The sequence below is a fragment of the Nicotiana tabacum genome, chromosome 18 (genome assembly GCF_000715075.1).
Source record: "Nicotiana tabacum cultivar K326 chromosome 18, ASM71507v2, whole genome shotgun sequence".
NCBI classification, from domain to species: Eukaryota; Viridiplantae; Streptophyta; class Magnoliopsida; order Solanales; family Solanaceae; genus Nicotiana; species Nicotiana tabacum.
The window spans coordinates 110607973-110752151 of NC_134097.1; the positions used below are offsets into that span (position 1 = coordinate 110607973).

The 144179-nt window shown below is 39.0% G+C and overlaps 2 protein-coding genes, 1 long non-coding RNA gene, 2 other non-coding genes and 1 pseudogene across 6 annotated transcripts in view; 2 read left to right on the forward strand and 4 right to left on the reverse strand.

The window, feature by feature from the left end:
• Window positions 1–2034: 2034 nt before the first annotated feature.
• Window positions 2035–3834, reverse strand: LOC107768732 (uncharacterized). The gene has a single exon (XM_016587875.2). The coding sequence runs from the start codon at window positions 3742–3744 to the stop codon at window positions 2188–2190; it is 1557 nt and encodes a 518-aa protein (XP_016443361.1). The 5' UTR covers window positions 3745–3834; the 3' UTR covers window positions 2035–2187.
• An 11541-nt stretch (window positions 3835–15375) lies between these two features.
• Window positions 15376–15447, reverse strand: TRNAK-UUU (transfer RNA lysine (anticodon UUU)). The gene has a single exon. It is a non-coding gene; the product is annotated as a tRNA-Lys (tRNA).
• A 7070-nt stretch (window positions 15448–22517) lies between these two features.
• On the reverse strand, window positions 22518–22589 carry TRNAK-UUU (transfer RNA lysine (anticodon UUU)). Its single transcript has one exon. It is a non-coding gene; the product is annotated as a tRNA-Lys (tRNA).
• A 382-nt stretch (window positions 22590–22971) lies between these two features.
• Window positions 22972–65171, forward strand: LOC107768733 (uncharacterized; annotated as a pseudogene).
• Window positions 65172–68853: 3682 nt separating this feature from the next.
• Window positions 68854–81538, forward strand: LOC107796606 (putative pentatricopeptide repeat-containing protein At1g02420). 2 transcript variants are annotated; one of them, XM_016619398.2, is made up of 2 exons: window positions 68854–70632; window positions 80645–81538. In XM_016619398.2, the coding sequence occupies exon 1, from the start codon at window positions 68966–68968 to the stop codon at window positions 70484–70486; it is 1521 nt and encodes a 506-aa protein (XP_016474884.2). In that variant the 5' UTR covers window positions 68854–68965; the 3' UTR covers window positions 70487–70632; window positions 80645–81538. The 2 variants fall into 2 exon arrangements, with proteins under 2 accessions (XP_016474884.2, XP_016474885.2); XM_016619399.2 differs by having other exon boundaries at window positions 68854–70600.
• A 62024-nt stretch (window positions 81539–143562) lies between these two features.
• The window catches only part of LOC142172820 (uncharacterized), a 1494-nt gene continuing 877 nt past the window's right edge, over window positions 143563–144179 (reverse strand). The window contains exon 2 of the long non-coding RNA XR_012701789.1: window positions 143563–143777. This is a non-coding gene — a long non-coding RNA (uncharacterized LOC142172820). The remainder of the gene's footprint in view (window positions 143778–144179) is intronic.

Below are 144179 nucleotides of genomic sequence, written 5' to 3' on the forward strand. Positions count from 1 at the left end.
AGAAGAAGTAAAGTAGAAATGCTCTGCCTTTCCTATCTTTTTTGTTTCACAGATGAATAATATAATATTGAATGGAAAAAAAATTTGGAAAGGTTGCCTTGTAGTTAGATCATGTAATTACACCCAATTCTTTAAACCCTCCTCCCCCAACCCCCAATTGGAGAGTGTAATTACTCCCTCCCAATTACACTCAATTCCTCACCAACCAAGTAAAACATGCCAAAGTGTGTAATTACACCCAATTCCCACGTGACTTTCCAAACAGGCTCTAAATGTTATAACTCATCCAGAACTGTACCTCCAAGCAGTAGGCAGCTTCTACTTTAGTAACACCAAATATTACAGCTACATAAATTGAAAAAGATTGTAATCTTCCCACTTAGAGGCAGCAAATACTCCTTAAGCACCAACATAAATTTCACAACTGACTAAGTTAAGGTGGAGGAACAGATAAATTGGTAACCAACCAAAAGAAAGATAATATAGAAGAATAACCACAAAGCTGAATACATACAGGACCAATCAGATAGCTGATTTTGAAAGTAAAAAGTAAGTAGTAAACAGAAACCATCAGTCACATCTTCCTTCACAGTACAGTAGCTGCAGATCTAGGGTATATGTTCTTCAATTTTGGACTCAGTTAGGTCATGACTCATGCCTCAGAATATTAAAGACGCTTATGAAAGCTGGAGTTTGTGAAAAGTGGATAAAGCCATCAAGAAAATTTGGAAAATGAATCTTGCAAACATTTTTTGGAGTGTATGGACAAAAAAACCGCAGATGGTTTGATGGAATCTCAACTCCAAACCACTCCTTGAAGGCTAAATTTCTATTGAGTCTATTTGGTAGGAACAACCTGAACCCTATAAATAATGTTGATCCTTTTTTGTACTTTATTAGCTCCCTGACTTTAGTGTAGTCTCATATTTGGCTAACCCCCCTGATTTTTTTGTTTTTGCTAGCTCCTCCGTTTAGCATCGCATCATGTACCAGAGCTAGCACATCTTTTTTTTGTACTTATTGCATCTTCTCGATGCCAGTAATGAAACATCTTACTTCATCAAACAAAAGTAAGAAATAACTACATTAAAAGATGACATGTCAACGTATAAGGCAACTGTATAATAGGCAACAATATTGTTAGCACACCAACTATTTGTGTGGTAACAAGAAGACAACTAACAATGGAGTTACTAACAAAGCAATACCATGCTATCAGATTGGGTCATTGGGATTACATTTGAATGATTAAGCAGTACCGTCACATCACACATGTCAGCACAAATGAGAAATTAGAACCACTGCATAAGCTCGTAGGACCAGCAAAATTTACACATGAACGGACTAGAGCAGAATGATACTACAGACTAGGGTTAAGTAAAAAGTTAATTAAGGTTCAATCTACATGTCTCAGTAGATTTTGACTTCAACAAAGAATATTAAGAAATATCTCCTATATCCTCACAAAGTGATGTCCAATGTCCTATATCCTCACAAAGTGATGTCAAATGCATATTTTGTTTTGTTCTTTTTTTTTTTTGATAAGGTAAAGTTGTGATGTAAATGCATAGTAATGGTGTAACAACATCTGACCTAATACTTTTTCCCTTATGCGGTTAATCTGGTACAGAAGGGTGGCTGAAACCAGGACACTATTCCAGGAGCAGTCTGAAGATCCGGCTGGTTCCCTATCTGCAGCAGAACTCATAACTACAGAAAATGCTTTGCCAATACATTTAGCTAGAGAACTTTATCTCATTCGAAGCTCACTTAGAATCTGTTCCACCCTATATGTGATATGTCTAATATGCTGCTGTTAGAATTTAGAAATAAAGTAGAAAGAAGATTTGTTAAACTACGTGATTCTAGACTCACAACCCAGAGTACTGTTTTAACAGTAGCTACTGAGACCTACATACCCAAAATCACAAAACATAGTCTTTCATAAGAGTACGGAGAATTGTTGGCATGAGTGAGTACAGATCTAAGAAAGCATAATGAATTTCCGCAAACTCAGATCTAGCTCTAATCACATTAAGCTACAAACCTCAGAGAAACGGCATTTAAAAACCAAACATTATCAGCTTACACATAAAATTTTTATGCCTCCATTTTCTATTAAACAACATAATTTCTACATGTAACAGCAGTAACACCAAAATTAAAGTAAAACAACATACAAAAGGATCAAGCATCAGCCCCCTCTTCAGACTTCCCTCCAAACGGATCATGAGATGGACCAGTATCCTGACCAATATGGCGTTGCACAAGGCGCTGCAAATCAGCCATAACCTTCTGCTCACGCTTAGCCTTCTCCTCATAGTTAAACATGGCCAAGGCTCGCTTGTCTTCAGCGCTGTAAACTTGGTTTTCCTTCCTAATACGAATAGCATTCATCCTTTGATGCCTACTACCACTCATCACATATCCAAGACCCTCGAATTTTGAAATCTCATCAGCTGAAAGACCCACTTCACCTCTACGCGGAATACGCTTCCCTTGCTGAACATATTGGGCAATAGCATCACCTTCACCAGGCCTAAGTGCCCCACCATAGCTTATATGCCCTTCAGCCCTTGGCAATGGCATCGGACCAACTTGCGGCTCATTATCCAAATTACTCTTTTTTCTTGCCTCAATCAGTTCTTTGAATTCAAGCAACTCACTATCAACTTCATCTATCGTTAGTTCATCAGCCTTCTCATTAATTCCAGCTTCCCCATCCAATTCCAAGCTTTTTTCTGGTATGTCACTATCCTCATCATCCTTCTTTTTCTTACTCTTCAAAGCGCGCTTTTGCTTCTTACTAGCATCAGAATCATCACTATCACTCTCTTGGCTTTGGCTCTTACTCTCACTACTCTCACTCTCATCCGAATAGCTTTTTCTTTTGCTTTTTTTCTTCTTACCCCTTTTATCTCTCCTTCTACTACTTTGTTTTCTCCTCGACTTCTTCCTTCGTCTTCTCCTCTCTTCTTCTTCTGAATCATTGCTCGACTCTTCCTCCGATTCACTCTCACTCTCCCTTCTCGATCTCCTACTTCTACGTCTAGACCTCGATTTCTTTCTCTTTTTAGATTTCCTCGATTCCAAATCCTCGGAGGATTCGGAATCTGAAGCCTCTGAATCAGAATCTGAGGCCTCTGATTCAGATTTGCTAAATTTCAAATCTTTTTTGGATTCAGCATCTTTCTTGACCTTCTCATCTAAACTTTTTTCGACGATTTCATCAGGTTCATCGTACTCTGGTTCATTTTCATTCCTAGGTGGACTAGGTGTGCAATTCCAAATACAATTCTTCAACTGTTTCCTCAATTTCTGACGCTTTAGCCTTCGGTACTCTTCAAAATTCAAGCCTTTAGCTTTAAGCTCATCATCCGAATCTGAATCTGCAATTTTTCCATTCCTATAATCTCTATCAAGGTAGGGTTGCTTAGCACGTCCGAATCTTCTAGGCGGCTCATTCGTAGGACTCGGTCTACGGTACAAACGATCGGGAGAATACGATCGCCGATTGTTTCGGCCGTTAGGTTGCTGGCCTCTATAGGGACTGTATGCCGGACTACGACTGCGGCTACGGCTCCCGCTGAGACTCCGGCTCCGGCTACGATTTCGGTTTCTGATAGGGCTACGGCTACGGCTTCGATAGCGGCGGCGTTGAGGGGAGTAACGGCCGCCGTCACCGTTCCGGTAGCTGCGATGCCTTTCGTCGGAGATTTCAACGACGGAGGCGAGTCTACCCATGGGAATTAGGGTTTCGAAAATTGCAAGTCGAAGAAGGTAACGCAGTTTAACAAGCCGTTCTGGAAAAAAAATAAAAACTTAACAAGTCGGGTTTTTCTTATAGCACGATCTTACCTCCCTTTAAGCTCTAAAGTTGTCATTGTCACACATATTCATGGTTTTAAAATTTAACAAATATTTGCTTAACTTTTTTTGCTTATTTTAATGCTTTAATGTTTTGTTTACCAAAATAATCCTTTAATTAAATCTTCTCTAGACCTATTTAACACATTTTACTTTAATTTTATTCTTTTGCACAATAAAAATATAATATAAATTTAATTTTTCCTTTCAAATTAAGCAAATAAAAATCTATATCTATTGTCTATTATGGATATCTATATCTATATTATTATAAAAGCACGAATAATTTATGTTAAATATTGAACGACTAAAATATTCTCGAAATATTGATCGATTTTTATAACCTTAAATATTTATATAACTTGAAGATACAATTGTAAATCACGTAAGACTGGAATTCTTTTCCCATTTAAACTACACTTGACAAGCCTACAAAGTTGATTTTGGGTCAAACTAACTTGGAATTTGCAACTAAATATATCACTTAATTAATTAATAAGTGTTTCAACGTGGATATGAAGCACATTATGGAAGAAAAAGAAAAATCGAACATAAATTGAGAATTCATTATTGTGGCACTTTGAGAATATTCTGCTCACGAATATTCAAGACTGTTGTTGCCCCCTTTTGTTTTAAATTGTTATTAAATTTTGTACATAGTGAATAACAATTCAGAATATCTATTCAACTTAAATTTTATAATTTTTGATACGCACTTCGTAATATTTCACACAAGATATTCTAAACCACCTCTTTACTTGAATTTTCTTTTATGTCAAGGGAATTTAACAACTTATACATAATTAAAGAAATTTAGTTTTGCTCTATTTGTAAATATAATTTTCAAATGAAGAAGATTTACTTGAGTCCCTATTCTTTAACCTTTTTCCGTCACTAAATATATTTGTGTGTTGCAAGAACATAGAGAATAATCTATATTTATATTATTATAAAAGCACAAATATTCTAATACTAAATGTTAACGACAAAATATTCTTGACATATTGATAAACTTTTATGCCCTAAATTATTTCTTTAAAGAAGCAATATGATATTGGATAAAATTGTAGTATTGAGTATAATTCTTTTAGGACTCTACATCGTCACTCCCAACATGCTTGCTATAGAGGATAGAATTTCTATTCTTCTTGGACATCAACACCTCAATGCCAACTTTCCTTGTACAACAGTACAAGATATAATCCTAATTCTTTCCTTCTAAATATTTCAAGTTTATGATACAAGTTAAGGAGTGTCTCTACTCCTTCTTTGTTTTAATGAGTGTGTCTCTACTATTATATCACTCCCAAATATAAATATTTTACTACTAATATTTTTCAAGTCTTTCTCGGGTTTGATGAGCAAGAATCTAACGACAAATAGATGAACACATGTCGTCTGAATATTCTATGGGAATTGAGTGAAAATTTAAATAGCTCGAAATTAATTATATCTTTTAGTTCCCATCACATTAACTTATTTAATTAAAAAAATTTATTTTATTTATACAAAACATTTTTAACATATTTTAAATCCAAAAGGGTGACTTTTAATTTCTAAAGAAGTGGTTGTTGCAAAGTGTCTCTTCCCAAAGGTTGTCTTAATTGGTTATAAAACTCATTCATTTTTTAACAGACACCTAAAGGCATTATAAATATTTGGTACTGTTCCAAATCAAACACAATAATCATTTTGAATTCCTTCTTCTTCTCACTACTATTTTTTACAACTCATAAAAAAATCTGGGAGAAAATTTAAGTTAATTGTTGAAATTCGACTTTCAGTGGCTTTGTAAAATCCAGGAAAAATTTTGCTACCATTCCTGCAACAATATAATTGAAATACTTAAATTTCTTAAGAACAGTAATTACCCTATCAAACCCAGTATATTTCATAGTACCATATTTTGCAATCTATTTTGAATATCTATGTACGTGTTATTATTATCGTGCAACGCACGTTCATAGAGATTAGTATTATATTAAAAGCACGAAGGCATTTAGCGAAATGTCGTTTACCTTTTTTACCCTTTAAAAGACATAGTTCACAATGAATAAAATAGTCATTTTATTAATTTTTTAATATTTAGGATTTTAAAATCAACCAAAACTTTAACTAATATAGTAGGAAATCCCAATATTTATGACATTAAAACCAACTAAAATTTTTCTTTAATAATTCAAAAAATCCTAATATTTAAGACCAAATATAAGAACTAATTTGGACGTTGAAATACGTTTTAGAAATTCAAAGTTCAAAGTTTCAAAATCTCACCACTAAGGAGTATATTTGGATTCAAGAGATTAAAGGCAAAAATTGAAGATCTACTACTACTTTTTAATTTGAAGAAAAGAGCAACTATTATTGATTCTTCTTCTATTTTCTAAGTACTAGTGTTGATTATTCTAAAAGTAAATTGCTGGATGAGGAATTGGAGTGCTTGTTTGGATGGTTGTTACGCATCTGTATCGTATCGTACTGTATTGTATTGTACTGTATCGTTTGATAAATACAATGCTTGGATAGATTGTGTCATTTGTCATCGTTTTATGATATCACGCACCAGCAATATAAAAAATAAACTTGCAATATTATAAAGAAAAAATATGATACAAGGTAAAATTACTATATAAAAAGGTAGGGTAAATGATAAAATAAAATAATTTAATAATAATAAAGGGTGAGATTGAGAGAAAAAGACAAGGTAACGACGCGACCACACCAAATCGGTCGTTACATAAAGTGGCACATTTCGTCCACATAGACAATGAGGTATAAAACAACCCCAAAATTTAAGTAACAATCAAAACAAATATTGTATTTAAAGTAACAATACGATACAATACAATGGGTAACAACCATCCAAACAAGCTGTTAAAATAAGTAAATATATAATTAATACAAGGGAATTAATTTCTACTCCCTCCATCTCAAGTTATTTATCGTAATTTCTAAAAATAGATGTTTTAAATTATATGTCCTTTTAGAAGTTTAAAACAAAATTAATTTATTTTTTTATTTTATTCTTACTAGTGATTGTTTTTGAAGATGAAGATATCACATAAATAAAGTAAATGTTCAATAAAGAGATATTATACTTAAGACATAAATAAGGGTTAAATAGTCAAAAAATCCTTTTAATTAATTTTTTCTTTAGGCGTGTCTAAAAGAGAAATGCGATAAAAAAAATTTAAGATAGAGAAAATATTTATTAGTAATCAAGAGCCTTTAAATAGGTAGAAAAATGTTGAACTTATTAGTTATATAAAATATTTATTTTAACAATAAGAACGCAACTCCATCCAAACAAAGCATTGATCAATGTCAGAAATCACATCAATTGGTAAATGACGATGAACGATTACCATTAAGATATTACTACTGAAGTTGCACCAATCAATAAACTCATGAAGTTTACTAGCAAAATTAACTAAGTTCTGGTTGGTGGAATTGTATTTTTTAAAAGTTGAAGGCAGTGAATCTTTTTGGTATTTGACATAAAAGAAAAAATAGAAAAGAAAAATTATAAGTCACAAAGTTAAAACCATGTATAAAAATTATTCAAAGTCATAATAACTCAAAGTTAATTAAATTCCATGTATCAAAATTATTCAAAGTCGCAAGTCAAAAGCTATATTTTTTAAAATAGAAAAGGAACAAAAACAAATACATTATATCTTTGTTTAATATTAATTACTGTGTATATATTATTTTTGTCCACAACAAAAAATGTACAAGAATCTATCTATCTGTCTATCCTATTCTAATAAGAAAAATGTGTTATAAAATTGAAATAGAGGAAGTAATATTTATATAATTTTTTAAAATTTAATATTCATTAATATAGGTGCGCGCGCACCCTAAACTAGTTATATTAAAAGCATGAAGGCCCTTAGTGAAATGTCGTTCACCTTTTTTTACCCTTTAGAAACAAATTACACCGGACAAAATAATAATTTAAGTTATTTTCCTAATATTTTGGACTTTAAAGTTAGCTAAAATTTAGTAATCAAAATCCTTCCTTATTTAAATTATGTAAAAATCTTAATAGTTAAAAATTTAAACTCAAATCAAAGTTTACTTATATAGACTACAAAGGAAAGCTAGGATGACAGAGTGAAAAAGCATTACGCGTTGGAACAAGAACAATCTTATTCTACAAGTGTTGTAAAAAATAAAAATTATACACATACAGCCATTGTTACGGTAACTACTTCAATGCTTATTAGTGAGAACTTTATGGAATGTTAGATACCAAAGGAAGGATTCAATTAACAAAATCTTATTGATGCTATAATAAAATGTCGTATCATTATATATTTTTTGGGTCAAACGTAGTAATTATATGGGAATTGCTGACCAATATTTTGTTAGGAATATAGTAGATATGCCCTAGATCCAATATCATATTTGATGATTTGAATATATTTTTGTGAACGTTATTTGATAAAAAATATATATGGCATTTGATATTCTTTTATAATTATTATTAATTATTTGATTAATTTGATAAGGTCCTTAATTAAATTTTGAGATTTGTTATCGTGATAGATATCATGATAATGAGAGCAAAATCTCTTACAAACTAATCTAAATTTGTTCTTGATCGTAGGATTATTAATTTGGACATTAGTAATCCGGTTAGATCAATATTTATGTGATCGTTCTTTATTGGATAAAGATTAGTTGATCTCATTAACTAAATCACATAGATAGATGATGCATATAGAGATATGATCATTGAACCGACTCATTGGATAATTCCTAATGGTTAGAATTACCATAAACTGTCAATAGGATATTCTCTTGAAGAATGTGATGTAAGAGTTTCCTTTGACCTGAGATCATTATAGTAATTGACAAGTTATTTGTTGTGCTTAATACTAGACACCTATGGCTCTAGGGCTATAGTTGAAAGGATATTGGGCACGATTGAATACTTGTAGAATTAGTGATTGATCAAGATGGAATCTGTCAACTCTTGATAATGAGTTTAAGCTCCATGTTGTCATGAATTATAAACGACCAAATTCAGACCTTGGTCAGGGCAATTGAATGAAAGAAGAAATAAGTTTCTTAGGTCATTCAATGGTCGATTATACTTGACATGAACACATAGTTGGTCGCCTATTAGGATTTGACAGTTGAACCATATCCTAGGGTGATCCAGAGCTATAAGGACAGAAGGAATTACTACATTATTCTTCTATTGGTTCTTGAGAGTAAATTGTATACTTCATGCTATCCGGTCGTTAAGAAGTGTTGCTAGACGCCACCCTTGATTAGTATATTGATGTGGTCAATTTACTACCGGTTTAGTATTGAACCTATGGGGTCACACACTAACGAGTGTTATGATCTTTGCTAAAGGATTAATCACTTTATTATTTGATAATTAAATTAAAGAATTTAATTAGTCAAATAAATTTAGTTATTAGTCCAATAAAATATTATTATATTCTCTGCTAGCACAAAGGATATAATTAATATTGTGAATAAATTGAAGTTTTCTATTTGGAATAAAAAAAAATTATATCTCTTGATTGAAATATATATGTGATATATATTTGATACTCATAATTAATATTTATATACATATATATTTATATGTATATAAAAATGTGTATATACTATTAATGAAGAGTCATAAATCAAATCCAAAGTTGGATTTACGTAAGTCCAGAAGGACTCGTCGGCCACTAATTCCCATTGTGAATGGGATTTGGAATTTTCAATAGTAAATTATCGAAAAGTTCAATTACCACTAATCCACCGCAGTTAGTTTTCCTTAATTGACTTGGGAAAGATTTGGTGATTGACTCTATATGTAAATCACCTATATATCGTGGCCAAAGGTTTTTTTATTATTCACACACAAAAAAAGTGCCTACTAATCGAGAGAAATAATTTTGACGAGGAAAATTGTTTTCTTGTCTTATTACTATTGCTTCGAAGTTTTTGAGAAAAATTTCAGCACAAGTTTTTCAATTAATTTGTTCGCGGGTTTCATTGATCAAAGAGTTGATAGCAAGGATCAGTCTCGGTGTAGATACGCATAGAGTCTTCGCATTATTAAAGAATTTGAAACGAGACTTTCTTCACCAGGTACGTCTTAGATCCGATCTATTGACATGTAAATAAATTTTAAACACGAAAAGATCTGCCTAAGATTGTTGTTGTCTTCCTCTGCGTGTTACGAACACCTATATGCAATCCTTCATATTTAGATATTCTATCTTAACTAATAGCTTCTTAATCCTTTCATATTAGAATTATTTAACATAATTATAATACATTTCATATTAATTATTTTAATATATAGGATCTGAAAATTAACTAAGATTATTTTATATTTGAACTATTAGAAATATTTATTCAGAACTTTAAATAAATTAAATTTTAATTGCCTTATATAGTTATTTTCTTATTTGAACAATGTAAAATAATTATAATCTCTTTTAAGTTATAATTAAATATTTAAAACTTGGAATCAACAAAAAATAAATTTGTTAATGTTAAACCAAATAATTAAGTCAAAACATCCAATTCAATTATTTATCAAATTTATCATATAACTAAAATTATTTTTCAAGTTGACAAAACTCTTAAGATGCCTAAATTGGTTTTCATAAGAATAGTATTGGTGGTGAATGAAAATAAAAAAATAGAAAAATTAACATGGAAGGTTTTATAGATAAGCCTTTTAACTAAATTATATATATATATATATATATATATATATATATATATATATATATATATATATATATATATAGAGGAGGTGGTGCTTACGATTTTCTAAAAAATTATATATTCACTGACTTAGGTACACGCGCAAAGCGCATACCGTAAGATTAGTATATAAAGATTAAAAGTATATAGTCAAAGAAAGACAAGCTTAAAACAATACGCTTTATTTCTTTTGTAGCCGTTCATTGCTTAATTTCAGCTTTCTCTTTCTTTTTATCATTGTTTTATGTAAAAATCGAATAAAAGTAGTTGAATGGCATGGAATAGATCAAATTCATGCATCTAATGGCGAAGAAATAAATTTTAGAAAAGGATGCACTTGTACTAAAAATAGAACAAAATAAAATTTAATACATAAGTAACAAACTTATTCATTTAAATATTGCAATATTGTTTAGTTACACAAAGATGAAAGAAGCAAGATTTGTGTAATATTTTAAACCAGCAAATATCCTGTTTGGCAATACATATTCTTTCACACTGGAAACAACATTTGGAGATTATTCAAATATGTAGTTTTTTTTTTTGCAATCTAGTCTATTATTTTAACTTCAAACATTAGATAGAGAATTAATATATCGCAAACGTGGTTGAATCACAAAAACTTAAACCTTTTCTAGTGAAATTTGAAAAAAAATAAGAGCATTTGAAGTTGAAATAGAAAAGAAGGTATATGATAAAAAAAGAAATGATATTTTGAATATCTTCAAAAACCTTTTGTTTCATAGTTTAGAACAAGATAACAGTAGACAAAAGAAGTTTGTATACTTACTAAGAAGTGTTTTTGGGCCAAACATAGTGGAGTTTAGTGAAAATAACAAAAATTAATTTCTAATAATGAAAGTATGACGATTAATACCGAGGAAAGAACTATATTTAATGACTATTAGCTTCCCGATTTCCAAATGTCAAGTCCTGAGGGCTTGTGTCCGTTGAAAGCATCCTTTTTTTAATACCTGCACTTACTTATCAAAAAGCGTCCTAGCTTAAAATACTCACCTAGTGAAGTTTATCATAAAGAAAGTGATATTAAGTATTGTTTGGTGTTTTTCTTTGAAAATAAAATTGGATAACTCTTTATTTTTTCACCCGTGCTTTTCGTTAGCCAACAATCAATAAAAGTGATTTATACTTCTTTATTACTCTTACATGCAATTAAAAGGAACGACGCTAAAAAGCCGAAATTGAACCCGACGAAAGAATACTTATTGATATTGGAATCGTTCCGCTCGTTATGGTATAACAAGACGTGAATCAGTAGAAATTGAAAGCTTTTTACTCAAAACTCTACTTTAATACCTCATAAAGAAGCAAGTCTTCCATTGATGTCACGATCCGGATTTCCCATCTTCAGGAGTCGTGATGATGCCTACTTGTAGAAGCTAGGCAAGCCAGGAACTTAGAAATCATTAACTACTTTATTTTAGAACTTCTTACCAATTATATTAACAAAGAAATAAACAGTTAAATAACAGCCGAATATGAGATTTAAGCGGAAGTCCTAAATAAATATAAAACCAGAATATTTCGAAAGTCAATACATGCATCTACCCAGAACCTGGTGTCACAACATCCACGGACTACTAAGAGTACTAAATACAACTGTTTGAAAGAAATATAACATTGTTTGTCTTGAATACTTGAGAAAATAGAACACATAATAAGATAGAGGAGACGATGGGCCTGCGGACGCCTGCAAGGCTACCTCGATGTCTCGATGGGCTGAAGGTTGGCTCCCGAGTTACTGCTGCTGATCAAGAGTCGCTCCGGTATCTGCACAGGGTGCAGAGTGTAGTATCAGCACAACCGACCCCATGTGCTGGTAAGTGTTTGGCCTAACCTCGCGCGAGGTAGTGACGAGGCTAGGACCAGACTCCAGATAAACCTGTGCAGTTATATAATATACATCGTAAACAGGTAATAATAGTTTAAAAGGGAGGGGGAAACATGCTTCGTGGAAACATATCAATTCTATCAGAAACTTATAAAGTATGAAAGAACACTCGATGTCTACAATCAATACAATGACAATATTGTTGCGGCGCGCAACCCGATCCCTTATCATTTAACATTGTTGTGACATGCAACCCGATCCACATATATAATTGTTGCGGCGTGCAACCTGATCCAATATAATATCTGTTGCAACGTGCAACCCGATCCAATATAATATTTGTTGCAACGTGCAACCCGATCCAATATAATATCTACTGCGGCGTACAATCCGATCCACATATACAACTGTTGCGGCGTGCAACCCGATCCAGTATAATATCTGTTGCGGCGTGCAACCCGATCCAATATAATATCTAAAAATATTGCGGCGCGCAACCCGTTCCAAATATACAGTCAACAATAATTATAATTACCGTCTCGGCAAAGGATCAACAATAGACTACACTATCCCGGCAAGGGAACTCAACAGTATAAGTATATACGTCCCGGCAAGGGAGAAACAGTCATAACTAAACTATAACTCAACTAGTTTCAATATCTAACTACCTCACCTATAACTAAACTTGTTACAACACCTAGCTACCCAGCTATAACCAAATTTGTTACAATACCTAATACGAAGAATCATCAACCTAAACGTTCGTAATATCAATTAAGAACACAATGCAAGGGAAACTCAACTTAACAATAGCCCGGCAAGGGGGCAACATAATGATCTCTTCTCTTTCTTACTTTTACTTCACAATTCACTTCACAACTCGAGCCAATGCTCTAGAGTCTCGATTATCACTTAGACTTTCACAATTCGTTATACAATTGGAGCCAACGTTTCTCAATGTTCACAGGCCACAACTCTTTCCACAAATTTACACAACAAATAGAAATCTTCACCAAGGCATGAATAATACAACAAGATCATGAAAATCACAAGATAAGACCCACGGTCATGCTTGACACCAACGCATAGATACTTGTCACCATGCCTGTACGTCGTACTCGACAAGAAACAAATAGCAAATAGGACACAACTCCTAATCCCTCAAGCTAGAGTTAGACCAAACACTTACCTCGATGCCTCGAACACAACTCAAGCTTCAATTATAGCTTTACCCCTTGATTCCTCCGCCAATTCTCTTGTATCTAGACACAAATTACTTAGTTACATCAATAAACGCTAAATGAATCAACTCCAATGCATGAAAATGAGTTTTCCAAAGTTTTACCCAAAAAGTCAAAAATCGCCCCGGGCCCATATGGTCAAAACCCGAGGTTCGAACGAAAACCCGATTACCTATTCCCCCACGAACCCAAATATATGTTTTGTTTTGAAATCGGACCTCAAATCGAGGTCCAAATCCCCAATTTTTTAAAAACCTAGGTTCTACCCAAAACACTCAATTTCCCCCATTAAAATCATTGATTTGAAGTTGAAATCATGTTAAAAGATATTAATGATTGAAGAAAACTAGTTAAAAATGACTTACAATTGATTTGGAGAAGAAATGTTGTTTGAAAAATCACCTCTTATGTTTTGGGGGTTTTGAAAAATGAAAAATGATTAAAAATCCCGTCTATTTATATCCCTCTCAAACCCCCTGTGCGGACCGCACAAAATGGACTGCGGCCGAACGGGCCTTCCTGAAGTGCTGCGGTCCAGTACTCTGTGCGGACCGCACGAAATGGACCGCGGCCGCACAGCCTTCACCTCGCACCGCACAAGGTCGACCGCGGAGCGCACTGGTGGGGTTCAGAGACCTGCAATTTTCTGGTTTTAAGCCTAATACATCCCGAAGCCTATCAGAAACTCACCCGAGCCCTCAAAACTCCAAACCAAGTGCACAAAAAAACTCAAGAACATCCTACAGACTTATTCGTGTAATCAAATCATCAAAATAACATATGAACATCAAATCAAATCTCAAGATCAATGAAATCTTCTCAAATCTTCTTTAAACATCAACTTTGCAATTTAAGTCCAAATCACGTCATATGACATCCGTTTTCACCAAATTCCACAGAAATATCTTAAATCACATATAAGACATGTACCGAACGCCGGAACTAAAATACGGACCCGATACCATCATGTTCTAATCAAATTTCATTTCAAATTTCTTTAAACAAATTTCAGAAAATAATTTCTTTGAAAATTCATTTCTCGGGCTCGGGACCTCGGAATTCGATTCCGGCCATACGCCCAAGTCCCATATTTTCCTACGGACTCTCCGGGACCGTCAAATCACGGGTCCGGATCCGTTTACTCAAAACGTTGACCGAAGTCAAATTAGCTCATTCTATAATCAAAACTTATCGTTTTTCACAGATTATCATATTTAAGCTTTCCAGCTACGCGCTCGGACTGCGCACACAAATCGAGGTAACTCTAAATAAAGTTTTCAAGGCCTCAGAACACGGAGTTTCGTTTTAAAACAAGTGATGACCTTCGTCACAATTGATGAAGGGTGAATGTGTTTATCCTTCGTTAAATTATGAAACGTTGTGAAATAATACTCAAAGTACCAATATTGAAATATGTAGACAAAAAAGGCAGATAGAAAGGACAAGAGCTTTCTTATTGTCTTCAAGTATGTCTTTCATAAACTAAGAACATCCTATTTATAGATTTACAAATCAAAACTTGGAGTTACAGAAATTGAAGAGTTATAATAATTAATAATTAATTTAATAGATACATGTATAAAGAAATGTCAACTGAATGCATATCAATATTAAGGGGTAACATGAAAAAAAAAGAGGCTCTTGATAGACTCAAGACCTCAGAAAATTTCCCAGATCATCAAACGCCGTCTGTGGGGATCGAACCCACGACCACGTGGTTAAAAGCCACGCGCTCTACCACTGAGCTAAGAAGGCTGTGTTGTCAGGTAATTGATTTATTACAATATAGTTGAAAATATCAAAATTTATACTTGCTTTTAAGTTTTACATATTGATAATATTAAATAAATGTACACCATTAGTTTAAATTGTTTTAACGTATTAGTTTCCTTTTATCATATTCTCAGTTAATATTTATTATAGAGTTTTATTTATAAGTGACTTGATTATGTAGATGTTTAAAAATTGAACTCCTTTTCTTTATATGGGAAATTATTACTTGTATTTCTTTACAACACTCTTACTGTTACGCAACGCCTTCCTGATGATCTTTGGAAGGGCAACGTAAGGCTAAGCAACCGATGTCAGTGCGGTTGCTGTCCGCCAATGAGGTCCTCACCGCACGCTAGACTAGATTGTCAGTGCCGTGCGGGAAAACCAATGTCGTGGGCAATTGCGGAAGCTTGAGAGAGAATTGGGTTTTGAATGCTGATGATGATTTTATTGATGACTGAAAATGATGATTACAATGATGTGGTGTCGCGGGGGAGAGACACCAGAAAATGCTGATTGAAATGTTTGATTGTTTGGTCCCCCTTAATAATGCTTAAAAAAATAAACCAACATGACAAGACTAGTCCTAATAAAGCTGTAGAAGCACACTGAAATGAAAATGATGAAAACTAGTCTATGATTACAATGAAAAGGACTTAGATTATTACAAGGAAAAACTAAGTCCGATGGCAGCATCTTTGTCTTGCGGGTCTGCACGCGCGTTGCTGTGGGCGCGCGCGACACTTGATGTGCTGGCCTGAGGCTGGGCACTGGTGCTTGGCATCAGGGTCTGTGCGCGAGGCGCTGCTGGAATGGGCCTGCAGCTGGGCGCTGGCGAGGCATCAGGATCTGCGCGCGCGGCATTGTCAGGGCGCGCGACGCTGTTGTCATTGGCCAGCCCTTGGGCGTTGGCGAGAGGCATCGGTGGGGCGACAGAGGCACATGCGCGCTTGTCACTTGGCGCAGCCAAGACCACGGGGCCGACCATGGCGTTAGGCATTGTGAGGCTTGCTAGGCCGCCATGGGGCGCGGCCAAGGGGTCATGGGGCATGTCTGGAAAGCAGCCCATGACATTCTCCCCCACCTGAGTTGGCGCCGTCCTCGGAGCCTTATGATGATGATGATGATGATGATGTTTCTGATGGTTGTTGGATGGGAGGTCTGCGCCCCTCTGTTGTTTGAGCTTGCTGTTGTAGCGAAGCAATGATTTCATGCGGCTGACATGGAAGACTGGATGGATCTTCCACCAGGATGGAATTTTCACCTGGTATGTGGACTTCCCAATGCGTTTTTCAACGGGCAGGGGCCCGATGTATTTTTGTTGCAGCCGAGGGTCATGGGTCCTTTCTGCAAACAAGTACCGCTTTGGGATGCATAGCATTACTTTGTCCCCTGGTTGATGTTGGGCAAAGCAAAGATTTTGTTCGGTGAACCTTATTGCCCGCTCTTGGGCCCTGATGAGATAGCTCCGCACTATCTCCATGTTGCGCTCCCATTCGCTCGAGAAGTTGGCAGCTCGAGGAGATTTCGGCATGGTTGATGCATTCACCGTTTGCGGGAGAAGCGGTTGCTGTCCGGTAACAATTTCAAAAGGGCTCTTGTTTGTATGATGGCTCTTTTGAAAATTGAAACACAGTTGAGCAGCATCCAAGAGCTTCACCCAATGCTTCTGGGATCCGGTTGCAAAGTTGCGGAGATATTCCTCCAGCATATCATCGAACCGGTCTGTCTGGCCATCCGATGGTGGATGGATGTCTGTGTTGTGACTCAATGTTGACCCAAAGCACCTGAAGAGATGGGTCCAGAAGTTGCTAGTAAAGCGTGAGTCGCGCCTACTAACAATGTTTTTGGGCAGGCCCCAATGTTTGACAATGTGCGAGAAGAAGAGTCGAGCTGTATCTTCTGCTGAGATGTTTTGCGGGGCTGCTATGAAAGTTGCATAGTCTGAGAATTGATCTATGACAACCATGATGGATGCAAGATTGCCGACTTGGGGCAATCCCGTGATGAATCTGAGGGAAACACTTTCCCATGGTCTCTGAGGGACATGTAATGGCTGTGAGGGTCCCGGCTGTGATGAGTGATCCGACTTGTCCTTGTGGCATGGCTGACAAGTCTTCACACGATGATGAGCGTCACCAGTCTTTTGAGGCCGATGACATGATGACTGATTGTTGCTGCGAAGGGTAGCCTGAACCTGAGGTTCATGTCTGTTGACTACCTTCTCCAACTGCATGGCCGAGATGTTTTCAGCGGCCATCTTTATGGGGAAGCATGGTATGGTGCAGGGCTTGGCCCCTTTCTCTCCCATCATTAGGAGCATGTTGGCATATGGCACTGGAATGGTGTTGGTTTGCCTCATGAACTCCAAACCCACTATGATGTCGAAGTCATCTATGATTGCGATGCGCAGGTCGATGCTTCCTTTGTATGGGCCAAGTTTCACTGGGACATTTGTAGCTGTTCCACCCAATGTCTGAGGTGGTGAGTTGATAGCCTTGACGCGGCCTTTGCTCTTTTGTACCACAAGACCTAGGCGCTCTACTTGCGTTGATGACAAGTAGTTATGGGTGGCACCCGTGTCTATCAATGCGTGAAGGGGCTTGCCGTTCACTTTCAATTCGACGAACATTAGGGTCCTCGCTTGCTTAGGAGGTCCTTCGTCCATCTTTTCTTTCCCTTTCCTGGTGATCGGGACTGATGTTTTCTTAGGAGGACATGCACTGGTCCCCGCTAAGGCATGAGGGATAGAGCCAACAATTGCATTGAAGGCGCCTACCTGGTCGTCGTCTGATGAGTCTGATGTGTCTAACTCACCCTCGACCGTCTGATGAGCATTGACCTTGATGTTTGGGCATTCATTGTTCCAATGTGCCCCGCCGCAATGACGGCATTCTGAGGGAGGCTTTCTCCCCTGATTGTTGTTGATGGATGCAGCACTGTTGCTGTTGGAGGGAGGAGTCTTAGTTTTGGATGCACTCCGATCTCCCCACTTTTGCTTGGGCCACCATTGCTGGGATGGTGCCCGTTGGATCCCCCTCGGACAGACGGCTGGGGCCTGTCATTCTGAGTTCCCAAATGATAGTCGCCAAGGCATTCTGCAGCTTGAATGGCCTTGGGCAGGGTGTCTACCCGTTGTCGCTGTAGTTCCATACGGGCATGAGGTTTCAAACCTTCTATGAATGCGAAGAGTTTGTCTTTGTCCCCCATGTCGCGTATGTTTAGCATGAGTGCGGAGAATTCGCGCACGTACTCCCTCACTGATCTGGTGTGGCGGAGGTCCCGTAGCTTTCTCCTTGCGTTGTATTCCACATTTTCGGGAAAGAACTGCAGGCGTATGGCTACCTTCAATTCGTCCCATGTCTGAAGAGTATCTTCACCGGCCTTGATGGCTTCGTGTTTGACCCGCCACCAAAGTTTGGCATCGCCCTGAAGATACATGGCAGCAGTCGCTACCTTTTTGGATTCCTCCAAATGGCCCACGGCATCGAAGTATTGTTCGATGTCGAAGATGAAGTTTTCCACTTCTTTAGCATCCCGGGATCCGTCGTATGGCTTTGGCTCCGGTATCTTAAGCTTTTGTGGAATGGGGGCGAGGTTTGCTGCACCCCTGATGTGATGGTCGCCTTCTCGAAGTAGGCTCTGTAAGGCAGCATTGACAACGTTGAGCTTGTCAGTCAAGTCGTTTATGGTTTGCTGCATGGCAGTTAGTCTGTCTGCCTCATGTTGCTGATGGGCTAAATCGTCGGCACGCTCCTGTTGGAGGTCCTCAAATTTGCCATGGATGTTGGCAGTTTCAATGGCTGCCGTTTGTCGGTCCTCGTCGGAGTCACGACTGATGTTTGCAATGTCATTTTCGGCCTGCCGCATTCGGCGGTCCAGGTCGTCCAACCTTTGCACTAGGTTGTTGCTTTGATCAGGCACCGTTTCTACGATGGGTCGTAATCGGTCAACCGTCTCTTCTAGGGATGCTAGACGCTCCCCATGATTCACCATGGTCAGAAATGGTGATGATGGCAAATGTTTTCCCTCGTCCGATGTCGAGCCTAGGCTCTGATACCAACTGTTATGCAACGCCTTCCTGATGATCTTTGGAAGGGCAACGTAAGGCTAAGCAACCGATGTCAGTGCGGTTGCTGTCCGCCAATGAGGTCCTCGCCGCACGCTAGACTAGATTGTCAGTGCCGTGCGGGAAAACCAATGTCGTGGGCAATTGCGGAAGCTTGAGAGAGAATTGGGTTTTGAATGCTGATGATGATTTTATTGATGACTGAAAATGATGATTACAATGATGTGGTGTCGAGGGGGAGAGACACCAGAAAATGCTGATTGAAATGTTTGATTGTTTGGTCCCCCTTAATAATGCTTAAAAAAAATAAACCAACATGACAAGACTAGTCCTAATAAAGCTGTAGAAGCACACTGAAATGAAAATGATGAAAACTAGTCTATGATTACAATGAAAAGAACTTAGATTATTACAAGGAAAAACTAAGTCCGATGGCAGCATCTTTGTCTTGCGGGTCTGCGCGCGCGTTGCTGTGGGCGCGCGCGACACTTGATGTGCTGGCCTGAGGCTGGGCACTGGTGCTTGGCATCAGGGTCTGTGCGCGAGGCGCTGCTGGAATGGGCCTGCAGCTGGGCGCTGGCGAGGCATCAGGATCTGCGCGCGCGGCATTGTCAGGGCGCGCGACGCTGTTGTCATTGGCCAGCCCTTGGGCGCTGGCGAGAGGCATCGGTGGGGCGACAGAGGCACATGCGCGCTTGTCACTTGGCGCAGCCAAGACCACGGGGCCGACCATGGCGTTAGGCATTGTGAGGCTTGCTAGGCCGCCATGGGGCGCGACCAAGGGGTCATGGGGCATGTCTGGAAAGCAGCCCATGACATTACTCATGTCCAATACGAGCACTGTTATTCCAATTGTTTGATCTTATGTTACACCAGTTGACTAGACGTAGATTTATTGTTATTTAAGGTTTGTCTTATGTAAGTGCTGATACAAAAATTATTCGAATATGCATGGAAAAACTAATTCGATAAGAGAATTATCATATTAAAATTCTGTTAATATGTAGTAATAGAATATGTTACTCGATCTGCGTGATTGACCAAGAAAAAATATATAACATGAGACATGGAAGGTTTCAAGGATATTCAAATTAAAGTTCTCTATATATGATTGTCCACTTATAGAAACTCAATTTGTGCTGAATCATCAATAGTAATCTATAATTGTTAAACAATGACATGTAACTACAACATCTGAGATCAAAGATATATAACAATGATACAAATATTTTAAGATGTCCAGAGAAAAATATGATATATATTAATATATATCAAATAATATAGAAGATACTTGCGGGAAATTAAGCTTCAAAAAGTGTTTCGCTATTCGTGTACTAAATTTTTTGTCTTTGCGAAATTTTTAAGTCCTCGACACCTAGCACATCTGAAAAATCACTAAGCCCTCTTTTTAATTAGCAACTTCGTGTGAATAAGAGTGCTGATTTGTTAATGTGCCTATATTTCTCTTTATATTTTTTTTGATGGGAGGAATGAAATCTTATGTAGCTACATATAAGAATTAAATTGATTAATCCAGATGAAAGGAAAGCAAGGAAAGAAGTGTATCTAACTCATCATACTTGGAAAAAAACAGAGTGATAAAGTTATTAGGAAAAGTCATATTTCGTTTACATGTTCTTAATCTTATAACAACATAGAAAATCATTGGAGTGTATGAGAAAGACTCACTAAAATTAACAAACATGTCCTTTTATCTAGTTTATAACTCAAATAAAAAGAATAATTGGGTATATCGCAAAAAATATACTTCAGTAAATTTCTTTCTTTCATTAATCAATCTACAATAAAACCAAAAAAGAGAACATTGCTATTACATCTTTTTCTATGTTCCACCTTTTCTACAAGCTCATTTTCCATCGCTTTCTATCCGTCCAGAAATGGTTGTTGAGTTGGATATTACCACAACTCAAGAATTAGGAAAATCTTGATTAAGGGTGTCTAACGGGCCGGGTCAGCCCGTTTCCGGACCGGCCCAGACCAGTTAAAATCGAAACCAGTCCGGACCGGTAGAAGGGGACCGGGTGGGGCTAGGTTATAGGGGTAGGGCGGTTTGTACCGTTCACATTTGAACCACCGGTTAACCAGATCGGTCAAACCCGGTCAACGAACAATACTGTTCATCCGGTTGCCCGGCCCGGCCCAGACCGATTTAACAGTAAGAATTTGTTTTTTGTTTTTTTGTTTTTTAAGCTTGGGCCTCAGATTCTGACCGTTGGCAACGGTCCATTTCACAATATGGTCGTTGCCCAACGACTGATATTGCCATTTAGCCCAATTTGTAGGGATTTTTTTTTTTAAAGTTAACCTCTTTTGAAAAACTATAAATACACCCCCCTCTTCCTCATTTCTTCACTCATCTCTCAATTCTCAATTCAAGTTAAATCATGCCTCATACTTCTAGAGTGCGCTCATATGTTTGGGAACACTTTGAGGTAGTAGAAGAAAATGAAAAAGTTTAGAAAGTAAAGTGCAAGAATTGTGGTCAAGTCTTAAATCTTCGTTCAAAGTCTGACACAGGCAGTTTAAGGAGGCATATAAAGAATTGTCTTGAGCGTCCTCCGGAAATTTGTATTTAAGTTGATTTGAGACAATTTGCGTTATTTTAAAATTATTAGACGTATTTATGCTTAATGTTTTAATTTTTTAGATTAATTTGAAGTATTATAACGCATGAAAATTTAGTTTTACTATTTTTTTGTTAATTTACTTGTTAAATGCAAACTTCAATTTTGTAATTTTGAAATAAATGTAGCACTTGCAATTTATAAGTGCAATTTTTTCCCATTTTCATTGTATTCTTTATATTTTTACTTTATATTAAAATAACTTACAATAGTTATACAAAAATACAAAAAAAAAAATTAAAAATAACACTAACCCGGCCCGGACCATACTAAATTTCCCTACCAGCCCGGCCCACCCGTTAACACCCACAGACTTGGCTGGCTCTTGAAAAAGAAAACGCCGTCTGTGGGGATCGAACCCACGACCACGTGGTTAAAAGCCACGCGCTCTACCACTGAGCTAAGAAGGCTGGTTGCTCAAGTTTTGGATATTAAAATAAATCATCGAAACAATACAAATAGGGTAGCAACTAGTATTTCCACCGTGTCATCTCCTTCTATCTTTTTATTTCTATTTTTGTGAGAAGAGCAAAAAATGCCTCTCCTAAGCAAATAGAATAAATTTGCAATCTGTTTGAATTTGATCTCAAATATGTCTTTACAATTAGTGAACTGCGTCAAATTTACCCCTCAAACCCTCAAATACATTAATCTAATTAAAATTTGCTTTTACAACAAAATTTCGCAACCCCTACTAGCCGTAAAACCCACTTCCGCCATTGAAATCATGGAAAAAACTAGGAGCAATATATCAAACACCAACGAAAATCTGAAAACCTCAAGAAGCAGAGTGCTACCAAAATCTCAAAATCATACACAAAGCATTCATTCTCGGAAATGATGATGCCTGTTATGAGACTATGGAATGTGACGCCTAGCAGTAGCTGAGATGGGAAATTTTGTTCGTAAGAGCATAACTCAATCATATAAGTAATACTCTTTTCTCCTTTTTTGGTAGTGAAAACAATCATATTTACATAGAGTACATTTTCCCCAGTTTTTCTTTGCATTTGTCTAATTTAAAATAATCAGTGAGTGTTTGGTTTATGATGCCACTTGCATGTAAAAGAAACAAAGTAGAGGAGTTGACTTTATTAGTTTTGGAAACAAAAAAGAGGAGTCGACTTTAATTTATAATGTTGGATGAGGAGTTGATATCCTCAATATATTGCAGTTTTCTCAGTTAATGTCACAGGAACCTCATTGTCTTTCTGTCTCTCCTCTCTCTCACAAATCCTTAGTCGTCTCTTTTTCTTTTAATACAGTTATGGATAGCGAGTTGACTCAGCTCCAAAAGGACCAGATGGAGGCCATTCTTGGGCCTGACTCTGAGCCATTTGAAACCTTTATTTCCGATCACATAGAGAGCTCCGAGGAAAAAGATTCGGAGGCTAAGTCAATGTTCGAGATGATGAAGCAGAAGGATCCTGACTCCTTTGCTCTTAAGCTTGCTGAGTTTCTTGGCCCTTCCCACGACCTTTATTACCGTGAAGAGTGTGCTGTTCTCCTCAACAAGTTGCTTACTGATGACGATGATGACGACTTATGCACTTGGCGCAATCTAAGTCTCTCCACTCGATCCACCATCAAATATATAATGCTTAATCGTATGAGCCTGGAAGAATCAGAATTCATCATGCTAGAGCTCAGTAACACCGTTTCGAAGTTGGCTGCTTCACTTCTCCCAAATAACAAATGGCCTGAATTATTTCCCTTCTTGTATCAATGCCTCACTGATGATTCAACTTCAAACAACTACTTAAAATTTTGTTCTTTCTTAGTATTTGGGATGCTAGCTGACGACATAGGCGAAACAATAGTCCCTTGCATAAAGAATTTGCACCCACTATTCCTTAATACACTGAATGATGATACCCTCTTTCTCAACGTGAGGATCGCTGCCACAAGAGCTGCGATCAGCTTCATTCAGTGTGTACCGGCCAATTCAAATGAGAATGAGTGGTTTCAAGATCTATTGCCAGGTATGATGAGGACATTGACTGACGGGTTGAGCATAGGTGATCAGGAGGATCTAGCACGGTATGTGCTGTATTTTTTTATTGAGTTGGCGAAGAATGAGCCTAGGTTCTTTAGGCGGCAACTAGTGGTTGTTGTGGGTTCAGTATCAGATATAGCAGAGGACGAGAAATTGCAAGAGAGGACAAGGCACTTGGCAGTTGAATTTTTGATAACATTGGTTGAGGCTAGGGAGAGGACACCTGGGATGATGAAGAAGTTACCGTTGTTTATTAGCAGATGTTTTACAATGTTACTGAATTTATTACTAGATATTAAGGATGACCCCGCTTGGCATAATGCCAAGGATGTGGATGATGATACAGGGACTACAAGTAACTACCATGTTGGTAAGAAGTGTTTAGAGCGGTTTTCTATTGCATTAGGAGGTAAGTCTATTAGTTATATTGCTATAGAGCAGCTGTGTGCTTATGCGGCTGCCCCAGAGTGGAAGAAGCGCCATGCAGCCCTCTTTGCACTTGCTCAGATTGCTGAAGGTTGCTCAAAGCTGGTACAACAGCTGTCTTAGTTTATTTACTATGCCTATGGTTTGATTATAACGGATATAATATATTATTTCAAGTTGTAGCATTTAAGAGGTGTTTTTTTTCCTCTGGCATACCGCTTAAATTTATAAGATAGTTTGCCCCTATTACTCTACCTGAATGCTTTACACTATGTTTATTGTTTGAACTTTGAAGTTATCTCTTTGATTTATTTATTTTCATAGGAAATTACCTCAGAATCATGGCTTTCTTTTGCTATTACAGGTGATGTTTAAGAATCTGGAGCAACTAGTGAATATGGTTCTTAATTGTCTCCAAGATCCTCATCCTCGAGTCAGATTGGCTGCTTGCGAGGCAATTGCCCGGTTGTCGAAGTTCTTCTGTCCAAATTTTCAAGAACAATACCATAACCAAGTAGTTCCTGCATTAACTGCAGCTGTTAATGATAAACATGAACGAGTGCAGGTTTGTCCTATGTGATATGTACTATTCTGGGATGCTGCAAGTTTTCCAAAGAACAAAAGCAAGCTAAAAGAAGATTAGATTATCATTGAAACACGAAACAACCAACAAGGAGGTCTCAAACCATACAGTTGAAGTTCTTTAATACCCATCTAATTTTTAAAATTGTATTTTATTATATTGGTAAAGTCTATTTAATTTAATTTGTAAAATTGTGTTTTAATCCATAAGAGAATTTTGATTCCACGGCTGCCGGAGTTGGTTCTTAATTAAATCGCTCATCTTATTGCATTCTGCTAGATCTTGTTATGTAACTTTGAGATACTCTGAGGAGTATCTTTCCTAACAGGCCCTCAAGACCTCAGCAATCACTGTTGCCTTTCTGAAACATGAGGCTAATTAAGGATGTATTGTGCAACATCCCGTCTAGAATTCCGTACAATTAGTTTTGTTTTATTATATCTAATACACTGGCTTCGGCTGTATGTTTATGAAAATTTTATTTGATGACATTATTTTGGTTGCAATAAGAGCTTTCTTGCTGAATTACGATAACGTTTAGTGATTGTAATATATGAAATTATAAAGGAAGTAATTATTACTAAATGTCAGGGGATGTATCTACAGAGTACCCTTAAATAAAGTTTTGAAAAAATGCATAAGCTTACAGATATGGTAAATGTGAATCCAGTCAGTTGCTGATGCCAACTAATTTAGTCCTTTTACTTTTTTTGGCTTTTTTTAGGCATGTGCCGCGGGAGCTCTCTCAGCTTTCTGTGGGCTCGTTAAGCCAGAAACTTTGATATCTTACCTAGATGGAATAGTTAACAAACTGCTTGCACTTCTACAGGTGTGCAAATATAGAGGCCACCAAATTACAGAGGTATGTCACTGCTAATAAGTGCAAGAGACTAATAGTGTCTTTTTCGGCTTTTTGTTGCTTGAAATGCAGAATGGTGAACAAATGGTCCAAGAAGAAGCATTATGGGCACTGTCTCGTATAGCTCAATGTGTTGGGGTATTAACTGGTGCATTTATTCTCGACTCAGTTCTTTATACTTATGTTATCAAGCATGAAGGCTGATATATTGTACGTCAACAGGAGCACTTCCGGACCTATTATGATACTGTTATGCCACACTTGAAAGCTGTATCAATAAAGACAGATCTTAATCTCATTCTTCGTGCCAGAGCAATGGAGGCTTTGTTGGGTTTGCTGGTGGCAAGGAGAAATTTAGAGAAGACGCAGAGCAGGTCTTCTTACCAACTATTCCCAGTACTGAACACAAATTTATTAAACACCTACATTGATGCCATACTCATAGGATACAGAACACATCTTTTTTAGTTCCTCACTCATGGGATGCTAAACACGTATATTGATGCCATTGACTGGGATTGCTTTGTGCTTGTGTCATTTGTTATGCTTTGTCAGATGGATTACTCTTGTTTGGTTTACTACTTCTTTCAACAATTATGTGCAACAAAATTATGACAGTGATATCTGTCCGCCTCTCTTGGCATTGTTTTTCTTCTCTTGGCGTTTGCTGGGGTGCGTTTATTGTCTTTTGGTCATTTCTCAACATAGAACTTACTTTTTATTTGTTTCCTTTTTTGTTGTTGTCATTAAAGGCTATGGAAGTGCTTATATCATTACAAGGATTACAAACAACTAGGGACGATCCTCCTACTAAGTACTTGCTAATAGTATGTGTAAATCACTTAATTTTAAGATCAGATTTCTTTTTAGATTGGCCGCTTTTTATTTTCTTAATTTCATTGCAGGCATGTACTAGAATTTGCAATTGCCTGGAACAGGATTTTCTTCCTTATATGAGTGCAGTCATGCCGTTTATGATTCATTGTGCTCAACTTGAACCCGCTACGACTATCTTTGCGGGGTTGGTCCTGCGCGGCTACGCTATGACATTAGAGGAAGACTTCTACCCATGGATTCCCCAGGTTGGTGTTGCTCTCAAATGCACACACACAGTCGACAAATAATAAATAAGTGAGTCAAGTATCGTTCCCACAGGGACTTATGATTAACTTTTAGCCATATTAAACTAATTTTGAATATCTAAACTAGAAAGGTTGCTTGATTATTGAGAATGATTATAACTACTAAAATTTTGAAGTAAGGAAAATACTTTGATCAACACACACATAAAGGTTTTGGATTCTAATGGGAGATAGTATTCTAGAGTTATGGTATATCTAATAGTTGAATTCGACACTTAAATTTTTTTACCCACAGAAATATCTCAATTTCTACTCGCCTATTCATACCAAAAGGTCACCGGTTCGAGCCTTGGAAACAACCTCTTGCAGAAATGCATGGTAAGGCTGCGTACAATAGACCCTTGTGGTCCGGCCTTTTCCCGGACTTCGCGCATAGCGATAGCTTAGTGCACCGGACTGCCTTTTTTTTTTCCTTTTCTATTCATACTAGTCTAACACCTACATGTCTATGTAATTAGAAATAATAAGAACACAGTAATTCCTCTTAAACAATTAAGAAAAACAATTAAGTATATTTCTATCTTAATTATGAATCAGGTCCAAAAACTTGTCCTACTCAATCCTATTACAATCAAGAAATACTTTTTTCAAGTTCACTTCAAGATTTGTAGGATAGTATTCAATTGGGATAAAAAATCAAATAATTAAGCTCAAGATTGAATAATAACCCAATATAAATCAATTTGTCAAATCAAAATTCAAATATCAACAATCTTGTTGAACCATCAACCATAATCATAGAAATAAATAAACTAGCCACTCATGCTCATCTATTTGTCAAATAAAAATCCACTCAGCTTCAGACCCAGAGCGCGGTACTCGCGCTTTGAGCTCGAAAATAGCTCTGCTAGAACTCTCGTTGCGAGGCTCGCCTCGGGAGCTCAGGTTCTCTTCCAAGTCTGCAGCACGCGATGAAGCGTGCATTTAAGGGACTTTACTGCAAAGTGTGAAATTCCAATACTCAGAAATTCCTCCCCTCTCGCGTTCTGCGAGGAGACTTTTCTAGCCTGGTTCCATCTGGGTGCGATGGTCATGCGTCGCCTGACACCTTTGTAGCCCAAAATTTTCCCCTTTTTCTTTCCAATTTGTTTCAAAATACCACTAAGGCATTCCATTAACAACTGGTCCATGTAAAAACAATTATTAAGCATAGTTGGTCATATTTAACACTAAATTCAACCGAGGAGGGGTAAAACTGGGAGAAATTTAACACAAACACATTAAATATGCCCAACATCATTTGGCATGAATAATCACCTTCCCATTTTCTTTTTTCTCATGTGCTGTTGAGTGAGGTCAAATTCAGCAATTGATATCAATCGCTTACTGCATGAATCAGGTTGTTTCAGTCTTTGTTCCACTTTTGAAATTCTATTACCACAATGAAGTCAGGAATCAGGCTACTAAAGGTGAGAATTCTCGTGATTTCATATGGTTTCTTTGTTTTCATATAAATCCTCCAACTGCTGATGCCATTTTATTTGTTTGTTTAAGCCATGGCCCTCCTGTTGCATTCTGCTAAATTGGCTGTTGAGAAAGGGATTGCTCAAGATGGAAGTGAGTCATATTTCACAAAGTTGTCAGGCGATATAATACTCTCTATGGTAGACGCTTTGCATGAGGTTGTCCTTAACATTAGTACTTATGTTGTTTCTTATTTTCTTTTCTTTTTTCTTTTTGGGTGAGGAAAATGTTTAAGTTCAGACTATTTGGATAAAGAGAAAGTGACACTTGATTTGTTATCTCGTGCAGGAGCCTATGACAGAAATATGTGCAGTCATGTTGGATGAATTGAATAGTTGCCTGCAGGTTTGGTTATGTCTAACAGTCTAAGTCAGTTTCCTTAATATTCTTGATCTAAGTGTGCACTGTTTTCCTATTTTGTGGTATCTTTCTTTTGAGCTGTTCATGTTCCAACTTGATCATACTGTTGGCCTTTACATGCCACACAGTTAATAACTTCAGTTTCTTCTCCTTCAATAGAGATCTAAACAGAAAACTCGTCCAGACTCTTATCAGTTACTATATTCTACTAGAAGCAAAAGAAAGCTTAATACATCTCTTATACAGAGGAAGACACGGGGATCAAGTAAAGTAGGAGCTCTCTATTTAATTCTTCCTATGTGTGTGAATTTATACCTACAAAGACATGGTTAAACTTTAATAAAATGCTATTGACGTGTGGAATCAAATTTACGGCAGATAGCGCAATCACAAAGTTCTCTTGGCATGACTAGGTGAAACTAGTGAGTCTGACAAACAGGCTATTAACTTTGTCTTAAATTGACTCTATAGAGAAAATTCTTTCCAGTAAACCCCTGTTAATCCAACTTATATATGGCTATTGTTTAAAACTTTCCACTAGTACTGTCAAAACAACAAATAGCAACAGTGGCAGAAAAAAGGATACGATTTTCAGGTTCTGTGGTCCTTCTGTTTCTTCTTTCAGATCTGTGGCCCACTTCTCAATGAAAGTCAGCTTCGTCGGATTGTGGATGAGCTAAAGCATGTCATTACAGAAAGTTCAAATAGAAAAGGAAAACTCGCAGAGAGAGCAAAAACAGAAGATTTTGATGCTGAGGAAGCTGAATTGCTGAAGGGTGAAAATAGGCAAGAAGATCTAATTTTCTCCCATGTATGTTCCTTTTTTAAGAATGAAGTTCAGATACAAGTGACACACTGTTGTCTTTGTGCAGTCTTTCACTTTGATTCTGCAATTATTCTTGAATAAGGTAAACTTTTTTATCAGGTTGGTGCAATATTGGATACATTGATAAAAAACTTCAAGGCTGCTTTCTTGCATTTCTTTAACGAGCTGTCATCATATCTTTTTCCTATGTGGGTAAGTTCAGGGCATGATAACCACATTCATTCTAGCACTCTGGTTTGTTTTGTTATCTATCTTATTGTTTATTTTTTTAATTTTTCTTGCTTCTATGAAGGGAAAAGATATAACAGCTCAAGGGAGATATACATCAATTTATATCTTTGGTGGTCTTGTCGAGGAGTGCCCTGAAGCGGCTCTAAAGTGGGTTTGTCTGTATGCGTTTTTCTTAAATGGTTGGAGTCAATGTTTTGAATATTTTTTATAATTTCCTATGTCAACTAGGTACTGTGATGTATTTCTACCATTGTTCTTGGATGCAAGCAATGACGAATGCCCGACTATTAGACAGGTTTGCGTATCTTAGTGGTTGTCGAGTGATTTTTTTATTCAAGTTTCTCACCATATGATTTAACCAAATACCATTATGATGTGCTTAGTGTGCTCTTTATGGACTTGGGCTTTATGCGGAATATGGTGGTTCTGTTTTCAAACCTTTTGTTAGAGGTATGATAACGTTGAATGTGATATTGAAATCCTTCTCATCATGTGGAACTGGACGAAAGTAACACTATATTTTTGTATTTACTAAATATTGTGACATGATTCAGAGGCTACTTCAAGGATAAATGTAGTGATAATGCATTTTCGGGCTCGTGAACTTGAGAATGAACATGCATATGATAATGCTGTTCCTGCACTTGGTAAGATATGCCAGTTTCACCGGGAAAGTATTGACTCAGCCCAGGTTTGTCCTTCTCAAATCCCTAAAGGTTATATGTTTATGCATTCTTATGACTTAATGGTCATTTATACTTGGGTTGGAATTCCGATATGTAAGGTGTACATTTAAGGTCATTAGTGCCTACTTCATTGCATGTATCAACTAGTTTGAAACCTGCAATTAGTTTTTTATCCATCCTAATATCCGTCTTAGAGCAGTTGCATTAGTCCTATAACTTAACAATTGCATTAGAATAGGATATAGTAGTGTGAATGTGTGATGAACTTCATAACCATACGTGTACAGATCTAGAAGAGTTTCCAGTAATTCCAGTCTTACTTATTTACATATTTCATCCTTTATTTGGTGAGTGTTTTAGTTAACCCGACAAGGCGACAGGAATATTTTTGTTCTATGCAATTTAATTTGATTAATAATTTAATAAATGATCAATATGCTTGTAGCTGAGATGAGGATGTTGGAATGAATGTGTGGGCATACCAGGTTGGATGATTAGGAATGAAGTTATTCGAGATAAGGTGGGAGTGGCCCCTTTGGATGATAAGATGCGGGAGGCGAGGTTGCATGGTTCGGGCATGTTAAGAGGAGAAGCATAGAAGCCCCGGTTAGGAGGTTTGAGAGGTTAACCTTGGTGGGTATGAGGAGGGGTAGAGGTAGGGCAAAAAAGTCTTGAGGAGAGGTGATTAGGCAATATATGACACAACTGGAGCTTACTGAGGACATGACTCTTGATTAGAGGGTGTGTAAGTCAAAGATTAGGGTAGAAGGTTAATGGATAGTCGAGCGTTTCCCTTTGTCTTCTACAGTTCGACAACATTAGTGTTAGTTTGTTATCCCTTTGTTCTTAGATTGTTAGTACTACCATTTAATTGCTACCTTGGCTTCGACCCTCTTTTTATCTTGTTGTTGTTTATACTTGTAATAGAACAAGGTATGGGAAAATAGTTCATATCTTATTCCATGAAGCATTCTGTACATATACATGTACAGGGATTCTAATTATGGAAATAATCAAAAAAGGAAAAAGGAAAATCCTATAAATCTGCTATTAAATCCCTAAAATCATGTTATCATGTATATTACAAGGAATATGACTACATTCATTCTATCATGAATGTAGAATCCCTACAATTATGCTATCATGTTTATTACAAGGAATATGACTACATTCATTCTTTAACACTCCCCTCAAGCTGGAGCATAAATATTGATCATGTCCAGCTTATTACAAAGATAATCAACTCTGGTTCCATTCAATGCCTTGGTGAACAAATCAGTTAGTTGCCCTCATGTCTTCACGTAGCCAATGGAAATCAAGTTTTCCTGAATCTTCTCACGAATAAAATGGCAGTCGACCTCAATGTGTTTAGTTCTTTCATGATACACCTGTGAGCACGTGATTTTTGCCCTATGTGAGAATTACTCCCAAAAATTCAAAATAAAATAATTTTCCTTTGTGTGCAATTTTGAGAATTTTCGTGGCATTTTTGGATAATTATTTGTATTTGTCTGTGCATGTTTATTTATTAGATTAATAAAAAATACAAAATATGTCGCATTTGCATTTAGGATTTAATTCTACAATTAGGAGCAATTAAGTTTGTTTTACAAGAACAAAAATCATAAAAATAATGTATGTCGTAGTTTTAGCATTTAATGTCCAAATTGTGTGATTTTATCGTTAATTGCTATGTAATTGTGTTTTAATTGTTAAGAGTTAATTAATACTTTTATAAATTGATTTAGTTCTATAGGTTAATTTAGAATTTTTAGAATTTTAGATTTATTTTAAGAAAAAAAAAGAAAAAGAAAAAAGAAGCAATGGAAATAAAAGAGGAAGAAAATCAGATTGGGTCTTTTCTTCAATTTTAAACCACAGGCCCAAAGAACCAAACCCCCACCGGGTCGATCCGACCCGGTTTGCCCCACAGCCCAAACAAACACCCCCCCTTTTCTTCCATTTTCCATTTCCATTTCCATTTTTTTTACCCCAAAACCCTAAACACCCGCCCCCTCTCTCTCCTTCTTCTTCGAACCCACCCCCCATGGACGCCCTCTCCTCGTCGCCAACCTACAGCCCAACGACCCTCCAGTCGCGAGCTCCAGCCAGTCCGCCATGGCCGCTTCTTCTTCTTCTTCGCCAGTCACTGCTCAACAGCCTCCTCACGTCCGTCATGGCCGCTGCTTCTTCTTCTTCGTCAGCAACTCCAGCTCGAACGCCCGTCGACCACTCTTTACCGTCGAGCAGCAGCGAGCAGCAACATCTCCAAGCCACTGCTGCTCCAGCTCCACTGTCATGCCAACGACCCCTTCGTCGTCTCCTAGGCCGTTACACCCCATCAGATTGGAGGTCCATCATTTTCTTCAGCCATTCAACACACATAAATGCCCATCGTCACAGCTGCTCACCCCAACTCCATCTCCAGTCAGTCGCAACACCAACCAGCACACCACAAATAGTTGTTCATCTCCTTCAACCCCTTAATACACTTAGACCTAAGAGAAGACGTTCGTTTCTATCATCTTCTCCATGAAGACCAACCACAAAACCAGCTGTTGCTCCACGACCTCACACCAAATGACCCTTCCTCTCTAAAACACAATAGAACCACCAGTCCACCAGAAACCAGCCAGCTATTCTTCTCGGAAAAAAAAAAAACCACGTGCACACACGCAAAACAGTTTTAAGCTGAGGTTGGTTGGAGGTCTTCACCGTCCATTCGAGGTTCCGTTCGAGTCCGTGTCTATTAGTCAAGCGTCGAAACAGTGTTGCGAACGAAGTTGTGTTTCATCGGAAGTTCAACATTGTTCGACATCGGATCGTTGGCATAAAGGTCAGCCATAGTTCGTTCACGGATTTTTGTTGCTTTTTCTTTGGTTTCGTTTTAATATGTGGTTTCATTTTTGATAAAATTTTCGCATGATATTCCTACTACATATTCGTTGAAATTGTGTGTATGTGCGTTTCGACGACTTTCCTACTGTTTTGAGTTCGATTGATGCTCAAGTTTAGTGATTGAAATCTACTCGCTTGTTCCGTTAAGTTTGTTCTAATATGAATCTGACTCTGTTGTTAATTCATGAACGTTGTCGATTAGGAGTTTGTTTGGCGAGTTTGTTTATTCAGAGTTTGATTATTAATTGGATAATTGATTAGATGAATTGGTTATAGCTGATATGGTTTGTAATACAGATCAAAGGGGATGAGGGTAGAATGGTAATTTCAGTAGTTTCAGGGGTAATGTGGGAAATGAGTCTTAAAAAAATGATTAATTTGAGTGCTCCGTCCACCAGGCATTAATAATATTAAAATAATACCTAGTGGGGGACAAGACATGTGGTAGTGGGCAATAATGCATTGTTTAATATAGTGGGGGACAAGACATGTGGTAGTGAGAACTAATACATTTGTTTAATATAGTGGGGGACAAGACATGTGATAGTGAGAACTAATACATTTGTTTAATATAGTGGGGAACAAGACATGCAAGAGTGGGGAACAAAACATAATGGTATGAAAAGATTAAAAAAGGATTGATTAAAATATGTTGCCCATACCTGTTTTGGGTTATAAATAGGGTCATTTCAAGACAGAAAAGAGGCTGGTTTTTTTTAGAGGAAGAAAATCGTTTCTCTTCCAGTTTTTCTTAAAGTCTAGGTTGGATTTTTAACATTTAAAAGTTCAGTGATTTGGGAGTAGAAAAGGGGCTGGTTTTTTGGAGAAAGAAAATCAGTTCTCTTTCAGTCTTTTTTCAAAGAGTCTAGGCTGGATTTTTTTTAACATTTAAAAGTTTAGTAATTTGAGGTAAGAAAAACAGGCTGGTCTTAAATCTAAAAGGTTCAGTGTTTGAGAGCTAAGAAACTGAAAAAGTTAGTCTTTTCTTTTACTGCTGAATATCAGAACTAGTACTGTTGCGGTTTCATCGGTGTTGCTGTGTGGTATTTCTGGGGTTTCAATTGGTTCTTCCTGAGTTTGCTATTGGTTATTGGCTACTGTTTTCATTGGGTGTTGCTGGAACTCTGCCGGTTCATTCCTTTTAATCTGTCACTGGGTTATTCTGTCACTGCGTTGATGTGTTATTAATGTTGCTGACCGCTCCTTCATCTTCTTGTATTTCCGTTATCCAGGTACATGTTCTACAACTCTCAAATTTAATGGAAAGGCAGTAAAGAGTTGTTGGAATGGATTTCTGAATGTCTCCTGTTTCTTTGTGTTTAATTTAATGTATAAGCAGTAGTTCACTTGATATCGCATAGCATGTATTGGAATGACTTTGGAATGCATAAACTGGACTGTTGAATGTATTTCTACAAACATGAGAATATCAATTGTAATTAATCTTAGTTTGTGATTACTAGTTATGAAATATAGTGTAGTTAATTCTTTTTTTTTCAGTAGTCGTATAATAGTTTCAAATAGGTTATGCCACAAAACAGGTTCAAATAGTTCATGGAAATCAGCATGTTGGTTTAATAGGGTTAGTTCTGAAATTGCGAGTTCGCTTGAGTAAGTAACATCATTTTAAATAGCAATGTGAATAATGTTAGTAACTAATATTCTCAAATGTTAGTGATTGATGTTAGCCTAATGTCAGTTTTTTAAGCATTGACGCATTTCTTCGACAAGTCGTAAAAAGAGTTAAAAAATGGCTTTGTATTACACATAGTTAGTTCCAATAGTTCAATTCATCTAATAATGTTAGTTTAAATTAATCAAAGAATAGTTAGTTTGTTTTGATATTACTGGGTGTCAATCTCGTGTTCTATTCATAATCTCAACTTTAGTGTTATTAACTAATAGAATAAGGAACAATACAATCTCCCTTGAGTAAGCTCTATTGCAATTTTTCGTTTGCATTTATCTTAATCTAATAAACAATAAGAGGCACGAGCTTATAAACATGTAACTAATTAGGACCTCTTCTCTTTTTATTTTAGAGACGAACTTAATAGAAAATGTAGTCACTTTAGGATTGTCCTTTCAAAATAAACGAGATAAGCCTCGCCTAGTAAAACTCACCGATTGCGGGGCCCTCACGATTGTATATATATTAATTACTTAGAACTCGGGATCGGCCGCTTAGCGAAATTCACGGTCTTTTTCCCAAAGTAATAACGCGTTAGTCACTGTTAGGCGCATACTCTTAATAATTTACTTTCTTAAACTCGGGTGCACATTTATGTGACCCAAGTCCAAATCTCAACGAAGTCGAAATGTGTCGTTAATCACGGGTACATTGATTATGACGTGGTTCGAGATGCATTTCCACGATGTTGTAAATTCCTTTAAAAAATAATGAATGAGACGAGCCTCGACAAACAAGAATACACAAATTGCGGGGCCCTCAATGGACAGTTATTTCAAATACTTAGATTTCGAGACAGGCCGCATAGCGAACTTTACGGCTTTTCTCAAAATAACAACGCGTTAGTATCTTTAGGCGCGTATTTAATAATGTTATCTTCCTAAACTCAGGTGCACATTTATGTGACCCAAATCCAAATCTCAATGAAGTTGGAACGTATCGAAAATTGCGGGTACATTTATGTGGCGCAATTCGAGATGCATTCTCACGACGTTGCAATTCTTTGAATAAATAATAACAAAAGCGGTAAACAGTTAAATTTGCACGTAGGTTCATAATTGTATAAAATTAGATATTCAAGCCGAATATGACAGTTGAGCGACCGTGCTAGAACCACGGAACTCGGGAATGCCTAACACCTTCTCCGGGGTTAACAGAATTCCTTATCCGGATTTCTGGTGCGCAGACTGTTAAACAGAGTCATTCTTTTCCTCGATTCGGCATTCAACCGGTGACTTAGGACACCACAAATCTCCCAAGTGGCGACTCTGAATCTTTAAATAAAATCCCGTTTCGATTATCCTTTAATTGGAAAAACTCCCTTTACGTATACCCTTTTCCGGGGCACGGCTGAAAAGGAGGTGTGACAGCTCTGGCGACTCCGCTGGGGACCGAACCCAGAATCTCTGGTTCAGGGTTCAGAATTCGAGCTTAGATGAATTGTCATTATTTGGATTTATTTATTATCTAATTTTATTACGTGTTTTAGCCTAAATGTGCAAAATGTTGCTCTTACCGCTTTGATATTATCTGAACTGTATATATAAACTGCCACGAAATCCCTCTCTTCTCTCTCTTGAGGAGTGCACGTTGGTCGTGACTTCTTTCTGTTAGTGTCATATCCCAAAATAGAACGAGGATTCGAAGGAGTTGCAAAACCGGGTGATCTTTTGGTTACCGATACGCAGTTCCCATCCTCGGCTCGAGTTGTCCGCTCGGGTAAGCCAGGTCTAGAACAAACACCCAGGATAAACCTAGTATAACAAAGCCTCATGCCGGATCCCTAGTAGGAACGCTTATTTGCATCATGTGCACTTGACTTAGGGGACTCAACACAGGGGTTGGGTCCGTCTAGGACAAGCAATCTGAAATGAAAAAGACCATTTTGCGGCATCCTGTTTGTTTTACGCATTTATTTGTCACAGACTTGCATGCCGACCGGCTTCTGACAATATGAAAAAAAAATATATGTAGCAGTGTAGAAAGATAATTCTGAGTTACCGGCAAACTTGCCAAAATTTCGTGAATAATAAAAAAAATAAAAAAAATGTTTTTTTAGTGTGATTTATTTAAACAAGTCTTGTTGTCAGAATTAGTTTATTGTCGTGGCCCGATCTACGCCGGTTTGATTCCCACAGGATGTGAGATACGTAGGCAACCCTCATCGGGTCCAACCTCCCCTTTTGCAAAAATAGCCAAAAGAACAGAATTTACTGTTATTTGGAAAATAGTTAGAGTAATGTCATTCTTGTCAGAAATAGCCGAATGTCCTTAAAAAAGGCGCCGAAAGGTCGTTTTTGCAAGAACGGCCACATGTGGTCATTTTTCGCAAGGCTTTCATCAGTGAGCCGACACAGCCTTAAAATCTTCGTTCTTGAAGTGCTGAAAGGCCGTATTTGCGAAATCTGGTTTTTATTTTATTTTTGAAAAATGGGTGTTAATTTTATTTTGAGTCAAATAAAGTCTTAAATTTTAAACACCCTAATAAATGTGCAGAATGAGCACAGATCAAAATTTATACGTAACAATAATGAACAAGATCCCTTTGGAGTTGCACATGTGGTGGGATGATTTGGGCGGATTAGAGCGCGACACGGTCAAGCTATACCTGGGAGGCCTCACTGGGTGGCTGAAGATTAATCCTGGGGGGATATCATAAAGGCTTTGGTTACATTTTTGGAACACGACCCATAATGTATTCCACTTCTCAGATTTTAAACTCACCCCAACCTTAGAAGAGGTAGCAAGTTATATGGACATTACTGAGGGGCTAAGGCACAAATAGCTGATTGCTCCAAGAGCTGTCAATACGCGCCAGTTCATGGATCTACTTAAGATGAGCAAGGGAGTCCCGTACGCTGAGTCAGATAAAGTTTTTCCTACTCTGCACTTCATGGGCATATAGGGGGGATCAACGATCCAATAAGCGGGGTTTGCAGCAAAGGAAATCAGACAAAATGGGATAAACATAGGCGGTTCGCCTTCATTGTAGCATTCTGGGGCATTGTGGTGTTTCCACGGAAAGACAAAAATATTGATTTAAAGGTGGCGGGAGTCGTCAAAACCCTGATTGCCAAAAGCACACTGGCCCCTATGATGACATCCGAGATGTACCGAGCTCTCATAACTTGTAAAGCCGAGGCCGATTTCTTCGGGGGGTACATTAAGCGCGAGCAAAGCATACGCGGCGAATAAAGAGGGACTACGAAGGGAACATCACTATATTGAGCAAAACAATATCCACTCTCAAAGAACGGATCTTTAGACAAGTCCAAGAGGCCAGAACAGATAGGAAGCGCTGCTATGATCCGATGGCCCGGATGGAGAAACAGATGAATGGGTTTCAGGATCAACTCTTTTACAACGCTCAAAGTGTTGGGGATACAGAATCAACAAATAGAGTGATTGCTTATGGAAAGGGACAGAGTCAAGGGAAGAATCGACGATATCAGGCACTACATCACCATAAAGTGCCTAGCTTGTGAGGATATATCCCGTACCACCATCTTTGCTTCAAAAATGATTCATGTCCACTAGGTTATGGAAGATTTAAAAGATCTGCAGAGGAGCTATGCACCAAAACCCGTGGCGAGGCCGAACGACGCCCCGCGGGCGCCCAAAATTAAAAACTCTGGGACATTCATAGTTTGAATCTGTATTTTTCTTGTCTTTAGAGTCTATTGTCCGTCGGAGTTGGTATTTCCTTTTTTTTTGGCATAAAGTCTGTAGTCTGTATCAAGTCTGTCAATTTCCTTTCAAAAAGTGTCTTACCTTGTAATAGTTCGTTTTGCTAATGAAGATTGAAAATCCAAAAATGGTGTCTTTGTTTTTTCGCACTTGTGTCAGAACTACATCCGGTCTGATTTATGTGGGAACATGATACGTAGGCAATCCATATAAGATTCGACCACCATTAAAAAAAAAAGAAAAAAAAGAGAAAAAAAAGAAAAGAAAAAGGGAGCAATTATAAGAAGCCGGAATGACGCACGTAACTGAAGCAAATGCGTGATAGAAAGGGTTAACTGCCTAGTTGCATTGCATCCTCAATGTGTGTTTTTCCTATCTGTGAAAAACCTAACGCTAACCGGTTTCTCTCATTTTTGTCCCTTTTCAATCTTTAGAAAGGTGGTTGGTTGTGGTCCTGAAAGTAACGCTTCCCTGCAACACAAAGGCAAAAGACAATGGCAGAGAACAGCAGAACTGAGTGGGTTGGTACCGATGCCCGAAAGCGGTTGGTTGAACAGGACTACGGGTTGGTAAAAGAGGTAAAAATGTTGAGACAGCATGTGGCAGACATGTATCAGGCATGGATGACTGGGAAAGCACCACCCCCTCCACCGCCTAGCTTCTTGAACTCTGTCCTTACCCAAGCACCTAACACAATAACGGATGATCCCCCACACTCTCCATATCTACACACTTATAACAGCTTTCCCAACCACTCGAGTAGCTCCATCACTCGTCGTCCAACTATATTCTCCCAACACTACTCCCCTCCCCAATGCTACTTCTCTCCACGGGACTCCCAAAAACATGCTTCACTTTCCCAGTACCCAGCTCCACAAAATGCCTATCCACCCTCACAAGCCTACCGAAAGCCCTCTGGATCAGGTTTCCGGCCCAATCAAGCATTTAAGAATGAGAGGTTGCTGAAGAAAGAAAAGTCTTTCACCCCTGTTGGAGGATCATATGCCAGTTTGTTCCAGAAGTTGAGGCAATTGGACATGTTGAAGCCGATTCATATAAAAATGCCAAACCCTCTGTCAAAGAAGTTTGATTTTTCTCGAAGGTGCGCATATTGCTCAGATGCCCCGGGGCATGACACAGAGAAGTGTTGGAAGCTGAAGAAAGCAATTCAGAAGCTTATTGATGCAGGTGACATTGTCGAGCAAAATCCAGATGCAACAGACACTAGCCAAAGTCCATCGCCTATTCGTAATGAGATGCATATGTTGAATATGACTTGTTTTGAAAAGGAATATGAGAATTCGTCTGAGATCCTCGGAGGTCCGTGCGTGGCAGAGTTTTCAGTGCTATTAGAGGTTGCTCTTAAGAACGAGCCCGCAAAGGGAATCCAAAAGCAATTTGTTAAGAACAATGAGATGGAGGTTGGTGGAGGTACTGTGAGCACGTGTTTTTTTGCCTTAACGAAAACTACTCCAAAATAAATCAAAAAATAAAATAAATTTCTTTTACTGTGTAATTTTTGAATTTGCGTGGTGTTAAATATTTGTGTTATGTCCGTAAATGTTTACTTTGTCGTAATAAAATGAAAAATAAAATAAAATACATGTTGCATGCATATAGGATTTAATTATGCATTTAAAAGATAATTTAAATAAAATCACAAAAATATGCGATAGTTCTATTTTAAATATTTCACTGTGTGATTGATGTTTTGTCTATGTGTTAAATAATTGTTATAGAGTAATTAATATATTTTTGTGAAGTTAAAATTGTTTTATAATTAAAATTGGAAATTTAAATTAGAAAAATGAAATAGTTGGAAAAGGAATAAAAATCGGACCAGGATTTAAATCCAGGCCCAAGCCAAATTACCCCCTTTAGCCCAATCCAGGCAGCCCAAGTCCGGTCCAGTCCAAAGCCAAGACCAAACGACGACGTTTGGCCACATTTATCAAGGACCATTGGATCAAATCCAACCAACGGACGCGATTTCATCACCTTTACCCGTAACCCGTAACCCGATCCAGTGACCCGACTCAGTCCGACCCCAACGTTAAACCAAACGACGTCGTTTGGATTAGTGGATTGATCCTGGCCCTTCATCTTACTTGATCGGACGGACAATACCAATCCACCCCACCCCTATATAAGTCCCAAGCCCTACCCCGGCCCCTAACTGAACACCCCCCCTCCTCTCACTGTTCACCATCTTCCTCAGACCCTCCCACCTAACCCTAGCCGCCCTAAGACCCCAAAGCCTGAAACCCGGCGGCATCAACGCCGCCGGTCACCAAAATAACACCCTAAGATCCCCTGAACATCCTCTACACGAATATAACCTTGGTTTCCTTCGAATCAGGCCCCAACCCTTCGAATCTTAAATCGAAGGTTGGCCTGAAAACCTGATCTTCTCCAATGGCTTCCAAAATAACACCACAACTTCCCCTAGATACCCTCATCATGGATCTGTTAGTTGCATGGTTCGAATCATACTGGAACTACTCGAATCTTCATTTTAAGATTCGAGTACAACCTGACCTTATTCCAACCTACTTCAAACCCACACCAGTTACCCCCCTGACCTCCCTCGTGCCTAGAACATCTTTGGTTTCCCTCGAATCTAACCAGAAATGAGTAAGTCCTAAATCGAACTTTCAAGAACCCTAAAATACCAAACTTTTGGATTCTGTCCAGATTGAATAAAGATTGAGGTTTAATCAACCTTAGTCGAAGTATTTTCAGTGGAAAATACCTCGACTAAGGTCTGTTTGATTTCAAACAAAGTCCAAATCCAAGTCGAGTTGAGTTCATTTGAATTTAAAGGTTCAGAGGTAATTTCTGTTTCTTATGAGCATTCTATGAGTATTCTATTTTGTTTTCATTAGTCTGTTTAATTTTTCATATTTTTTTAGTCAATTCTGTTATACTGTCTCATACTCGTCTATTGGATCAGAATCATACTATTGTTTCTGTTGTTTACGAATGGTCATAATATCTGTAATCGACTCGATTAAGTTCGTCGATTAGTTATTTTGTAAATTCTTATTGCCATTAATGCTGTTTGTAATACCCTGTTTATCCGTTTGGAATTATTTATTGTCATTGAACTGAGACAATTAGTTCTTCCCAATTAATTGATTCTCTTTTAATAATTCAGAAAGTTTGTCAATGGTATGTATATATTGTTTTTTTCTGAACAGGGCATTGTCAGTATATTGACAATGCTCCTGTATTTGTTTGCTTTTAGTTCAGTTTTGAATTTCAGTTGAAATAATCCTGCATGTTCTGTGTAATGTTAAGGGTGTTTTATTCAGTGTTCAGTTGAGAATCCCCTGTTTAAATTCAGTTCTTGTCAATCAGTTATTAGAAATGTGATATACTGTCTCAAAATCATAGGATTGGTTATAGCTGTAAATCAGAAGGATAATTAAGTTTATACAGATTATAGAATCTGTTTTACAGTGGGTTCTGATTTTTCAGTAATAACAGTAGGTTTTCAGGGGTACTACTGGTAATGAAACAGTAAGGTAATATGATATAATAGAGGGTTGAAAGTGGTATGTTAATGGCTATTAATTAATGATACTAATGGGGGACAAGGGATAATGGGCTGCTAGAAATCAGGAAAAAGTTAGCTTAATGGGATTTAAAAGTGGAAAAATAGATTGTTAATGGAAATTTTCTGTTTTTTAAAAAGAAAAAGGGGTCCAAGCAGACCTGTATAAGAAGGGGGAATGGGGACTGACTTGAGAAGGGGAGAACAGATTTTGAAAGAAAAAATCTGATTGATCAGTTTTCAGACAGAGTTTTTGAGAGCTTAGAGAGAGTTTTGGAAAGACAGAAAAATAGGAAGAGAAAAATTTGATTTGAAAAGAAAAAGAAATCAGATTTTAACAGGAGATTCTAAGAAGAAAAAGAGAGTGTGAGATTGAAGAGAACAGAAACAGAAAAATCAGAAATAGGAATCCGAAACAGGAAGAAACTGAAAATCTGAAAAAATGTTATTCTTCTAGAATCTGTCCGTTGTTTGTTTTTTGTGGATACTATTCAGTCTGAATCTGAAATTTTCCTAAAGTTATTGTCACTGTTCATCTGGGTTAACAAGTTTGGTTCAGACTTGCTAAATACTGCTATTCTGCTGACTTTGTTACTGTTGCAACTGCTGAAATTTACTCTTTCTACCTTCGTTTTCAGGTACATATCTCTTAAATTCTATGTTGAAAAGAGATTCAACATGACAAATAAATGAATTTCAAATTGAAATGCTGCCTTCTATCGTTTAAGTTTAAACATTTAAATTTCAGCTTTGGTTTCATGTTGGATAAACATTAGTGAGTTCGACTTGACGGTTACAAGTTAATTGTCTTATTCTTAAATTCATATAAAAACTTTGTAATAATGTTATCCATGTTGAAATTTCCTTAGTTTAGTTATCTTTGAGTTGTGTAAATACGAAGCATGGCAGAAAGTTGGCTTTTGTTTACATTTTATGGTATTGTTAGATAGGTATAGCATAATATGGAATTATCAAAGAAAATATGCTATTAGTTTATTTTGTTAGTTAATTAGTTGTTTAAAGCTAGATGATGATTGGTTGCAATTTGCTATCTTTTGGCATAACATTGGTTGTGTTCATAATTTATAGTTGAAAGACGCGTTAGTATAATCCGTTATGTTAACGATGTCGAATATGGTAAGTAATATTGTACGCAATATCCTTTTATTAAGTCAACTAGACTTGTTCTCTTTCTTAATAATAAAGGGCTTAGGAACTTATACAATGTGAAAGTTAATAGTTAGTAATAATTCACATAGATTGAGAATCAAATTGGTTTGATTATATTTATATCTATCCTAACTCAATCATAGGCCTAATTAATTAAATTAATTTCGTCTATTAAGATTAAAACGAGTATATGAGAATAAGTTGAGATGTATATGCACAAATTGCAACACTTTAAATCAATGGTAAGTAGAAATAGAATTTGCACTAAATTAATAATAATAAAAGTTCTTGAAAATATTCTTTCCTTTATAATTCAATTTCAGTTTTATATACAATTAATTCTTTGGCATATATATGCTTTATAATTGTCAAAAGTAGTATTAATCATATTTTTATCCTTTCACTGAGAGTTTGAATAGTCTTGGGATGAACATGTTATATGCGGAAATTATAGTCAACGGGCAATATTTAAAAATTGTGATTTTTTTTAAAGAATTTAAAGACACCCCTTGAATATGAATTTCTCAGTATTTTCATATAAAATGTGTAGATACAACAAACAATTTATGGAAAAATCCCTAATATCATTGCAAATATTTCGCGCAATTAGGGATACGTTCACGTACCCTGATTATATTTTTAAAAAGCAAAATTCGGATTATGCGTACGCGCAATTTCAAGCGAATATTTAATAAAAGAATTTTTTCAAAGGCGTTAAATTAATTTCATAAAAACCCGCGATGCGCAGTTCAATATTTAAGAAAAACAAATATTTTTGATTCAACAAAATCTCGAAAAAATGATTGCTTAATAATTATATTATCAAAAGTTATTGTGTACACGTACGCGTGACACAAATCCGCATTTTTATAACACGAATATACGTACGCGTAATTCGATTCAAGGAAGGGTCCTTAATTACAATAAGTAAAAGCGGTAGAAAAATCACGTAACAAAAAATGTATTTAATAAAATCAAGATAATTAATCCAATAATAAAAACAGTTAAGCAACCGTGCTAGAACCACGGAATTCGGAAATGCCTAACACCTTCTTCCGGATTAACAGAATTCCTTACTCAAGATTTCTGGTTCGCAGAATAATAAACAGAGTCATATTCTCCTCGATTCAGGGATTAAAATTGGTGACTTGGGACGCCTTAAAACTCCCAGGTGGCGACTCTTAAATAATTAAATAAATCCCGTTTCGACTGTCCTTTAATTGGAGAAAACTCCCCACGCCCCCGCGGGTGCGATAAAAAGGAGGTGCGACAGGTCCCAGTAATGTTGATGCCGAATTCAATGGCTAAGATGTTGAGCTTCGCAATTGGAAAGACGCTCCTTTCTTGGTTGGTCAGGGAGGAATTTTGGTGGTTCATTTTGTTATCATTTCTGTTGTCCGGGTTATTTGCAGGGTTGTAATTCAGACATTGTCTTGTGTCAAACCCTCTTATCCTTCCATTTTTGTCATAGTGGTTTGTTTAGTGTGGTCTAAGTTTGTTTTAGGGTTTGTTCCAAGGTTGTACCCCAGTAGTTTTGCTTGTTTCGTTATACGAACCGTTTCACCGCTTGTCTAATGCAACTTCCGGTCTTTTGTTACCTCCAGTCATCTTCTTTGTTTAGTTCTTTTTATCCTTTTGTTTTGTCCTTGTTCAACGCCAATTCTAGTGACATGACATGCACACACAGTTTGGGCCTAATCTTAAGAGTTAATTATAAAGCCATTGGGAGATGATCGGGACACTTAAGGGAAATAAGAATAGCTTGAGATCATTTGAAGCCCGAGCCACGTGAAACTAGGGCAAGTAAAACATAAAGAAAAACCATAAAAGCAAGTTAGTCATATTGACAAGGAGGCCGTTCATGGTAACGAAAGTGAGAGTATTGCCCAACGGTGCTTTAAAAATGACAAAATGAAAAGGCGAATGTGTGGATATGGTTATCAAGTCCGGAACAATCAGAGGATGTGGCAAATGTTTAATTGTGTTGTTTGTGCTTGGCATGTTTTGAAGATTGGAATGACGAAGGCATTTTATTCTTCTATCTAAACACTTTATCCTTCGTTAACCCCTTTGAGCCTTATTGGTTTTCTTTCATACCCCTCGTTCGGAATCAGTAGCAAAGATTAGAAAACACAAGCATGGAAGATAAAGAAAAAGAAAACAACAGAAACAACAAAACAACAAAACAACAAAAGAGAAAGGAGAAATGAGAAATGAGAAAAGAGAAAGAAAAAGAAAAAGAAAAGAAAATAATAAATAAGTGGAAAGGAAAACAAAAAAGGAATTGGGAACTACGTTTGACCTGATTCCTCAAAGAAGGATACGTAGGTGCCTCACGGCTTGGTCATAGTGTAACATAGTGTGCATAGCATAACATAGTGTAAAAAAAAAGGGAATTGGGAACTACGTTTGACCTGATTCCTCAAAGAGGATACGTAGGCGCTTCACGGCTCGGTCATAGTGTAATAAAAAAATCAAAAATCCCCAAGCAAGAAACCGAGGCAGAAGTTGTGTTTGATGTAAAGAAATCTGGTTCCGAAGGTTGTAAATTTTGAACCCAAATTGATTCGTTTGAGCCGCTAATACCCTTTCTTTCTAGCCCTATCCAAAACCCCACATTACGGTCCAAAGAAAGACCTTTTGACCAGTCTTCGAAAGATGCCAAGTCATGCAAATGGAAGTCGAGAATAACACTCTGATCCCCTGCAGAAAAGTAATAAAATGAGAGAGTCTTATCGGTGAAAACCTTCACCGGCACCTTGAGGCGACTATAAGTTGAGAGAAAAATCAAAATGAGAGAGGCTTGATAATGAAAACCCTTCGGACACTACAAGTCGAATAAAGATTGAGAATCAAATAGGAAAGCACCAGACGAAGATTGTGAAATGCGATTAGCGACGAAGGATAGGCCACATATGCATGTCATGGCCAATAGAGTTGGTATCCACATCTGATAGGTTTTACTTTGTAGTTTTTCGCGTTAGGAGTCATCTCTTCCTTTTGTCTTTTACTCCGTTCCTTTTACCTTTGTCATTTCTTCTTCTTGAGTCTCTTTGATCAAAACAAGTGAGAAATGATTTCAAAATTTGCCATCAGCTTTCCAATTATGCAAGACGAGATCTGACTAGTACATCAAAGTGGTATAAGTCAGGAAAGAACAAGCGCAATGAGCTGGTAATAGTCAACGTACTTTGAGGCTCACGCAAAATACCCAAGATTGGTCCATATCAATTCAGGGACAGTGCAACAAAAAGAGGGCCAGAGGGATTGAACCGAGGGTATATTCGATGATGAGATTGACAAAAGGATGGACCAGTGACAAGAAGGATATCTCCAGCAGAAATCGAGGGTTATAAGGCCAAGACCAACGGAAAATCAATAACGAACAACGCGGAAAACAATGGACATAATTGGGAAATTCATAGGAGACTCAAAGGTTGGGGAAATGCCAGTTCACGGACAATACCGCAAAAGAAGATATTGGGTCTGCACCGAAAAAAGGTAAAAAAGGTATTTCAGACGATGGATGGAGTGGTTAATCAATGAACATGCAAGATCTTTAAGTGAAATCAGCTGTCATGAAAATACATGAGGTTAGTGAATAAGGAATCGTCAAGAAGGTCGGAAGGTATCAGCCAAGCTGCAAGACGGTCAGACAACGCATAGATGGGAAAATGGTTGATAGCATCCCCAGCAGGAGTATCACAACCAATCACCACGTTTTAAACTGACCAAATTGTCTTTGATTTGAAGTAGGGACAGGGAATGTTACTGATGACGGAATGATGCGCCACAATAAAGATTATCAAACTGGGGCAGAAAATTTTCGGGAAGTCTAACACAAATTTGGTGAAAAGCGGTATCCCCAGCAGTTTTTCGGGAGAAGGCAAAACAAGTTTTAAAGAAAGCAATGTCAGGAGGAAGATAACACGAGTTTTAAGGGAGGTAGTCTTTGAAGGAAGAAGGAAAAAAAAGAGAGAAAAAAGAGGAAGACCAGTTTTGCAAAAGGAAACGGTTTGCAGAGGAATGAAACATCAGTCTTAAGGGAAGTAGTCTTTGAAGGAGTAAGATAACATATTTTTGAAAAAGTGTTATCCCCAGCAGTTCGCAGAGAAATGAGACACCAGTTTTGAGGGAAGTAGTTTTGAAGAAGGAAGATTCAAGTTTGAAGGAAAATGGGTCAGGAGCCCCACCTGAAGAACGGAATGGCGATTTATTTTTCGAAGTTGTTGTTGAGGTCAGGAGCCCCGCCTGAAGAACGGAATGACGTTTTATTTTTCGAAGTTGTTGTTGAGGTCAGGAGCCCCGCCTGAAGAACGGAATGACGATTTATTTTTTGAAGTTGTTGTTGAAGTTAGAAGCCCCGCCTCAAGAATGGAATGGCGTTTTATTTTTCGAAGTTGTTGTTGAGGTCAGGAGCCCCGCCTGAAGAACGGAATGGCGATTTATTTTTCAAAGTTGTTGTCGAGGCCATGAGCCCGCCTAAAGAGCGGAATGGCGATTTACTTTTCGAAGTTGTTGTTGAGGTCAGGAGCCCCGCCTGAAGAGCAGAATGACGATTTATTTTTCGAAATTGTTGTTGAGGTCAGGAGCCCCGCCTGAAGAACGGAATGACGATTTATTTTTCGAAGTTGTTGTTGAGGTCAGGAGCCCCGCCTGAAGAACGGAATGTCGATTTATTTTTCGAAGTTGTTGTTGAGGTCAGGAGCCCCGCCTGAAGAACAGAATGACGATTTATTTTTCAAAGTTATTGTCGAGGCCAGGAGTCCGCCTGAAGAGCGGAATGGCGATTTACTTTTCGAAGTTGTTGTTGAGGTTAGGAGCCCCGCCTAAAGAACGGAATGACGATTTATTTTTCGAAGTTGTTGTTGAGGTCAGGAGCCCCGCCTGAAGAACGGAATGACGATTTAGTTTTTGAAGTTGTTGTTGAGGTCAGGAGCCCCGCCTGAAGAACGGAATGACGATTTATTTTTCGAAGTTGTTGTTGAGGTCAGGAGCCCCGCCTGAAGAACGGAATGGCGATTTATTTTTCGAAGTTGTTGTTCAGGTCAGGAGCCCCGCCTGAAGAACGGAATGACGATTTATTTTTCGAAGTTGTTGTTGAGGTCAGGAGCCCCGCCTGAAGAAAGGAATGGCGATTTATTTTTCGAAGTTGTTGTTGAGGTCAGAAGCCCCCCCTGAAGAACGGAATGGCGATTTATTTTTCGAAGTTGTTGTTGAGGTCAGGAGCCCCACCTGAAGAACAGAATGACGATTTATTTTTTGAAGTTGTTGTTGAGGTCAGGATCCCCGCCTGAAGAACGGAATGACGATTTATTTTTCGAAGTTGTTGTTGAGGTCAGGAGCCCCGCCTGATGAACGGAATGTCGATTTATTTTTTGAAGTTGTTGTTGAAGTCAGTTGCCCGCCTGAAGAAAGGAATGACGATTTATTTTTTTGAAGTTGTTGTTGAGGTCAGGAGCCCGCCTGAAGAGAGGAATGGCGTTTTACATTTCAAGTTTTGAAGTTGGGAGCCCGCCCATATAACAGAGGAATACATTTCAGTCTTTACATTTCAAGTTTTGAAGTTGGGAGCCCGCCCATATAACAAGGGAATACATTGAAGTTTGAAGTCAGTAAAGCGGGGTGTTATAACAAAAAACCCCAGCAGAAATCAGAAGGAAGACGACAAGTCGAGCCAGAAGTAAAGAAACGGCAGAGGTGCTATATTCTAAGAAATAATTGGTGTTGAAGTCAGTAAAGTAGAGGAATACAACCGAAATCCCCAGCGGGAAACAACAAAAATCCCCAGCAGAGGAAGGCAGTCCAAGATTCGATGGAAAAATAATGCTAAGCTCCCGAGAAGGAAATAAGCAGTTCGAGATCGACAGTCAAGGGAGAATACAAGACAAATCAGAAGTAAAGAAATAACAGAGGAGTCACCGAGACATCAAAGCAACAAGAGACACAAGAGCACGACTAAAGACCTAGATAAGATTTTGTAATTCATAGACTATAGTTTAGTCTAGCTTCTTGTTTTTCTTTCAACATGGTGTAATAAGGAGGTCGGCAAACAGTAATAACAGCATGCAACAACAGTAACATTGCAGTCCCATGGTAGGCCCAACTACCAAAACTTCCCGAACTACATTAACCTGATTCCCTTCTAGCTAGGGATATGTAGGAAACCTTTGAAGCAAAGGTTCGGTTAAATCTTTTCAAAAAATTGCTTCACACGGAGTATTCTAACGGACAAAAATCGCTCGTATCCGTTCACTTTATCTTTGCACGAAAACCTTTTGTGTTTTCGGATAAAAGGGGCAGCTGTAAGCACATGATTTTTGCCCTATGTGAGAATTACTCCCAAAAATTCAAAATAAAACAATTTTCCTTTGTGTGCAATTTTGAGAATTTTCGTGGCATTTTTGGATAATTATTTGTAATTGTCTGTGCATGTTTATTTATTAGATTAATAAAAAATACAAAATATGTCGCATTTGCATTTAGTATTTAATTCTACAATTAGGAGCAATTAAGTTTGTTTTACAAGAACAAAAATCATAAAAATAATGTATTCGTAGTTTTAGCATTTAATGTCCAAATTGTGTGATTTTATCATTAATTGCTATGTAATTGTGTTTTAATTGTTAAGAGTTAATTAGTACTTTTATAAATTGATTTAGTTCTATAGGTTAATTTAGAATTTTTAGAATTTTAGTTTTATTTTAAGAAAAAAAAAAGAAAAAGAAAAAAGAAAAAAGAAGCAATGAAAATAAAAGAGGAAGAAAATCGGATTGGGCCTTTTCTTCAATTTTAAACCACAGGCCCAAAGAACCAAACTCCCACCGGGTCGACCCGACCCGGTTTGCCCCACAGCCCAAACAAACACCCCCCTTTTCTTCCATTTTCCATTTCCATTTTTTTACCCCAAAACCCTAAACACCAGCCCCCTCTCTTTCTCCTTCTTCTTCGAAGCCACCCCCATGGTTGCCCTCTCCTCGTCGCCAACCTACAGCCCAACGACCCTCCAGTCGCGAGCTCCAACCAGTCCGCCATGGCCGCTTCTTCTTCTTCTTCGTCGTCAGTCACTGCTCAACAGCCTCCTCACGTCCGCCATGGCCACTGCTTCTTCTTCTTCGTCAGCAACTCCAGCTCGAACGCCCGTCGACCACCCTTTACCGTCGAGCAGCAGCGAGCAACAACATCTCCAAGCCATTGCTGCTCCAGCTCCACTGTCATGCCAACGGCCCCTTCGTCGTCTCCCAGGCCGTTACACCCCATCAGATTGGAGGTCCATCATTTTCTTCATCCATTCAACACACATAAATTCCCATCGTCATAGCTGCACACCCCAACTCCATCTCCAGTCAGTCGCAACACCAACCAACACACCACAAATAGCCGTTCATCTCCTTCAACCCCTAAATACACTTAGACCTAAGAGAAGACGTTCGTTTCTATCATCTTCTCCATGAATACCAACCACAAAACCAGCTGTTGCTCCACGACCTCACACCAAATGACCCTTCCTCTCTAAAACACAATAGAACCACCAGTCCACCAGAAACCAGCCAGCTATTCTTCTCGAAAAAAAACCATGTGCACACACGCAAAACAGTTTTAAGCTGAGGTTGGTTGGAGGTCTTCACCGTCCATTCGAGGTTCCGTTCGAGTCCGTGTCTGTTAGTCAAGCGTCGAAACAGTGTTGCGAACGAAGTTGTGTTTCATCAGAAGTTCAACATTGTTCGACGTCGGATCGTTAGCATAAAGGTCAGTCATAGTTCGTTCACGGATTTTTGTTGCTTTTTCTTTGGTTTCGTTTTAATATGTGGTTTCATTTTTGATAAAATTTTCGCATGATATTCCTACTGCATATTCGTTGAAATTGTGTGTATGTGTGTTTCGACGACTTTCCTACTGTTTTGAGTTCGATTGATGCTCAAGTTTAGTGATTGAAATCTACTCGCTTGTTCGATAAGTTTGTTTTGATATGAATCTGACTCTGTTGTTAACTCATGAACGTTGTCGATTAGGAGTTTGTTTGGCGAGTTTGTTTATTCAGAGTTTGATTATTAATTGGATAATTGATTAGATGAATTGGTTATAGCTGATATGGTTTGTAATATAGATCAAAGGGGATGGGGGTAGAATGGTAATTTCAGTAGTTTCAGGGGTAATATGGGAAATGAGTCTTAAAAAAAAGATTAATTTGAGTGATCCGTCCACCAGACATTAATAATATTAAAATAATACCTAGTGGGGGACAAAACATGTGGTAGTGGGCAATAATACATTGTTTAATATAGTGGGGGACAAGACATGTGGTAGTGGGAACTAATACATTTGTTTAATATAGTGGGGGACAAGACATGTGGTAGTGAGAACTAATACATTTTTTTAATATAGTGGGGAACAAGACATGCAAGAGTGGGGAACAAAACATAATGGTATGAAAAGATTAAAAAAGGATTGATTAAAATATGTTGCCCATACCTGTTTTGGGTTATAAATAGGGTCATTTCAAGACAGAAAGGGGGCTGGTTTTTTTGAGAGGAAGAAAATCGTTTCTCTTCCAGTTTTTCTTAAAGTCTAGGTTGGATTTTTAACATTTAAAAGTTCAGTGATTTGGGAGTAGAAAAGGGGCAGGTTTTTTGGAGAAAGAAAATCAGTTCTCTTTCAGTCTTTTTTCAAAGAGTCTAGGCTGGATTTTTTTAACATTTAAAAGTTCAGTAATTTGAGGGTAAGAAAAACAGGCTGGTCTTAAATCTAAAAGGTTCAGTGTTTGAGAGCTAAGAAACTGAAAAGTTAGTCTTTTCTTTTACTGCTGAATATCAGAACTAGTACTGTTGCGGTTTCATCAGTGTTGCTGTGTGGTATTTCTGGGGTTTCAATTGGTTCTTCCTGAGTTTGCTATTGGTTATTGGCTACTGTTTTCATTGGGTGTTGCTGAAACTCTGCTGGTTCCTTCCTTTTAATCTGTCACTGGGTTATTCTGTCACTGCGTTGCTGTGTTATTACTGTTGCTGACCGCTCCTTCATCTTCTTGTATTTCCGTATCCAGGTACATGTTGTACAACTCTCAAATTTAATGAAAAGGCAGTAAAGAGTTGTTGGAATGGATTTCTGAATGTCTCCTGTTTCTTTGTGTTTAATTTAATGTATAAGCAGTAGTTCACTTGATATCGCATAACATGTATTAGAATGACTTTGGAATGCATAAACTGGACTGTTGAATGTATTTCTACAAACATGAGAATATCAATTGTAATTAATCTTAGTTTGTGATTACTAGTTATGAAATATAGTGTAGTTAATTCTTTTTTTCAGTAGTCGTGTAATAGTTTCAAATAGGTTATACCACGAAACAAGTTCAAATAGTTCATGGAAATTAGCATGTTGGTTTAATAGGGTTAGTTCTGAAATTGCGAGTTCGCTTGAGTAAGTAACATCATTTTAAATAGCAATGTGAATAATGTTAGTAACTAATATTCTCAAATGTTAGTGATTGATGTTAGCCTAATGTCAGTTTTTAAGCATTGACGCATTTCTTTGACAAGTCGTAAAAAGAGTTAAAAAAATGGCTTTGTATTACACATAGTTAGTTCCAATAGTTCAATTCATCTAATAATGTTAGTTTAAATTAATCAAAGAATAGTTAGTTTGTTTTGATATTACTGGGTGTCAATCTCGTGTTCTATTCATAATCTCAACTTTAGTGTTATTAACTAATAGAATAAGGAACAATACAATCTCCCTTGAGTAAGCTCTGTTGCAATTTTCCATTTGCATTTGTCTTAATCTAATAAACAATAAGAGGCACGAGCTTATAAACATGTAACTAATTAGGACCTCTTCTCTTTTTATTTTGGAGACGAACTTAATAGAAAATGTAGTCACTTTAGGATTGTCCTTTCAAAATAAACGAGATAAGCCTCGCCTAGTAAAACTCACCGATTGCGGGGCCCTCACGATTGTATATATATTAATTACTTAGAACTCGGGATCGGCCGCTTAGCGAAATTCACGGCCTTTTTCCCAAAGTAATAACGCGTTAGTCACTGTTAGGCGCATACTTTTAATAATTTACTTTCTTAAACTCGGGTGCACATTTATGTGACCCAAGTCCAAATCTCAACGAAGTCGAAATGTGTCGTTAATCACGGGTACATTGATTATGACGTGGTTCGAGATGCATTTCCACGACGTCGTAAATTCCTTTAAAAAATAATGAATGAGACGAGCCTCGACAAACAAGAATACACAAATTGCGGGGCCCTCAATGGACAGTTATTTCAAATACTTAGATTTCGAGACAGGCCGCATAGCGAACTTTACGGCTTTTCTCAAAATAACAACGCGTTAGTATCTTTAGGCGCGTATTTAATAATGTTATATTCCTAAACTCAGGTGCACATTTATGTGACCCAAATCCAAATCTCAACGAAGTTGGAACGTATCAAAAATTGCGGGTACATTTATGTGGCGCAATTCGAGATGCATTCTCACGACGTTGCAATTCTTTGAATAAATAATAACAAAAGCGGTAAACAGTTAAATTTGCACGTAGGTTCATAATTGTATAAAATCAGATATTCAAGCCGAATATGACAGTTGAGCGACCGTGCTAGAACCACGGAACTCGGGAATGCCTAACACATTCTCCAGGGTTAACAGAATTCCTTATCCGGATTTTTGGTGCGCAGACTGTTAAACAGAGTCATTCTTTTCCTCAATTCGGGATTTAACCGGTGACTTGAGACACCACAAATCTCCCAAGTGGCGACTCTGAATCTTTAAATAAAATTCCGTTTCGATTGTCCTTTCATTGGAAAAACTCCCTTTACGTATACCCTTTTCCGGGGTGCGGCTGAAAAGGAAGTGTGACAACACCAATATGAAGGGCAGCTTGATTATCACACCAGAGTTTTGCCGGTGTATGATGTTTCAACCCAATTTAAGTTCAAAGATGATGTATCCACATAATCTCATACGTAGACTGTGATATAGCTCTATACTCAGATTTTGCACTGGATCGAGATACAACATTTTGCTTCTTACTCCTCCATGATACCAGGTTTACTCCAACAAAAACACAATAACCTGTAGTAGATCTTCTATCAATTTTGGATTCAGCCTAGTCAGCATATGCGAAACACTCGACACAAGTATGGCCGTGATTGCTATACAATATTCTAAGTCCAAGAGCTCCTTTCAAGTACTCCCTCCGGTCCACAATAAGTGACCAATTTGCTTTTGACACGCCCATTAAGAAAATACTAAATTTTATACAAAAATACCTAGCATGTCTAAACTACCCTTAATTAAATATTCAAATGTGAGGAGTAAATGACTTTTTATGGATACATACATAAGGGTAATTTTGGAAAAACAAATTGAATTTTTTCTTGATTATATAAATGGACACTTATTTTGGACCAAAATAAAAAAGCAAATTGGTCACTTATTGTGGACCGGAGGGAGTAACATAGAATATATTCCAAAGCTTCCCAATGTTTGACTGTAGGTGCGGACATGAATTGGATAACAACACTCACTGCAAAAGCAATATCTGGACGAGTTAGAGTGAGATAGTTCAACTTTCCAACTAATCTCCTATATCTCTCGGAAGAAGTCCCTTCTTGCTTTTATTCACTTCTACTACCAAAAAGTATTTCAGTTGGCCCAAATCCTTCGTATGAAACTTAGTATGCAAGAAAGACTTGAGGGAAGAGATCCCCGCATAGTCACTTCATGTGATAACAATGTCATCAATATATACAACTGGGAGAATAATGCCAACTGCTGATTACCGATAAAAGACTGAGTGATCACACTTGCTCATTTTCAGTCTCAACAATGAAAGAAAATAACAGTTAGTCATAGAACCCTACTACTAACAGAAAGAGAGATTGCGTGCCAATACTACTGTTATGAACACTCTAGACTACCTACTCTACTACCCTAATCCTCGACCTCCATACCTTTCTATCAAGGGTCATGTACTCGGTCAGCTGAAACTGCACCATGTCTTGCCTAATCATCTCTCCCCACCTCTTCTTTGTCCTACCTCTACCTCTCCGTAGGCCCTCCAATGTCAACCTCTCACCTCCTCACCGGCGTGCCTGTGCTTTTCCTTCTCACATGACCAAGCCACCTAAGCCGCGCTTCCCGCATCTTTTCCTCAATATGGACCGCACCCACCTTATCGCGATTAACCTCAATTCTAATCCTATCTAACCTGGTGTGCCCGCACATCCATCTCAACATCCTCATCTCTGCAACCTTAATCTTCTGGACATGAGCGATCTTGACTGGCCAACACTCAGCCTCATACAACATCGTCGGTGAAGGTGTTGGTTTATGTTTAGTCAACAATGGCATGCCAATTGGAAGAGTTGGTGGAAAGAGTTGGTGTGGATGCTAGGAGGAAGCTTCCTCCTTTGATGTCACCCATGACATCAATAGGAGGTAGTTTGATGTCACCAATGACATCAAGAGGAGGTCTTTACCTCTATAAATAGATGCACTCCTTCATTTGTAGAAATCATCCCAAAAATAATACAACACATTGTAGTGAGTAGAGAGTTAAGAGAGAAATTCTCTTAAGTATAATTGGGAACTCTCCCCTTCCTTTGTTAATATTAAAAAGGCAGCTGTTCTCTGGTGGACGTAGGATTATTTTGATCCGAACCACGTTAAATCTTGTGTTCTTTCTTTTACGTTTCCGCTAACAATTGACATCAGAGCAACAGGATTCTTTAACGATCCAAGGAGGAAGAACAAGCAAAGATGAGTTCCATGAAGTTTGAAATTGATAGATTCAGTGGATGCAACAACTTCAATATCTGGAAGATCCAGATGATGGCGTTACTGCGGAGGGAAGATTCAATCCATGCTATTTACGGAAAGTATCCTAAGGATATATCAACTCCCGACAAGGAGAAGATTGAAGGGGATGCATTGAGTACAATCCAACTATCCCTTGCACCTAACGTGCTTTGTGAAGTGAGTACGGGTACCGTAGAGACAACCGAACAGTTATGGGAAAAGCTAGAAGGGCTATACCAAGACCGATCAGTGACAACAAGGATGTTGTTACAACAACGTATTCACACATTTAAGATGGGGTCAGGTACTTCGTTACAAGATCATTTAGATGCGTTCAATAAACTTGTCATGGACTTACAGATTGCAGGAATTAAAAAGGAGGAGGAGACGCTTGCCTGTGCTTTGCTATTTTCATTGACTTCAAGATATCGTGATATTGAGAATTCAATGATGTATAGCAAGGAGCCTATCAAGCTTGAGCAAGTGTGGCAGACACTTAACTCTAGTAATGTGCAGAGGCACATTGAAGGAGATAGAGATGACCAGACACGTGGGCTTTTTGTAAGAGGCCGGACTAGACAACAGGGAAAGAGCAAATCAAAGCACAGATCAAAGTCTCGTGTGAACAAGAAGAATACAGAGTGTTGGGGTTGTGGCAAGAAGGGGCACTTTGAACGAGACTGCCCAATGTCAAAGTCCAAGGAAAAGGCGAGTGCATCCACAGTTGAACAGGTACATGATTTTGATAATGATTATGTACTAACAACATCGTGTAATAATAATAGTAGTTATGGAAACAAATGGGTGTTAGACTCTGCTTGCACTCTGCATATGACGTTCCGAAAAGACTGGTTTAGCAGCTATGAGAAAAGTGGAGGAACCGTAGTAATGGGCAATAATGCAACTTGTGCAATAGTTGGCATTGGCTCAGTTCGGGTTCGCTGCCATGATGGAGTCGTGAGGACTATTACACAAGTCCGTCATATTCCTGATCTGAGGAAGAATTTGATCTCCCTGAGTACTCTGGATAAACAAGGCTACAAGTACATGAGCGAAGCAGGAACTATAAAGGTGACTAAAGGTTCTTTAGTCATGTTGAAAGGCAAGCTAGAGAACGACCTTTACACATTGGACGGAAGCACCATTGTTGGCTCTGCAAATGCATCTACAGTGCAATTATCTAATGATGACAAGGCAAGACTATGACACATGAGACTGGGTCATATGAGCGCGCGTGGACTGGAGATGTTGAGCAATCGTAACCTTTTGGAAGGTGAGAAGATCGGCACACTTGACTTCTATGAGCACTGCATTCTAGGGAAGCAAAAGAAGGTCAGCTTCAGCACTAGCAAACACAAGACAAGAGGAGTGCTAGACTACATCCATTCAGATTTATGGGGTCCCTCTAAACTTCCATCGAAGGGCAAAAAGAGGTATCTTCTCACTTTTATTGATGATTTCTCACGAAAGGTTTGGGTGCATTTTTTGAAGGCAAAAAGTGATGCTTTTGAAGCATTTAAAGAGTGGAAGATTTTGGTTGAAAATCAAATGGAGCGGAAAATCAAGTATCTTCGCACAGACAATGGCTTGGAGTTTTGCAATGAAGAGTTTAATGAATTCTGCAAGGTTCATGGGATCTCAAGACATAGGACTGTCAGGCATACCCCACAACAGAATGGAGTTGCCGAGAGAATGAACAGAACTCTTCTTGAAAAGGCTCGTTGTATGCTCCTACAAGCCAAAATGTCCAAAGTATTTTGGGCTGAAGCAGTTCACACTGCTGCTCATATTGTCAATCGATCTCCAACATCGGCAATTGACTTTAAGAATCCGAATGAGGTATGGTCAGGTGAACCCTCTAACTATTCATACTTACGAGTATTTGTTTGTCCAGCTTATTATCATGTTAATGAAGGAAAGCTTGAACCAAGGGCTAAGAAGGCCATATTCGTAGGGTATGTGGATGGAGTAAAAGGGTACAAACTTTGGTTTTTGTATTTACTCAAATTTATAGTTAGTAGAGATGTCACCTTTGATGAATCCTCTATACTTGATCCCCGTAAAGTTTCCGTGGAGTTTTCAGGAAACAAGAACGACGAGCAGGTGGAGCTTCCGGTGGAGCTTGCTAAGGAAAAGGATCAAGAGACTCAGGTTAAAGATGAGTCAGAAGATGTAGACCTTGAAGAACTTGTTGTCAATGAACCGTACACAATTGCAAAGTGGGAGGGAGAAGAGGCAGACACGAGAACCGGAACGCCTTATAGATCAAACAAACTTGATTGCATATGCGTTCGTAGCTGCACAAGAAGAGATTAAGGATCTGGAGCCCTCCTCGTATATTGAAGCAACTTCTTGAAAGGATGCTGTACAATTACGGTTAGCCATGACTGAAGAGATGGAGTCTCTTCACAAGAATCAGACATGGGTCTTAGTGAAAAGACAAAAGGGGAAGAGGACAATTGGATGCAAGTGGGTCTACCGAAAGAAAGAGGGAATTCCTGAAGTAGAAGATGCTAGGTTCAAGGCGAGATTGGTTGCAAAAGGATTCATTCAGAAGGAGGGAATTGACTACAATGAGATTTTCTCTCCAGTCATGAAGCATAGCTCAATTCGCGTGCTACTAGCATTGGTTGCTCAATTTGACTTGGAGCTTCAACAGCTTGATGTCAAAACTGCTTTCTTACACGGTGATCTAGAAGAGACAATCTATATGGATCAGCCTGAAGGTTTCCTAGCTGAGGGAAAAGAAGATCACGTATGCCAACTAAAGAAGTCTTTGTATGGTTTGAAGCAATCCCCTAGACAGTGGTACAAGAGGTTTGATGCATTCATGACTACACATGAATTCTCAAGGAGTGCATTTGATAGCTGTGTGTATCACAAGAAGATGTCTGGTAACTCAATGATTTATTTACTGTTGTATGTTGATGATATGCTTATTGCTGCTAACAACATTACATAGATAAATGCTTTGAAGAAACTGTTGAGTAAGGAATTTGACATGAAGGATTTAGGAGCTGCAAAGAAAATCCTTGGTATGGAGATTTCAAGAGAAGACGGTATTGTACATTTTTCTCAGAAGAGGTATATTGAAAGGGTTCTCAAGAGATTCAATATGCATACGTGCAAGCCTGTAAGTACACCATTAGCTACTCATTTTAAACTTTCAGAGTTACAAATGCCTCAGTCCGAGGATGAGGTGGAACATATGTCAAAGATTCCTTATGCCAGTGCAGTTGGTAGCATTATGTATGCTATGGTATACACACGTCCAGATATTGCTCAATCTGTAAGTATGGTAAGTAGATACATGTCCAGCCCAGGAAAGAGGCATTGGGAAGATGTCAAGTGGATATTGAGATATCTCAAAGGAGCTTCTGGTGTTGGTCTAACCTTTCGAAAAAGTGGTGGAGGTATTTCAATTCTCAGTTATGTAGATTCTGACTATGCAGGAGATCTTGACAGAAGAAGGTCCACAACTGGATACATCTTTACCCTCGTTGGCAGTGCCGTTAGTTGGAAGTCGACTCTGCAGTCGATTGCCGCTTTGTCTACGATAGAAGCAGAATACATGGCAGCAATGGAGGCGGTGAAAGAAGCTATCTGTTTGAAAGGTTTAGTAGCAGAATTGAGTTTGGTTCAGCTGGAATCAACTCTTAGATGTGATAGTCAGAGTGCTATTCATCTAATGAAAAATCAGAGATTTCATGAGCGCACTAAACACATTGATGTCAGATTTCATTTTATTCGAGATGTTGAAGATGGAACTATCAAGGTCGTGAAGGTTATCACAGACGATAATGTTGCATATATGTTGACCAAGATAGTCCCACTCGCTAAGTTTGCACACTGCAAGGACTTGGCGGGGGTGTGCATCAACTGATGCAACTTCGAAGAGAACAATTGTTAGGTGGAGGTGGTATGTTCAACAATGGTTTGATTCTTCTTGTTTCTTACAACAGGGTTGTCCAGTAAGCTTAGAAGTTTTGGCCAGAGTTGTTCAAACGCACGCTCGAAACGCAAACCAAGGTGGAGATTGAAGGTGTTGGTTTATGTTTAGTCAACAATGGCATGCCAATTGGAAGAGTTAGTGGAAAGAGTTGGTGTGGATGCTAGGCTGAAGCTTCCTCCTTTGATGTCACCCATGACATCAAGAGGAGGTAGTTTGATGTCACCAATGACATCAAGATGAGGTTTTTACCTCTATAAATAGATGCACTCCTTCATTTGTAAAAACCATCCCAAAAATAATACAATACATTGTAGTGAGTAGAGAGTTAAGAGAGAAATTCTCTTAAGTGTAATAGGGAACTCTCCCCTTCCTTTGTTAATATTAAAAAGGCAACTGTTCTCTAGTGGACGTAGGATTATTTTGATCCGAACCACGTTAAATCTTGTGTTCTTTCTTTTACGTTTCCGCTAACAGTCGGTCTGACCACTACTATGTAGAACTTATCCTTAAGTTTCGATGGCACCTTCTTGTCACATATTACACCGGAAATGAGTCTCCATTTCATTCATCCCACCCCAATACGATGTGTGACATCTTCATCAATCTCCCCATCCCACTGAATAATAGACTCAAGGTACTTAAAACTTCCTCTCCTCGGGATGATCTGCGAGTCCAACCCTACCTCCCCTTCCCCTTCTTGAGTCTCACCACTGAACTTACACTCCAAGTATTCTGTCTTGGTCCTGCTCAACTTGAAACCTTTAGACTCCAAGGTCTGCTTCCATACCTCTAACTGCGCGTTCACATCGCCTCACGTCTTGTCAATCAATACAATATCATCTGTAAATAGCATGCACCACGACACCTCCCCTTAGATGTGGCGCGTTAGTATGTCCATCGCCAAGGCAAACAAAAAGGGCTGAGTGCCGACCCCTGATGCAACCCCATCATAACCCGAAACTAGTCCGAGTCCCTACCCACCGTCCTCACTCGGGTCTTTGCTCCATCATACATGTCCTTATTCACCCTAACGTAGGCAACATATACACCTTTAGCCTCCAAACATCTCCATAAAACCTCCCTCAGAACTTTATCGTTTGCCTTTTCTAAGTTGATGAACAACATATGCAAGTCCTTCTTCCTCTTCCTATACTACTCCATCAATCTCCTAACAAGGTGGATGGATTCTATAGTCGAACGCCCCGACGTAAACCTGAACTAGTTCTCGGAAATACACACTCCTCCTCACCCTTAGCTCTACCACTCTCTCCCAGACTTTCATAGTATGGCTAAACAGCTTGATACCCGGTGGTTATTGCAATTTTGGATATCACCCTTGTTCTTGTATACAGGAATCATCGTGCTCCACCCCCACTCTTCGGGCATCTTGTTCGTTCTAAAAATGACATTAAATAACATAGTGAGCCATTCCAAGCTTGCCTTGCCCGCACTCTTCCAAAACTCTACCGGGATTTCATCCGGCCCGGTCGTTTTGCCCCTGCTCATCTTACGCATAGTCCCCTCCACTTCATCAACTCTAATCCGCCTACAATACCCAAAGTCACAACGACTCCTAGGGAGCTCCAAATCACTCGACACAATGCTCTTGTCCCCCCTCGTTCAAGAGACTATGGAAGAAGGTCTGCCATCTCCGACGGATAAGCCCCTCATCCAACAATACTCTACCTTCTTCGTCCTTGATGCACTTCACTTGGTCCAAGTCACGAGCCTTCCTTTCTCGCGCCTTGGCTAACCTGAACAACCTCTTATCCCCACCTCGGCCCTTGAGTTCATCATACAAAGGACTAAAAGCTGCAGTCTTGACCGCCGTAACTGCTAGTTTTGCCTCTTTCTTAGCCAACTTATATTACTCCCTATTCGCCCCCTTCTCCTCATCTATACTTTCCACTAGCTTCAAATACGCCGCTTTCTTGGTTTTCACTTTTCCTTGCAGCTCTCCATTCCACTGCTAGTCGCCCTTGTGACCACTAGAGTAACCCTTTGAGACCCCTAATACCTCTCTCGCGACTTCCCTAATGCACTGCGCAGTCGTGGTCCGCATAGCGCTTGCGGCGACGGTACTAGCAGTGGCGTTTCGTATGAGGGATCGAAAGAGAGATAAAGAAAAGGATATAATGCGGTTTGGTATGAGGGAAAGGAAGCAGTATCCAAAAAAAATTACGCTGTAATATTCAGCAAATTAAGGGATCACAAATCTGATGCTGTATCTCAAGACTAGCTGAAGCAAATCTATTTATTACTTTTTTTTAAGAATAAAGCTTGTTTATTTATGGTAGTGGAAGAAAATACTAACGTAATAGCCGAAAATATAGTTTGATAGATATTGTATTACATCAAAGTTTAAAGTCTGACGCAGACCTTATCTCTACCTTATCAGTTATGATGATAGAGAGGGTTTTTTTTTTCTAAAGACCCTAGGCTTAAGAATAGTGAAATTTTTAATAATTTGAAATATTCTTGAAATTGGTGAAAGTGTCATAGTTGTGAAATATCAAACTTTGATCGTATTGTGAAACTATGATATTCTTGAAATATCAAAGTGTATTTGTGTGGAATAATATTTATTTGTGAAATAGTGTCAAACATTTTTAGACTTCCCTAAATTGGAACAAATAGAGCATTTAATTTATTTTACCATGAGATGCTTTAGTGAAAAAGCTGAAAAATCCTGACATATGGTGGTTGGTGCTATCATATTTGCCTTTTGTTAATACATTCTAACAACGGTCTGTTTCATTGTGCATGTGCTCCTCACGCGAACTATACTAAAAACATATAGCTTTTGATCATTGTAGATAAAGTGACGTTCCTCGGATGTACATCATGATCTTGTTATAGTTTCTTCGCAATTCTTATTCCGATTTCTTTTGATAGATTATTCCGATTGGGTTGAACTGCCTGCCTATAAAGCGTGACTTGCATGAAGCCAAATATGTTCATGACGAGCTATGTTTGAGGGTTGAAAGGTATTGGATTATTTTGCTCTAGTTTTCATCTTCATCTGCTCTTCACTTTATTATTTCAGATCCTCATTATAATTTGTTTCATATACTTTATTCAATAAAACTAGAAAAGAAAGATATACAATATGGGGACATGATTAGATATGTTTTTCATAGATAAATTATGCGTTCTTAATGCCAGCATGCATATGTTCCATATAAATTTCCTAATATCACATCTTGGGAAAACTAAGCAATCATTAGCCAAACAAATTGCTCGAGGTAAAATTTTAGTATCCAGCTAGTTTTACAAGTTTACTACGATAATGCAACTGGAACAGTTTTGTTTTATTTGTTCTAGCAAAATTACGTCAAGATTATGTTTTAACAATTGATATCCCGTTATAAACTACATTTATTTAGTGCCAATCTCTTCGTGACAGTGCCAATTTATTTTAACTTAAGTTTGCAGACTCTTAAATGCAATCTGACGAATTTATGTGTTTTTAGTCTTCACTGTTTTACCAAAGCTTCTGACTTATAGATCAGACGAAGAACTTTTGGGTCACAACTATTTACACCTTCCAAAAGTTATTTCAGTTTTTGCAGAGGTTAGTTCAAAATCGCAGCTAGCAGGTGTTAGAATGAGTTGTTCATTTGTCTTTGATATAAATAATTTCTCAACCGTGATTTTAAGATTTACTTTTGTATGAAAGGCAATAGAAAACCATAATGTAGTGGGTATCCATGGGAGTCTCGGACAATAGGTGTGATTTGATTCTCACTGTCCCCCTCTCCCTTACCATTTCCCTGACCCCTCGTGTAATTGGGAAAAATTGAGGAAAGAAAGGCAATAGAAATTTTATGTATCTAAAGAAAAGACGTGCCTTTTTATTTCTTAATTGCATTATATGGTAGGCAGTTGACAATTAGCTCCCATCTGTTTATTTGGAGGGCTCATTTACATTAGTTGATTATAATCTATTGATATGACCGTCTTAGTGTAGTGTGACATTTACATCATTATGAAGTTCATGCTGATGTAGTCATTATGAAGGGATCTTTGGTGCAACGGTAAAGTTGTCTCCGTGTGACCTATAGGTCACAGGTTCGAGCCGTGGAAACATCCATTAATTCTTGCGTTAGCATAGACTATCTATATCACATCCCTTGGAGTGCGTCCCTTGCCCCCCAACCTGCGTGAATGCGGAATGCTTGTGCATGCATTGGGCTAATGTTGCCATTAAGTAATTGAAAATTGGTTATTTTGTAGATTATATGTGCCGGAGAGGATCTTGCTACAGAAGAAACAACAAAATGCATGATTAATCTTTTGAGGCATTATTAGAAAACACTTCCACTAGCCACCTGGGCATCGGCATGGTCATTGCTATTGCCTCAACATGAGATGGAATTTGAATCCTTTTTGTTACCTGAGGAAGATGTTAACTTGTAACTAATGCAATGAACCTACTAGTCTTGTGAACTTGTGGGAATAAAAAACATTTTGATGCTCAATTTTCTCTCACAAATATCATTCTTTTGCGGAGTGAGGTCTTATTCAGCCTCTCTATGTGTGATAGGGCTCAAGGTTGGTCAAATGTATAAGGTTCAGGGTCAGTTGGGGATACCAACTCTAGTTATTTTGTTCATTGTTCTTTTTTGTTGTCAAATGTACTTTTTATTGTGTCAACTCATTTAGACTGAGTAATTGATTTCTAGTCTGTAGCGCACTCTCTTTGTGATATGTAAAATCTTGTTCAAACAGCGCCAACCTGGATTCCTAGAAAACATTATACAACAACCCTCAGTGGTCTGAAACCATCAGCGCAAGTAAGCCTTCAATTTGCTAAGATTCAGGACACCATCTCTAGTAAGATAATATCATCCACATATACATTAAGAGGATACATTTTTCATAGCAATGTTTGTTCAACCAAAATTAAGAGCAACTGACCTAAAGCCAAACTCAATGCTTAAGGCCATATAAGGAGTTATGGAGTTTACTCACTTTGTCAAAGTACTCTTTGAGCAACTCTGCCCTGCACGAGTGATAGAAGCACCACACGATTTCACTTGCACAGATTGTTGAAGGTTGCTCAAAGAAGTACTTATTCTGTTATTTATATACTGTTAATAGGAGTTGATGACTCATTCACATTTCTAAGATCATACAGAATTCAATAGCTTCTTACAGTTGTATGCTGTTCTCATGCAAGCATTTACATTTGAGTTGTAAATTCTCAGCCATATTGGTTGACTATCTTGAACATTTTTTCTGTTAAAGACAACTTTTTTATTTTATTTTTGTGTATTGGTTTATGCTTAACCCCATGGATTCAATTATAGGATGATCTAGAATTATAGGATGATCTAGAATAAACAAGGTATTGATGTTATTGATGCAACCAACTAGGTATATTTTAGTAGATTATGATGCATGGACAATTTCGATCAGGGTAAGGCATTAAATGCGCCTTCACCAATAATTCGAGTCTTTTCAAGTACTTAACTCCCTAGAGATGGCATATAAAGGCTCTAACTTCCTTTATTATGTTAAAAACTACTCTGTTTCAACATTTAGTTTGGCAGAATTGACCTTGGAGAGTTGGAGTGGTAGTCCATTTAACTTGCATCTATATAGTAATTTTTTTTGTTTCCCCGGTTTCTGGTACCCACATTAGGGCTCGACTAAATCCGGATTCGCGCCGGAAAGTCCTACATTGGGGGTAAAGCCCTCCCTAACAAAGACGACTCCATATCCAGGTGCTCGAACCCAAGACCTCTGGTTAAGGACGAATGAGTACTTACCACTCCACCACAACCCTTGTTGGTCCTCTATATAGTAATTAGACATGGGGAAGGTGCAGGCATCTCCGTAAATAAAGATGGAATTTTTACACCCTATAGAAAACCTTAGTACCCTATTTATTTTAAATAAATACCATTTTAAAATATTACATCCTATAGATACCTTTTATACTTTATAGCCAAATATCTAATTATAGTTACATCTTACATTTAAGGCACCATATATGCTAAATAATATTTTTCTCTCTCCTTTTTAGTCTTTTCTCTCACATAATCAAAGTAAAATTGACTAATCACGTTCTCTCTCTTTTTGCATATACTTTACTCTTTTTCCCTCAACCCACGATTCATACCTCTTCTCCCACCCAAATTCTCTAGTTCTCCTCCATTATCACTCCATTACAATCGCTTAGGGTAAGTTTAATTCGTTGATTTTGATAGACGAAGAGCAATTGGTTCAACTGTAGCGGCTCGATTCTGCTTGGCAGTGATCGTCGAAGTAGGGTTCACAGCTTTTGCATAATTCATGGCTTCGTTTGTGGGATTTGAGGGCTGGGGATTGTTTGTAGTTGTTGTAGGAGGTTGGGCAGATGTGTTAGGGGGCTGACCAGCCGGAATTAAAGGCTGGCCATCGGCCGGCGAAGCCATAAGGCTGTTTCTCTCTCTAGATCGCGCAAATCGCCTATTTGTATTCAGTTGTATTCGAATGTATATTTCAGTTGTATTCACATGTATTCAGTAGCATTCATTTATATATTTTAGATGTATTAAAAAGTTATGCGTATTCTCTTGTATTCAGTTTTAATCAGTTGTATTTAACTATTTTATTCAGCAGTAGTTAGTTGTATTCAAGTGTTTTATACAACTGTATTCAGTTGTAGTTAGTTATATTCAACTATTTTATTCAGCAGAAGTTAGTTGTATTTTGTTGCATTCAAGAGTTTTATTCAGCTGTATTTAGTTGTATTTTGTTGTATTCAAGTGTTTTATTCAGATGAATTAAGTCGTATTTTTGTTGTATTCAACTGTATACAGTTCTACTCAACTGTATTATTCATATGTATTTCTCTTTATTCAGCTATAATCTTTATTATGTATCTTTCAAATACAGATTAATGAGGGATCGTTTTAGTTCGTTGAGTTAAATTAGGAGAATATCATGTGATTTGATTTCCTTCCGTTTTTAACCAGTTTAACCTTCCAGATTTTGCGCAGATACGTTACTGTATTTAACGTTAATGCCGCTTGAATACAGCTAAATACATGTCAAACTTAGCTGGAATTTCAGGTTTTACGCCTATTTTTTGTTGTATTAATGAGTACAACAGCTTAAATACATGAAATACATTGTATAAAAACATAAAAGGTATCTATAACACGTAATATAACAAATGGTATCTATAAATGGCTAATTAGACCTAAAAGATGGTGCTTTATGAAAAATTCTCAATAAAGATCTTAAAAGCACATTACATTAGTAGGCCCAAACAAGGTGCGTACTTGTAACTAACAAATATTACTCCCTCCGTCCAAATTTATGTGAAGGTATTTGACTAGACACGAATTTTACGAAATAAAGGAAAACTTTTAACATTTGTGGTGTAAAACAAATCATAGAAAGTTGTGTGACTAGAAATCATCTAATTAACGGTAAAAGGGAAAATTTAAAATTTAATTATTAATAAATAAAAAAATGTGTCATTCTATTTGCGATTGACTAAAAAAGAAAGTGTTTCAAATAAGCTGGGACAGAGGTAAAAGGAAGTACAATTTAAGAAAAAGTAGAGGAGAAATTCCGCTTTTACATTGATTTTTTTTTTAACGCAATCGAGTTCTTGTTGATCAATTGCTCTAGTAATTTTCATTTGGCCGGCATGTTATAAAGATGATGGGTCTTATTTAAAACTATTGACCTCCTTCCCTAACTAAAAATCTTTTTTTTCCCCTGTTTTTTCCATATAAGACTTTTGCGAGTTAAGATATTAAATTTATATTATCGTCATTAACTATTGAATATAAAAGATTATATCATCCAAAAAATATATAATAGTGAACATAATTGACATGCACTTTGGCCATCTCAACTCTATTTCCGCCACTTAAACATAATCAACGGTCAAATATATTTTTTTCAGTCACGAAAACTACTTGTTGTGTCAGGATCAAGGAGATTCGATTTGCTTGGTTGGGTTATTTGCTTGCTTATTCCACTTCTTAAATCTTAATCGTTCTTCATTTCACTAATTCATACTAACATGGACCTAAGATAAATTTACTCCTATGCTAATGGATGTGTACATTCGAAAAAATATGTTAGAACTGAACATTACAGAAATCTCAAGAGAAATAAAAAATTGATGGCCTAATCAAATAGTAGTATTATGGTTCTAGAGAAAGTAGCGGTATCTAATCTGAAACTATAGTAAACAGTGTGAAATCAAAGACATTAAATGCCTTTATTATGGACACAAACAGTCATTCCGTTAAATAAATGTGCTAAAACGAAAAATAAAAAAGTTCGGGGAGCAGCTTTAATACATGTACAAGTGAATTTAGGTATTCAGTCTTTCTTTATTTCCCTCTCAATTATTTTTGCTGCTCGTTTCCCTTATTCTCACAGTTTTTCCAAACTCTATTAGCTCAAAAATCAGCAGACTTAAACACTCCTCAACTTCAGCAATGGCTCGAATTTTCTCCTACAAGCATCTCTCTATTGCCCCTCAAACGAACAACCATTTTCTTCCTTCTTCCCTCTACCTCCTCCATTCTCAATCCCCCCTTTCCACTGACAAAGAAGTTGAAACACTTTACCGCATCATAACAATAACACAAACACCAGAGGGACTAAAACATTCACTCAAATCATCACAAATCAGCTTATCAAACGACTTAATTGATAGAGTTCTCAAAAGGGTACGCTTTTCTCACTCAAACCCATTACAAGCTTATGAGTTCTTTAAATTTGCAGCTAAGCGTAAAGGGTTTTACCATACTGGTTTTTCTTTAGACACCATGTTGTATGTACTTGGTAGGAGTCGTAAATTTGACAAGATTTGGGAGGTTTTAGTTGAGATGAAGAGAAAAGATCAATCTTTAATAACACCCAGAACATTTCAAGTTGTTTTGGGTAGAGTTGCTAAGGTTTGTTCAGTTAGGCAAACTGTTGAGGCTTTTTGGGGCTTCAAAAAACTGTTGAAAGAGTTTGGTGTTGATTGTTTTAATGCATTGTTGAGGGCTTTGTGTCAGGAGAAGAGCATGAGTGATGCAAGGAATGTGTACCATAGCTTGAAATGTAAGTTTAGGCCAAATTTGCAGACTTTTAATATACTTTTGTCCGGTTGGAAGTCGTCGGAGGACGCAGAAGGATTTTTTGATGAGATGAGGGATTTGGGTGTTGATCCGGATGTTGTTTCATATAATTGTTTGGTGGATGTGTATTGCAAAGGGAGAGAGATGGAGAAGGCATTTAAGGTGGTGAAGGAGATGAGAGAGAAGGATATTACTCCCGATGTGATAACTTATACGAGTTTAATTGGAGGGTTGGGGTTGGTTGGACAACCCGATAAGGCGAGGGGTGTTTTGAAGGATATGAGGGAGTATGGATGTTACCCGGATGTGGCAGCTTATAATGCTGCAATTAGGAACTTCTGCATTGCGAAGAGGATTGGGGACGCATACAGTTTGATGGATGAGATGATAATGAATGGCTTGAGCCCCAACGCTACTACTTATAACGTGTTCTTAAGGTCATTTTTTTGGGCAAATGATTTGAGAAGTTCGTGGAGTTTGTACCAGAGGATGAAGGAGACTTGGTGCTTACCGAGTACACAGTCATGTATGTTTTTGATCAGGTTGATCAGGAGACATGATAAGGTGGAGATGGCACTTGAGTTGTGGGATGACATGATGGAGAGAGGATTCGGCTCGTATATTTTGGTCTCTGATGTTTTGTTTGATTTGCTTTGTGATCTGGGGAAGTTGGTGGAGGCAGAAAGATGTTTCTTGCAAATGGTGGATAAAGGGCAAAAGCCAAGTAATGTTTCTTTTAGGAGGATCAAGGTGCTTATGGAATTGGCTAATAAACAAGAGGCTCTTAAGGTTTTGTCAGAAAAGATGGCTTCGTTTGGTTCCTCCACCCAACTGATCCAAGATGATAAAGCAGAATATGAACAATCAAGTTCTGACTTTGCAACCTGCTGAATGCTGATATTATTCCTGTACGTTACTAATGGTCCAATGAGTTCTTCGGTCCTTGATTCGATGCGTTGGTTGAATTATGTAGAGGTGGACTCTTCAATTAATGGACCTTTCACTGTAAGCCTCTAATCCAGAACTCGACAAATGAGGTTTGTCTATTTATGTATTTAAAAATTAGAAAATCAGTTGCATTAGTTTTTTTGTTTTTTTTGTTTGTTATAATTTTTGTTCTGCCTGCTCTTTCTAAATTTGTTTGGTGAAGTGCTTCTATTAACCTTGACATCATCTTGCATTTTGGGTCCTAGGTTCTTCGTCATGTCTTGTTGAAGCTGTTCCACATATCTTGTATGACCTGATCTCAGTTAATATTAAATTCCATAGTGTGGGTTCACCAGTTCAGTTTAGGTTCAGAGCAAGTATTTATCCCTTTTGAGCTGAGTAGCATTTGTTGTTTTAGTCTTCTAGCACTGAAGGCTGATGTAGGCACTAGGCTAATAGACATATTCTCTGCCTTTTCATTCTTCCATTTCGAGATATCCTGAGAAATTTTGGCCGGGGAGGGCGGGTGGAGTAGTTTTTTACTCACCTGCTAATCGGTACTAGTAGTGTCACCCAGATGATCAGCATGCTTGCTTATTATTCTTGTGCAGATGATGATTACTCAATGTGAAGTATATTTTTCATGCTCAAGTCTGAATGTTTGGTATACTGCCACAATGATAGCTCCTGTCAAATATAACTTGAATATTTGAGAGTGAAATCTCTTTCGTTTCTTCTTGGTGGTGGCTGTTTATGGCTATTATATATTACTGACAAACCTTCTCTGTACTAGATAGTAATAACTATAACACTAAACAGAATACCTCTAGTTAAACCTTTGAACTACCCTCTCCGGTTAATGAAAAGTGAGTTTGGAATGAATATGATGGGAGGATGCACCTTCTTTCTTGGGTTACAAATAAAACAAACTGAGATTTTTTTTAAAGTCACTCCAAGTATCTGAGGAACTCATCTCAAAGTTTGAAATGGAAAAGGCAAAGTCTTCTGAAACTCCCATGAGCACATCTACGTATCTGGATAAAGATGAGAATGGTAAGAGTGTGAATGAAAAGCAATACAGGAGAATAATTGGCTCATTACTCTACTTGACTTCCAGTCGACCAAATATCATGTTTAATATATGTAAGTGCACTAGATTCTGCCTGAATCCAGAAGAGTCACATATGAATACAATTAAAAGAATCATTATACTTGATTGGAACCCAGACATATGGTCTGTAGTATCCAAAGACAGTTGATTTTGATCTAATTTGTTACTCAATTGCAAACTTTGCAAGTGATAAAGTTGACAGGAAAAGCACAAGTAGCCTATGTTAGTTCCTAGGGAAGTCACTAGTTATCAAGAAGCAAGGATCAGTTGTACTTTCCTCTGTATAAGCATAATATATATGCATTGTGAAGTAGTTGTACACAACTCCTATGGATATATACTTGTTTATTATAGTAATACTAGTATTATTACAACATTAACTACAACGGTTATCACTAACCTTAACTACTAAGCTTCAGTTGGATATCTGAAAACAATAACTACTACGCTTCATTGTCAAACAAGTTGAGGTCGGCTTTATAAACCCTCACTAACCATGTTTCTCCATTTAAATTCATCTCATGGCAACATTATACAAAATGAAAATATTAATAAAAAAGTACTAGAAGTTCTCTATATTTTCTACTGACATCAAAATCTTTAATAGGGTTAAAAGACTCTAAAAAGCGTAGATCTAAAGTAGATGTACTAAGATGACCAACACATATTCCAAACTAATTGGTATCGCCTATACATCTCTTATTTTTTCCGTTGCGCCTTATCTTTTACTAGTGTTATCGGTCTAGCTAAAATTATGTTCAACATGCAAGAATAAAGCACATTGAGATCAGATATCATTTCATTCGCGATCATGTTGCTAGAAGAGATGTTGAAAGTTTTTTTGTGCAATTTGAAGATCAATTGGCCGAGAGAGATTATGCATTAAGGGATCGAATTGGAGGGAAGTTGTAGTGTCAAAATTTTAAAACCAAAATAATTGCATTCATTGGAAACTGGTGTCTTTTCATTGCTATCTCTTCCGAAAAGTTTTTATCTGGATTCAAGGGAAAGTAACTGTTCCGAGAAGACATTATCCATCTCTAGACTCTTTAAGGCAAGAGACAATCTATTCTTCTTGCATTTTGAATTCTTCTGTGAAATTTGTATATGAAAACAGAAGGGCAGTCAATCTAAACCCATTAGAAAAAGTTCTAAGGGTTAAGAAAGTTTCGAATCCATGGCCAAGAAGACCGCAGAAACTGTTTGAGGTTGAAATAGATTCATCAAGCTACTCCCAGCCGAGCGGGAGTCATTGCATGAGTCTAGTTTCGGCAAATATGAAACATATGTGACAGAGAAGAAGGAAAGTGACCAATTTCAACAAAGTCAAGGTTCGCCAGGAAAATCAAGGCAGATGGGATATTGATTTTTTTTTTATTATAGATAAATTTATATTTCTGGACAAGTCCGCCAAACAGAGGTATGTGATATTTAAATCAGAACCCATTACCTCTGAAAGAATCGGTGGTTTTAAACTTCTAAAAGAAGTAATATCTTTTGATCGTTGAGTACAACAACATACCCAGTATTATCCCACACTGTAGGGTCTGGGGAGGGTAGTGTGTACGCAGTCCTTACTCCTACCTTGTGAGGAAGGCCGGAGAAAGTCTTTGGTAAGTGCCCAAACAAAGTATATGAGGATCTTGTTAGAATGTTTTGTGCAAATTTAAACGTAACAGAGGATGGTGGTTTGGCCACCATAGTTGCAGGTAGAAGACTGGTCATTGACTCATTGATGAGGAAAAGTTTGATGAAGTCTTTAAGACTAAGTTTGTTGGGGATTCAATGTTTTTCAAGAATATTTGGCTAGAAAATTACAAAATTCTCGTTGAAGAGGTCAGAACTCAACTCAATGAGAGTTCTCAAGAAAATTTAGAAAACCGAATGAGTGCACGTCCACATGCATTAAGGTTTGAACACATAATGATTGCTCACATAGTGGACACAGTATATTTCCCAGAATACCGTCATATAGTCAACTCACTAAATGGGATGTATACACTCTGTTCAGTTTGTTCTGCTATGAAAAGTTAAAATTATCCATTTGGATAAAATAACTACATGATTGGGGGTTCTGCTGATTAATGTGCCTCGAATAGTTTGCCATATGAAAAAAGAAAGGATCTACTATGACTTGGGAAATGTGCCTACTTTTTCATCCACCTTCTGACTCCATTTCCGGTGGAATTTCACTCCTTTTCTGGTGAAATTTCTCCTTCGCATAGCATGGGGGAAAAGCTCTTCTTTATTTCAGGTGACAGTCTTACGAGCTTATCGACATCAGTGAAGACAATGAAAGATGGTTCTTATGGATTGAAAGGGGCAGTAGATTTACAAGTAAAATTAAGATTGACGAGGACAACATCAAATGGGTATGTGAGCAAATGTACCAAGCTTCACGGGGCGCCGGGAATCTCTACAGAAGGTGGGGGAGAAAGATACAAGCCTATTTATACAGGGTATACCAAAATTACAATGTTTATGGCAGATACATCAGAATTGAAACTTGGATTGGAGACAGGAAATCTGCAATCATAATGCCAGAAAACGATTACAACTGGGGGTAGGGAGATATAGCAGGAAGAATATTACAATTTTTGGGGAAGGCTTCCAACTACAAGTTCAAAAAATTTGCAGATGTACAAAAGAGATCCTTTCTAGCGGCTGCAAAGATTCCACAATGGCCTACACAAGTTAACGAGCAAGTAGAGGTTGTTGATGCTACTGAAGGTGTTGCTGCTGCCGATGAAAGCTCCCAATTCCTATCCAAGTGCCTGATTGGATGTTTCAACGACCCTTTCAATCAAAGCCCCAAAGCTGAAGTCATCCAAAAATGGTTTATCACAAGGTGGAAAGTAATAGCCGGTCTCATGGTCACTCCGATGGCTCACAATCAGTTCCTCTTCGAGCTACCATCGAGACAGGAAGCAGCTAGGGTAAAAGTAGGGGATTGGTTCTGGAATGGTAGACACTTAACCCTTGAGTGGTGGTCGCCGGAATCTGGGTCATCTCCAACCAAAGGTGAAATGGGACAGAAGTGGATCAAAGCCTTTGGAATTCCTCTGCATGGCTGGACATCAGCAACTTTTCGCTTCATAGGAGATAAGTTTGGAGGATTCATAGGCACCGATGAGGACACGAAAAACAGGGCCCACATGTTCTGGGCCAGAATCTGTGTAAAAGACAAGGAGATGAGTTACCCAGGGGTTGTCGAGTTAAAAATAGGCATCAGGAGCTACAAGATTTCAGTTTTGGAGGACGTACTCATAAAACCTGCAAATTCCGGCGAGGTTTCAGTCGCCGTCAGAGTAGAGAAGGCGGCAGTCTTTGATAAACCCTCCTCGAGTCAAGCGAAGGACCCAACAAAGAACCCAGTGGTCTTTAACCATAATAGACCGATCATCTTTAATTCAAAAGTGGCTGACGTGGCAGCCTCAAGCTCAGGGCAGTACAAGCTACCAGCTGTGAGGCACACTAAATCAAATGGTGGGGTTAAAGAGAGGGCTCAAAATTTGGGCCTCTTAGTGGATCGTGAATATTACAAAAAGGGCCCAAAAGACAAGCATGCACTGAGGGGGAAATTAACAAAGCAAATCTGGAGAGCAACTGGGCCTAAAATTGACCCATGTGTTTTGAAGCCCAACCCCTACATCTCTGTAAATTATTTTGACCCACTAATGGTAGAACTAGAAGCTTCCTTCTCAGAAGGGCCCAGTGTTAAACCTCCTTCAATAACCCACTGCGACTCAGAGGCAGACGACGAAGGAGAAAAGGTTCTGCAAAAAATCTCAAGGAAAATGCCACAATCAACTGAAGCTGTAGACAGTACAGATGTCGAGCTCTCTTCCTGCGACACACTTGCTCTCCCATGGTATGAACAGGGCTCTTCAAGCATGCAAGTAATTGATACCCCAAATATTTACGAGCATACAAGATGGACAAAGACTGTGATGTTAAAGGCATGCAAGGCTTTTGGGGTTAACGTAGAAGGGTTTGAGCATGAGATTATGGGCATCATCCTCCGAATGGATCAAAAGCGGCAAATGCAGCTATAGAAACAAAAGTCACCAGGCAGGGAAAAGAGAAGGGATAAGAAAAAGCAAGAAACAGAACTGGAAAGACTGAAATGGGGCCTAAATTACGAGGGTAAAAGGAAAGGGGATAGGGACAGGTTTTACAAAGCTTTTTCGGGATGAAAGTAAAAATATTAAGCTGGAACGTGCGGGGATTGAATGAAGCTGATAAAAGGACTACAACTTCATCACTGATTAAGAAGTGGAAGCCGAATATTGTTTGTTTACAAGAAACAAAAATTGAAGAATTCCCAGTATCCTGGATTAGGCAAATATGGGGTAATCATTGGGTTGAGTGGGCAGAGTTGAAATCTGTAGGTAACGGTGGAGGAATTATCATCCTATGAGACAAAAGACAATGGGCAAACAGGGATACTCATCAAGGTTACTACACTATCATGCATGCTAGAAAGTCTGCATGAACAATTCAAATGGTGTTTTACAGGGGTGTATGGGCCATACACAAATCCTGAAAGAGAGGAACTATGGCTAGAACTTGCAGCAATCAGATCTATCTGGAATGAGCAATGGGTTATAGGGGGTGATTTCAATGTTTGTAGGTATGAAAGTGAAAGATACAATTGTGTTAGAAGGTCCAGGGCCATGGTATCCTTCTCAGACATCATTCAAGACCTGAGTATTATAGACTTGCCTCTACAAGGAGCTTATTATACCTGGTTCAGAGGTGAAGACTCATTGCAAGCTTCAAGAATAGACAGGTTCTTAATTTCCCCTGAATGGTGCGACAGTTTCAAAGCTATCAAGCAGCTAGCCCTCCCAAGAGTGATCTCTGATCACAGACCCCTACTTCTTGATTGTGGCGACTGGGAAGCCACCCCCTCTTATTTCAAATTCGAGAATATGTGGCTACAGATGGAGAGTTTCATTGATAAGATTAAAAATTGGTGGCAGAGCTATGTGATAGAAGGCAACCCAGATTTTATACTTGTGCAGAAACTGAGAAGGCTCAAGGCAGACATCACTAATTGGAACAGAGAGGAGTTTGGCAGACTGGAAACACAAAAGACTAAACTATTGGAGGAGTTAGCAATGCTGGAGCAAACAACAGAGAGCAGGACCCAAGCACAAGTTGAAAAGGAGAAACTAATGCAGATAAGAGTGGAATTACAGCAAATAGCAAGGGTTGATGACATCTTATGGAGACAAAAATCAAAATGTTTATGGCTTAAAGAAGGTGACAGGAACACTAAGTTCTTTCAGAAAATGGCTAACTCCCACAGAAGGAACAATTACATTGATAGACTAAAGATAGGGGAGGAAATCATTGAGGACCAAGAATCCATCAAAGCTGAAATCCTAAGCTTTTATCAGGGGCTCTATTCAGAAAGTGAGCAATGGAGGCCTAGTGTCAACTTTGAAAACTTAGCTAGGATCTCGATGGAGGAAGAAGTGTGGCTGGAAAGAGCCTTTGAAGAAGAAGAAGTGATGGCATCCATCAATTCTTGTGCACCAGATAAAGCCCCAGGACCTGATGGCTACACAATGGCTTTTTACCAAAAAACTTGGAACTTTATCAAGCCGGACATTATGGCAGCAATCAACCATTTCCACCATAACTGTCATATGGTAAAGTCCAGCAATGCCTCCTTCATTGCACTTGTCCCGAAGAAAAAAGGTGCAGTAGAGCTCAAGGACTTTAGACCAATAAGCCTTATTGGAAGTGTGTATAAGATAGTAGCTAAACTGCTGGTAGAAAGAATGAAGACAGTGATGGGGAAGCTAATCTCAGGGGAACAGAATGCATTCCTAAAAGATAGACAGATAATTGATGCAGCTCTTATTGCAAATGAGCTGCTGGATGAGAGACTTAAAAGTGGAGTCCCTGGAATCCTATGTAAACTAGACATAGAGAAGGCATTTGATCAAGTCAACTGGTCCTATCTTCTGTCAACACTAAGGGGAATGGGATTTGGTGAAAGATGGATAAGGTGGATCAAGTTCAGTCTAACCACTGTCAAATACTCAATTCTCATCAACAGTCTCCAGTTGGCTTTTTCTCCCCTCAAAAAAGGATTAGGCAGGGAGACCCTCTCTCGCCTTTTCTCTTCATCATAGCAATGGAAGGTTTGAGCAAAATGCTTGATAAAGCAAGGCAATTAGAATGGATTCAAGGGTTCAAGATAAGCAGCAACTCAGGGAATTCAATCTCAATCTCCCATCTGTTATACGCAGATGACACACTAATCTTCTGTGGGGCTGAAAAACTGCAGCTGCAGTACCTCAATCTAACCCTCCTCATTTTTGAATCTATTTCAGGTCTACACATAAACATGGTGAAAATCATGATATATCCTGTCAATGTGGTGCCTAACTTAGACGAGCTGGCTGATATAATGAGTTGTGACATTGGCTCATTTCCTACTACCTACCTCGGACTGCCCTTGGGAGCAAAACATAAGTCAGTGGAGGTATGGAATGGTGTGATTGAGAAAGTGGAGAAAAGGTTAGCAACTTGGCAGATGCAGTATCTCTCAATGGGTGGAAGGGTGACTCTGATCAACAGTGTTTTGGACAGCATACCAACCTACATCATGTCCCTATTCCCTATGCCAAGTAAAGTTCAAAAGCAGCTGGACAAATTGAGAAGATCCTTTTTATGGGAAGGTAACAGTGAAGGTCACAAATTCCATTTGGTGAAGTGGGCAACTGTAACTCAACCAAGGTCACTAGGTGATCTGGGCATTAGAGATCTTTCAAAACACAACAAGAGTTTGCTAATGAAGTGGCATTGGAGATATGGGCAAGAAGGCACAAGCTTATGGAAGGAAATAGTAAAAGCCAAATATGGTCACCTGGATAATTGGAGTACCAGAACCACAAGAGCTCCTCATGGGAAGCACATCAACAGCCTAAAGGAAGTCTTCCAACAAGAAGTGTCCTTCAAAGTTGGTAATGGAGCACATGTGAAATTTTGGAAGGATAAGTGGCTAGGGAACTTCACACTTCAAGAAACTTTCCCCACTCTATTCCACCTGGCTACTAATCCTAACTCAACAGTCGCACAAAATAGATCCAACAACACTTGGGAGGTCCTTTTCAGGAGAAACATACAAGACTGGGAGATTGAAGAAGTGCTTGACCTACTTGGAAGGTTAGCAAATTGTACAGTGAGTATCCAACACACGGATAATCTACGATGGGGCACTTCTAAGGAAGGGGCATATACAGTGAAGGCAGGCTACAATAAACTTTGTGCTTTGAATGAAGTTATTGACATGTGGCCTTGGAAGCTAATCTGGAAAACCAAAATGCCTACAAAGGTCAGCTGTTTTGCATGGACGACTCTTAAAGGTGCTATTTTGACACAAGACAATCTTTGTAGGAGGAGCTTCCAGATTGTTAATAGATGCCACATGTGTAAGCTAAACTCAGAATCAATCAATCACCTATTTCTGCATTGCACAGTGGCTATTGATCTCTGGCACATGTTCTTCTCAATTTTTGGTATCAGCTGGACACTACCTCAGAACATTAAGGAAGCAGTTGAAAGCTGGAGCTTTTGGAAAGTCAGCAAGGCCATTAAAAGTATCTGGAAAATGGTCCCAGGTTGCATATTTTGGTGTCTTTGGACAGAAAAGAATCGAAGATGTTTTGAAGGCATTTCAACTCCTATTCACTTTTTGAAAGCTAGATGTCTGGTGTATCTTTTTAGTTGGAGTAATATCTTCCCTGTAAATAATGTTATCCCCTTTCTAGACTTTATTGGCTCAATGAGCCTAGCCTGATGGCCCTTTTTTTTTGTTAGCTCCCTATGATTAGAATAGCACATGATGTACTGGAGCTAACATTTCTTCTTTTGTACTAACTGCATCTTCTTGATGCCAGCAATACAACACCTTACTTCATCAAAAAAAAAAATAGTTTGCCATATGAAATGTTAATCACTTGGTTGCTTGAACATGAAGGCGTCAGTCTTGAAGGTTCAAAAGAGAAAGTTATCAAAAGCACTTACAATGAGAAGGCTTTTGAGATTATGAATTTTGCCATGGAGAATGAGAAGTGGGTGAGAAAAATCGAATTAGAACCAATGCCTCCAACCCAATTTGCTGGATCAACAGCGAGATATTACTTCTTGGTGGTCGCTTGTGCCTAAGAAGCACGACATTGATGAGGTTTTGAAAAGTTCAGAAGCCTGGAAAAGGTGATATATGTCTGCGAAAGGAAGGACTTGAATGGCATGATTACAACGTTGAACTCTGAGGGGCTAGAGTAGTCAGGAAAATAGACTGTATTGAGAATCAAGTGCACAATCAGTTTGACCAACTTGGAGCACCGCTTTTTAAAGTTGTCAGTGAGCATTTGGCTAATATTGACTGACTGAATTTTCTGAGAAGTTTTAAACTGATTATGGATGGATAACTTTGTATTTGGTTTGGCTGACTGTAAAATATATTTAATTCTTTTTCTTGCTTATTTCATTCTGGTAAGCAGGCAAGGGCAACTACACAAGCAATAAGGCATCGCCTGCGGCTTCTAATCCAATTACAAGCTCTACTGGGGATTCTGATCCCGAATAGGGATTTTAAGTCACTGTGGATGGTTAATTATCTTTTGATTTTGAACTGATTAATTATCATCAGTAGTATAATGTTTATTATTGTAGTTATCTGTTGTCTACTTGAGTGTTTTGGTTGATGTCAAAAGTAAAAGGGGGGAGAAGATGGGTCAATAGACGGGGAGTTTCATATAAAGAGGAAAATCACATAGATAGGGGGAGTTCAATTCTGCATGAACAGAGGAAGCATATAAATAGAGGGAGTATTATTTTATATTATTAATTACAATATGACTTATTTTAAACTTCAGGTTTGCCATTATCAAAAGGGTGAGATTTTTAGTTTTGAGAAATATTTCAATGGTGACAAAATTGAAGTGAAAAAAACTTGATTAATTGAGATTACGTGATGTGTTTGACAGGATAATGTCGCTTGAAGGAGTCAAGTCATGAAGAGCATACACACGAGTTGAATGATACACCCCAAAGAAGTAGTTCAAGTAGAAGATGCATCAAGTCAGATGAAAGGAGTTATTGAATCATCATAAAATAGAAGAATGATTTAGATGAAGACAAAGACAAGACAGCAAGAAGAAAGAACTGAACGAGGAAGATTCAGTCAGACAAGTGTGCAAGTGTAAATAGTGCACCAATTATTGAGTGAGGTATCAAGTTTCAAAAGAAGGTTATCACAAGAAGGGAATTAATTGAAGATTTGAAGCCATTAGGATGAAAAAGCACGGTGCAGGAATTAAGGACTTTGTCAGATTTTGAACAAGAAAGTTACCCAGACAAGCATGCTGAGGAATTTACAATAGCAAGTGAAGGACAACATTCACAGGTAAATATTCTTAGCCTTGCATTATCTATGCTCTTGAAAAAGCTATTTGGTGCATTGAAGAGTAGAGACTGAAAAAGGAAAAGCTTGTACTGTGAAGGGCTGCTATATTTGTGGTGAGCAAGCTGAAAAACCACTTTTATTCTTTTGTTGGTGAGCGAGAAAAAATTAACCTTGTAAGCCTTTTGTGGGGATCAAGATAACTATAGTTTTGTGGTAATCATACTCGTTACTTGTAACTGAGCAAAATAAGAAAAGAAAGAGTGATAGAATCCCTTGGAAGTCAAGGAAGCTGAATATAGGCTAAATGTTTGGGGTCTTTGGACAAAAGTCCAAACCAATACAAAAACTATGGGAAAGTGATACGGTATAGCCGCTCTCAAAATAATAGTCGAAAAAATGTGTGTGTACAAAAGCATATAAACTTTATATATTTTTGCGGCTACCAAATGTAAATAGTTCTGTTGGCAGGCTAAAAGTGATCTTTGCCCTGCGTATGTTCTTTCTGTTTACTGCTTTCTTATTCTTCTAACTACTTAATATTTACACTTCGATTGTCTATCATTTGACCCTGCCCAGAATATCCGAGTTTTACTAAGTTGTTTTACAACTTACAAAGTTCTTTTTAATAAAAACTGTAATCTATCTTGGAAGTCATTAGCAAGAACATGATAATCATCTGACGATCATTTAAGGTGTGGTGCAGCTTCCCATTACTACATTATACCGTGTAAAAATTTATCCATATTTGGTGTTTACACCAAATTATAGTAATTTACTGTAGTTAAGTTATAATTTAAGGTGAGAATGTGTATTATTTAATTATGATTTAGTGATAAGACTTGAGAGTATATATACATATATCATATATTTATAGGGTTAGTGTAAACGCTAGATGCCTATAAGATTTTACCTGGTACCGTTGGATGACGTCTAGTAAAAGTAAAAGTTTAGAGGCCTATTGCAGGACTTTGGCTGTGATATAGAAAGGACAAAAGGAACTATTTAAGTTTTTTTCCTCGGAATTGTAAAGGCCCCGTTTGCTTTTGTTATTATTAAATCTCGATTTGAACACTGAGTAATTAAATAAATTTCATCAAAATAAATTCCATCTAAATAATTTCCTTTAAGCTTAACTTGTTTGAATTTAAGCAAAATACATAAAGATTCCATTAAACTTGTCTAAAAAACAAGTTTGAACACTTAAATAAAACGGGTGTTCTTTTACCCCTCTATTCTTGTTCGGAGTGAATTAAATATCACTCCATATGCTGACGCGGAAAAAAATTTATTATATAAAAAGGGTAGGCGCGTTGGACCGGAAATAACACAGAATTTTCCCTCCCCCTCATCTTCTTAACGGCCTCCTCTCTTCTTCGTCTCAAACACCCTTTTTTTAATTTCCAAGCCAAATTTAATCTTTTTTACTCAAATCAATTTAGTCTAAGCTAAAGTAATGCTTGTTTGCCGGAAAAATCAAATTTCGTGGAATGGAATTATGATAAGCCATAACAAGGTGTTTGCCGGAAAAATCAAATGTCACCGGAAAAAGGAATTTCTTTTTGCCTTTTTTGTTCTATTTCCTCTTCTTCTTCCATTTTTTTTTTTTGTCATTTACTTCTATCGCAAATTCAACTTGATTCTTTTCTCATACTTTAATTGAGATGATTGCAGTGCATGCTTCTTCGTAAATTTCTACTTTTTAAGATGAAATTTCTTGTACACTTTGAATTTGGTACTATGGGTATGTTATTATTTATTTGAGATTGTGTAATTATAGAAAAACATTACTTTCGCCTAATTTTTCTTTCTCTGCTTTTTTGTTATGGCGGAGGTTACTATAATTTTCCATTTTCGTTAGAAGGGCGGGAGCTACGTCGGCGATCGCCGACGGGACTTGGGGAAGGGATATGAAAAGAAAAAATAGTGAAAGAAAGAAGAGAACAAGATTTAAAAAGAAAAGAAAAAAGAGAAAACAAGTAAAATTAAATAATATCTGACGTGGCAAAATTATAGGGAGAGTGCAAATTCACTCCAAACTAGAATAGGGTAAAAGAACACTCGTTTAGTTAAGTGTTTAAACCTGTTTTTTGGACAACTTTAAAGGGAAACTTATGTATTTTTCCTTGAATTTAATACCATACTTTGATGACTCCATGCATCATATGAGTCCATGACGAATACTGAAGAAGTCCAAAATCTTTACTATGGGTGAGTTATATAACTGCCAGTTCCCTTTCACAATAATAATTTTCTTTGACTTCAAGTTTTGTACATTAACATGTATAAGAATTATTTATACAATAGGTATCTTGCTTGACAAAAAAATTACACTAAAATGTAATTAACTTGCTATAGGAGGTTAAACAACACTAATGGTATAAACAAATTTTATTGCTTACTGCTTTAAACTCCACCTTCTCACAGTACTATATGTAAAATTATATAAACTTATTTAATAATTATATATACTTAGAAGAACTAGGTATTATACACATAGCATTAAACAATGATAAAAATGTCACCACCAGCTCGCTCTTTGATATTTGGAGACGTCCTTTTCTTGTTTTTCATTCAGTACAACTAATGCCCATAGTTGCACAGAGGGATTCTTGTCAGATGCGAAGCGGAGAAATCTAGTAGTAACATTTTGCAAGCGATATCAAGAAGTAATGCTACCTCAAATTCCTTAAAACCTATTCCAAATACTTTCTGCCATATATATGTGTATATATATATATATATATATATATATATATATATATTGTGATATTTTAATTAATTTTTCCCCTTTAGCATTCCACTATAATAAAACACACCATATTTAATACTAAATTTGATTATGAATTCGTTCAAAGGTATAAACTGAAGTTTTCTTTATTTATTAAAATCTACCCATTTTATTTTATATTATATGTCATAGCAATTAAATTTTCTTCTCTTTAACCCTTAGTATTTATTAGTTTCTCTTTTCATTTTGCTTCCCCGTAAAAAATGTTGGCTTTAGAGAGAATAAAGAAGGTGGAGGATAATAAATCCGTTGCAATAAAATTATAAAGTTAAAGAATCTAGAGGGTATTTTTTGTAAACAACCAATTATTTTAGAAATTAGACCATGCTTAAACACCAAATCAAATAGTGGATAAAAATAATGAAAAAAAGGAAAATTAGAGTTAGAATCGTCATCAACGTCACCAAATTATTCTATCAGGTCAGTGGTTGAGTGGTCCGGTTGTTCGAGGCGCAGTTGAATGTGGTGAATGAGAGGGAATTACTTTTCAATGCGTTTAATCCGTTGGGTCGTGGTCGACGCCAGGCAACTGATGACAACCTGTTGTCTATTTCGGCTGGTTTCGCTCGTAGTGATGTTGATGCTGGACGTGAGATTGTTGGGGCCGACGAGGACTCAAACGAGCAAGAATATTTGCCTTGTATATTTTAAAAAATTAGCCGTTCTTCGGGCGATTGTGGAACTAATGAAATACTCTTTTTATAATTTAATTGAGATAGAAGAGAATTTTATTTATGTAAATCCACATACCTATACTTCTATATCTTGGTGATACAACAAATAATTTTTTTATTAGAATTAGAGCTTAGATGACCAGTTTGCATTATAAAATTTTCTTTGAAAATGAAGGGAAAAAACACAAAAGAAATTTAAAGGGATTTTTTTTTAAATTTTTGTGTACATGTATATATACGTGATTCTAATACACAATTCTCTTAAATGTATTTAAATTGAAAATAGTGTTAGTTAAATTGAAGTGTGTGCCTCTTGTACTTCACCTAAAAGTGAATTAACTTTTGCAAGAGAAAACAAGATTCTGAAATCCAAGAGAAAACAAGATTCTTCAATTATCTAAGTTAGAGAAGCTCTAACTTCTCTCTAATCTTTCCCTTTCCCATACTACCGCTTCAAATTAATCAACCAACCACCATCAACATCCATGAAGGAATCTTCCGAAATCCAATTATCAGATCAAGAGAGGGACCAACTCAATTGCAACATCAATAAACCTAAAGAAGCTATGAATATAGATAAGGAACTCAGCACTTCAACAATAAATACAAGCAAGGTAAGCTTCCGAGATACTGTTTCCCCACCCTCCCCCCACCAATCAACAACACCCTAGAAATAGAATTCCTAAACAAATTATCACTAGAAGAAGAAAATTCCAACCCAACTAAACACCCTTGTTTTATACCCATATCCACAAATGACAAGTTAAAGCTATACCGACATTGGAAACAATCCATTATTATCAAACTGCTAGGCAAAAAAATATCCTATACAAACCTTAAGACCAAATTAAGCTCACTTTGGCAACTGGATGAAACTCTTCAACTCGTAGACCTAGGTTACGATTTCTACCTCATCAAATTCCAAAATATTGATAACTACAACAAAGTATACCAAAAGGGACCTTGGTTCGTAGGATCTCAATACCTCTCCATACGTCAGTGGGAACCCAAATTTAATCCAACTTTACCACACTCAAATTTTACTAATGTATGGATCTGTCTCCAAGCACTACCCACTGAATACTACGACTTGCAAATCCTCAAAAAAATTGCAAATTTCATTGGATCACTCATAAAAGTGGACACATGTATAGAACATACATCAAGAGGTCGATATGTCAGGGTTTGTATCTTAGCACCACTAGGAAAAACCCTTCCTTCTGAAATCTTACTAGGAAATCACACCCAATTAATACACTACGAGAATTCTTCTATTATATATACAAAATGCGGTTGTCTAGGTCATAACCTACACTATTTCATGACCTCTACAATACCTTCAACCTCCAAGCAACCTCGTGACAATCTAAACACATCCACTAAGGAAGATGATCAACAAACTCAATGGAAACTAGTCTCATACGATAAAAAAATGGCAGTAGCAAATTGAACGAACACAATTTTCTCCAAACCAACACAAAGAGCCTAAACCACCAAAACCTTCCCAATACCACTTCCAAGGACACAACAAACACAAATGGACCCATGTCACTAAAAAACAAGCCAATAACTACAACCTACAAGACTAAACTAACCTACCACGTTAAAACCTTACCCTTGACCCACCCATTACTACATATACAAACGGCAAAACCGCACAACCCACCTAATACCACCTACACCAAAATCCAACAATCCTAACCAAAACTATTTCAAACCACTAACTTCCCATAATCATCAATCACTGCCCACCCCCCGAAAATCTAGGAGAAACAAATAATCACCCTAAGTCACTACCCCTACACCCTCTCATCCGTAAATCCTTGTTCAAAAACATACCTCCAAACCAATACAACAACAAGAAACAAAAAAAAGAATATCATCATGATTCTACTACCCTACTTCCGGCCACTCACAATCACCCCACATGAGCAACACTCATCAAACTCCAATAAGACACTCATGCAACCAATTATAAACCCTATGATACCCCCCTTACTCAAAAACTCCAAACTCAATTCATACAATCAACCTCACCTGCCACACTCCATTACCTCAATATCATCATCACCTAAAAGATCAACACCCAATACTCCTTCAACAGATCCTTTATTCCCTAAAACATACGGTATTCCACTGCATGAACATTGCCCTAGCCTTTCAACTAATAACAATGACTCATCTTGTTTACCAATCCAAGAAATTGCATTCACTACACCCCCAACGACTCCTTCAAATACTACCTCATCTTTGATTTACTACACTACAACTCAAATCACCAAATTGCCAGAAAATTCACCACCAATTTCATCCAATGTATCGAACTCAAACCCACAAGAACCAACACTACCAACAAAGGCAAAGAATACATGTGAACAACATTCACATCAACCACTATCATGACCCTCCCCACCTCAAATAATAATTCACCATCAACCTCCCCATGCCCCCTAATGGATTCCCTCTCCCACAATCCGTCCACTAATGAATCAAACACCACTCCCCCAACAAGTACCACCTCCTTACCAATTCCCACCAATAGATTTATAGCTTCTACAAAATCACATTACACTGCTACTAGAGACCTTAGAAGAAATGGCCTTCACAATACAAGAAGGAATGCCAAACCAAACAAATCAAGTCCTAGAACTAATCCACCAACAAGATATAACTCTCTGGAAAATACAGGACATTATCACCCAATTCCTACAATGGCAATCCCCAATGCCTCATCATCACCCCCACTAGAATACACCCCCACACAATAACTTCTTGCCATGGTCTATTCCTCCCCTCCAACCAGTGATCCCCCACCAAACCCCAGTACCATCACAGACATAGCTACCACAACAACATGCAATCTTCAACCACAATTTCAACTCTCCACCACATTCACCACAACAGGAGAATCATCAACAAGTAGAAGAAGGCAACGATCTCCTGGAGACCTTCATGGAATCCATGATTTTAAACGACTTTCTGACGATCTCCATGTCATGAAACATAGAAATAACATTCCTAATCTTCATCCCCCCGAACCTCCAGAAAACCTTATTGAACATACGTCTAAATCCCTCCTCAGTGGAAGAAATATATGCCATACTCATGATTCCAACCCGACAAGACAACCTACTACCAGCAGCTCTATACGACCCTTCCCATTTGTTAATGCACTTGGAACTATCTCTGGCTCAGAAAGAGAGCTACCCACAATATGAGGGATTAATGAAGATCATGCTATGGAATTGAAAAGGAGTACACAACCAAGAATTCCATCGGAACTTCAGGTTTTTACTCACATGGAACGACCCATCTTGTGCCTTACAGAAACCAAAATTGCTGACCACACTGACTAGCTTCTGGAGTTCAACTTCACAGACTTAATTTAAGTAGCAGCCCAAGGACAATCAGGAGGCATTGTACTTCTTTGGAGAGCACACGAATTGGATGTCAATCCAGTGGCAGTTACAAGTCAAGAAATTCATATCTCCATCACTAATCAAGGTGTCCAACATCCATCAAACTAGCAGTGCACTGAGAGGAAGCAATGAAGTTTTTGTGTTCTATCATTTTGGAAAACCTAACGTATCAACCCACTCCCACCCCGTACTGTATTTTAAAGAGCCCTCCCCCACCCCCTCATCCTGTTTACCCTATTGTATCTCTAGTAATACTTTAATCAGCTATGCAACTTCATGTCACGACCCCAGTTCGCCTTCCGTGAACTGTCGTGATGGCACCTAGTCTCTACGACTAGGTAAGCCTAACAAATGCAAAAAATAAACAAAACGTGCAGAAGAAATAATCAAAGCTAAAAATAACCGAATGAAAATAGTATATAAAATGCCGCTCGGCATATACAACACAAATTCTCAGAATCTAATACACTATCCCAAAACCCGGAAACTCACAGAAACACACGGAAACACAAGCCTTTGAATATCTAATAGTCTAACTCTGGAATATCTAACAAGGAAAAGAAATATAGAAGGGCAATGTTTAAAAGCTAAAATAGGAAGGGACTCCTCGGTCTGCAGACGCGGCAGATGTACCTCGAAGTCTTTAGAGCAATCGCCTCGCCTCACGGGTGGTAGGACTGAGTCGACGTACCTGGATCTGCACATGAAAAACATGCACAGAAAGGGCATGAATACACCACAGCGGTACTGAGTAAGTGCCAAGCCTAACCTTGGTCGGGTAGTGATGAGGAAGGTTAGGGCCCTACTAAGGTTAAATAAAACATAAAGTTCAATAGTATAGAATAGAACAGTGGAATATAAGTGCAGTAATAAAAGTAATACAAGATATAAAAAGGACAACAACAACTATTACAAAGATAAGGTAAAACACAGTAGGAATAAGGTCCAGCACCAAAATATCAATCGGGGATCTCCTAGGATACTATCCTGTAGTCCCAAATATGCATATCCGATGGATCTCCCAGGATCCCGTCCCATAGTCCAAATCATAGTGCGCGGGGATCTACCGGAATCTCGTTCCGTAGTCCCAAATGTAAATACCCAATACTGGGGGAATCTACCAGGTGCATTCCCGTAGTTTCGTATAACTGTACATGGGGATCTACCGGAATCCCACATCTATAGTCCCAAAATAAACAGACAAGGGGGAGCTACCAGAATCCCACATCCGTAGTCCCAATGTAAATACACAGGAGCAATAGGAAAGATATTCAGAAATGGCAATTTCATATTAAGGCAACAAGTAATTCTAGCCTAGCATGCTGCACATAGTTCAGGTAAAGCAGGTCGAACAAATAAAGCAATTAAATCACTTAGACATGCTTTCCTAAGCTAACAACATGCCTAATAGCACAAGTTATAAAAACAGGAAAGAAAAAAATATACTAGTAATTACTTAATGAAAAACCGGATTTCCAACAATTAGCACAAGTACGCACTCGTCACCTCATGTACAAGGCATTTCAATTATCAATAATACCAAATCCTAAAGGGAAGGTCCCCCGCACAAGGTTAGACAAGCCACTTACCTCGAACCGGCTCAACAATCAATCCGAAACCACACTCTTGCCACGAGTACTCGACTCCTAATGGCCCAAATCTATTCAATTCAATTGCATAATATAAATAACACTTCAAGTAACTAATTCTACAAGGAAATTCTAAGCTAATACGCGAAATTAGGTAAAATGACCAAAATGCCCCTCGGGCCCACGTCTCGGAATCGGGTGAAATTTATATTTTTAGAATCCTCATACTCTTACGAGTTCATGCATACCAAAATTATCCAAATCTAAGGTCAAATTCTCAATCAAAAGTCGAATTTTAGGTCTAATAACTTTCTTCCAACTTTTCCCCAATTTTCATCTCCAATCCGAAATTAAATGATGAAACTAACTATAGATTAATGGAATATAACTAGAAAGGGTTAAAGAATCGTTACCCAATGATCTCCTCTTCAATTCCCTCTCAAAATCGCTCTCTCCCGAGCTCCAAACCGATTTTCCAACTTTTGAAACTAAACCCTCGAAATTTCATATTTTTGGCCAGTTGTTTCCGCATCTGCGGTCCTGGGACCGCATCTGTGGTCCCGCTTCTGCGGTCCCGCTTTTGCGGAACAAAGGTCGCATCTGCGACTTCTCACTTAAGGGCCAGCTTCCGCATCTAAGATTCCCAATCCGCAGATGCGGTACCGCTCCTGCGGAATTACCACCGCTTCTGCGGTTCCTGAAGAAATTCCCCAATTCCACTTCTGCGGCCACTGAGCCGCTCACCAACGGAACCCAAACCGTAGGTGCGGTTATGACAGAACCAGTAGTTAAAGTTGCAACTCTAATTCCAAAATCTTTCCATCAACCATCCGAATTCATCTCGAGGCCTCTGGGACCTCAACCAAAGGCACCAACAAGTCACAAACCATTACCCAAACTTGTACCAATCCTTAAAACACCTAAAACAACATCGAAACCTCGAATTAACCATGGATTTAAGCCTAAGAACTCCAAAATTCTCAAAATACGCTTTCGATCAAAAAGTCTATCAAACCTCGTCCAAATGACCTGAAATATTGCACACACGTCACATTCAACACTACGGAGTTACTCCAACTTCCGGAATTCCATTCCGACCCTTGGATCAAAATCTTACTATCAGTCCGGAAACTTCAAAAATTCAACTTTCGGCATTTCAAGCCTAAATTAGCTAGGACCTCCAAAACACAATCTGATCACGCCCCTAAGCCCGAAATTACCTAACGGAGCTAACGGAACCATCAGATTCCCATTCTGAGGCCGTCTTCTCACTGTTCCGAGTACGATCAACTTTCCAACACTTAAGCTCTCAATTAGGGACTAAGTGTCCCAATGCTCTCCGAAACTCAAAACGGAGTATCCCAGCAAAACAAAATAGCAGAAATAAACTCGGGGAAAGCAGTTAATAAGGGATCAAAACGTTAATTCTTAAGACGACCGGTCGGGTTATCACATCCTCCTACACTTAAACATTCGTTCATCCTCGAACGAGCATAGAAACATACCTGAAGTAGCGAAAAGATGAGGGTAACTGTTGCGCATATCCTGCTCGGTCTCCCAGGTCACCTCCTCGACCGACTGACCCCGCCACTGAACCTTCACTGATGCAATATTCTTTGACCTCAACTTTCTGACCTGCCTGTCCAATATCGCCACTGGCTCCTCAACATAAGATAGATCCTTGTCCATCTTGACTGAACTGAAATCCAACACGTGCGACAGATCATCGTGATACCTCTAGAGCATCGAAATATGAAATACCAGATGAACTCCTGCCAAGCTGGGAGGTAAGGCAAGCTCATAAGCAACCTCCCCAACACGCCTCAATATCTCAAAAGGCCCAATAAACCTCGAACTCAACTTCCCTTTCTTCCCAAATCTCATAACGCCCTTCATAGGCGAAACCCGAAGCAGAACCCTCTCTCTAACCATATAGGAAACATCACAAACCTTCCGGTTCGCGCAACTCTTCTGTCTGGACTGGACTGTACGGAGTCTATCCTGAATCACCTTAACCTTCTCCAAAGCATCCTAAACTAAGTCTGTGCCCAATAATCTAGCCTCACCCGACTCAAACCAGCCCACCTGGGATCTACACCGCCTACTATATAAAGCCTCATACGGTGCCATCTGAATGTTGGACTGATAGTTGTTATTGTAAGCAAACTCCGCCAATGGCAAGAACTGATCCCTAGACCCTCCAAACTCAATCACATACACATAGAGCATATCCTCAAGAATCTGAATAGTGCGTTCGGACTGTCCGTCTGCCTGGGGGTAAAATGTTGTACTCAACTTTACCCGAGTACCCAACTCATGCTGAACGACCCTCCAGAACCGCGATTAAACTGATTACCTCTATCTGAAATGATGGACACTGGAATACCATGTAGACGAACAATCTCCCGAATATAAATCTCCGCCAACCACTCCGAAGAATAAGTAGTACACACAAGAATGAAATGAGCGGACTTGGTCAGCCGATCCACAATCACCCAAATAGCACCAAACTTCCTCAAAGTCTGTGGGAGCCCAACTACAAAGTCCATGGTGATCCGCTCCCACTTCCACTCCGGAATCTCTATCTGCTGAAGCAACCCAGTCGGTCTCTGGTGCTCATACTTCACCTGCTGATAGTTGAGGCACCAAGCTACGAATCCAACTATATCTTTCTTCATCCGCCTCCACCAATATTGTTGCCTCAAATCCTGATACATCTTCGCGACACCTAGATGGATGGAATACTGCGAACTATGGGCCTCCTCTAGAATCAACTCTCGAAGCCCATCGACATTGGGTACACAAATCCGACCCTGCATCCTCAATATCCCATCATCACCAATAGTCACATCTCTGGCATCACCGTGATGAACCTTGTCCTTGAGGACAAACAAATGAGGGTCATCATATTGTCGCTCCCTGATACAATCAAATAAGGAAGACCGAGAAACTACGCAAGCTAGAACCTGACTGGGCTCCGAAAGATCCAATCTCACAAACTGGTTGGCTAAAGCCTGAACATCCATCGCCATAGGCCTCTCTGATGCTGGTAAATATGCCAAACTCCCCAAACTCTCTGCCCGACGACTTAAGGCATCGACCACCACATTGGCCTTGCCCGGGTGATACAAAATAGTGATATCATAGTCATTCAGCAACTCTAACCACCTCTGGCGCAAATTTAGATCTTTTTGCTTGAACAAGTGCTGCAAGCTCCGATGGTCAGTATAAATCTCACAAGGAAGCCCGTATAAATAATGGCGCCAAATCTTCAGGGCATGAACAATGGCAGATAACTCAAGGTCGTGAACAGGGTAATTCTTCTCATGTATCTTCAACTGTCTAGACATAAGCAATCACCCTACTATCTTGCATCAACACCGCTCCGAGGCCAATCCTCGAGGCATCACAATAGACCGTATAAGACCCCGAACCTGAAGGCAATATCAAAACTGGGGCTGTAGTTAAAGCTTTCTTAAGCTTCTGAAAGCTCATCTCACACTCCTCCGTCCACTGGAACGGAACACCCATCTGGGTCAACCTAGTCATAGGGGCTGCAATCGATGAAAACCCCTCCACAAAACGATGGTAGTAGCTCGCCAAGCTAAGGAAATTACGGATCTTGGTAGCTGAGGATGGTCTGGGCCAACTTTGCACGACCTCTATCTTCTTCGGATCCACCTGAATACCCTCACTCGATACCACGTGGCTTAAGAATGCCCTTGAATCCAACCAAAACTCACATTTCGAGACTTAGCATATAACTTCTTCTCTCTCAGAGTCTGAAGCACGATCCTCAGGTGCTTCTCATGATCTTCCCGACTTCGGGAATACACCAGAATATCATCAATAAAGACAATGACGAACGAGTTGAGATATGGCCGGAACACACTGTGCATCAAATGCATATAGGCTGCTAGGGCGTTGGTCAGCCCAAATGACATGACAAGGACCTCAAATGACCATACCGAGTCCTGAAAGCAGTCTTCGGGATATCTGGCTACCGAATCTTCAACTGATGGTAACTTGAGCGCAAATCAATCTTAGAAAACACCCGAGCGCCCTAAAGCTGGTCAAATAGATCATCAATATGAGGTAAAGGATAACGAGTCTTCACTGTAACCTTGTTTAATTGGCGATAATCAATACACATACGCATAGAACCATCCTTTTTCTTTACAAACAAGACAGGAGCACCCCAAGGTGATACACTGGGCCAAATAAAACCCTTATCACGCAATTCCTGTAACTGATCCTTCAACTCCTTCAACTCAGGATGAGCCATACGATACGGAGGAATAGAAATGGGCTGAATACCCGGCAACAAATCAATGCCAAAATCAATATCTCTATCAGACGACATGCTTGTAAGATCAACTGGAAACATATCGAGAAAATCCCTTACTATTGGGACTGAATCAATTAAAGGGGTATCAATACTGACATCTCTTACATAAGCTAAATACGCGTAACAACCCTTATCAACCATTCGTTAAGCTTTAGGAAATGAAATAACTCTACTGGTAGTATACTCTAAGGTATCTCTCCACTCTAATCACAGTAATCTTGGCATAGCCAGCGTCACGGTTTTGGCATGACAATCAAGAATAGAATAATGGGGCGACAACCAGTCCATGCCTAAGATAACATCAAAGTCTACCATGCTGAGTAACAATAAATCGACTCTGGTCTCAAAACCACTAAGAGCAACCAAACACGACCGATAAACACGGTCCACAACAAGAGAATCTCACATAGGAGTAGAAACATAAATGGGGGAACTCAAAGAATCCCGAGGTACACTCAAATGCAGATAAAAATAAGAAGACACATAAGAGTAAGTGGAGCCTGGATCGAATAGAACCGATGCATCTCTGTGACAAACCAGTATAATACTTGCGATGATAGAATCGGAGGCAACAATCTCGGTACGGGCAGGAAGGGCATAGTATCTAGCGTGGCCTCCCCCTTTAGGATGACCTCTACCTCCCTGACCTCCACCTCTAGATAGCTGAGCAGGTAGGGTAGCAACTGGAGCTGTAACCATAGCCTGAGAACTCTGCGGGGCATGCTGTGGATGAGAAGTCTGTGGAGGTGCACCCCTACCAAGTCTGGGGCAATCCCTCACCATATGGCGTGTGTCACCACACTCAAAGAAAGTTCTAAGAGGATGTGGGGGCTGTGACTGGCTCGGGCCAGGTCTGTTGGACTGACCTCTGAAAGCACCCCATGCAGGAGGCGCGCTAGATACCAGTGGTGCATAATAAGGCTCCTGAGGCCTAGGAGGAGCTGGAGCACTACTGGCTGCTGGAAGAGCTGAATGAACAGGGCGAGTCATATAACCCCTACCATGACGACCTGCAGCTGGGGCACCGACACCAAAATAATGGCCCGACTCTCGAGACCTCTTGGCCTCCCTCTCCTCTCTCTCCCTAGCATGCATACCGTCAATCCTCCGAGCAATGCTCACCACCCATTGATAAGGAATATCCATCTCTAACTCACGAGCCATGCTAGATATGATGCTAGGAATGAGCCCCTCAATAAACCGGCGAACCCTCTCGCGAACAGTAGAAACCAAGGCTGGTGCATGCCTAGCCAAACTAGTGTAACAGACTGCATACTCTGAGACAGTCATAGCACCCTGGTGCAAATGCCCAAACTCTGCGCGATACGTCCCTAAGGCTCTGAGGGAAAAACTCTCTCAGGAACAGATCTGAAAATTGGGTCCAAGTCAGTGAAACAGCATCGTACGGACTGTCTAACTCATAGGTGCGCCACCACTCATAGGCGGCTCCTCGAAGCTGGAAGGTAGTGAAGGAAACCCCGCTCGATCCTGATATACCCATGGTACGGAGAATATGGTAGCACTCCTCCAGAAATCTTAAGGCATCATCTGATGCTAATCCACTGAATACCAGAGGATCATATTTTTTGAACCTCTCAAGTCTCTGCTGCTCATCCTCTGAAACCGCTGCCCTATCCTCGGGCTGAACTGGCACTGCAGGCGGCACATGAGTAATCTTTGGGACCTGATCAACATGCACTCGCTGCTCAGGAGTGCGGGCGGCGGGAGTCTATGCTCCTCCCCCGGCCTGAGATATTGCTGCAGCAAGGGGAAACAACCCTGCCTAAGCCAAAGTGGTGTACATGCTCATGAACTGCGCAAGAGTCTCCTGAAGTGCTGGAGTAGTAGTAGCAGTAGGCGTATCAGGTGCCTGGACTTCGGCTGGAACTACTGGTGGTACCTCAGCGGCAGCTCGCGCGGGTGCTCTAGCTGCACCACATGCACGTCCTTGGCCTCTACCCTGGCCCCGACCTCTAACAGTTGCAGTAGGAGGTGCGGGTGCCTGATCATCTCGGGTAGCACGTGTCCTCACCATCTGTGAGAGAATAGAAGACGGAAGTTTAGAATTGTGACGTCAAAATATTGCACGACAAGGAAATCAAATGAAGTGGAAATTTTCCTAACAATTACATAGCCTCTCGTAGATAAGTACAGATGTCTCCGTACCGATCAACGAGACTCTAATAAACCAACTTGTGATCCATGACTCCTATGAACCTAGAGCTCTAATACCAACTTGTCACGACCCCAGTTCGCCCTCCGTGAACTGTTATGACGGCACCTAGTCTCTACGACTAGGTAAGCCTAACAAATGCGGAAAATAAACAAAACTTGCGGAAGAAATAATCAAAGCCAAAAATAACCGAATGAAAACACTATATAAAATGCCGCTCGGCATATACAACACAACTTCTCAGAATCTAATACACTATCCCAAAACTCGGAAACTCACGGAAACACAAGCCTTTGAATAACTAACAGTCTAACTCCAAAATATATAACAAGGAAAAGAAATACAGAAGGGCAATGTTTAAAAGCTAGAATAGAAAAGGAATCCTCGGTCTGCGGACGCGGCAGATGTACCTCGAAGTCTCTAGAGTAGTCGCCTCGCCTCACGGGTGGTAGGACTGAGTCGACGTACCTGGATATGCACATGAAAAACAGGCACAGAAAGGGCATGAGTACAACACAACGGTACTCAGTAAGTGTCAAACCTAACCTCGGTCGGGTAGTGACAAGGAAGGTCAGGGCCCTACTGAGGTTAAATAAAACATAAAGTTCAACAGTATAGAATAGAATAGTGGAATATAAGTGCAACAATAAAAGTAATACAAGATATAAAAAGGACAACAACAACTATTACAGGGATAAGATAAAACACAGAAGGAAATAAGGTCCAGCACCAAAATATCAATCGGGGATCTTCCAGGATACCGTCCTGTAGTCCCAAATATGCATATCCGATGGATCTCCCGGGATCCCGTCCCGTAGTCCAAATCATAGTGCGCGGGGATCTACCGGAATCCCGTTCTGTAGTCCCAAATGTAAATACCCAATACTGGGGGAATCTACCTGGTGCATTCCCCTAGTTCCGTATAACTGTGCAGGGGGATCTACTGGAATCCCACATCCGTAGTCCCAAAATAAACAGACAAGGGGGAGCTACCGGAATCCCACATCCGTAGTCCCAATGTAAATACACAGCAGCAACAGGAAAGATATTCAGAAATGGCAATTTCATATTAAGGCAACAAGTAATTCTAGCCTAGCATGCTGCACAGAGTTCAAGTAAATCAGGTCGAACAAATAAAGCAATTAAATCACTTAGACATGCTTTCCTAAGCTAACAACAGGCCTAATAGTATAGGTAATAAAAACAGGAAAGAAAAAAACATACTAGTAATTACTTAATGAAAAATCATATTTCCAACAATTAACACAAGCACGCACCCGTTACCTCATGTACAAGGCATTTCAATTATCAATAATACCAAATCCTAAGGGGAAGGCCCCCTGCACAAGGTTAGACAAGCCACTTACCTCGAACCGGCTCAACAATCAATCTGAAACCACGCTCTTGCCACGAGTACTCGACTCCAAATGGCCCAAATCTATTCAATTCAATTGCATAATGTAAATAACACTTCAAGTAACTGATTCTACAAGGAAATTCTAAGCTAATACGCGAAATTAGGTAAAATGACCAAAACGCCCCTCGGGACCATGTCTCGGAATCAGGTGAAATTTATATTTTTAGAATCCTCATACTCTCACGAGTTCATGCATACCAAAATTATCCAAATCTAAGGTCAAATTACTAATGAAAAGTCGAATTTTAGGTCTAAGAACTTTCTTCCAATTTTTTCCCAATTTTCATTTCCAATCCGAAATTAAATGATGAAACTAACTATAGATTGATGGAATATAACTAGAAAGGGTTAAAGAATCGTTACCCAATGATCTCCTCTTCAATTACCTCTCAAAATCGCCCTCTCCCGAGCTCCAAATCGATTTTTTCAACTTTTGAAGCTAAACCCACGAAATTTCATATTTTTGCCCAGCTGTTTCCGCATCTGCGGTCCCGCTTCTGCGGAATAAAGGTCGCATCTGCGACTTCTCACTTAAGGGCCAACTTCCCAACTGTGACTCCCAATCCGCAGATGCGGTATCTCTCCTGCAGAATTACCACCGCTTCTGCGGTTCCTGAAGAAATTCCCCAATTTCTCTTCTGCGGCCACTGAGCCGCTTCTGCGACGCCGCACCTGCGGAACCTAAACAGCAGGTGTGGTTATGACAGAACCAGTAGCTGAAGCTGCAACTCTAATTCCAAAATCTTTCCATCAACCATCCAAATTCATCCCGAGGCCCCCGGGACCTCAACCAAAGGCACCAACAAGTGACAAACCACTACCCAAACTTGTACCAATCCTTAAAACACCTAAAACAACATCGAAACCTCGAATTAACCATGGATTTAAGCCTAAGAACTCCAAAATTCTCAAAATATGCTTTCGATCAAAAAATCTATCAAACCTCGTCCGAATGACCTGAAATTTTGCACACACGTCACATTCAACACTGCGGAGCTACTCCAACTTCCAGAATTCCATTCCGACCCTCGGATCAAAATCTCACTATCGGACCAGAAACTTCAAAAATTTAACTTTCGGCATTTCAAGCCTCAATTAGCTATGGACCTCCAAAACACAATCCAATCACGCCCCTAAGCCCGAAATTACCTAACAGAGCTAATCGAACCATCAGATTTCCATTCCGAGGTTGTCTTCTCACTGTTCTGACTACGATCAACTTTCCAACACTTAAGCTCTCAATTAGGGACTAAGTATCCCAAAACTCTCCGAAACTCAAAACTGAACATCCCGACAAAACAAAATAGCAAAAATGAACTCGAGAAAAGTTGTTAATAGGGGATCGGGGCGTTAATTCTTAAGAAGACCGGCCAGGTCATCATACTTCGCCTCAAATCATCAATGAAATCCATCGTTAAGCCAAAAAAAATTAATTAACTTTTGCAACTTCTTTGGTATATTATTGTTATATTATATGTCTATTTAGTATTTATATTATAATTATATTATACTCCATTATTTTCCCAGAATCTTTTGTTTTCCCCGTAAGTACCCATTCTAGTATGGCTTTTAAGATATGGCAACATATACACTTGCAAAAAGACGTATACTCTGATTTCAAAATCTCCCCCTCACCACCTACTCAAAATCAGTTAGTAATATTTATTAATATTAGCAATGTTTAATTAAAGTTAATAAAATATAATCATATATTTGTGATATATTACCTTGGATTTTGTTGTAAAAAAGATTACTAATAAGAAGATTTGAGTAGATTAATTCAGAGTTGTAAAATATTTTACCGCCAAAGACTTAGAGAAATTGAAATAAAAACTCAAAAAAGAGATTTATGACATTCTTAATATCATAATATAATTGTTTATTAATTAAAAAGGTCAAACAATGGATAAAAAGAAATAATAATTTTTAAATATTAATTGTAACTGACGTAGGCAGTAATTTTCTATTAGTTAATAGAGGCCTCACAGGAGAACCAAATATTATTTGTAATTCGAAAAATTGAAATAAAAAGCTTGAAAATATGAAAATAAGATTTAATGGATTTATGTGTCATTCAACAAACTAATTATTTTTTATTAATAAAAAAGACTTGTGAAGTAGGAGTTCGGCTCTGCTCCATTACTTTTGGCTTCAATAAATATCAATACAACTGCAGATGGATGACACGTGTCTATATAACTATGAAGGGCTATAGTTGCCTTTTAATTTATTCTTGTATTTTTAGTTATTCTCCATCTTCTGCAAACGGAATATATATATATATATATATATATAAGAGGGCCAATTTGGTCTTTGACTGAAAATGAATTTTCTTCAAACTCTCATGAAATAAGAGCATAATCATAAATAAAAGAACTTAAGTACAAATATTTCATTAAAAATTATCGTGGTTTTCATCTCTTATTTTCCTCTTTCTATCTGCCTCCTTCTTTCTCCCTCTAAATTGTGGAATCATCATCAACCATATTCCTATCGGCATTGCAAGTTTCTGAAATTTCAGAATCGGACACTTCAATGTTTATCTTAATTAGTTAATTATCAACAAGTAATAATCATTTAAATGGAAGAGTTAACTTCTATAAGAGACCTAAAATTCACCTCTTTGGAAGAGGAATTGTCGGAAGTAGACCTAAGAAGATTAGGAAAATTTGTGAGGGTTTTATTGATGTCACTTGCAGTTTACACGATCTCTCATGAGTGAGGATTGTGGTGACGAAAGGGGGCAGAATCCCTGTCTCCACTGTGGTGGAAGATGGCTACTTGAGTTATAGGGTTTGGTTGAGCCCTGAATTTCGCTCTATCTTTATGCCCGTGATAGTGACGGAAGAAAATGGAAGGTCAAATAGAAGGGAGGGGAGGGGAAATCAGTCTCTGAGGGGAGGGGAGGGCTCACCGGATCACTGGACTAAGTCGGAATCAGATGCTAGATCGAGAAGAGATGGGAGGTTTGAATTTGGGAGAGGAAGACAAAATTTTAACAGAAGGAAAAGACGTGAATATGTTAGTAATATGGGCTGGAAAGGCAGAATGGGCTGGTCCTCTTCTAATTATCATAGGGTCGAGCAAGTTTTCAGCAAGTATAGGCCTGGGCCTCCTCACATAGGCCCATCAACCTTTCTCAATTCTATTAGAATTGATCCTAAGCGGCCCAGATTATTTCAAGCTGCGCCTGATAAGGCTCCTAAGCATATGAGAACAATCGTTCCTCCTCCTTCTACCAATGGTGCTTCACATAGTGGCATTTCTTCACCGAGCTCTAGTGACCTGCACCCCTCTTTGATGGCCGCTGCTTCAGGGGCAGCACCAACTAAAGATGGTGCTGTTATTCCACAGGAGATTGTTGAGCATGCCCCAATTGATGTTAGTGTCGGACCCATATTTTCAGTTAATATGCCGCCAAGGGTTCCATGCTCTCTTCCTTCCTGCTACCCTACTGGTGTTTTTGGATATTCCTTTAGCAGCGGGGTGTTAATTTCAGAGGTTGCTGCCCCTTAAGGAAATAGTGAGATCTTTTTGGCACCTAAAGTTCTTATTGCTAGCAATGCTATGGTCTTGTATTCCTCTGGTTGGAGCAAAGAAAGGGTACATATAGAAGACCCCTGTCCAATTTCATCACGGATTGGAGGAGGGGATATGTCTTTCTGGATGGAGGATAAACTATTAAACTTTGGGAAGTTTCTAGGTGTTTCTTTTGAAGGGAAGGAAGATAGGGTGTTAGAACTGTTGAGGGAAATTGAGCAATAATCTCTTTATGATAGTGCATGAAAGGAGTTGGGTCAAGGTGTTAAGCAAAATAATTTAGGAAATGTAGTGATGTACCAAAGAAGGGGTCGGGTGTGTGACAAGGAGAAAGGGAGCTCGGCTAGAGCGGTGGGTAAAGAGGGATATTGTTACTTATGGAAGTTAAGATTCTTTCATAGAATGTGAGGAGGATGAATGACCCAAACAAAAAGTCCATCATCAAAGTGAGAGTTAGAGAGTAGGGGTGCTAACCTAGTTTGTTTTCAGGAGATAAAAATGGAAGTTTTATCGGATGTGATTGTGAGGAGTGTCTGGGGAGGTAGTTGGGTAAAATATGACTGGGTCCCAGTAGTGGGAAGTGCCAGGGGCATTCTTGTTATGTGGGATGATATAATCTTGGAGGTAAAGAAGATTAAGAAAGGAGTTTTATCTTTAACAACTATTGTCAAAGATAGAGTGAGTGGGGTGAAGGAGTGTACGGACCGGTAGGAGAAGGGTCCAAGGTGTCTTTCTAGGAGGAACTGTCCATTGTGATGGGGTAATGAGATATTCCATGGGTTCTAGGGGAAGACTTTAACACTATTAGATTCCCGGAGGAGAGATTATGCTGTAGTCTGATTTCGAGGGCCATGGAGGAGTTTTCTGACTTCAATAATGATCACTTTCTCATTGACCTTCCTCTGTCAGGGGAAAGGTTTACTTGGGCCAGGGCAGAGGATTCCAACTCAAGGTCTAGACTTGATAGATTCCTAATATCGTGCTCATGGGATGAGTTGGTTCCGAATGTGCTGCAGATTACTTTACCCAGGCTGACTTCGAATCATTTACCTATTTTGCTAGATGGATGTAGAGGTAGGGGGTGCGTTCTCCCTTCCTATTCGAGAACATGTGGTTAAAGTGCCAGGATTCGGTGACAAGGTGAAAGAATGGTGGACAAGCTATGGAGTATCAGGGACACCTTCATTCCGTCTTTCGAAGAAACTTAAAATGCTCAAGAGAGATATTATTAGGTGGAATAAGGAGGTTTTTAGGAGGGTAAAAGTTAAAATGAGGGAGCTTATGCATGAATTGGGGGAATTAGAAAGAGGGGAAGGGGCGAGGGATTTAGATGAATCTGAGAAAGCGAGATTGGGGGGGAGGTTAAGAGGGAAATAGTAGAGTTAGGAATAGCTCAGGAGAATAGTTGTCGGCAAAAATCGAGGGCGCTCTGGTTAGAGGAGAGGGATTCGAATACAAGTTTTTTCGCAGGGTGGCAGTTGTAAATCGAAGGAGAAACTTCATAGAGTCCTTAGTTGCGGATGAGGTGAGAATTGAGGGAGAGGAGGAGGTAAAAGGGGCGATAGTGGGGTTTTATGAGAACTTATACAAAGAGGAAGTTAGTTGGAGGCCGACTTTGGGGGAATAGAGTTCAACCAAATAGAGGAGGGAGACAGTGAGTGGCTAGAAAGGGCTTTTGAGGAGTAGGAGGTGCACGAGGCTGTGTCGAGTTGTGCTAGTGATAAGGTTCCCGAGCCTGATGGTTTCTCCTTGGCCTTCTTCCAGCTCTGTTGGAACACCATCAAGGAGGAGTTCATGGAAGCCATTGAATACTTCCATGTGAATAGTGTTTTCGAGAGAAGTATTAATGCTTCTTTTATTACTATTATGCCTAAGAAAGAAGGTACATCTTGTATCATAGACTACAGGCCTATTAGTCTCGTGGGGGAGCATTTACAAGATTATTTCTAAAGTGCTTTCCAACAGACTTAAGAAGGTTCTTGGCGTGACTGTTTCGTCTTCCCAAAATGCATTTAAAGAAGGTAGACAGATCCTAGATGCTTATTTGGTGGCAAATGAACTTGTAGACTCCAGAAGGAAAAATAGAGAACTCGGCTTACTATTCAAGTTGGACCTTGAGAAGGCTTTCAACCATGTCAATTGGGAGTTCCTGTATTTCATTATGATGCGGATGGGGTTTGGGGCAAGATGGAGAGGATGGATCAAGTTCTGCATTTTCTCAGTCAGATTCTCTGTCCTGGTTAATGGTAGCCCGTGTGGTTTCTTTGGAAGCTCCAGGGGTCTCAAGCAAGGTGACCCTCTATCCCCCATGCTATTTATTCTAGTGATGGATGCTCTGAGTAAAATGATGGATCGTGCGGTAGACAGAGGCTTCTTGAGAGGATTCTCAGTTCCGATGGGGGTGCTCAGTGCCCGAAGATCTCTCATTTTCTTTTTACGGATGACATCCTGGTTTTCTGTGATGCTGATATGGATCAGTTGACCTACCTGAAGTAGGTCTTGCAGTGGTTTCAGATAGTATCAGGACTCAAAGTCAACCTCGGCAAGTGTGAGATTTTCCCGGTGGGTGAGGTTGCTAATATTGATGCTTTGTCTTATGTTCTTAGATGTAAGGTGCACTCCTTTTCCACTACTTACCTAGGTCTCCCATTGGGGCTTCACATAAGGATACTACGGTTTGGAATCCAGTGATCGAAAGGGTTGAAAAAAGATTAGTAGGCTGGCAGAAACGATATTTATCAAAAGGCGGTAAGGAAGTGCTTATTAAAAACACTTTATCGAGTATGCCCACCTATTACTTGTCCCTGTTTCAAGCTCTGGTGAGCATCAAAGAAAAACTGGAGCGGTTTCAAATGAATTTTCTTTGGGATGCGGCAGATGGAACTAGAAAGTTTTATCTAGTGAATTGGCAGACAATCACTTCCCCAAAGAAGTGGGGTGAACTTGGAGTAAAAGATTTTAGGGTATTCAACAGAGCTTTATTGGGGAAGTGGCTGTGGAGATTCAGGGTAGAAGATCATACTTTATAGAGGGAGGTCATAGTAGAAAAGTACGATTCCACGGGAGGGGGTTGGAGGACCAAGGCAATCATAATACCTTTCGAGTGTGGTATGTGGAGGAGCATCATAAAGAATTGGGAAGCATTTAGTGGCAACATCACTTACAGGGTGGGAGATGGAAGGAGAATCAACATGTAAAATCGTAGGTGGTGTAGAGAGGATATTCTAAGGGTTTCCTTCCCCCACGTCTTTAGAGTTTCAAACCAGAAGGAATTGATGGTCCAACAGATTCATAAGGAGCATGAAGGGGGGTAGTATGGGACCTCTGATTTAGAAGGAACATGCAAGATTGGGAGATTGCAGAGCTCCAAGATTTATTGACTCTACTATATGGGCAAGACAGACCCCATCCATCTTGTGATTCTTGGAGATGGGGTTTGCATGGCGATGGTTTATTTACCATAAAGTCCTTTTACAAAGTATGTTCGTGAGAGAGGAGGACACTTTTCCATACTCCTCGATCTGGATTCCTAAGGCGCCCACGAAGGTATGCTTTTTTGCATGGTTAGCGGTGGGGGAAGTGATCTTGATTGCTGAAAATCTTCAAAAAAGAGGAATTACATTTGTTAGTTGGTGCTATATGTGTAAAAGCTCAGGGGAAGAAGTTGATCATATTTTGTTGCATTGCCCTGTGTCCTTGGCTTTGTGGAGGGCAATCCTGAATCTTTTGGTATTCAATAGGTGATGCCAAGCACTGTAAAGGAAATGTTATATAGCTAGGCCAGTTTCTGTAGAAGAAGAAAGCAAAAAGCATGGAAGTTCGCCCCGTTAGCTCTTATGTGGATAGTTTGGGGGGAGAGAAATATGAGAGCTTTTGAGAGCTATAAATGTTGATGATACGTTGGAGGCCATCTTGCTCAACTTTGATGATGAAGAGATGGAAGGCTTCATTGAATGTGTGAACTTTTTGTAAATAATGGGGTCGTACACTTATGAACCCCGCAAATTGTCATTTGGATCTTGAAAAAAGGACAACTCTCCTACAAAGCCTTCAATTGAAGAGCCTCCTATCTTGGAGTTGAATCCATTGCCTCCACATCTTTGGTATGAATTTCTTGGCCCTTATTCTACTTTACCGGTTATACTTTCCTCTTGTTGACTAACGTGCAGGTAGACTCCACATTGGCAGTGCTACAAAAGAGGAAGAAAGCTATTGAATGGACATTGGCAGATATTCTAGGTATAAACCCCGCATTTTGTATGCACAAGATTAACTTGGAGGAAGGTGTCAAAGTATCTATTGAACATCAAATAAGACTCAATGAAGTCATGCAAGAGGTTGTCAAAAAGGAGATCATCTAGTGGTTGGATGACGGGGTTGTCTACCCCATTTTCGATAGTTCGTGGACTTCTCCGATCCAATGCATCCCAAAGAAAGGGGGCATGACGGTGGTCACCAATGATAAGAATGAGTTGATTCCTATAAGAACGGTTACCGGGTGGAGAGTGTGTATGGACTATCGTAAGCTTAACAAAGTCACAAGGAAGGACCATTTTCTACTTCCCTTCCTAGATCAAATGCTTGATAGATTGGCCGGCCGTGCTTTCTATTGTTTCCTTGATGGGTATTCCGGCTACAACCTAATTCTTATTGCTTTGGAGGATCAAGAGAAAACTACCATTACATGTCCTTACGGTACTTTCACCTTCAAATGGATGCCATTTGGGTTGGGCAATGCACCATCGACTTTTCAAAGGTGTATGATGGCGATCTTTACGTACATGGTGGAGGATTACCTTGAATTCTTCATGGATGACTTCTCGGTGGTTGGGAATTCCTTTGATGATTGTCTCGCAAACTTGTATAAAGTGTTAGCAAGATGTGAAGAAACAATTTGGTACTTAATTGGGAGAAATGTCATTTCATGGTCGAGGAAGGCATTGTCCTTTTCCACAAGATCTCAAAGAATTTCATTAAAGTCGATAAGGCAAAGATTGAGTTGATTTCTAAATTTCCACCTCCAACTTCGGTGAAGTGCGTGCGGAGTTTCTTAGGCCACACGGGGTTTTACTGACATTTCATCAAGGAATTCTCTAAAATGGAGAACCTGTTGAGCAGGCTTTTGGAGAAAGATGCTAAGTTCCACTTAAATGATGATTGCATGAGATCTTTTGAACTGCTAAAGTTGTAGTTGGCTAATACTCCTGTCATCACCACTCCAAAATGGAGTGTTCCTTTTGAGCTCATGTGTGATAATATCGATAAAACAGTAGGGGCTATTTTGGGTTAATACATCAACAAGATTATTCATCCGGTTACTATGCTAGTAAGACCATAAATAGTGCCCAAGTCAACTACATCGCTACGGAGAAAGAGCTCCTTGCCATTGTATTTGCTATTGAGAAGTTCTGCCCATACTTGATGGGTGCAAAGGTGATTATCCACACGAATAATGCGGCACTTTGTTATCTTATGAGAAAGAAAGATTCCAAAGCACGATTGATGAGATAGGTGCTTTTGTTTCAAGAGTTTGATATTGAGTTCCAAGATTGAAAAGGAAGTGAAAACCAAGTGGCAGACCACTTGTCTCGTTTGGAGGAGGTGGGAAGGCCGCATGATGGCCTTGAAATCAATGACTCCTTCCCGATGACCAACTTTTGGCTATTTCAATGGAGGAGGTGCCATGGTTCACGGATCTAGCAAATTTCCTTGTGAGTGGTATCATCCCATATGAGTTCTCTTCAAATCAAAGAAAGAAGCTCAAACGGGATTGTCAAGACTATTATTGGGATGAACCATAACTTTTTCGGATTTGTACGGATGGAGTGATTAGAAGATGTGTACTAGAGGAGGAACAATGTGAAATTCTTGGGGCTTGTCATTCTTCGACATATGGAGGTCACCATGGTGGAGAGAGAATGATGGCCGAGGTGCTAAGTTTTGATTTCTATTGGCCCAATCTTTACAAGGATGCAAGTGATATAGTCAAACGTTGTAATGAATGTCAAAGGGCCGGTGGAATCTCAAAGAAAAATGAAATGCCCCTTACCACCATTTTGGAGATTGATATTTTTGATGTGTGGGGTATTGACTTCATGGGTCCTTTTATGAGTTCTTGTAGGAACACCTACATCTTTGTCACGGTTTAATATGTGTCCAAATGGATTGAGGCCGTTGCTTTACCCAACAATGAAGCGAGAAGTGGTGGCGTTCTTGAAGAAGAATATTTTCACAAGGTTTGGTACTCCATGGGCTATCATAAGCGATGGGATGCCATATTTTTAACCAAAGATTTCGACACCTTACTCACCAAGTATGGTGTCACTCATAAAGTCATGACTCCCTATCATCCACAAGCATGCGGTCAAGTAGAAGTCTCCAACCAGGAGATAAAGAGTATTTTGTCTAAAACAGTGAATGCTAACCGGACAGATTGGTCCCAGAAACTTGATCATGCTTTATGGGCTTATAGGACGGCTTAGAAAACACCTATAGGAATGTCTCCATATCAGTTGGTGTTCAGAAAAGTTTTCCATCTTCTGGTGGAACTTGAGCACAAATCCATGTGGGCTTTAAAGAAATTGAATCTTGAATGGGATGTCGCCGCCGACTTAAGGGTGGCACATTTGAATGAGTTGAATGAGTTCTGGTGCCATGCATACACAAGTTCGTCCTTATACAAAGAGAATATGAAATATCTTCATGACAAGTACATTTGGAACAAAGAGTTAAAAGAGGGTGATCTTGTATTGTTGTTCAATTCACGGTTGCGGATGTTTCCCGGAAAGTTAAAGTCTAAATGGAGTGGCCTTTGAAGTTGTGGGTGTGACACCCTTTGGTGCATTGGACTTGAAGAATAAAAATGATGAGGTATTTCGAGTTAATAGTCATTGGGTGAAGCATTATTTGGGGAAATTTGGTGATGGCCATGTTGTGGTGGTGATTCATTTCAAGTGATGTTAATATGCATCGTGTCGCAATGTTAAATCAGGCACTTCATGGGAGGCAACTCATGTTTTATTTTTCTCTTTCTTTTCTTCTTTTGTAGATAGGTGTTAATTTTGTGCTAACTGAATTTGAAGTATGTTGTGGGAATTGTGCTTAGAAAAATTAGCTAAGTAAGGAAAAAGTGCGGACCGCACAAATTGAGATAAGAAATTTCAAACTCTCTGAATTTTGGTCTGTCAGAGAAATGGCCAGTCTATGTCCGTACATCAAATTCTGTGGTCTATAGTCCAAATCTATGGTTGCACCCCAAATTGTGGGGACCGCAGATCAACATAGGCTTATGAGCCTAAGGTATCAGAGTGCGGTCCACATAAGGAATATGTGGCCGCACTCGTCTCTTTTTTTCCTCAAATCAAACACTCAGTATAAATGGAGGACCTAGGGTCACTGTAGAAGCTTTTTCCCTCTCTGAGCTCGAATATTGAAATTTCTTGTTAAAGTAGCTACTCACAAGTATAACAACTGTTGATCACTCATCTTATGCATTCATTCATCTCTAGTATGCATCATAATCTTGATTAACTTCTTTAAATTTTTAGCTCTTTTAGTAGAATTTTGAACCAATTGTCTATGAAGCTATTTGAACAATGTTATGGGGTGAATATGTTGTGGGTAAACTCATAATTGCTATTTGGGGGATGGGTAACTTGATTTCCATGCTTATTTGTTAATACCATGTTGAATTTTGTTCTAAAAATTGAAAACCCTAAGAACTTTGTTCGTTAAAATTTTGAAACTGCAGCCGCAATAAATTGTGCGGTTCGTAGAAGTTGAGATTAGGGCAAATGGTCAAGCATGAATCTGCAGATTGTGTGGGCCACAAAAATTCCATCGCGGCCGCAGAAAAGTGTGTGCGGCAGTAGAATAGCCTATTCTCTATCTTCAGAGAGTTGGCATTTTGGGATATCCAATGTGCAAACGCAATGATAATTGTGCGGACTGCACTTCAAATCTGTGGTCCCACTCAAAATTGTGCGAATTGCAGTTCTATCTCTGCGGATGTAAGTTCAAATTATGTGTTCCACATAGCCCAGCCTGCGGCCGCACTTGAAATTGTGCGAACTGCACTTCCCCAACCTGCAATCATGTCTTACACTGTGAGTTTACTGTCTATTTGCACTTGAGTTACAACTGATTCATGTTGCTTCTTACCGATAGTGGTTAGATCTCGACACCATGGTGATACTTCAAAGGGGAAGGGTGAGCCTTCTAGAGGTCGAGGCAAAAGTACTTTACCCCTCGCCCTCTAAAAGATTATAACCAAGACGAATATAGTTGGCCGAGGTAGAAATGCAGAGCCCGTCATATCCAGTTCTTATGTCCCGTCTAGGGAAGCATCAAAAGGCAACTCGATTGAAGAGCAGCAGACTGTCCAATCAAAGCCGGCGGGAAGATTTCAACTCCGGGACGAGCTTTCCACATGACAAAGCACCTCCGAGGGTTCATAGAGTGCTAGTCAGGCTTCAGAGCCTTCCTTTACAGCTACCCTTGAGACACCATCGACTTCAGTTGATGATATTCCGGATGATGGCTGAGGGGGAAATACTATAGTTGACGGCCTTGAGAGGTTGAGGAAGAAAGAAATTTGGGAGGATTGGTTCGTTAGTCTAGCTGCCTTCACTAGCTTCCGAGAGTGGTGGCTGATAACTAGGGATTATGATGCATTTTACACTCCTTCTTGCTTATGTTTTGATTAGAAATGTGTAGAAAATAGTCCCAAAGGCTCAGATGTTGTACTTGATTGCAGGGTTTGATAAACAAGGTGAAAATTTGTCAAAAATCAGCTCAAAAAGGAGTGAAACATGCAAAAGTACCAAGACCAAGACCAAGCTCAATAAAATAGGGCTAGTGCGGCTGTACAACCATTCTGTGCGGTCCTCAAAGATGAAGTTCAGAGAGTAGGCATTTCAGGCAGCCAAGCAATGCGGCCGCCAATTATTTTGTGCAGACCGCATTGATTTCATTGCGGCCGCACTCGACTTTATGCGGTCCGCAGAGCCCAAGATCATAGAGTTGCCATTTTGTGCAAACCGCAAAAGAAGCCACTGCGGCCGCGGTGCATTTTGTGCGATCCGCGGTGGCCAACTTCAGAGAGCAGATTAGTCAGCCAAGAGCCTTAGTGCGGCCGCACTAGATTTTGTGCGGTCCACACTAGCCCCGCAGGGGTATTTTTATCCAGAATTTTTAGCCTAGTATAAATAGTTTCTTTTCCTATTTTTAGGTCATCAGTTGTATTTTGTACGGAAGCTGCACTCGTGAACAGTTCTTATTTTTTATTTTGAGTAATTGTAGCTTAATTTCATCATTGAATTTCAAGTTTTATCTGGTAATTAATTATTATGGGTTTTTCTTCATCTATTTCTTTGTTTTCTTCTATAATCATGAGTAGCTAGACCCATTAGCTAGGGTTGTGGCTCAACCCTAGTGTGGGTAATTGATGGGTCTTGTGTTTTATTGCTTGATTGTCTATGGGTGTTTGATATTTGGACTAATTTAGGGTTTTAATGTTGAATTAGTGGTTGAAAACACTTGTTTATGCCTAGTTGACTTTGGCTTTTCTTGAGAAAGAGAGCCTAAGTCTATGAAATTGGTCCAACAAGGAATTGGGGCATATTCAAGAGATTGATAGCCCCAATTAAAGGGTTAAACCTAGAGATAATAATATCCGACTTGAACCTCAATTGCTTGCACAAATTAACATACCCAATTGGTCTTGAGAAAGTCAATTCAGGTAAAATCACTCGAACTACCGAGAGGTATAGCGTGAGTAGAATCGTGCAATGGTTATATCATACTCCCCAAATATGACAATCTAGCCTTAGACTCGAGAATCCGTCATTTATCCACCTAGGAGATAGTCACTTCCCTAGTGCCTTTTACCTATTTGGACAACTTTTAATAGTTTAATCTTAGCTTTACTTAGTCTAATTTAGTATCCTAGTAGTATAAAATTAGAAGTAAATCAAAACCAACAGTGTTTAGAAGTGCAATTAGGAACAATTACGCAACACCAATTTAGATAGAAACTCAACTCTAATCTCTAGCTCCTTGTGGAAATCGATCCCGACCTTCTTGGGTAAAAGCTGCTTCGACCTCTCTTGCTACTTTGTAGTAGTATAGGGTTGGCCTCAATTAATGTTTCGCACCGGTGCTGGGGAACTAACGGTTTTGGCTATCTATCTAAATAGTTTTGTGTGTTGTTCTTCTATCCTTCTGTGTTACTAAATTGTGTGTGTCACAACTTCAGGTACAAAATGGCAGCAAACAACAATGACCCTCTTGGAAATGTAATTAGCAGGGAGGAGGTAGATGACGTCGGAGATGATGAGATGCCTCTTGTACCTCAAGGACAACTTAGAGGCCGCCAGGCCAATGCTAATGCCAATGACAATATTCCAGACCCTCCTCCGCCACCTCCAAGAGTGGCTCCTCGAGTGCTTCCAAACCAAGGCTATGCAAGTGCAATTGTCCCACCCCGGATCCGGGTGGGCAATTTTCAAATTACCAATGTGATGCTGACATTGCTGGAATAACGTGGGTATTTCACGGGCGCTGCCAATCAAAATGCTTACAAACATTTCAAGGGGTTTGTAGATACCTATTGGGGGAGCAAGCAAACAAATGTGTCCGAGGATGCACTTCGGTTGAGACTCTTCCCATTTTCACTTAGAGGGAAGGCATTGGATTGGCTTGAGCGACTTCCCAACCATTCCATCACTACTTGGGATGAGTTGGCAGACAAGTTCATTGCAAAAATTTTCTCACTAGGGCATATGGAAGCATTGAGAAATGAGATCTTGGCTTTCAAGCAGGAGCCCACTGAACCATTACATGAGATTTGGGAGTGCTATAGAACAATGGTAAAGGAATGCCCCAACAATGATATGACTGAAGCGATGATCCAACAGACTTTCTACCGAGGCATTAACACAACAAACCAATGCTTAGTGAATCAACTTGCTGGGGGCAACTTCATGAAGCTGACTTATGATGAGGCTTGTGACATTCTTGATGAGATGGCTAACACTTCCTCCGCTTGGCAAAGTAGAGCCAATGTGCCCCAGGGTGACCCAACGGTCACTCATTTGCACAAAGAGTTACATGATCATGAGCATGTTATAGCTGAGTTGACAACTAAAATGAACCAACTAGCAAAGGAACAGTTGCAACAAGTTCAAAATCCTCGCCAAGTGAATTCCATGGAGGGTGTCAATATGCTAGTCAATAAAAGAAGACAAAGAGGTCAACAGAACCAAAGGAATTCGGAGCAATTTGACAATGATTGTGGTGGATTCCAAGATGATGGTTATGATGAGAAGAATGAAGAGGTGCAATACGTGAACAATTATCAAGGCCAAAGGGGCAATTCTTCCAACCAACAATAGTGGAGACCCCAAGGCAATTGGGGCAATCAACAACAACAAGGCAATGGTAATTGGGGGAACAACAACCAAAATTTCAATTGGGGTAATTAGGACAATAATCAGAACAATTAGGGTAATTTGAATGGTATCAACAACAACTGGGGTGGTAACAACAATCAAGGTGGGTGGAACAATGGCAATCAAAGAAACCAGAGGCAAGGCTTTCAAAGGTCCCCAATGTACCAACAACCGAATAATCCACCTCCATTTCCATACCAAGGTCCTAGTTCTTCCAATAATGACCTGGGGAGAATTGAAATGATGTTTGAACAGATGATGAAAAAGAGTGCGGATTCCGATGCTCAGTTGTCTTCCCAGAATACTTCAATTAGAAATTGGAGGTGCAATTAGGCATAATCTCACAGTCCTTGGATACTTGCCCTAAGGGGGCTCTACCAAGTGATACGGTAGTAAACCCGAAGGGTGGGAACAATCATGCTATGTCGGTAACTACAAGGAGTGGACGAGGCAGTGATGTGAATGCCTCCAAACAAAAGCAAATTTTGAGTGGTGAAGTTGAGTTGCAAGAAGATGAAGTTCCTTTGGTGGTTGAAAATGTGAATGAAGAAATGAGGATTGATATTCATGATACCAAGGTGGAAACTCAAAATGACGTGAACCCATCTAGGGAACACATAATAGACATGTCGGAGCCGGTTGTGCCTAAAGCCAAGGCTCCTTTGCCAAGGCCACCTCCACCTTATCCTCAAAGGCTCGCAAAGTAGAAAAATGAGAATCACTTTAAAAAGTTCATTGATATGATGAAGAGCTTATCCATCAATGTGCCTTTGGTGGAGGCTCTTGAACAAATGCCGGACTATACTAAATTCATGAAGGACTTGGTGACAAAGAAACGATCCATGGATTGTGAAACTATAAAGATGACCCACTAAGTTAGTGCAATAGTGCATTCAATGGCCCCGAAGCTTGAAGATCCCGGTGCTTTCACCATTCCTTTCACCATTGGGAGTGCGGACTTTGCTAAGGCTCTATGTGATTTGGGGAAAAGTATCAACTTGATTCTCTACTCAGTTTTCATGACTTTAGGTATTAGGCAACCGAGGCCGACTTCCATGAGATTGCAAAAAGTGGATAGAATGATGAAGAGACCATTGGGTATTATTGATGATGTGCTTTTCCGAGTGGACAAATTTATCCTGCCAGCTAATTTTGTGATCTTGGATTGTGAGGTAGATTATGAAGTTACAATCATATTGAGGAGACCTTTCCTTGCTACTAGGAAGGTCTTAGTTGATGTGGAATTAGTGGAACTCACCTTCCGGGTGGGTGATGAAAAAGTGGTCTTTCATGTGTGCAAGTCAATGAAACAAGAGGTTGCAATGTGTACCGAAGAAGGGTGACATGACCGTGGTTGCAAATTCAAAAAATGAGTTGATTCCTACTAGAACCGTCATCGGTTGGAGGGTATGCATGGACTACTGCAAGTTGAATAAAGTGACCCACAAGGATCACTTTGCATTGCCTTTTCTTGATCAGATGTCATATCGACTTGCTGGGCGTGCATTCTACTATTTCTTGGATGGGTATTGTGGATACAACTAGATCTTGATTGCTCTGGAAGATCAGGAGAAGACCACATTTACTTGTCCATATGGCACCTTTGCCTTTTCTCAGATGCCTTTTGGGTTGTGTAATGTACCGGCTACATTTCAACGGTGTATGATGACCATTTTTACCGACTTGGTGAAAGATATTTTGGAGGAGTTTATGGATGACTTCAGTATTGTGGATGATTCATTTGATGAGTGTTTGAAAAATCTTGATAAAGTTTTGGCCCGTTGTGAAGAAACCAATCTTGTTCTTAATTGGGAGAAATGCCACTTCATGGTGGAAGAGGGCATAGTTCTTGGGCATAAAATTTCAAAGCATGGTATTGAGGTGAACAAAGGAAAAAATGATGTGATTTCAAGGTTCCCTTCCCTACCTCTGTTAAGGGAGTTAGAAGTTTTCTTGCGCATGCGAGATTCTACCGGAGATTTATCAAAGACTTTTCGAAGGTAGTGAACCCCTTATTCAAGCTATTGGAAAAGGATGCCAAGTTTGTGTTCAATGAGAGATGTATGCAAGCCTTTGAACTTCTCAAGCACAAGTTGACCACCACTCCTATCATTACCGCACCTAATTGGAGCTTGCCCTTTGAGCTTATGTATGATGCGAGCGATGTTGCAGTTGGGGCTGTTTTGGGTTAAAGAGTGAACAAAATGTTTCATCCGGTGTACTATGCGAGCAAGACAATGAATGATGCTCAAGTGAACTACACGGTGACCAAGAAAGAATTTTTGGCTATTGTGTTTGCAATGGAGAAATTCTGGTTGTATCTTATGGGTGCCAAGGTCACAGTCCATACTGATCATGCTGCACTCCGGTACTTGATGGCGAAGAAGGATTCCAAAGCTAGACTGATGCGATGGGTCTTGTTACTTCAAGAGTTTGATTTGGAGATTGCAGACCGAAAGGGTAGTGAAAACCAAGTGGCGGACCACTTGTCCTGCTTGGAGGAGGAGGGGAGGCCTCGTGATGGCCTAGAGATCAATTATTCATTTACCAACGAACAACTCCTTCGGTGTCGGTGAATGGTATGCCATGGTTTGCGGACGTTACTAATTTCCTTGTGACTGGTATTATCCCGTATGAGCTTCTTCTAACCAAAGGAAGAAGCTCAAATGGGATAGTTTGGATTTCTATTGGGATGAGCCGTACTTGTTTAAGATTTGCACGGATGGTGTGATTTGAAGGTGTGTCTCGGAGGAAGAGTAATTGAGTATCTTGGAGGCTTGTCATTCATCTCCATATGGTGGCCATCATGGCTAGGCGAGGACGACTTCCAAAGTTCTTAGTTATGGGTTTTATTGGCCAACTTTGTACAAAGATGCAAGTGAACTTGTGAAGAGGTGTGACGAATGTCAAAGAGCGGGTGGAATTTCGAAGAAAGATGAGATGCCTCTCAATACCATTCTCGAGGTTGATATTTTTGATGAATGGGGCATTGATTTTATGGGTCCGTTTGTTAGCTCGTGTAGGAACACATACATTCTTGTGGCGGTTGACTATGTTTCAAAGTGGGTTGAAGCCGTGACTTTACCCAACAATGAGTCTCGGAGTGTTGTTACGTTTCTCAAGAAGAGCATTTTTACAAGGTTTGGCACTCCTCGTGCAATTATAAGTGATGGGGGGTCTCATTTTTGTAATAGAGCTTTTGACACTTTGCTTGCAAAGTATGATGTCAACTACAAAGTTTCTGCTCCTTATCATCCTCAAGCGAGCGGCCAAGTGGAAGTCTCAAACAGGGAAATCAACAGTATATTGTTAAAAATGGTCAATGCAAATAGGACCGATTGGTCAAAGAAGTTGGATAACGCTTTATGGGCTTATAGGACTGTTTACAAGACTCTGATTGGTATGTCTCCATATCGGTTGGTGTTTGGGAAAGCGTGCCATCTACCGATTGAGTTAGAGCACAGGGCCATGTGGTCTTTGAGGAAGTTAAATCTTGAATGGGATGTAGAAGCAAATCTTCGTGTGGAGCAGCGTAATGAACTTGATGAATTCTGATTTCATGCCTACTCCAGTTCGTCCTTGTACAAGGATAAGATGAAATACTTTCATGACAAATATGCTCATGGCAAGGAGTTCAAAGTGGGTGATTTGGTTCTCTTGTTCAATTCTCGGTTACGTCTGTTTCCGGGAAAGCTTAAGTCAAAATGGAGTGGACCTTTTGAAGTGGTGTTTGTGACCCCGTTTAATGCACTTGACTTGAAGAACAAATATGGGGAAGTTTTCAGAGTGAATGGACATAGGGTCAAGCATTACTTAGGAAAAATTGATGACAACCACATTGTGGCACTTCTTCATCTCAAGTGATTTGATGGTAACTTGCGTCGTGCCGCGACGTTAAATCAGGCGCTTCTTGGGAGGCAACCCATGTGTTTTTATTCTTGTTTTTCTTTGGATTTCATTGTAGTGTAGGGTTTATTTTTGGATTGACTGGTTGTGAGATACTGTAGGATTGTGTTGATGTAGTGCAGGAAAAAGTTGGAAAATGCTCACTCTCTGAAGATGGTAATGCGGACCGCACTCATTTTGTGCGGCTGCAAAGGCCTTTGTGCGGGGAAAAGAAATCAATGCTGACCGCACTGGTGATTTGACAAAAGTTGGGACTCTCTGAAATTTCCCACCGCCACCGCAGTGTATTTTGTGCGGTCCGCGGTGGTCCACTGCGGCCGCACTGGATTTTGTGCGGTCTGCGGTACATAGATTCAGAGAGTGCATGTGGTTTTGAGCACCGCGGACCGCGGTGCAATTTTGTGCAGTCTGCGGTGGGTAGGTGAGCTGGGGCCCAGAACCTTTTTATATAAATAGGACCTGATGCCCTCCTTTTGAATTTTTCGATCTTTTTAATCTCAAAAGCAAAATTATTGTTCATCTATCTAAATTGCATGCAATCATCTACTAAGGCTCATTAATCATCACTACATCTCATTTCTAGTACCTTTATTTCCCTCTCAATTGTTTAATTTCATTATTTTCCTTGAATTTTTGTTTTTCTCAGTTCTTCTTCCCTCCCTTTCCATTTTTCTTTCAATTTTCTAGCATAAGTTAGTTAAAATACTGTGTTAATTAGGACTAGGTAGTTAAAACATTGAGGCAACACTTAGGGACTCATTAATATGTGAATAATGGGACTAAAATTGAACAAAACATGAACCCTAGGTTGGTATTGCTGCTGGGCACTCAGTGCGGACCGCGGTGGATTTTTATGCGATCTGCAATGCTATTTTGTGCGGACCGTAGTGATCAAAGTTCTGAATGTTGAGCGTTGAGGACCGCATCTGCATTGGATTTTGTGCGGTTCGCGGTGCCTCAATGCAGACCGCAATGACTTTTTGTGCGGTCCGCGTTGCATAGATTCAGAGAGTGGGTAGTCTGAACCCCACCTCTGTGCGGATCGTAATGGATTTTGTGCGGTCCGCGGTAGCCTCTTTGTGGTTGCACTGCATTTTGTGCGATCCACACTCTACAATATTAAAACTATCTGCAGCATACTTTTTTCTGCAACTTTGAATTTCATTGTTTCTATTGATACTAACAAAGCATGACTGAATGTTGTTTGCAGACAATGGGGAAATCAATAGGAAAAGATGGTAAATAAACATGAAGAGGAGAATCCTCCGGGGGTGGGAAACAAGGAATGATAAAATTGACCCCACAAGTCAGACAAAACATAAGAACACAAGGGGAATCATAAGAGCTGAAAACAAAGCAATTGACCAGTCGGGGAGTGAGTATGAGCCCTCTTGGGAGGCATCTTCAGACTCAGTTCCAGAATATTATCTTAATTGGCCAGAGAGAAACCGGTTGAGAGATACACCTCCAGCATCCCCCACTGCCCAAGCATCATTTCATCTATCTTCTGGGTCTTCTGAGGGCTTAGCTGAAGGTAGTGGAAATGAATACTCCACCTCTCCTGTAGCTTCATTATCCGGAGAGGGTGCAGTAGCAGAAGAAGGGGAAGAAGTAGAAGGGGGTGAGCCCCAAGTAGGTAGGGTGGAGAGTACTAGGAACCCAGAGGCATGGCATGACCGGTTTGTCAGTGAGGTTGCCTACCACAAATTCAGAGAGTGGTGGCCCGAAAATAGGTTGATACCTGAGCGAAAAATCATCACCCGAGATCTTTTGCCTCACAACCCCAATGTGTTGAGGTAATTCACAGATAGAGTTGGGTAGGACTACTTCATAGGCCATGTGGAGGATGCCAATGAGCATTTGGTGAAAGAATTCTACACCAATATGGCCCACATCAAAAAGGGTACCACAGTCACCAAAGTACGGAATTTAAAGGTGAAGTTTGATGGCAATACCATCAATGACTACTTAGGCTTCACGGAGGAGGATGAGTCCCTATACTTGGACAAAATAAAATTGGGTGAAGAAGCCCGTCCATGGTTGGCGGAGTACTTGGCAATCCCAGGTACCACCCCCGAGTGGTTGACTGTGGGAGTGAAGATATTGAGGAGAACATTGAACTTTGAGGCTAAAGGGTGAGAGACATTTGTGTACAGCAGGCTAGACCCTACTAACCACGACAACTCACTCCCTATTCACCGAGCGATCTTGGTAGAATCTATCATGGCGGGGTACCCGATCAATGTCGGGAATGTAATCCCGGATCATTACACGGGTAGTGAATGAAGGTGACAGGTCTTACCCATTCCCCAACTTCCTGATGATGTACTTGGAGGACCTAAATGTGGAGAAGCACAAATTTGATGTGAAAGTGAAGGCAAATGCACCTTTCTTGTGGTACCGCTTACAGGGTGATGACAACCCTAAGAGCAAACACTCAAGGGGTAAAGCCACTACTTCAACTGGCCAGTCTGAAGAGCCAGTAGTGGTAGTGGCTCCTACTCAGCCACCCTCCACTGCAGCAGACATGACCCTAGGTCCATCCACTTCCACAGCTCCAGTGATACCCTCCACCACTGCCTACCTATTGACTACCCACTGTTTGAGCCAGGCCCTCACCAACATCAACAACTGGATGCAGACAACAATTTTAAGCTATTTGTATTATCTACTACTATGGCAGCTCAATCAGCACCTCTTCCTCCACAGGTCCCACAGTCCATTGAGGACACTCTCAAGGATCTTCTGGCCAACTATAAGAAGATCCTTGAGAACCAAAAATTGCTTACGGACACTATTGATTCACATGGAAAGGCTCTCAAGGAGCTTGCTAGGGAGGCAAAGAAGATGAGGAAGACTCGGGCTTCCAAAGAGTCGGTGGAGGAGTTACGGGTCGAGGTTGAGAGATTGAAGGTGGATCACTTGCCTTTAGATTTGCTACTACATGATCCAGCACCAGCAGCCCAGCCCCAACCAGAGCAGTCCAAGAGGCCTCCTAAGAGGAAAAGGGTGATCCCCCAGTTTGACGATGCAGTTATTCAGTTGTCGGACCCACCAGAAGATTCCTCCAGCCAGCCTCAGGATTCAGCCCAAGAGCTAGTCTAGGTCCAGGCCCAGGTCCCAGCAGAGCCACAGACCACAGGGAGCCAGTCATAGGTTCCCGAGCAGACAGAGGACCCAGGGACCCAGACTCAGGATCCCATGCAGATGGACGACCCATAGGGAGTCTCTTTTCCTCTTTACTCTATTTTTGTACTTATTTTGGTTAGTTGGCATTGAGGACAATGCCAGCTTTCATTTGAGGGGGTAGCCCTATTTGGATTTGGATGAATTTATGATTTCTTTATTTCTTTTTTTATCTTTGGTATGTATATAATTTCAGCATTTCATTACATTTTTTGTACTTTTTACCTTGGGTCTGTAAATAAAAGTTACGTTCTTATGTATATATTCATCTCCCCTATTGCATATTCGATTAAATCCTCTCTTGTACATATTCATTTTACTTTCCGCATTTTCCTTTCTTAGCTTCTTATTAATGTTCGTAGCTTCTTGTTTTGAGTTTTTTCAATAAGCCTTTTGTTTTCTTAATGCCACGATTCTTTCCAAAGGTGGAATTTATGTGAACTGGGTGGCTTTTCCCGATGATGGATGGCATGACAACCTTCTTAAGGGTTTGAGTCTGTTTTTCTTTTTTCTTTTTAGTAGTTAGTTAGTAAGGGTGCCTCAAGCAAAGCTTTACTTGGGCCTAGCACATTTGCCTTTGATCCTATGGTCAAAAACAAATCGTTGTGTATAGGATGGTGAAAGTTGTGACCTTGAGACTCTTGTGTTGGCCGATAATCATCAAGTGGTTTTTTGGGACCATTATGTGCTCAAATCTTATCTAAGGTTGTTGTGGGCCCCCGACTCTGTGTCTTTTGCAATCCCATAGCTTGTGTGGTGAGAAATTGAATTGCAAGTCCAAGTCCCGAGCCATTGGTCTAAAACTTGCCCTGAATGTTTGTCTAGGCGAAGTCCTAAGTGTAATTTGACTTGAGACATGATTATAGGATCCCTTTGATCCAAATGATATCTTGAACACTTCCATAGCCTATCAATGATAAAATCCCTAGTTAACCCTTTTGAGCCTTAGACCTTTTTCTTTCAAGAACCACGATACAAGCCTTTACCTGTTCTAAAGATATCCTCTCTTGGCACCCGATCTTTCCTTAGCACATGGCAAAAGTATAAGTTTGGGGGGAGAGACGAGGATTGCAACAAAGTGGTAAAAAGGTTCAAAATGAATAAAAGAAAAGGCAATGAAAAAGAATGAAAAGCAAAAAGATAAAAAGAATGTTCAATGTCGAAAAGAATGAAGGGATTAAATAAAAGCAAAGAATGAAAGGTGTGGAAAGTTGAGAAAGGAGAAAAGATTTTAAACGAACAAGAAAGAGTGACAATGTGTCTCTCTAACCCCTTAGAAAGAAGTGAAATGACTTAAAAAGTCAAGTGAATGTGTGCCAAAATGAAGCAAAAGAAGTGCTAAAGGGAATATGGAACCTACCTAGACCAAACATTTCCTACCCTGAACCAAAAACCTTCACTATGTCTCAACAAAAGTCCTATATGATCTCGGGTTGAATGAATCTTATATTAGTGGTGACTTACATAAGGGGCAAGCATATGGTACTTAGAGCCGGACTTGTGACTTTTCCTTGAGAGAGATGAGTGTATTTTCATTAACCTCTTTCTGAGTGCTACTATCTTAAAGGTGAGGTTTGCTTAGGGAGAGTCAAGGATGTATGAGTTTGGGTTCCACAATGACTAAAGTAATAGAAAGAATTTCTTTGATGTGTTGAGTCAACTCTTGATGCTCTTGTGTCGCATTAAATCCATGGTGTTTAAAAGAGTGAATGTTGTTAATGATCCATTTGAATTAAAGGCAATTGTTAGTCCTAATTGATGCTAGATAAGGTCACTTTAGGTCGGCTAAATTTTCTTGGATTGACTCTTAAGGGGTGAGTCTTATTTTGTTTGCTTGAGGACAAGCAAAAGCTTAAGTTTGAGGGAGTTGATAACTAGGGATTATGATGCATTTTACACTCCTTCTTGCTTAAGTTTTGGGTAGAAATGTGTACAAAATAGTCCCAAAAGCTCACATGTTGTACTTGATTGCAGAATTTAACCAATAAGGTGACAATTTGTCAAAAACCAGCTCAAAAAGGAGTGAAACATGCACAAGTACCAAGACCAAGGCCAAGCTCGGTAAAATAGGGCTAGTGCGACCGCACACCATTCTGTGTGGTACGCAAAGATGAAGTTCAGAGAGTAGGCATTTCAAGCAGCCAAGCAATGCAGTCATAAAGTATTTTGTGCGGACCGCATTGATTTTATTGCGGACGCACTCGACTTTGTGTGGTCTTCGGTAGCCAACTTCAGAGAGCAGATTAGTCAGCCAAGAGCCTTAGTGCGGCCGCACTTGCCCCGCGGGGGTATTTTTGTCCAGAATTTTCAGCCTAGTATAAATAGTTTCTTTTCCCATTTTTAGGTCATCAATTGTATTTTGGACGAAAGCTGCACTCGTGAATAGTTCTTATTTTTTATTTTGAGTAATTTTAGCTTAATTTCATCATTGAATCTTCAAGTTTTATCTAGTAATTAATTACTATGGGCTTTTCTTCATCTATTTCTTTATTTTCTTCTATAATCATGAGTAGCTAGACCATTAGCTAGGGTTGTGACTCAACCCTAGTGTGGGTAATTGATGGATCTTGTGTTTTAATGCTTGATTGTCTATGGGTGTTTGATATTTGGACTAATTTAGGATTTTAATGTTGAATTAGTGGTTGCAAACACTAGTTTATGCCTAGTTGACTTTGGCTCTTCTTGAGAAAAAGAGCCTAAGTCTATGAAATTGGTCCAACAAGGAATTAGGGCATATTCAAGAGATTGATAGCCCCAATTAAAGGGTTAAACCTAGAGATAGTAATACCCGACTTGAACCTCAATTGCTTGCACAAATTATCATACCTAATTGGTCTTGAGAAAGTCAATTCGGGCAAAATCACTCAAACTACCGAGAGGTATAGAGTGAGTAGAATTGTGCAATGGTTATATCATACTCCCCAAATATGACAATCTAGACTTAGGCTCGAGAATCCGTCAATTATCCACCTAGGAGGTAGTCACTTTCCTAGTGTCTTTTACCTATTTGGACAACTTTCAATAGTTTAATATTAGCTTTACTTAGTCTAATTTAGCATCCTAGTAGTATAAAATTAGAAGTAAAATCAAAACCAACAATGTTTAGAAGTGCAATTAGGAACAATTACGCAACACCAATTTAGATAGAAACTCAACTCCAATCTCTAGCTCCCTGTGGAAATCGATCCCGACCTTCTTGGGTAAAAGCTGCTTCGACCTCTCTTGCTACTTTGTAGTAGTATAGGGTTGGCCTCGATCAGTGGCTGGTGAGATCGCTCACTCTTGAGTGACAATTCCAATTGAAAGATCTTGACAAGTATAATCTGGCAGTTTGAGACAGTTCCGAGAGCAGAAGGGGGGATGTGGTTCACCCAAAATATAGTGGACGCCAAGGAATATCTGGTCCGTGAATTCTACACCAATGTGGAACACATAAAGAAAGAGACCAAAGTGACAAAAGTGAGGAACCTAAAGGTGAGATTTGACCAGAACACCTTGAACACCTAATTGGGGTTTGATGATGTTGAGCCGGTGCAGTACTTGGAAAAGCTAGCAATGGGAGATGCAACTCGCCCATGGCTAGCTGAGATTCTTGCAGCCTTGGGGCCACCACCACCATGGATCACAACAGGGGTTCCTATTCATAGGAACACCATGAACTTCGAGGCAAAGTGATGGCAAACTTTTATATGCAGTAGACTAGACCCGTGCCAGAATGAAACAAATTTTCCTATTCAGCAGGCAGTTCTAGTCGCCTCGATCATGGTTGGGTACCCGATCAATGTGGGTGTCATAATGTCGGCCAACATGTCTGTGGTCGCAAGGCAATGTGACACCTCCTACCTGTATCCCAACACCCTCACTAAGTACTTTACAGATGCACAGATGGAGCCGAAAGATTTTGATACGAAGGTGCGGGAGAAGAAGCCCTTCTCTTCGTATTCTCTGATGGATGCACACAACCCTAAGAGAAAGGTTCAGCCCACTACCACCATTTTCCAGTCTGATGAGCCATCGGTGGTACCTGAACAAACAACTGATATGCCATCCACTTTAGCAGAGACCTTAGACAATGTAGCTGCCATGCCACCACCTTCAGCGTCAGTGCCTTCCACCTCGGCTTTAAAGCCAGTACCTATGCCTACTGCTCCATTATCTACGTTGCCAGTCTCCCAGATATTGGCAAGCCTTAACAACTAGATGTAGACAGCCACTGCAAAGCTGTCTGACATTTCCAGTACTGTTGCAGCACAATCAACCATTCTGGCACCCAGATTCCTCCAACAGTGCAGGAGACATTGAAGAAGCTCTTGGAGAACCAGACCACCATAATGAATACCTTGGTAGCACATGGATCATTGATTGAGGAGATGGGAAAGCAGGTAAAGAAAATGATGAAATCCAGGCGTCTAATAAATTAGTTGATAGGTTAAGGAGAGAGGTGACAAAAATAGCAGCAGTTGGAGATCTTCCATTTGACATGCTGATGGAGTCAGATCCAGCAGCACCAGCAGATCCAGTAGCACGATCATCTCCAGTGGCACCAGTTGGCTAGTCTGAGGAGCCAAACCTGGTTGCCAACACTGCCGAGGCGGTGTGCCAGATGTTTACCAACCAAGCTACTCCTAGAGTCGAGGATGATGGGATTCAGCTAGAGGATACTAAGGGCAGTGACGCTGCTATTGACACAAAGATGTCCAAGGACACATAGGGAGTCTTCTACATTTTTACCCTTCTTTACTCTTATTCTGTTAAGCATTAGGGACAATGCTTATTTTTATTCCAGGGCGGGTGGAGTTTATTTGAGATATTTGGATGATTCTGAGACATTTGGTTTGTAATAACTGACAGTATTTTTTTCCTCCTTATTCTGTATATATTCTCTCTTTTCTCTTATGATTTATATATTCTCTCTTTTCCTTTCTCATTATGTATATTCGTTACGCTTTCAGTAGTTTGCTTTGTAGCTTCTTTATTTTATTTTCTTATTAGTTAATGTTTAAATCAATAGCTTCTTTTTATGTTTTAGTGGACAATAAACCTTTGGTTTTCTTAATGCCACAGTTCTTTCCAAAGGTAGTTTTTATGTGAACCGGGTCACTCTTCCCAACAATGGTTAGCGTGATAACCTTTATTAAGGATTGAGTCCGAATTTGGTGTCTATAGTAGTAATAATGAATAACAAGACCTGATCAAACTAGAAGAGTCAAACATGCTTCATTTTGCACCAACACATTTCACTACGTGCTTATGGTTAGAGACAAGGATTTTTGAAAGTAAATATCTCTAGTTAGTGACTTTGTGACTCTTGTGTTGACTTTGTCACCATCGAGTGGTCTAATTGGACCATAGTGATATACAATCTTGAACGTGGTCGTTGTGGGCCCTCGGCTCTATCCTCTTTAACAATCTAGTTGTGTGAGGGGTGAGATGCTTTGTTGCTAGTCTGAGTACTTGTGCGGAAGGTCTAGAACTTGCCCCGAATATGTTTTAAGGCGGAATCGTGAGTTTTGATTGGCTTGAGAAGTGATTGTAGGCTCTCCTTGACCCGCTTGAAATTTTCCATTGCCCACCAATGTTGTTATCCCTAGTCAACCCATTTGAGCCTAAAACCTTTCTCATTTGATAACCATGTTACAAGATTTTACTCATTTTGTCGTGACCCTCTCTTGGAACCCGAGCTTTTCTTAGCACTCATGTGAAACAATTGGCTAAAAACGTAAGTTTGGAGGAGAGATGAGGATGTTTAAAGAAGGTATTAAGGAACAAAAAGAAAAAAAAGGAATGATGAGAAGGAAAGGCAAAGAAAAGAAAAGAACAAAAGAAATATGCAAAAAGTGAATAAATGAAAGAGTTAAAGGGATTCAAAGAAAAGGCAACGATACCAAACACGGAGAAGTATGAATGAAATAATTAATAAAGAGTGATGTTAAGTCTCTCTAGTCCCCCAAGGAAAAGAAAATGCCTAAAGGAATCGGTAAAGTGTGAGCCGAGAATTGAAAGATGGAGTGGTTAAGGAAGGTGTAACCACTTATCCATAGTTTATCAATCCCTAATCTAAAAGCCTTCATTACATCCTGAAAGAAGCCCTACTTGATTTCGAGCCAACTGAGCTATATTAGTGGTGATTTACATGAGGGTCAAGCTTATGGTACTGGAAGCCGTGCTTGTGACATTCTCTTGAGAGAGATGAGTGAACCTTTCGTAAATGTTTGAATTGAGTTCTAAATTATTAAGTGAGCTTGGCAAGTGGAGAGTATAGGAGGAGGAGTTTGAGATCCACAATGACCTATAAGATAGAGCTAAAGTCCTTGGTGAGCTAAGTCAACCCTTGATGCTCGGAGGAGGGAACTATTTTGTCAGTTATAATGTCCTTTAACTTTTGGAGGAGGGAACTATTTTGTTTGCTTGGGAACAAGCAAAGACTTAAGTTTGGGGGAGTTGATAATTGAGGATTTTGACTACTTATTAGCGCCTTTTAGCTTTTATTTTAGTCTAAAAGCATTTAATTGTATTCCCAAAAATTGATAAAATGTGCTTAATTGCATGAATATTGGAAAGTGAACTATCGAGATGAAATCCAACTCAAGAAGGAGTAATATGAACTCAAGGACACAAAAGGGCGCAGAAGAAGCGCGGACCATAGAATATCATCTGCGGCCATAGAGTGTGAAGGAAAGGCCGGCAGAAAAAGTTGCAAAGTGCGGTCCGCACATGAATTGTGCGGCCGCAGAAGTTGGGTCAGGAGAAAAGTTCAGAGAGTCTGCATTTCAAGACCATCAAAAGTGCAGACCGCACAATTATTATGCGGCCGTACAAGAAGAGCTATGCGGCCGCAGTTACAATTGTGTGGACCGCAGAAAGAGTGCAGTGCGGCTGCAGTCCAGAATTATGCGACCGCAGATTTCCAATCCATTCAAGCTGAAGAAAAGTGCGGACCGCACATGGAATTGTGCGGTCGCAGAACCTCCGAAAGAGCATTTTTGTCTGAAATTTCCAGCACTGTATAAATAGAAGAGTTTCACCTTTTTAGGTCAATTTTTGACATCAGCAGCTACAATAGCCCTTTCTCCTTACTTCTTTTAGTAGTTTTTCATCTTTTGAGTTATTTTAACATAGATTTTGTCATTTTGAATTTGCAATATGAGTATAATTATCATATCTTCTTCTATTTCTTCAATTTCAAGCATGAGTAGCTAGACTTTTATTAGGGTTGTGACCCAACCCTAGTGTGTAAACTTTATGGGTGTTTGATTTAGTTCTTGTTTATGGTTGGGTATTTATTATTTAGCCTTGTTCATGTTTTAATTTGTGGGATTAATGGTTGTAAACATTAGTTCATGCCTATTTGACTTAGTCTCTACTTGAGAAAGAGAGACTTAGTCTAGGAAAACTTGGTTAACAAGAAATTGGGTCAATTGAAAGATTGATAATCCCAATTAAAGGGTTCAACCTAGAGATAGTAATAACACGACTTGAGCTTTTATCAACCGTTTTGTGCAATACCTATTTGGACTTGAGAAAGCCAAATTGGGCCAAATCACTCTTTGACAGAGAGATATTGAGTGGGTAATTGAGTGTTGATAGCTATAATACACCCAACCAACAAAACAAGCATTAATGTTTATATCTCATTGGGCAAACACCTAAGTGATGGTCATAGCCCTAGGCTTTTTACAAAACTTGAAAAACAACAAAAATAATTTCTTAGTTTTATTTCTTAATCTTGCAATATTAGATTAAAATAGACATAGAACAAACACCAATTTGTGGAAGTGTAAATTGAGATAGTTCATACTCATACACTGTAATCTATACTCCTAAATCTCACGTATGTCTCCCTGTGGAATTCGACCCCAACTCCTTGTTGGGCATTACTATTTCAATCGACCGTATCATAACCTTGAATTGAGGTGTGACTTGGACGAGATCATACACCACATCCATAAGAAGCATAAACTTTGAGTCATCCCAAAATCTGCACATGAATCGATAAGGCAAAATGTAGCACACGTTCATCAAGTTTTTTGCCCGAATTACCCTTGATGTTTTCTTTCCTTATTCATAACTAATATACTAATGTACCAATAATCCGATACTACCATGGCACACAACCACATGACCCAATCTTAGAGGGTGGGCTCCCCCTCTTAGCTTTAAGTTACGATCACATAAATTCATAACCCACATGACTCCTCCTTCTCAGTCACCATGATTTTGCACTGTTAACCCGCGAAGTTTCTCGTAATCTCTTGTTAAACTTTTCATAAAACATTCCGAATTATCAACCACTATTGACCTTCGACCTCCTGACAGTCGTACCATATTCTTCAAGAGATCCAAGCTCACATCGTAGTACATTCCTCCCACTAGGTAGAAAGTAGAACTCTTCATAGAAACTTCATTAAAAGTCACGCAACAGCTAATCTGCTCACAGGTGATAGCCCACCTGTGTAATTCCATATGGATATTTTCCAACGACATTGCCCTGGTTACAACTACCACGAAATCAGTAAACCTTCCTGGGTGCATGCTCGTCCACTAGCTATAAGAGTCCGTTCATTCCCCATTAGCATTAATTGAAGGTCCAACAAAATGTTCCAAACTCGAAGCCATGTTGCGTCCCAAAATGATAATCAAGCTTTCACACCCTCTTCATTCCAAGCAAGCTCCTTCCCATCATATTCTACTTCCTCAGTACAGTAGCCACCATCCCAAATGAAATTCATAGACTTAGTCATTTGTCCGCCATGATCTCCAAATCGTTATAAACTTTCTCAAAGCATGTGGCTATCCTACCACGGAATCCATATATTGCTCTGCCACTCCCACTTCAGCTCAACCATCTCCTTGCGCAATTACTCGATCTCTGTTGTTCATATTTGACCTGCTAGCAATTCAACCACCACGAGACACCTCCCACCATATCCATCCTCCCCATTTGCTACCCAAAATACTGCCTCAAATTATAATCCCTCTTTCTAGCACCTGAACGGATTAATTTCCACTAACTCTAAGCCTCCATAAAGATCATCCTTCTCGAGCCATCAACATTATAAACATCGATTCGGATCTGAAGTCGCCAAACACCGCCATTTCTGACAACTGCAACTTAGGCACCAGTCCACAACACCCTGCCCCAAAGGCAAATCAAAGGAGACCATACACCGATGAGCCTTAATGCGAGCCAACAAAGACGACGACACCACATCACAAATGAGAATTCCATCATGTCCGAAAATATCAAGTCTCTCTACCCCATCAACCAAGGCCTGAACATCGATAGTCCTATTGCCTATCCTCCGCTAAAATAAAATGTCGAACCTCTAAACCATGAAACTAGAAATCCTCCTTTTGAGTCATTAACTATCGCGACACATAAATGGGCAACCTACCATTCACAGCAACACAGCGCGATAACAACATATGAACCTCATAATACACTGTGCATAGCCTTAAAATAGTAGGCAACACTAGCAATGGGCGGAAATGATAGAGCACCCTTCCAGAAGGAGACGATAATAGCCCACTCGAATATGTAGGGAGAAACATCCTGCACTACATCTGAAGTACCACCAGAACTCCTCGATGTCCAGTTGACAACAAGTAATCAACATCGTATAATAGTGAGTAAGAAGGAAATGAAGGCAAAGCTTCAATGGAATTAAATCGCACGACGAGGAATCCAGAAGGGAAGTGTTCCTAACAGCTCTATAGCCTCTCGAAGATAAGTACACACGTCTCTGTACCAATCCGCAAGACTCCACTAGACTTGCTCATGACTTATGAGACCTAAGTGAACCTAGAGCTCTGATACCAAGCTGTCACGACCCAAAATCCACTATAGGCCGTGATGACGCCCAATGTCGTTGTTAGGCAAGCCAATGGTGAACCATCTAAATAAATATTAATTTTATTACTTTTGAAATCACAAGTTTTATTAAAAAATAATTCAATGCATATGAAATCATAGATACATACAATATTAGTAAGATAAAATAAAAAGGTGACATTATTAAAGCAAATTTATTAACATCAACTAGAGTATCCCAAAATCCGATGTCACAAGTGCACGAGAATCTACTAAGGCGTACAATAATAATATAACGTCTGTCTGGAATGTAAAATAGACAGGATAAATTAAGTAAATATGATGGAGACTCTATGGGCTGCGACACGTAGCATGGAGTGCTAGTCACATGAAGTCCCCTCAATAGTTGTGCCTATGCGCCAAGATGACCACTAAATGAATCTGTCAGATCCTGCACATTTAGTGTAAAAGTGCAACATAGGTACGTAAATCAACACATACCTAGTAAGTATCTACCTTAACCCCGGAGAATTAATGACGAGGGTCGGCATCGACACTTACTAGTGGTCCAATAAAATAATATAATAATAACAATAATATATAAATAGATATGAAACACAACAGTAACCATGAAGTAAAAATTGTAATTCACATAATCCTCCAACATTTCTTTTGGAGATATAAATCTCTCAAATCTCATATGCTATCTCAATAGTTTTGAAAATATCACGTGCAAATCTCAAATAGATAAGGAATACCATATAAATGATAGGGCTCAATCAAAGGGGGATCTCATGAATATTCGGACTCCTAGCGGTATCACGCACGATTATGCCGAGGTCATACGGCCCGATCTAGAGTGGTGTGTACATTGCCGAGGATCGATCGACGCGAACCAGAGATGCATCTCAATATACTGCCAAGGCATTTGGCCCAATCTACAGAAAAGGAAGAAACTTGTCGAATTATAAGCCATGTGCTTACAACACAGGTATCGGAGCACAAAGTAAACATGACTTTTATCGTTTATGAAATATCTCGCCATACAACTCAAGGTGATAAAGCTCGGCCTAATATATTTCCAAATCAATTTCAATTATAAATTCAATTAATTAAGCTAGCAAATTGAGTTCAGCTAATTCAAATATTATATGATAAAGTCCTTAGTCTACCCGTACATAAACATGCTTTTAGCTACGTATATTCACCTCGTGCGTACGTAGCATCCACAACTAGTAGCACATAATAATTTAATACCTACAGGGTAGTTTCCCCCTCACAAGGTTAGATAGGAGACTTGCCTCACTCCGAAATTCGATAACCGCCTTCAACGCCTCTATAACACCTCAAATCGATGTCCATCGATCTGAAACTATCCAAACAACGTGCAAATCAATCAAAATATACTTCAATACTCATAACTAACAATTCATAATAATTTTCAACTCCACTCAAAAAGTCAACCCTCGAGCCCACGTGCTCGGGTTCCGAAACTTTTCGGAGATAAACATTACCCATGACACCACAAACTCAAATATATAATTTATTCTCAATTCTATGTCTCATTTCGTGGTCGAAATAAAAAAAAATTAAATCTAGGGTTTCTTCCAAAATTCCCCAATTTCTACAAAATTTCATGTTTAACTACATATATAATCCATGTATTTATCTTAAAACAAGTTGGAATAACTTAGCTCATAATTTATGACGAAAATGATCTTCAAGAATCACCCCAAATCGCCCCACATGTGCTCCAAGAACTTAAAAGTGAAGAAAATGAGATCAAATTCCCAAAATTAGATGTTTGATACACCTGCCAGGCTTCCTCATTCGCAATTGCGGTTAACAAAAGTTCCAGTATCATTTCCTTCATTGCGATCGTGGCCAAAATCACGCGATCTCGACAAATTTTATTTTCTTCTTCACAAACACCCTTTGGTATAATTGCCATAACTTTTCGTACAAAATTCAAATGATAAATTGTTTGATTTTTTGATAACTAGATTCAAAGGGCTACAACTTTTACTTTTGGAATATTCCCAAATTCCTTATAGATTGCAAGATATAAGCTCCCGATGTCAGACGACTGATAGTAGAAATTCCTTCTGCGCGATCGCGACCTTCCTTCTGCGATTGCAATTCACAAGGCCTAGAACAACACTTTGCTCTTCGTGATCACGGTCCAAACATTCGCGATCGCATTTCACACCATCGACACCAGTTATCAGCAATTCCAAAATGCCTAAAAGTTGTCTGAAACCACCTCAAAACTCACTTGAGGTCCAAGGAACTCGTTCAATCATTCTAACAAGTTTATAAGCCCTATGTAAATTTGTCAGAAGGCTCGGAACACAAATTACAACACCGAAACCAAGAATTATAAACTCTTTTAACTTTCAAACCTTTATTCTTCGTCGAACGTGTCCGAATCACACGTAAATATTCCGAAATGACACTAAATTTTATGTACAAGTCATAAATTATAATACGAACCTATTTCAAGGCTCGGAGTCCCAAATGGACATCGATAACACCAAAGTCCACTTCAAATCAAACTCAGGAAATTCTAAAACCTTCAAAATGCTAACTTTTCACAATAAGTGCCGAAATGCTCCCGAACCATCCGATACTTAACCAGTGCATACGTCCAAGTCCAAAATCATCATACGAACCTACAAAAATCATCAAAATACCGATCCGATGTCGTTTACCAAATATGTTGACAATGGTCAACTCAAGTCCCATTTTAGGCCAAATATCACATTTTCTTAAAAAAATTATGTGAAAACTTTTTGAAAAATGATACGGACCATGGACGTAAATCAAGAAATATAAAATAAAGCTATAAGAGGTCTCAGAACATAAAAATTAAGGCTAGTGCTCAATACAAACTATCGGGTCGTCACAATTACAAGTGTATGATACTTGTATATTAGTTATATATTGTTGCAAACAATTGTGAGTTTATGACCAACTTCACAGTTTGTATCACATATATATGATGTTATTTTGGGTGTTAATGTACCAGGTACAAGGTAGATACAATATACAAGCATGATACAATTATCATATAATTATCATACAGGCATTATATTTACAATTTTTCATATAATTATATGATAATTGTATCATACTTGTATATTGTATCTACCTTGTACCTGGTACATTAATACCCAAAATAATACCTGATACAATATTAATACAATTATCATATATTTGTGATACAAACTGTGAAGTTGGTCACAAACTCATAATTGCTTGTAACAATATACAACTAATATACAAGTATCATACACTTGTAATTGTGACGACCCGATAAGTCGTTTTGAGAACTAGCCTTAATTTTTGTGTTTTGAGACCTCTTATAGCTTCATATAATGTTTCTTGATTTGCATGCATGGTCCGCATCTTTTTTCGAAAAAATTTTACGTAAAATTTTAAGGAAAATGTGATTTTTGGCCTAAAATGGGACTTGAGTTGACCACAGTCAACATATTTGGTAAGCGACCTCGGATAGGTATTTTGACAATTCTGGTAGGTTCGTATGATATTTTTAGTCTTGTACGAACATTTGGTTGGGGTTCGGGATGAATCGAGCATATTTCCGTGCGTTGTGTGAAAATTTGTGAAAATGAGTTTTAAAGTTGAAATTCTTGAGTTTTGATGATCGATTTGTGTTGTTTGATATTATTTTGATGATTCGAGGTAGAAACAAGTTTGTAGAATGTTATTACACTTTTGTGCATGTCCGACTTGGAGCCCGAGGGGCTTGGATGAGTTTTGGAAGTATTTCGGAAGAGTTTGGAATTATTGGTGCATTCTAGTTACTGGTGTTAAGTTGCAGATCTCGCATTTGCAAGGTCTGGTTCGCATTTTTTAGTTTTGCTTTTGCGGTTAAGCGATTGCATTTGTGACCATGGGTTGGGGACCGGGTCTTCGAATTTGCAAAGAAAATTATCGCATTTGCGGACAATGGGTGGTCGCATTTGCGACTATGGAGTCGCTTTTACGATTAGGTACTGGGGACTGACAGCTTCACAAATACAAACAGCTTGCATTTACGAGACTTTTGTCGCTTTGGCGACTTCTGGGACCTGAGGCACTGATCGTATTTGCGATCAGTATTCCGCATTTGCGGGCATCACATTTGCGATCAAGTATTCGCAAATGCGACACTTGCATCTGGATAAAAGAGGGAAAAATTGGGACTCAGCTCATCTTCACCATTTCTCAACTCCAAACACTCTAGAGGCGGTTTTTAAAGAACATTTTCTTCTCAAATTTATTGGTAAATAACTCTAATTCATTTTCAATTAATTCCCCATATCTTTTTATGAGTTTTTAATATCAAATATAGGAATTTCAAGGTAGAAATTAGGAGTTTTGGCTAGAATTTAGGGATTTTGTAAAATTGAGATTTAAACCTCAAATTGAGGTCCTATTTCGAAAAAAATCACATGACCAGGCTTGTTTGAATGATATTTGGCTAGATTTGGTTGTTTAGGAGGCTTGTTCGAAAGGAAAGATGTGGTTGACTATTGAGTTGGTTGCGCAAAGAGGTAATCGTCTTGCCTAGCTTTGTTGGGAGAATTTTTCCTACTAATTAATATTGTTGCTACATGTGGGGGTGAAGCATATATGAGGTGACGAGCGTATATGCATGTCTCAGGGTTTCCATGCTCGGGAGGGGAATTATATGCTTCTTTGTGCCTTTGTTGAACTTGATGATCCCTTAACCTATGCTTCATTTAATTCGATGACTAATAAACCTAATTATCTGCATTAGAAAATGTTAGAGTATGCATACATATATATATATATACATATATATATATATATATATATATATATATATATATATATATATATATACACACATATATATATATATATACTTGCTATATATTACTACTATTATAGAAGCGGTTAAACAAGGAGCTTCGGGTCGTTCAGGGTGTTTTGGTAAATTCGATACTTTTCACTTGCTCAGCTGAGTTTTAGTGTAAGTTAATTCCCAATATGCTTAAGGGTGTTGTACAGTGCGTAATAGAAGTTGGACTCTTTTGCTTGAGTCAATAAAAATATCAAAAGTTTCTTCATTTAATCCCACATGATCTGTTGGATATCTTTTCGTAAATCGTGTATACTCTTTGTCAGAGACCACGTGTAGAAAAGCCACACCACGGATAGTTATGACTATGTTTAATAAAGAACTTCTTGTTGTTATTATTATTATTATTATTATTATGTTTAAGAAAGAACTTCTTCTGACTTAAATCTGGCAGTAATATTAAATAGAGTTATGATACCTGGGGCCCACAACACCAACTCTAAATACTACTTCATCATTGAATAGTGTTGACTCCTCATTGAAGTTAACTCCGTTCTAATGGAGTAATTAGGAAAATAGTGCTCCTTTTGTATTTCTTTAGTAGTCATGATTTTTAGTTGTGTATTGAAGGGGTAAGAAATACTCATAAAACTGCAAAAGTAATACAATAATTGCAGAAATTTGAGTTTACCATTTCTCACACATATCTCGAGCTCTTCGTTTGATTTGTCTGATTATGTGTTCTATTTTAGGACTAAAATGAGTTCCAAGGAAAAGCTTACATAAGTTATTTCGATAGTTTAAGCAAATTATAAATTTTTTCTTTCTTTTAACAAATGTAGTTCAATTAATTTTAAACCTTACGTTATAAATTTTTCAAAACTATTCAATGTGTTATAAAATGATAGCTCATCAGTATTGCAAAGTTGAAGAAAAGTATTTTTATTTTTTAATCCTATGTTTTAACCATTGTTCTTAAAGTCAAGATTCCTATTCTTGCCTATGGTTAATTTGGAAAACAAATGCATGTTAGTAAACTCATAAAGCATATGAACTACAAACTTTACATCTTCAACTTGAAGAACAAAGTAATCTTTGCTTTTATCTTTGTTCAAGTTCCCAATAATTTTTAATTTGGAAACAAGTTTTTGGCGCTACAAATGCTGAACCACTTTTTTCATGATTTTGCGAAATGTTGGAAACCAAGTTTCTAATGTTTTCCCCCTTTCTTTCTAAGGATATTAAGGTTTGTAAATTTAATAAAAAAATGGTCAGATAGTTTTTTAAGTTTGATATTAAAAAAAAGCCATGAAATATAATTACTGTTATTACCTATAATTAATGTTTGTTATATCTGTTAGGACCCGGTGGCACTAAACACTGCTGCACAGCGGAATAAAATAAATGATCAACGAAACCCAAAAATAAATGACACAATATTTAACGTGGTTCACCTAAAACGTTTAGGCTACGTCCACAAATCCGACACCAACTTCCACTAAAACATTTAGCAGGCATACAAAGAGAGACTTCCCCAATAATTTGGAGGTACAACAATTCCTGAGCTCTACCCAAAATAGTGGCGCACACAAAAGTGTTTCCCGAAAAATACCCGACTAGTATTTCTACTCACTATTTTGTCACTCCCCTGTTAGGAAACACTCCTAAAGGAACTATATCTCTCTCCCTCTCAAACTCTTTCTTCTTGAGTTTTGATATATTTATTTTTTTGGTGTGTTATACAATGAAATGGAAGGGGGTATTTATAGTTTTGAGATAGGGACCAAAAGTGCAAATCTCACCTACCAAGAAGGATCAATTTGCAATATTCCCATCTCACCTACCACTCATTGCATCATTGCTTATCTCACTAAGGAGAGTTGCATCATTGCTTACCTCTCCCATACATCACCATAATTGTTGGAAAAACTAACAATTCTCCCCCTTCCAACTATATGGTGGATCCACTATCCCTGCAGCTTCTCTACAGAACTCAAACTTCCCTTTCGGTAAAGTCTTGGTCAACATGTCCGATCCATTTTCGTCTGTATGGATCTTTTCAAGCCGCAACATCCTCTTCTCCAACACATCCTTGATCCAATTATATCTCACATCAATATGTTTGGATCTGGAATGGAATGAGGCATTCTTCGCAAGGTGGATAGCACTTTGACTATCACAAAATAACTGATAACCGTCTTGCGAAAATCCAAGTTCAGTTAAGAACTTCTTCATCCATATCAATTCTTTGCAAGCCTCCGTTGCTGCGATGAATTCAGCTTCAGTAGTTGATAATGCAACACATTTTTGCAACTTTGATTGCCATGACACAGCTCCCCCTGAAAAGTTAATCAAGTATCCTGAAGTTGATTTTCTAGAATCAACATCTCCGGCCATATCTGCATCAGTATAGCCAACCAACACAGGGTTGTCTTCTCCAAAACATAAGCATAGTTTGGAGGTTCCTCGAAGATACCTGAGAATCCACTTAACAGCATCCCAATGTTCCTTTCCTGGATTAGAAAGAAATCTACTTACCACTCCTACAGCGTGAGCGATATCTGGCCGTGTACAAACCATGGCATACATCAAACTTCCTACTGCTGAAGCATATGGAATCCGCTCCATCTTTCTTCTCTCATCATCTGTTGACGGGCTTTGCTTGGTGCTCAATTTAAAGTGGTTAGCAAGAGGACAGCTAACTGCTTTAGTTTTCTCCATGTTGAACCGTTGAAGTACCTTCTCGATGTACTTCTCCTGAGACAACCATAACTTCTTGGCTTCTCGGTCTCGCATAATCCTCATCCCAAGGATCTGTTTTGCTGGCCCCAAGTCTTTCATGGCGAAGAACTTGCTTAGCTGTTCTTTTAAGCTATTAATTCTGGAAACATTCCGGCCAACAATCAACATATCATCCACATAGAGCAATAGGATGATGAAATCATCGTCAGAAAACTTCTGAGCGAACACACAATGGTCTGAAGTTGTCTTCTTGTAGCCTTGTTGCCCCATCACCGACTCAAACTTCTTGTACCACTGCCTTGGTGCCTGTTTTAAGCCATAGAGGCTTTTCCTCAATCTACAAACGCAGTCCTCTTTCCCCTTTTGCTGGAAACCGTCTGGTTGCTCCATGTATATCTCCTCTTCCAAATCACCATGTAGGAAGGCGGTTTTTACATCCATCTGCTCAACCTCCAGGTTGAGGCTTGCTGCTAATCCCAGCACCGTGCGTATTGAGGTCATTTTCACAACTGGTGAGAATATTTCATCAAAGTCAATGCCTTTCCTTTGATTGAAACCTTTGACGACCAATCTTGCTTTGAATCTCGGAAGGGAATTGTGTTCATCATGCTTCATCTTGAACACCCACTTATTCTTCAAAGCTCTCTTGCCTTTCGGCAACTTCACCAGCTCAAACGTCTTGTTCTCATGCAAGGATTTCATCTCGTCTTGCATGGCTTCTATCCACTTCTCCTTATGTTCATCATCAATAGCTTCTTCAAAGCTGTCGGGTTCTCCCCTGTCAGTGAGTAACACATACTCATGTGGAGAATATCTGGTAGACTGTTGCACAACTCTTCCAGATCTTGTGTGATAAGGAGGGTTATTGAGGATTGGTGGTTGAGGTTGATCCTCCTCGTCTGCATCATCATCACCATTGTCCTCGTTACCTTCAGTATCTGCTGGTTCATCTTCATTAGGAAGATCAGGGGCTTCAGGTTGATTATCCTGAACATCATCTCCAACTTGTCTCGGCACCACTGTTGGAGGCAACTCAAACTCAGCAGAATCATCAGTGGACTTCTCTACTTTGTCAATGTCTTCAATTGTTTGGTCCTCAACGAACACGACATCTCGACTCCTGACGAGCTTCTTCTGCACCGGATCATAGAACTTATAGCCAAGCATGTCTTGACCATAGCCGATGAATACACACTCCCTTGTCTTGACATCAAGTTTGCTCCTTTCATCTTTCGGAACATGGACATAGGCTTTGCAGCCAAATACCCGTAATTGATCATAAGAGATATCTCTTCCTGACCAAATCTTTTCTGGAGCCTCGTACTGAAGAGGGACACAGGGTGAATGGTTCAGCACATAGGCTGTTGTAACTAGAGCTTCACCCCAGAAAGCCTTTGGCAACTTTGAATGAGAGAGTAAACATCTGGTTCTCTCGATCAAAGTTCTGTTCATCCTCTCAGCCAAGCCATTCAACTGGGGAGTTTTAGGAGGTGTGAACTGATGTCGAATACCATGCTATTTACAGTAAGCATCAAATTGACCCTGGTATTCACCGCCATTGTCTGTCCGGATGCACTTCAACTTCTTACCAGTCTCTCTTTCCACCAAGGTCAGAAACTGTTTGAAAACTTGAAACACTTGATCCTTGGTCTTCAGCGTGTATACCCATGTCTTTCGTGAATGATCATCAATAAAGGTCACGAAATATCGGGCACCACCGAGGGACTTCTTGAAAGGCCCACATACATCTGAGTGTACCAGATCCAACACATTTTGCCTTCTGGAAGGAGGGAATCTTTTGAACGAAACTCTGTTTTGTTTCCCAGCTAAACAGTCAGCACACTTCTTCAACTGGATCTGGTTTAGACCTGGTAAGGCGTTCTTCTTTACCAAACGCGCCATTGACTTCTCACTCATGTGGCCAAGACGTCTATGCCACAACTTGATATTGCTATCATTCTCTGCAACATTTATAACTTGTTGGGAGATGCTCGCCTGGGTCACGTACAACTTTGACTGCTTCGTGCCCCGTGCCACCACCAATGAGCCCTTTGTGAGCTTCCATTGGCCATTATGGAAGGTATTGCAGTAACCTTCCTCATCGAGCTTGTCTACGGAGATCAGATTCAGGCGCATATCTGGAACATGCCTGACATCTCTTAAAAGTAGCTTCATCCCATTCATGGTCTCTAGGCAAACATCACCTTTGCCTACAACTGTTGAGAAATTGGCATTTCCCATCTTTACACGACCAAAGTCTCCAGGTGTGTAAGATGAGAAGAGTTCTCTTCGTGGCGTCGCATGAATGGTAGCCCCACTATCAATCACCCAGGTCATCTCTTGGGTTGTCAGATTGATAATGTCGTCATCGTAGACAATGTTGAACTCACCAAAGGAGTTCGTTTCATCATCACTACTTTCTTCGGGCTTCACCTTTTTGCCTTTGTTCTTCTTCTGGTCATTCTGAAACTGTCGGCAAAATCTTTTGATATGCCCCTTCTTTTTGCAGTAATGGCACTCAACATTTGCAAATTTGTTGGATTTACCTCTGCTCTTATCTCTGTTACTCTGGCTCTTATTTTGACTTCTCCCCCTGGCCGTAACAGCCAACACCTCTGACTGTGAAGAAGATGTTCCTTGTGATCGGCGTCTCATTTCTTCATTCAGAATGCCACTCTTGACTGTCTCCATGTTTACCACACCGTTGGGTGCAGAATTGGTGATTGAAACCTTCAAGGTTTCCCATGACTCTGGGAGTGTTGCCAGCACCATAAGAGCAAGTACCTCGTCATCGAACTTTATGCCCATTCCCGACAACTGGTCGACAATCCCTTGTATTTCATTAAGGTGATCTGCCACAGTTGTCCCTTCTACATATTTTACTTGCATTAATTTTGTCAAGTAAAATAATTTGTTGTTACCTGTTTTAGAGGCATACAACTCTTCGAGCTTGTCCCATAACGACCTTGCATGTGTCACACCAGAAATGTGGTTGTACACATTGTCTTCAACAAATTGCCGTATGTAGCCGCACACTTGGTTGTGCTCAAATTCCCAGTCCTCGTCTGACTTATCTTCAGGTTTCTGAGAACTGAACACCGGCAGGTGCATCTTTGTCACGAAAAGGAGATCCTTCATCTTGTTTCTCCATAAGTGATAATTTATGCCATTCAGGTTGACCATCTTGCTTGTCCTCGCCTCCATTTAGATCAGAATTTGACAGACTTCTGCAATCTAAAAAAAAATTCCGACGGTGAATAGTAACTCGTACGTATGAATAGTACCGTACGTATGAATAGTACCGTACGTATGAATAGTACTCTAACCAAAGCTCTGATACCACTTGTTAGGACCCGGTGGCACTAAACACTACTGCACAGCGGAATAAAATAAATGATCAACGAAACCCAAAAATAAATGACACAATATTTAACGTGGTTCACCTAAAACGTTTAGGCTACGTCCACAAATCCGACACCGACTTCCACTAAAACATTTAGCAGGCATACAAAGAGAGACTTCCCCAATAATTTGGAGGTACAACAATTCCTGAGCTCTACCCAAAATAGTGGTGCACACAAAAGTGTTTCCCGAAAAATACTCGACTAGTATTTCTACTCACTATTTTGTCACTCCCCTGTTAGGAAACATTCCTAAAGGAACTATATCTCTCTCCCTCTCAAACTCTTTCTTCTTGAGTTTTGATATATTTATTTTTTTGGTGTGTTATACAATGAAATGGAAGGGGGTATTTATAGTTTTGAGATAGGGACCAAAAGTGCAAATCTCACCTACCAAGAAGGATCAATTTGCAATATTCACATCTCACCTACCACTCATTGCATCATTGCTTATCTCACTAAGGAGAGTTGCATCATTGCTTACCTCTCCCATACATCACCATAATTGTTGGAAAAACTAACAATATCATGTAATACACTATGTTAACTTATGAATACATGGAAATCAAATTAAAATTTAAAATTTAAAAATAACAAGCTAACACTTAGAAAGGTAATATTAAGTTTGGTAACGAGTGAATAACTTTTGAACTTATACAAATTCCATCGAGATACTTTTTTCAGAAAGAAACTGAAAATATAACAAAATGGACATTATCTTAAGTTCCCTAATGATAAATAATCAAATTATTAAATTAATTAATCATATCTAAATTTTCAAAGACAGAGTCAATCATCCAAGATTGGGCCCGTGCGTAGCCGGGCTAACCATCACTAGTATACTAGAGAAGAGAACAAGAGGGGGAGGGGGACTTTTGGCTTCTTCTACGTACATAAAAGTACGTCGTAAGTCAGTTAGTGTAAGCTCGAAAATGAGATCATAAAAGTACACAAAGTAATTTAATCATGTTACCTTGGAGGTAAACAATACTTAAGAGTATACATACAAACAATATTTAAGAGTTAAATATGTTAGAAATCATGTTAGAGTATACATATATACATACACACACACACACACACACACATATATATATATATATTACACCCCATGTTTTCGTACATAAAAGTACGTCGTAAGTCAGTTAGTGTAAGCTCGAAAATGAGATCATAAAAGTACACAAAGTAATTTAATCATGTTACCTTGGAGGTAAACAGTATTTAAGATCATGAACTGCAAGTACCAAGAGGGATGGAAGGTTTAGAAGCTAAACGGATCGAAGAAAATAAGTTTCGTTGAAAGTCGGCAAGTTGGAAATGTTATAAGCCGTACTTTTGGGGTGATAATAAGGTGCTTAACATGATAAGGCGGTGATTTTATGAGTTATATTAGTCATATTATAGTCATGTGTTAAGTTTTGAAGTCAAACGAGTTATTAAACAAAAGTTGTCGCAAGTTACATTCATAATTTAACTTAAAATTTTGGTCTAATGTTACTAAGTTTTTATCTCAATGTAATTGGAATTACGGGATTATCTATGTACCAAATTGAAGATCTGCGAGTTTAGTTTTCAATGCATTAAATTGTTCGTTGATACGACATCAGAATTGAGAGATATTCGCATTTTCGCGAGACTGCGCAAGCAGCTCCCTTTGGGACCTACAAGGTCGGTAGAGGATTATTTTGATATATAAAGTTGTAGCTTTCATCTCTAAGGCTCATTTTCTACTCAAAGTCAATAGGGGAACATTTCAACGACATCCTTACATCATAGATAAGACTTTGTCGTCCTCCTTTCTCCTTGTAACACCTCCTTTTTCCGCCCCCGCGAGGGGTGAAGGAGTTTTTCCAATTAAAGGACAATCGAAACGGGACTTGTTTATTTATTTTAGAGTCGCCACTTGGGAGATTTAGGGTGTCCCAAGTCACCAATTTAATCCCGAATCGAGGAAAAGAATGACTCTGTTTAACAGTCTGCGAACCAGAAATCCGGATAAGGAATTCTGTTAACCCGGGAGAAGGTGTTAGGCATTCCCGAGTTCCGTGGTTCTAGCACGGTCGCTCAACTGTTGCATTTAGCTATTATCTGATTTTTACATGAATAACCTATGTGCTGATTCTACTTTTTATTGCTTTTACATATACATATTTATTCGAGAGAGTGAACGCCGTTTAAAGTATGTTTTCGGATTGCGCCGCATCAAATGAACCCTCAATCTTAGGCACACTCTATTCAACGTCTTAGGATTTGGATTCGGGCCGCATAAAATGCCCACCCATATTTAGGAATGTAATTTACTAAAAGTCGCGCCTAAAGATTCTAGCGCGTTATTATCTTTTGGGAGGGACGTGAAATTCGCTAAACGGCCTTTCCCGACTTCTAAAAAATTTCTTAAACCTTTACTAAGGGTCCTGCAATTTTTTTTATTTATTATTTTTTTTGTTTTTTTTTTATTTTTGACGAAGCTCGTCTCATTTATTTATTTATTTATTTTTTAAAAGGAAAGTAACTACATTTCTATTTTTATTTGTCTCTAAATAAAGAAAAATCTTGGTTAATTACATACTAAAACCGTAACTTATTTAATTAATAGATTACAACAGATGCTAACGAAAATTATACTTGAACTTGTAAAAATGGAAAATTGTTTCGCGCCTTATTCCATAAGCTAATATTACTAAAAATGGAATTATGTATATATGAAAAAAAACATACAAGATTGACTAACATTACTAAAATTAGCCATTTTTAACTGTGGTGAGGTTAACTAAATGATCAAAGCTATAGACTAATTCATTAACCCTAATGGATTCGTAATTTAACTATACTAAATGCTTATTGAAACTACTCTACATTAGTGTAAGTATACTTAATTATTAATACATAAAATTATCGACTACGACCTTTATTTATTTATTTACTTCTATTATTATTATTATTGGAGCTATAATGTTGACACTACCCAACCACCTTACATTTACATTTTTATCAAGTCCACAATCTATCTATGTGAGACTATTTGTAATATGAATTAATGCCAATACTGATGAGAGTATAATCACTTAAGAGGACTAATGGAAATTAGTTTTGACCATCTAAACGAAATACTAATCGGGTTTTGACTAAGTACTTTTATCTCGTTTATGGACTACTTGAATATATGCATGGAAACAAACAACTAACTAGAGATATGCTACTTATCATGATTTACCCCATTAATCTGACAAAATTGAAAGGTTCATGCTATATCAGCGCATGACCATTTATACGATTCCTTCTCTTTTCAGTCCAATTATACAAAAAAAAAATTAAAATAGTTCACAAAGAAAACAACTGAATAGACCAGATTGTCTACTATCTACTTTATTGAAGCGGTTGGATTTTATTGCTGCATTTCAACTTCAAAGCTCTATAGCTACAAGATTCGAATGTGTACCTGAAATTCGAATTACAAATAGAGAAAAGAGGTCAGGAGCAACAATGTACAGCAGTAGCACAGCAACAGAATCCCACAGCAAATAACAGCAACAAAACCCAGCAATAACCAGTGTAACAATGGTCAGAACCAAACTGAAAAACCCCGGAAAGCCTGACTGAAAATTCAGTAGCACTAAACGCAATCCACAGAAAGCAGTAACAAAGTTCTGATTTCAGTAGTAAAGAAAAGGACATCACTTTCAATTTTTAGCTCTCAAAGACTGACTTTTAATTCTGAAAAATTAGCCTATTTCTCACTTTGAAGTTCTGAAAATTTTTCTTCTCTAAATTTTTCAGTCCCCTTCTCTATATCAACTCCTCCTATTTATAGGCTAGAACTAAACATTATTTATTCAAAGTT

What these genes read in the sequence shown, in the direction of transcription:
- LOC107768732 (XM_016587875.2), bottom strand. Translation starts at nt 3,744, where the DNA reads ATGGGTAGACTCGCCTCCGTCGTTGAAATCTCCGACGAAAGGCATCGC.
- LOC107796606 (XM_016619398.2), top strand. Translation starts at nt 68,966, where the DNA reads ATGGCTCGAATTTTCTCCTACAAGCATCTCTCTATTGCCCCTCAAACG.